Source organism: Gossypium hirsutum, chromosome D11 (genome assembly GCF_007990345.1).
Source record: "Gossypium hirsutum isolate 1008001.06 chromosome D11, Gossypium_hirsutum_v2.1, whole genome shotgun sequence".
Classification (NCBI taxonomy): domain Eukaryota; kingdom Viridiplantae; phylum Streptophyta; class Magnoliopsida; order Malvales; family Malvaceae; genus Gossypium; species Gossypium hirsutum.
In genome coordinates, this window is record NC_053447.1 from 9,165,210 (window position 1) to 9,308,625 (window position 143,416).

Consider the following 143,416-nt stretch of genomic DNA (forward strand, 5'->3'; position numbering starts at 1 on the left):
AATAAGGAGTTTGAGACAAATAAATGCTACTAGTAAATCACTAAGAACCAGAGGTAGAGTCATATCTCATTACATAACTTTTAGATGTGTGAGTAGACAAATTATAGATGTCTGACAATTCACTTCATCTTGACAAATTACCGTTGTAACACCCCGAACCCGAGACCGTCACTGGAGTCGAACACGAGGTGTTAACAGACTTTTAAATATTTTCCAGACACTGCCAATCTGCATAATAGTCGCTTTAAAAATCATATCTTGAGTTTCACAACTTGAAAATTTGTTTCGTGATTTTTCCCTGAAACTAGACTCATATGCCCATCTACATAATTTTTTTTAGAATTTTTGGTCGGGCCAATTAGTACAGTTTATTAGTCAAAGTCTCCCATGTTACAGGGATCGACTACCTTGACCTTTGCACATTACGACTTGGATATCTCCTTGTACAGGGCTCCAATACTGATACCGTTTGTTTCTAATGAAACTAGACTCAAAGGGGAATCCACACATATAAGGCATGACTTCTAATTATCTCTGGATAATTTATGGTGAATTATCAAAGTCGAAACAGGAGATCCAGAAACCGTTCTGGCCCTGTTTGACGAGAACTTTAATATCTCTTAATATACTGTCCATATGATTTTTTTGTTACTTTCATATGAAAATAGATTCATCAAGGTTCGATTACAAAATTTATTCACTATTTAACTCCATTCCTACAAATTTTTGTGATTTTTCAAATCCACACCACTGATGTTGTCAACATCTGTTTTCAAGGTAAACTTTACCTGTTCCGTGGTTACCATGGACCAACTAGGGATTCGTCATACATGGGTCCACATATGATCATATTTAGCCATTCCAATGGCTGATCATTTGCCCAACACTTCCATTCCAAACCATAGTCACATCATGAAACCATATAAACATACATAAACACAAATGGTCTAATGCCATACTCCACTTCTACAAGCCATTTTCGCATGGCTGTACACACATAATAAACGTAGAATATAACAATTAATTGTTTTCATAACTCGATTTTGTGGTCCCGAAACCACTTCCCGACTAGGGTCAATTTTGGGCTGTCACAACTCTCCCCCACTTAAGAAATTTTCGTCCCCGAAAATCTTACCGGTAAATAGGTTTGGGTATCGTTCTTTCATCGAGCTCGGTCCAAAACAATGGTGTACGGCATTTACGACCGTACAAAGCCTCGTAAGGTGCCATCTTAATACATCCATATCTTATTTTCGTTACTAAGGCTCAAACACAAATCATTTATTAAACCTTTCAAATTTCGGCTCAATAGCCACACACAAAGAGCATGATTTCAATTGGCTTTATAACATAGTCTCTATGCACATTCGACTATCCATCATAGTATGACTAATCATTTCAATATAATTCAAGTAGGGTCATTACTCGAAGACTTACCTCGGATGTGGTCGAGCAAGTTCGACAGCTATTCGATCACTTTTTCCTTTCCCTTATCCAACTGTGGTCCTCTAAGCTCTTGAGCTAATTCAAACAAATTTAACTCATTAAAGTCTCATTTTGCTAGCTTATGGCCGAATATGACAAGGAGTTTGATGGGTCATATGGCCACCTTTTAGCTCAAATACACAATGGTCATACGCATTTTTAATCACATCAAATGATTCAATACAATTCACTCGAACATCAAAAGAGAACCTCAAGGTACTTAGTCCATATACACATTAGACATTAGAGTCACATATGTACGAAATCACGAATCAAATTTGACATATTAGCTAATTTTCCCTTTAGCCGAATCTTCTAAGTCAAGATAAAGCCATCAACTTGCTTACCTTTGGCCGAACATACACATCAACTTAGGTGCTCATTTATGTGGCCGAACACACACATGTCTATGTTAAGGCCGATTGCAACACTCAATACATTCTACAAGTATGGACACTTGCATTGACTAAACACCATTTCTATTATTTTTACTCCAAAGCCGAATGCCTCTCAAGCCCTAAGCTCATGATCCTTTCATCATTAAGCAAGTGTTATAGCACAACTAACATCCATTTTCAATTTGAACACCAACATAAAAATATTAAACATGAAAATCCATAGCCGAAACCTATACATGACATTACTCATTCCACCCATCGAAACAATATTTGTTCAAGACATCAAGCATTTTTATTTGGGTATTACATATATGAGCATTTAGAATTTATATTTTTAGCAAGATCAATTTCTTTCCTCAACACATTCTTCATCAAAACTTAAAGGAAGTAATAACCCGAATGATGAAGCTAGACAAGCTTTCTATAGTGTGATGAATGATTGGTTCAACCAATACATTCGAACTAATACGGCTGTTCCACAACCTCTATTCCCGACTAATACAACCCCCGCACCTACAATACCTCCGGTAACTGACCAAATAAGGTCAAATAAGCCCCCAGTTGACAGAATCCGAAAACATGGGGCCACTGAATTTAAAGCTACGGATAGCGACGATGCCGAGCAAGTTGAATTTTGGTTGGACAACACTATCCGGGTACTCGATGAGCTATCTTGTACACCCGATGAATGCCTAAAGTGTACTATCTCCTTGCTACGCGATTCTGCCTACTATTGGTGGAGTATTCTGACTTCTGTTGTGCCCCGAGAGCAGGTAACTTGGGAGTTTTTCCAAACTGAGTTTCGGAAAAAGTATATCAGTCAGAGATTTGTTGATCAAAAACGGAAGGAATTTCTTGAGCTTAAGCAAGGTTCTATGTCAGTTACTGATTACGAGCGAAAATTTGTTAGACTTAGTAGATACGCTCGGGAATGTGTTTCGTCCGAGGCTATCATGTGTAAACGCTTCGAGGATGGGCTGAATGAAGATATAAAAATGTTCGTTGGCATTCTTGAAATACGAGAGTCCGTAGTACTTGTCGAGCGAGCTTGTAAAGCCGAAGAGCTTAGAAAAGAAAAACAAAAAGTTGATGTGGGAACTGGGGAGTTTCGTAAAAGATCCTCGGGAAAGTCTCTTCAACAAGCATCGAAGAAATTTCGAGATGATGTGGGCCGGTCTAGAGGCACTTCTGGCCTTTTTAGACGAGACCGTGATCGACCCCCTATGGGTACCCGAGGCACTTCGATCGCTAGTGTTGGGAATGAACGTCAAGACAGAATAGAATGTCGATATTGCGGTAAATGGCATTCGGGGAGTTGTAGATTCCATGACCGCTCCTGTTACAAGTGTGGATCAGTTGACCACTTCATTAAAGATTGCCCGAGGCTGTCTGAACAGAATGTAAATCAGAGTGGCGCAGCGGAAGCGTGGTGGGCCCATAACCCACAGGTCCCAGGATCGAAACCTGGCTCTGATACCAATCAAATGTAACACCCCGAACCCGAGACCGTCACTGGAGTCGAACACGAGGTGTTAACAGACTTTTAAATATTTTCCAGACACTGCCAATCTGCGTAATAGTCGCTTTAAAAATCATATCTTGAGTTTCACAACTTGAAAATTTGTTTCGTGATTTTTCCCTGAAACTAGACTCATATGCCCATCTCATAATTTTTTTTAGAATTTTTGGTCGGGCCAATTAGTACAGTTTATTAGTCAAAGTCTCCCATGTTACAGGGATCGACTACCTTGACCTTTGCACATTACGACTTGGATATCTCCTTGTACAGGGCTCCAATACTGATACCGTTTGTTTCTAATGAAACTAGACTCAAAGGGGAATCCACACATATAAGGCATGACTTCTAATTATCTCTGGATAATTTATGGTGAATTATCAAAGTCGAAACAGGAGATCCAGAAACCGTTCTGGCCCTGTTTGACGAGAACTTTAATATCTCTTAATATACTGTCCATATGATTTTTTTGTTACTTTCATATGAAAATAGATTCATCAAGGTTCGATTACACAATTTATTCACTATTTAACTCCATTCCTACAAATTTTTGTGATTTTTCAAATCCACACCACTGATGTTGTCAACATCTGTTTTCAAGGTAAACTTTACCTGTTCCGTGGTTACCATGGACCAACTAGGGATTCGTCATACATGGGTCCACATATGATCATATTTAGCCATTCCAATGGCTGATCATTTGCCCAACACTTCCATTCCAAACCATAGTCACATCATGAAACCATATAAACATACATAAACACAAATGGTCTAATGCCATACTCCACTTCTACAAGCCATTTTCGCATGGCTGTACACACATAATAAACGTAGAATATAACAATTAATTGTTTTCATAACTCGATTTTGTGGTCCCGAAACCACTTCCCGACTAGGGTCAATTTTGGGCTGTCACAACCGTAATCTTGAGTATAGTTGGCTGTTGAATTCTGCATTTACTGATGCCATAATCTTGAGTGATTAAATGCATGCTTTTTTTTTAGATTAAAATAAAAATTTGATGATTAGTGTTGCTAAGAAAAACCAACTGCTCAAGTTTGCTTACACTTTTGAAAAAATAGTCATAATCAATTATCCTTTCTATATCTTCGTTATTGTTTACCATAGATCTTTGAGAATTTTTTCTTTAGTGTTCATCTTATGGCTTTCATCCATTCATGATGTGTTATTCTTATTTTTTTTATGAAACTATATTATTATATCTAATTATATATTTATGGTTTTATGTCGATTGACATTTAAAATAAAAATAATAGATGGTAAAGACACAAAATTTTGTGGAGGGAGATAGTACCTTAGCAACAAAAGCTGTTTGGGATGATGAGCTGACGTTGATATTTTGTGAGCTTTGCGTGAATAAAGTCAATGCTGGTAATAGACTGACAACTCATCTAAACTCAAAAGGATGGGAAAATGTGGTTGCTCTTTTTCAAGCAAAAACACAAAAATTATGGAAAACCTCAATTGAAAAATAAGCGAGATGCATTAAAAAAGGAATGGAGGTTATGGAGGGAGTTGCTTAAGGAATCTACAGGTATTGGATGGTGTCCATCTAAAAAGACGGTCGATGCTACCAAAGAATGGTGGGCTGCAAAAATATAGGTTAGTGTTAACTTTATCATTATTTTAATGCATAAAGTTGATTGAAATTAATAATTTACAATTATAAAAATCTTAGTATAACATTTAACATTTAACATTTAACATGTTATGTAGGAAAATCCTGATTTTAATGGATTTAAGAAGAAAGGAATTGAACCACGATTGAATGAGTTAATGTGGCAAATGTTTGGTGGCATTGTAGCCACTGGAGAGAACACATGGGCACCTTCGTCTGGTGTTCTTTAAAGTGGGGTTCCTATGGGAGATGATGCACCTAATGAGAGATTTGGTGATTCAGATGAACATAGTAACGAGAATGAAGGTATTCCTCCTAATGAGGTACCATCAAACCCTTCTCATGAAATTCCTAATCGAAGAAAGCAAACACTTGGGGCTATACAAGGTAAAGGAAAAAAATCAAGTTCAAGTAGAAAATCATCAAGAAATACATTAACTACTCAGATTGAGAAATTGTGTGAGAGTATGGCTAGTCCAAGGAAGTCAGTGAATGAAATTATTTTTCCTCACTCTCAATATACTATTTCAAATAAAATGGATGCTTTGTGTGCTTTGGGAGATGAAATTCCAAAAAAAGATGAACCGTACTATTTTGCCACCAAAATGCTCCAAATACCGGTGAAACGATAAGTGTTTTTAAACTTAGATCCAGATGATAGGGTTTGGTGGCTTCGATGTGAGTATGCTGAACAAAATCCAATTGCATCATTTTCATCCTTGGTAGCAACATCCTCATTTCCCTTCCAACCATACCATCAACCACCTCCACCATAAGCTCTTTAGAATTATTATTGTAATATAACTACACTACTTTTTTTATATGTAAAACTAATGTATGATACTTTTTATGTTTGGTATTTTTATGCTATGCTTTTAATCAAGTTTCTGTGTTGTATAGAATGTCACGAAATATTAATTTATTTTCATTTGATTACTTTTTCAGGTTATGGATGAATTTAACAATATGTATAATAGTTTTGATATGAATTATGATACCCCTGAATTAAGTGAAGAAGCTCAACGAAGAATAGCCACAATTGTTACCCAAGTTGAGCACAACAATTATCATGAAGAGGAAGAATATGTGTTAAGCAGTGTATTGGTACACCATGAAACTTATTTCACTATGCAACCGCGTATGGATTCAAATTATACAGGTCAAATGTGGGTGGACGAAGTATTAAATGGGTACGATGATCGTTACATGAATAGTTTTAGGATGCCAAAAAATATATTTCACAGTTGGTTGCATGATTTGCAAACAAATTATGGCTTAAAGAATGAGAAAGTATCGTCGATGGAGAAGTTAGCAGCATTATCATTGTACATTCTTAGAAATAGAGAATCAAATTCAAATGCAATAGAGCGATTTCAACGATCTGGGGAAACTGTTAGTCAAATTTTTACTGATATGTTGCATATATTTGCTTGAATGAGAATAGACACGATTAAACCCACTGAAGGTCAATTCGAGGAAGTACCGAACCATATTCGACATGATACAAGATATTGGCCTCACTTTAAGGAAAAATTTACACAATCTTTATATTTTTAAAATATAAATTATTTTTAACTTTTATCTCATTACTTGTATTTATTTTAAAGGATTGTATTGGGGGCCATAGATGGAACACACATAAAAGCATGCATTTCACCTTCTTGTCAAATACCTTATATCGGACGGAAATGTGAACCAACTCAAAATATTATGGCAGTTTGTGACTTCAACATGTGCTTTATTTTTGCATTTCTTGGTTGGGAAGGAACATCACATGATAGTAGAATTTTTTTGCAAGCACTTAGAAAACAAGAGTTAAAGTTTCCACACCCTCCATCAGGTTGAACTTTAATTTTTTAATTAATTTTTACATAAAAAATAATTTTAATTTATTTTTAAACTTGATATTATGTTTTACTTTTTTGTAGGAAAATATTATCTTGTGGATTCAGGATATCCACAAATGGCAGGTTTTCTAGGTCCATATAGGGGGAACGATATCATTTACCTAATTTTTGTCGAGGTAATCATCAAGTATCTGGAAAAAAATAAATCTTTAATCGTGCCCATTCTTCGTTACGCTCTGTGATTGAACGAACATTTGGAGTGTGGAAAAAAATGGCCAATATTAAGAGATATTCCAAGTTATTCATTCAACAAGCAAGTTTTAATAGTTATTGCAACAATGGTTTTGCATAATTACATTCGAAGACATGATTGGTCAAATGATGAGGATTTTCGACAATTTGAGAATATACCCGACATGTCAATTTCTTCAGGCCATTTTGATAGAGGTGAATCGAGTTCTTTTAACAGAAAAGTGACCTTGAAATCACGATGTTAAGGAAAACCATTGCAAATAGTTTAATGAATCCATATTTGTAAAAATATTTTGTATCATAACCTAATTTCTAGTAATAATGAAACTTGTTATGTCTTATGTTACTATTTTTTTATTAAAAATCATCCGTTTAGATACTTCAAAATTTGATCAAAGTATAATGTTACTATTTGTGAAAATAATATTTATCATTGTTATAAAAAAATATTTAACTATAAAAAATTAAAAATAATTATCATTTTATCTAATAAATAATTTAAATTGATTATATAATTCATTAAAATATTGGAAGATACATTTTAATATTTTATTAAATGAATTTATAAATTCACATATTTTAATAAATTTTAAAAAGTAAAATAATTTTAAAAAATTCTATTATATATCAATTCTAATATGATATCCTTAATAGTCATTCTTGATTCTCACCTCACCGCTATAGCTGCATTTGAATCTAAACACACTCCACCATTGTTTCTAATCTCACTGCTACAGTATCCAATCTCACCGCTACAGTAACTAATCTCACCGCCACCGCTGTTTTTAACCTCACCGGAGGTAAACACACCGCCCATCCAAACTAAGACTTAGTTTTATTCTTGATGTAAATGAGTTTTTCTCCTTGGCCTTCCCCAACATTTTGAGAAATTGTGATTTTTTTTCTTGAAATTTTTAGAAATATTTAATTAAGTGCTCCAAAATTCTCATTAGTATAATAAAAATTTTAAATCATACCCCAAACTTTAAAAAAATATAATTACAATAGTAACATAAAAAAAACAATTATCCAATTTAGTCAAATTCGAGTATTAAGGGGATGAGGTCAATTGGCATCCGATAATCTCCGAGCAGCAATCATATGGACTCAAGATCACTGTAGTTGCTTGCACCCAGGTCTTTTATAATGGTAAAAGTATATTTCCCAAAATTGTTGTTGTTGTCGTCGTCGTCCTTGGTGCCACACCTCTTAATTTGAATGAAAGACAGCGCATGCAAGGAGGAACAGTTGAATAAAGCTGAAATAACCGCACAGTTGACTCGCGCTCTTAAGTGCTTTCACTGTTCTTGTTAAATAATTTATGTTTCTTTTTTTACCCTTTTTTGTTTCATTAACAAATGAGAGAGTTAGTCAAAATGACTTTTTAAAGGCATATATGGATAGCATGAGTAGTAGAGAGTTGATTGCAAAAATATGAATCACCTTTGCTAGATAGCGATGAGCGATGATTGACTTGAAACACTGCCTTTTTTTCTAACTTTGTACCTTCCTTCCTTCGCCCCTTTTTATACGTTACGTACATTAAACTTTTCTCTCTCTTTCTGTGTGTATTTATAAATGGCATTACTGAATTAGATTAGATAAATAGAGGGTAGAGAAAGAAAATTATGGGATCCGAGGAAGAGAAAGAGTCAAGCTACACACCGAAGCTACCGCTGTTTTCAGCTTCACATGCACACATGCAGTCGCCACAAAGATCGGGGATGTTAACCCCACCACTGCACGCCTCGGCCTCGGTCCCATTTCGCTGGGAAGACGAACCAGGGAAGCCCAAACCATCTACCGCACTCACCAGTTTTACTACCCCAAATGACTCTGCTCCAAAGTGTCTGGAACTCCCTCCTAGGTTGCTACTAGATGCCAAGATTGCCAAACTGTCCTCACCCACTACCGTCTTGGAAGGTCCCTACACGGGCAGGCCTAGGTTTCAGTCTTCTTCTTTCAGAATGGGAAGTGAGTGTTATGGATCATTTCGTGCTAGTCCTGAGACGCTGCAGCTTGGGTCTATGGTTCTTAGCAAGAGAGGGTACAAAGAGAAAGGGTTTCTTGGTTTTTGGAGGGGAAGGTCCTTGAAGGCTAGACCTAGAAGAGAAGTTAGCGGGAACAGTTGCGTTAGGGATAGTGAATGCAGCAGAGACGGAGACAGAGACAGAGACAGCAGTGGCACCACCAGTGTTAATATCACAACAATTAGAAGGATTGGTAGCTTTCCCAGTCTCTCCAGTTCCAAGTCCCACTTCTGGGTAAGTTTCTCTCATTTCCTTCACATATATATTCGGTACCTTTCAAAGCAAAGGGTTGTGCCGCTATGCTACTTTTATGGTTTTCGTCAGGACAACTCAACACACCCATTCATTTACTTCCTTAATTTTATACGGAAATTAACAAACGGGGGAATAAATTCGGTTCCTGATCCATTCATGGCACTTCTAGGAGCACTAAATCAACTTCCCATTTCTTGAAAGCACAAACCACCATTTAATTAAAGCTTTGCTCTTAAATAAGCTTTCTGGGTAGTTTATCTAACTCCTCAGTCCTCACTCCGTTTCACCCTGCTTTCTTTTAATTCTTGCACTACTACATCCAAGAGAGTTGTTTGATTTGTGGTTTTGGACACGACAGGAAAGTATCTATGAAGGCTTAATGCAAGTGGTCCCATGGACTAAAAAGGGTAAAAAGGATGGCTGACTTTTCCCTCTAGGCAAACGCTACTATATGATTACAAACAGGGGATAAATTACATGCACTGCACTGCTGGCCAGGCCGCTGTTTCCAGCCCATCCGAGGCAGTTGATGGAAATGAGTGATCGAAGCCCATTACTATTTTTGTTTCTTCTCTAGATGTGGGGCTATTTTCAGCTAACCTTTTTTTCGGATGCCATCTTTATCGTTTGGATATATATCGATGTGGAAGTTGGCAAATCCAGTTGGTAGCAGCAATATATGTATAAAGTGGCCATCATTATCATACCCTCCGCAGCAGGGACTTGGAACGATGTGTAAATTATGGCTTAGCTCTTGCCAGTCTTATATTTACGATTTACTACTAGCTGTAGTTTGTTCTCGTCTCATCAATGCCTTCTGTTGTGTCTTTATTTAAGATAGTTGCCGCCTGACAGACGATTCACTGATTTTGGGATTACGTAGACAGTAGGGGAACTTCAATACCCATAGCAAGGTTTTGTTGCATCCATCCAGGCAAAGAAATGAACCAAACATTGCCCATAAGATGGAGAGAGGTTCTGTAACTCAATAAGTTGCCCAAGTTTCATGTCCAGCTTTATTTTTACAGCTGCCTTTAATAAACTATTTAAATGTTAGTAGCAGTTTAAAATATATCCTTGACTCTGTATCTGCCTTAATAAGATTCGACTTATTCAGAAATTAACTGAAAGAAAGGTACAATTCAACCATGTCAGCAACATATTTGCACATTGTTAATGTCCATGAAGAACAACAAAGGTCAAACGGAAGCAATCAACCAAAGAAACAACTTTAATTGTAGGGAAACAAATTAAGTAGATGATATCAAATTCCAGTCTGATATGAATCATCCATGATTTTTGAGTAATCCTCCACCACTGAAAATCAAAACAAATTAACACTCAAATTCCTCATGCTAAAGATGAAGTTGAAGGCGCAAGAGTTCAACTTTAAAGTCAAGTTTATTTTGTTGCTGATTACTAGCTACATTTGAGTGTCTGCTTCTTCCCAACTCATAAATCACATCAGCCCTGCTTTTTACCAGTCACACCAGCAACCACCTACAACAATGGAAGCACATCAGTGTGTTGAAAGCCAGAGCAAAATAATAGAACGCCCGAAGCATAACTAAGCCTAGAAATGTCCTTTGGGAGTATTTAGAGCTCTACTTATTAGCATATGCCAGTGTTTGGATATTTAAACTCAGAAACAATTTTGAAGTATATACAAATGATTCGTATGTAGCAAGTTTAGTTCATTGGCATGTCAACTCCAACAATACCAATTGAAATCGGTATCTTTTCTCCAAGAGATGCATCAAGTGAAAGAAGCAGCATAAATTAGATAATAAAAGCTTATGATAAGCCTCGCCTTATCCCATATGCAAAGAACAATACAATCTGCAAAACTTAGGCAGAGATCTGTATTACAATCTTTTTTTTATCTGCTTATAACTAGATGAGAACAGGTTTATTACTTTCTACCAGCAGAAAAGTAACGAAGGTTAACAGGCACTAACAGTAAATTTGTCACCCGACTAGAACAAGCTAAACTTAAGATAAAACAAATCTCTTTACTACCAGCTAGAATGAGGTGTTCTTAGTTGTGGAAGGATGCCAATGACATAACCCATTGTCACTTAATGTGGAAATTATCCATCAATTTCAAATAGTCTTAAAAGTGCAGCCATGGATTAGAAATTTCTATATCACAAGAAAAAAGTTACCCAGTAAATGATTAAACAATACCCTTCACTGATACTCAGAAAACAATCGCAAAAGTTCTTGTAACATGTCCAACCCAATTTTATAGTTGGTATGTACTAAATACTCAACCCCCCTCCCCCCTACACCCCCCCTCCCCAAAAAAAAAAAAAATAAAGACTATAAAAATATCCACATTGCTAAGTGCAATACTCACATCTCTTAAAGCAGGCTGAGGGACTTGCTTCGATGATTCTAAGGAATCTAGAATGGGCCTTACAACAGCTGGTAGAAAGAGACCTGCATATTTTTACAACAGTGTGAGTTCAAAAAAGAAAAAAAAAAAAAGGTTGCAATCTCCACACAAGTCGCAGAAACAAATGGAAATTCAAAGCCAAACTTGATAGAATAAGAAAAAGGAATGATGCAACAAAGTATTAATTTTCTCTTCAGATAGAGTCGTACTAGCATCTCTGAGAGCACTCGGGTCTCAAGCATTGGTTCGCAAAATAAAAAATTGCCTTTAGAATTTTCACCATTCTTTTGATTATGAGACACATTATTGCTTCAATCACATTGGTTTCTAACATAGAATGTACCCACTCTATACAACATTCAGATTTAGAATACTTTGTGAAGTTGTCCTATGTGAACGGATCATACATCGGATAATCATTTATAAATTGAATCTTAGAACTCCAGCAGTGTCTGCTATGACACAGTCAAAGGGGCATAAATTTCTATAAAAGAAAAAAAAAACTAAAGCATTAAAATTTGATTCCTGTTTAGCTACACCAAGGATTATAACCAGATAGTAACTAACTACCATCAACAATGAAACCAAAATTGAAAGAATCCCTTGTAAGAAATTTCAGTTAATTAAAAATAAGTATATCTGATTAAAACCCTATACGATTCAGGAAAAAATGAAACCCTAAGTTTTTCCCTAATTCAAATAATTGATAACCAAACAGAAAAAAAATCTAGGGATTGGGTATCAAAGAGAAATGAGGTGAAGATCGGTGTTAAGCACAATAGATAATGAAACGGATGATTAATTAGATTAAAAGAAAGAGAGGAGGAAAATTCACCAAAACCAGCGATGAGGCAAGAAGCTGCGACAACTGGCTCTTGCACCACGAATATTTTCAGCTTCTGCATCACCGCCATCTTTCTATCTCTTAATCGAATTTTTTCCTGCTTTCACTCCTTTTAGAAAAGCAACTTTGTGACTGTTCTTCGATGGATGCAACAATAACTGAAACGGATAGTCCGGATGATCCACCTCTTAAGAAATAGAACATCGGGTATTTACGGGTTGGGTCGGGTATCAGAAAGAAATTGGACATTCTTACGTGTTTATTTTTCCATAAAGGCCCCAAATTGCTTCTAAAATTACGTTCAGTCCAAAGTTTGTTGGACTGGGATTGTCGGAGTTTCAAGAGGGTAAAAAGGTAACAAAAGAATGGAAGCTCATTCCACATGCTTACTTTATCTAATCTTAGTAGAGAATGTAATCGTAAATTCGTTTCTAAAAATTCGAGTAGTCAATTTTTTGTTCTACTTGTAGACATATAAAAATTCTGATTTATACCCATTAGAAATATTTCATAATGTTACTTTTTTTTATTGTTTATAGAATATATAATAAAAACTTTAACTACAATCTTTAAAATTTACCCAAAATATTAAAATACACAAATAATAAAATAAAAATAAAAAACAAACATTATAAAAAAGAAAATCTTTAATAGGTTTTGATGTAGCTTCATCTTTATACGTTTAGTATAGATGGTTTTTGTTCTTTTGATTTGATAATGATATTAATGAATATTTATAATTTATTTGATATTTACATAATAGTTTTTATATGCATACTAAAATTAAAATATTGATAAAAATAGATCAATATGGATACTTCTAGTAACATGTGTTCAATTAAGGTCCAATAATGTGTCATCTATGTTCAATTGGAAGTTCCCAAAAACAAAAGCAAAAAATGAAAAGGGGGCCCAGCTAACCCAAATCCCTTCTTCCCACTCCCTCAGAAATTTAATGACAGCATTTACCATCTTTTTCCTAGCCCTTACTTTTGTGTCTGACACTAATATATTCACAAGCCACTCGAAACAATTTCCGCATTGATTTTACCAAAGATAAATATATTGAGAAACTCATTTGTCTCAGCACATTTTCACCCAATATATATACAACAGCCACCGCATCATTTACGTTCCCAGAAGACACAGACACTACTAAGAAGCAAAGACCTACAAACTTGACAACAACTACAAGAGAGCGGAAAGCAAAAACTACTTACATACAACATACAGGGCCTAATACATGTTAAATAAGTAGAAAAGAACTTCACATACGCATGGAAAGTATATAAAATCCCAAGTATCCGACCATCCTTTTTGCCGCAAAACAATTTTTACGACAGTGAGGGGATTAGTTGAACTCTCTAGTTGTCTAGAAAGGTAGCATCCACCCCACTGTCCATCCCAACAGCAAACCAGCGCCAACGAGACTGAGCCCCAGGGCTAAAGCAACAGCATACTTGGTTATGTCAGGCCTAAGTTGGCCTCGCTTCCCTCGTCTCTCTTTTCCAGTCTTTACCCAGCTCTTCCGAAATTTCTGGTTTTTGTAGGGCGTCCATGGAAAGACTACAGGCTGCTCGTTATTCTTGATCTGGTGGTAAAAGGGTTCTAGCTGCAGCATTTGGAACCATTGTTTATAGGCAAAGAGTTGCGAGGCTTGTTTGAAGAGAAGCTTGATGACATGCTCCTTCTCTTCATAGGCTTTCTGTGCTGCTTTCTCAGCTTCCCTTGCACGTGTTTGCGAGTGACACAGTGCTTCTAGTAGCTGAGCCTTGGTAGGATCAGACTCTGTAACTTGCTCTAACATATCCTTTTCCGTTGTACTTGTACTGTAAAAATGAAGTAAATAAAGTTTAACAAACAGAGATGATAGTTTTACCATAATGCAAACTTTTTTAACCTATCTTAATCAATGGAATTGATAATTCCACCACTTAAAAGGCTAAAACCATTGTAAAATAAATATACCTGGACAATGAATTGGAAGCACATTGCATCTTCCCTTCTCCAACTGAAGACATCTGTCTTCCATGTTTTCTTACGGAATCAGGAGACGTCTGTGCATGATTAACCATTGGACTGCGAATTGCAACTGTCTGGGACGTCCAAGCCAAAGATGATACTTCACCACTGTCAAAAGAACCAGAACACACGTGCGAGTACCCCCTCACATGCACCTTCTGAGGTGGGGGAAGATCACAATTCTCAATAAAATCTAGTGACTTTTGTGCAACCAAGGAGGTCAGCTCGTCTTTATCTGTCGTGCGCCACCATGGCTCAGCCTTCCCACCCCCGGACCAGGGAGACTCTGGTTCCGAACAGAAGTCATTGGTTTTCATGGAAGCACAGCATTCAACAGATTCCATCTCCAAAAATTCAAAGCTTTCCATTGTTTCCTTTGAATCAAGAGAATAGCTATTGTTCTTTTTTCTATCAGTAATGGAACTATCATGTGCATCCTGCTGAAGATCACTACTTACTTTGGAGGAGTTTATTTCAGCTTTCAAGCTTTCCACTTCATCCTCCAAGGCATTCAGCTGCTCATTTGTTAAACCCATTTGGGGACCATAGTTAGGTTGCAGCTGAAGCCACCACCTCGTATCAGGGGGTAGATTGGAATAAGAAGGGTTCCTGTTGAGAGGCATGAAACCTATTGCAGGGTGATTATGTTTATCTGCCACGCCACTGGGGTTGGAATCGGCTTGTTTAGTGGAAGATGATGATTGGCAGCAAGCTAACTTGGGAGCTCTTTTGGCATCTTCTTGGACAAAGCAACGATTAGCTGTTCTTTGCCAGGCTGCCCTTGCTTCCGCTGCTGCCATTTACAATCTTTCTCTGCTACACATTTAGCTGTTTAGAAAATAGCTACCACTCATTAGAAACGAGATTATTAATCACTAAATCAGTCAGTCACAAATCGCCATCCAACTGAACATGTTTAAGAAAAATCACTTTCTAAGTTGACATACATAAATAAAACCAATCCAAATACATGCCGCTACAAAAGCTTAAAGTTCTATCAATGATCACTAAACAAAATAACAGATAATCCAAGTCCTTGTCCCGTAAGAACTACACAAAACTTCAAGCATCATACGATACTTCACAATCAGAAACGATAGGCATATCTGAAGTTCTTTCATCACCTTCAATCAAAATCTAAAAGAACATCTATTTGAAGTATACACAAGAACTGTACATCTAGAAAAGCAGGGCAATAAAACTCATGAATAAGACTTGATTGAACTTAAAAAAGTTGATTTAACCCCACCGTCATTCATGAGATCACCCCAAAACACATAAAACAAAAGATAGAATGTCAAAAAATATGCAATGTAAATCATCATCGGATTGGAAAGTTATAATTAAAAACAAACAACAGATAATTCGATAATTATTAGTAGGAATGAAGCATACAACAAAAACCAACTACCATTCAGAACAACCGCGAGTTGAAACCATAACATAGTTAACAAATGAAAATGAAAAAACAGTTTAAGGGGAAAAAAAGCCATAATTCAAGAACAAGAACCACAAAAGTCGTCATAGAAAAGAAGATTAAGGCGGTGCACGTAACAAGGTCGAATAATTCAACAAACTGAACATACACAATAAAAGAGAAAAATAAAGGCATAATCAATGAAATAAGAGAAAGATCACAAACCCAGGAAGGAGGAGGATAGAAAAGAGGTGAGTAAGCGGTAACTGCATAGATCTAGTATAAATTAGGAAGTAAAGTAAAAGAAGTCGTTCTTTGGACAAAAAGGGAAGGTCAAAGAAACCGTTGGATTGCAATGGATAAGAGGGATACAAGGAACAAAACAGGACAGTCTTGTAGAAAACAGTGTTCTTTTTTCAGTTATCAAAATTTCTGGTACTTTGGTTTTTCTGCACTAACTTTTGCGGCCTCTGTCTCTCTTTCTTTTCATTAAAACGAGGGGTGAAACCGAACGGCAGCGTCTCCGTGTCACTTCCATGGAGTTCTGTAGGGGGCACGTGGCGGTCGATTAGGGAATGAGGGTGCTGGTAATGGGTCCCGATCAGAATTTTTAAGATAAGGGTTTCCTATCTTGATCATTTTCAAGGTTATTCAATAATAGCAAAAAGAAAGTTAGACATTCATTATTTAAAATATAAAAATAATTATATGGTAATTTTTTAATTGAAATTAAAAGATTTTATGGTCAGATATATCAAAGTTGAATTTTAAAAATAATGATGAATAAATTATGTGTAATATGTTCCATAATCCATATTCAAGGACTCAAATCACACTTTTGATTCTTCCTAAGATAAATAGATACAAAGAAATAAAAACAGGAATTAGTATTTTTATAGAAAGGAGGGTCCATGCCATACAATCTCTGCCTGCTTTTGAAAGCAATGTCGGGGTTTTATATAGATATTTTACAAGGAAAAAAGGTGGCACTTGCTATCTTAATAAGGTAAGCCCTATAGGTGATTTTTTATACTATGTAACGGTTCACTTCATTTATCAATTAAACCAAATAAAGGAATAACAACACAAACTTGAATGAATCATAAATGTATGGGTAAAATTATAGGTTTGATATTGAAATCCTAAATTTATTTTAATTAGTTATTTAATTTGAATTAATAGTTAATTATTTAATTCAATGCGGTTGATTCTAATAAAGCTGATGTAATTTTTAAATAGTAGAGTTTTATATTAAAAAAGACAAATAAAATCCAAAGAGAAAATCTTATTTTGATGGTGAAATTAGAAAAAGTTCAATATTAATGAAAATATCATATGTTTACGTATTTCATTTGATTTAGCAAATATCCATTGAATTACAAGAAGAAACCGTGGGATTGGCTTGGGTTGATTTTGATTTTTAGGAAATTGGGGTACGAAATATCCCAGCATCAACAGAACAGAACTCGTGTATATTGAAAATCAGCTGGGACCAACGATTTCATCGTGATGATATCATTAAAATATAACACCACAGACGTAAGGTTTTGAACTTTTGAAGTAAAACGGTTGTCTTTTGAAGTAAACAATGGAAGTGCCCATTGATTTTATTGGTTTCTACTCTGCTAGTTTGGCAATTGCCGATGGGCTGTAATTATGTATTAGTGAAAACGAAGATTAAGGCTTGGGGACGAAGTGGCTATGATTGAAACTTGACTTAATGGTAACGCAAAGCTTAATGGCTAGTACTTGTTCCCTTGCTTAACGCTTGAAATTGAGTTTTAATTATAATAAAGTCCGATTTCAACAACATTATTTAGATATATTTATTCATTCATTTATTTATTTGTAAGTCAACTTCATAAAGATTCAACGGCTTGACCCAATGGCATACAGCACAGGCCAAGCTTTGGGTCAATGGTTTTTTCTCTCAGAAAAAGGGCCAATTAAGAGTATATAAATATCACCACTTTGAAATAGTTCCTTATATGCAAGTACATTTACAAGAATTAAGACTCGCTACTCTTCTCTCTCATATATATACTGCAAAATCACACCAAAATCTATCCAGGGTACCAAATAAAACCGAACCCGAGAAAACCCAGATCGGAACCACGTAGAGAAAACAGAGTGGACTATCTACAACACTTCGCCAGCCAGAAAACTTAAAAAGATGTATAGAAACAAAAATTGAACTGTGAACCCACAATTGGAGCCTCACATTCAGCATTTGTCTCACCAAGGGGAATTTTTTTTTTCAGAGAGTAAAGCTCAATGGAAGAGAGATTGAATGACTTTAGCAGACAGTTTTTCTCTTTCCCTGATGATTTTGGTTTTCATTGCCGGCGATTAACAACTCAGCAGGAAATATGTTGGTGATGCCAAGTGAGTGCAAGAGATATCAAAGGCACTGAGCTCATAATATCAACCAAGATCATGAAACGCAGCTTTTCTTTTCACTGTTCTGAAAGAACAAAAGACCAGCTTTTGTTCACCTTAACTGCTTTTGGACTCGAATAAGTTTCATCTCGATGCCACGTCACAAATCGTTAATCATTGAGTTGAACCAGTTTTACAGAGCCATCTCCACCACATGAAAGAAAACCATGTGACACAACTTGAATATCAGTAACAGCAGCCTGTGACATTTAAGCAAATTATTGCATCAGTGCAAATTCAAATCTTGCATTAAAAAATTAACTCTTTTAACATCAACAAGTAAAAACAAAACAAAACAAGGAACATGAACAAACTGGATGCAAAGGTTCAAACATGGCTATAATCACAAATGATTACCCGCACAACGCCACCGAAACCACGGGAACTTGGTTGCAAAAAGGTGTGCCTTTCATGCAATTTTGACCAATGATGAACCAGTTTGGCTGCTTTGGCATCCCAAAGTTTAACATCTCCATCTTTGCTTCCCGTTAAGAACAAACTGGTATTTGGGATGGTAGAAATTTTGGTGATGCTACCTTCACTCGTACCATTTGATAAAATAAAGATTAGATTAATATCAAATCATACGCAAGTAGCACTTGAGGGGGACAATAAGAAAAGCATGTACCTAAGTGAGCCTTTGGTATGTACCAAAGCATCCCACCATGATTTTGGTCTCCTTGTTTACTAGCTCCTTTTTTCATGTCAGCATTAGAAGATGTGTTGATGCTTATTTCAACACTATCATGGTGCCTGTGCCTTTTAGTCCTTCCAGTAGCTATGTACCGGAAGTCATGAAGTCCAACATCACCATTTTTACCACCGGTTACTATTAGGGGAGAAACAGAACCACTTCCGATGTCATTGTCAAACACTGCAATGGAGCGGGCACCACCTGCACAGAGAGATGCATAAAACATTGGTACCACAATAGATTGAAGCTATCAAGTAAATGCACAAAACACTAAGGTAGTAAACTAATTAAGACAAAACAATCAATATAAACATTGAATACAAATATAGTGAAAGTTATGCTGCAATAATGTAGCACATTTATAATCCAAGTTACTATGCGGAGTAGTCAAATTCTGATTCACCTCAAATCAGAACTATAGCTACTCTGCACATGGTTTCACTGCATAACACAGTTTCTAATGAATTTGATAGAAATAACTTTTGTATGGGAGATTGTGAAGGGGGAAACTAACCTTCATGGCAAACAATGGAAGCTCGAGAGGTTGCAGACGGAGCCAATGTATCCCATATAACCACATTAACACCATTGGAGCTACATCCAGCAGCAGCAATGACAGATCCACTTGAAGTAATGTAAGTGACATCCCTGCAACAGAAAATAGCTTATTGATCGCAGTAATCAAAAACACATTATAACGTCTTAGTAACAGGAAGAAATCTATACCAATATACTCATGGTGGAAATCTAAGGGGAAAAATAGGATGAGTATGAACTTCGGACCCAGCAAAACCACACAGGACTAGATACAGTACAATCCTTGGACTATGATAAATTATTCTATTACATAAACATGTAATACATGTTTAAAGTAGGGACAGCCAACGCTTGTTTAAGCATTTAAAAGCAGAATACATACGATGCATGGTTATTAAAGCAGAGAGATGATTCGGTTGGACGGATATTGCTCCTGCCTCCCACCTCTAGTTGCCACGTGCAAACAGTTCCATCAAGAGCAGCAGTAACAAATCTGTGTCCACAACGGTCAAACTGCAAAGCTGATATTGAGGCAAGAGCATAAGGTGGAGCAACATTTGCAGCAGGCAGCACTCCGTAAGTTGCTGTTGCTTTATCCTTCCCAAACTGCAAGCATTAACATTATACATGGGCTAAATGCCTTACAAGATAGATGAAAAATGGAAATAGAAGTTCATGAATGCATTTTGTTGGATGACTAATATGTTGTGTTTTTATATCTGGTACAGTTAAAGCCACTTCAGTGCCTCCTGGACGCACATAAGTCCTATCTTACTTGCTCCATTTCTAATGCATTCAGAGACAGTCTTAAATTTAAGATAAGAAACTCGAGATCGAAACTAATACATGCCCAGTGAAAAATTATGAAAACAGTATGCAAGATACTCTTAGAAAGATTGTAATTTTTGCTGTCAAAGGTTCATACCTCCCATAAGTAAATATGTGTATTGATAGAACCAACCAGGAATAAAGGCCTTGAGGGATGACTAGAGAAAGACCTCGTACTGATGTTTTCCACAGTGGCAGGCAGATCAACAAACTCCTCAAAATCCTCTTGTGTCTCCCAGCCTAAGCCAGAGGCTCCGATACCAGCATAACCTGGAATTCCAAATGCTCCACCACCTGTTGGGTGTCTCCCTGGTCTAGAAAAAGTATCCACACCAATGGTTGCCCCACCCAGTCCTAGGTGAGCCCCTTTCTGATTACCAAGACCAACACCAGGAGATACACAGGTTGGAACTGGAGTTGATTCACAACCAGCCCAACCATTGTGTGGCCAATCTGCACCAGACCAGATATAATCTGATTGGCCTTTGTAAGGTAAACCATCTTCCCAGTTAAAGAAAATTATGCCCTGAACCGGAGAGAATTGAATGGTTTAGTACTCTTCAAATGAACACATGCATGTAATTTATTATAAATTCAAGGAAATTAGTGGAGGAGAAGAGAACTGTCTTCCAACATTGACCAGCATCACAATGATATGATCACATGGTCACCTTTAGGGTATAATTGGCCTACAACCAACTCCATGATGAAGAAAAAAAATCTAAACATTTGAGGTCTTCCACAACAAGAATGGCCAGCAGGGAGCACAAAGAAAAACATGGGTATCACACACTTCACTAAATTGCTAACTTAGAGGTGTAACCTTGCAACTGAAACCCCTATCAAATATTCTCATAAGAAAGTGTTTTCAAGATTAAAAACCACATCTAATGGTAATGGAAAATGGGGCTGAAACACATGGACTAACCTTTCGGTTGCTAGCCAATGCAGCTTGCCTTTGATTAATGGAGTTGACACACAATGCCTGAGGAAAACACAGTTTTTAGTTGTAACGAGAACTAAAGATTTAGGATCCGGAAACACATTCTACTCAATCTGAAATAAGGAAAAGGAACTATTACCTCTAGAAGCTCCCCATTTCTCTTATATATTTCTTTAGGGTTTTGGAAAGGTATGACCTCCTTTTCCGTGCTTGTTCCTTTCTGCCAGGAACTTAAAAAAGCATGGCCGTTCCGTAACACACTCCTAGAAGGTGATCCAGCTTCACCACCAGAAGAGCTATTGCTTATTTTGCCTTCATGATTTTGGGACTCATCAGTTTCATTCTCCCTCCTAATGTCTTTGTATAAATCATCCCATCCTCTGCAAGGCTTAAAATGAAGAAAACTTGACCAATTTACTTTCTCTTGTGCAAAACTTTCTGATATCATAGTAGGATCAGCACACATATTCCATAAGATATCAGAAGCAGAAAGCTGATTTGTGCTGTTTGTATCTTTAGTCTGACCCAGATGCTGATGTAGAGTCCTAGAAGACAATCTATACTCCTCCAACCAACCAAGAGTAGGAGGGTTAAATCCATTATCTATTTTCTGCTGCAAGAACAACCCAAGTTGTTTCACATGGTGAGAAGAAATATGTTCAAGGGCAATTTTCAGTAAGTTGGCTAATATCCATGATGCTGACCTAATGTTTTCTCTTATGCTTCTGTTACCTAATCCAACATCCAATGATAAAGGAGCACAAGAAGAAAGTTTATCATTGGAAAAGCCAGAAAGATAACTGTCATCAGAAATGGCTAATGAGTTCAACTTATGTTTCATGAATCTGGACATGTGTTGCCACAGAAAAGCCCCTATAATATGCCATCTCTCATCCTCTGGAATCAAATTCAATAGCTCTCCAACTAGTTTTTCCTCAGCACATCTATCAACCTCAAGGCCATCTATTAAAACATCAGTCACTGTATCCGGAACCTGGTTTAACGTTTCCTTCAAAGCCGTCATATCAACTTCATAAGGAGTATGCCCACTAGTATATGTAACTATGAGGGGTTGCATCATCAAAACTAAACCTTCTGAATTTTTCTGAAGCCAAGCAGATGCAAAATTTGCATAAAATTCATACAAATCAAGAAGGGTGAGAAGTTTTGGGGACATGACCTCTTTGAAGATGCCAGAGAAGATCCTCATAGCTGCTCTTAAACTCGACAGTGAGAGTTTGACCCCTTGAAAATAAAACCCCCAGGTATCTCCAGAGTTGGATCTACCTTCATGGGATATACCATTTTCTCTATAACATAATTTTGATGGGGACCATGTTGTGCAGCAGATAGCAAGAAAATGCGAAAACAAAGAGGAGATATCCTCAGTCAACTTCAAAAGTGGCTTGTGGAAAAGAGGATACCAAACGGCATTGTCATCCATATGATTCTCATGCTGGGAGTGTTCATGACAAAATCCATGTAACATATCATATCCAAGGAACCAGAACCCATTATTGCATAAGGTGACAAAAATCTGAAAAAAGGGGGAAATATAAACAAACCGTACATAAAAATTAGCCAAAAAAGAGAAGCAGACATAAACAGTGAAGAAACAACATACCATATTAATTAGATAGGATGAAACCAACGAGAACTTATGCTCAAACTGTGCAAGTCCTGTGTGCAACTTATGGTGAAAATTTTCAAGTAGTTCATCATATTGATTCTCATAATCCTCAGAACATGTGTTTGCTCTAACAGATCCAAAGGAGGTTCTAGGCCAACTAGGATGCTCCCTCATCAATTTTGAGATATACTGGAGGGCCAAATCAAATTTAGCATAGGACTCAAGATGAGAAGCAACACCACCCAAGAGCCAAGGAGAGGAACCACCAATAGAAGGTTTCAAAATTCCCAGTGAAGTTTTAGAACATGCAAAATCTGATACATTCTCTTGATCCATACCCCCCAGAATACTCAGGGAAGATGAAAGGCACTCCAAGGCTTCAAGCTTAAAACAAGAAAGCAGGGAAAAAGTCAATTATGGTTTCTCATCCATGAGTAGTAACATGCTCCAAAAACAGGCATAAATATAAAAGAAACAATTAAGTACCCTACTTTTCATTTGATATTATTATCTTATCCCAACTAATCAAACTTACAGGAAGCCCACATCTGTTCAAGGAAGTAGCAGTCATCAAAGATGCCCATCTAGCAAGAACTCCAGCATTCTGGTCCCCTGCAGCATTTCTCAGGCTAGTTTTGTTTGCAAGCATGAGGCAATACAGACCTATACTGGGGTCCATGAAAGCAACATGGCAGGATGAAAGAGTGGATGAACCAATAGCAGAACCCACTTGTAAACCAAGCATGGTCAGGAAAGATTGAGAGTAGTTCCCCAATTCCCACTGCAAACCAAGAGTCTTCAGAGTCAAGGCATGCAAAATTTTATGCATTCAGTAAACCATGGAGAAGTATCCATGACATTTTTGGAGGAATAATGTGAAAATTCAACAGTTCATTTATAAGCACCTCTAGAAGGCTTGCAAGCCAATAGTCACTTCTCTCAATTGCAGATGGAAGTATAAGCTTAGTAATCAAGTGACGCTCTAATGGTCCACCTCGCCCCTCGACAAGTCTACATATTACTAGTGCTAGCTGCTCATCCCCAAGGTTCTTTGCACAAACAGTAACTGCAGAAGAAGTATCACCTCCAAGCAGAAAAAAAGCAATAGCCAACTCTAGTTGATGTCTCCCCATCAAGACATAAGCATTTTTCAAAGCTGCCGCCTTATTTTTCTCCTCCTGTATCAATAACCAAATTGGATACAGAAAAAAATTAATACAATAGATATCTTCTACCAAACTGTTCTTATACATTCCAACAAACTAAATAAAAAAATCAACAGCAAAAATAGGAAAAATACCTGAAAATTGCGTGAAAGAAATCCAACCAATGGTTTATCCTTCTCATCCTTGCTAATTTTAAATAGACCAGCCAAAACCTGAAGTCTATTTAATGCTACATACAGCAGTGTACAATCCTTGGGATCTTTCTTCTTAAGATATTGCATTCTAGCCAGCTTTTCCATCTGCAGTAGATGAAAAACATCAGAGTCAACTAAAGTACATTCTTCTTCTTTTGGAGGGGAGGGGGAAAATGCAGAATATTGTGTAATCTTATGCTGAACACTGTTCCATGGAATTCAACAAAATGCAAACCCACCTCTTGCCAGGCATTTCACTTAGCCTCCTACAAAGGGAATCTTTGGCACAACTAACAATTCACTCAAATTGTGACTTTTACATAAATAACGGGTGATAAACAGTCTAGCAGTATTAAAATTGGCATACAAACTAGCAATTGAGTACACAGATCAGATTCCACTAGCAAATAAGCGTTGCAGTACCTTCAAAATAGACCACCTAGAACCCATTCATGACAGGATCCTCACTTTTATGTGTTTTTCCTGCCTGCCTGCCCCACTCCACTCCACTCCACTCCACCCCCTCCCCTCTTTTTTTTGCTTTTAACCGTTAAGTGGAATATATATGGTGCCACAGTAAAGCATACTTGATAAATGGTTGCCAGATTGTATTTAGATATTAAGGAACAAATACTACTCCAGAAGAATAAAAGACAAATCCTTGTTTGCAATTGAGATGAGATGTTTCCTAAAAATCAGAACCTCAGACAATTACCCTTGTGCGCAGTTGAGTTGCATTAGTAAACCAAAATCCAACGCCCAACGTCCGCATTGCTGGCCAAGATGGTTCATTTGGTAGAAATGAACCAAACAGAGTTTCCTGGCAATCGGAGTGGAATGCCCATGCTATAAGCCCTGAGTCAACCACAAGATCTTCCAAAGATGCTGATCTACCAAACCTTTGCAAAAAAAGCAGCTGCTGAAACCTTAATGTGACCCAAAACCTGCAGAATTATATAAAAAGGGAACCAGTCTGAGAGAGAACTTTCAGGAAAGAGGATGTTGGAACTACAATAAATATGAAATCTATTGCCAGTAAACAACCTCAAATTTCCTTAGGCAACAAATAAACTTCAGTATGGTACTGTTAGTTAATGTCATAGAGGCATGAGCTAAAATGAAAGGTAGTTTGTACTATGCATTTGTACAGTTGTTATTATAATAGGTTCAATGCCTCTATCTTTCATTTTCTTTTAACCAATTCCCACGAAAAACAAATTGATTCATATAGACAATTCAGTGCAAACCCATGAATTCAAGTAAAGGCTAAAAGGTACTTTTCTCCAAAACTGAAGAAAAACAAGATATTAAGTGATAAATATAATGGCTGAGATATTTGAAGAGGGAAAACTTTCTATGAAGCATGTTCATTACAAGTTTGCTTAGCATCCCACAAAGACTCAATTACTGGATTCTTTAACTTCCCAAGTAAGACTCAACTTACCGGGTTCTTTAAATTCCCAAGTTTTTTTTTTACTTGAATGAATATCTCCATACTTGGGGTGATATTTAACAGACTTGCTTTCAGTTTGGCCCTTCAAAGATAACAAAGTTACAAAGTTTGAATTGACCCTAAGTTAACCTCCATAGCATAAGTACATCTTTGATGCCTAGTACTTCCAATGATCCTAGAATAATATACACTGTAGGCACCTCTACTATTAGATTTCCTAGCTACAAAATTAATGCAATTAAGAAACAAACATGTTTTCTTTTGAGGGCGATAAGCAAAATCTGGGACCTATATCCAGTTCCACCTCAGAAGCTCATTCACCGAGGTGGAGCTGAATATAAAACTATAAAATAATTATAATATTTCCGAGAATAATTTATAAAGATAGTTAAGGTTGAACACTACCTTCGACCTGGTTCATCAAGATTTTCATAAACAGAAGCAGACTGTGGATTGCTAACTTCATTTAGAAGATCTACGATTGCAAGAATCTGCATCTTCTCTGTGGCAGTTATAGCTGCCAACTCATGCAACTTATTGATTGGTTCAAGGAAGTCAATAAGTCCAGATTTTGTTGAAGACGAGCTGAATGCGTTGCTGGAAGCATTAGGCTCAAAATTATAAGCAAACGGCACCAAGCCACTTTGAAATTGTGAAGACAATGTCATCGAAGTAGCATTCTCATTCCATTGGAATGCATTACCAGTTGAACTTTTGGAGAGAATCCCTTCAATGTAATCAGATAAAGGCATCTGCGGAACAATGTCACTGATCTTTGGATGGTGACCTCTCTTCTCGGAAATATGACTGGAATTAAGATATTCAACCAGATGCTTCACAGAGATGTATGCACGTTTCCGATTGCCTAAACACATTGAAGATGACATGCTTTAAGTAACCTGAAATTAGCAGCCTGAAGAAAACAATTTATAAAAGCCTACTCAAAGAACAGCTTTGCCAAATTAATAAACAGGATATTTCAAGTATATAACCAACAAAGGTCTGCTGTTCACTATTTCAGATATATTTATCATCGTAAATGGGTTTTAGCCAAAACTAGTGCAGTGGTTGTCATTTGCCTCCAAGAGTGCAATCTATCCATAAATATCATATACTAGACAGGGGGAATGCACAGATAAATAAAATGGATAAGAAGCAAAGAAGAAAAAAACTCATTTCAACCTAAAAAACATATTTCAAAGACAGTTTAAAAATATAGAAATATTATTAGTTATTGCTATTCTCATTTATCAGAGTGACAAATCTTAACCAGCCAAGTCATTGGGAGGTTTGAAAAATAAAAGAAAATGAGTATAAGCAATATTATAGGCTGCTTAATTCTTCCACAGCCATATGAAGGAATACTAAGAATCTAATTGGAGGAGAGAAGAGAAGTACAGTCAGATGCGCATGAGTAATTTATTTAGTAGAAAGGCATTCCACATCAAATTAAATATCATTGCTGCGGAAATTTTAGCCAATATCTTTATAACCTTCTTAGTCAAGTGAGAAGTAACCCCAGATGTACATTAAGAAACAAAAGTAAATAGAAAAGCACAATACCATTCCAATAGTGGCATAGTAGCAATAATCAAGGAAAAACAATGCAAAAACCTTATTGTTCATCTAAGCCTCAAACATGAGAATTCAAAAATGAAAGTGAACTATTACCTGAATATATATTTGCAAAGAGTGACTCCGGGTGATAAACAGGCAAAACTCTGGCTAATGTCGCCACTATGTCTAGCATACTCCAGTAACCGAGTAAAATCTTTGACTTGCATTTTATTTGACCCCTTCCCACTAAAAATGCACTGGATAGGTGACCATTGTTGGTATTTATCTTCTTAAGAAGGTCGTACTTGCATCCTCCATTACTATTTGCAATTAATGTTTCTTTGTGATTAACAACATCATGATCACTAAAAATTTCAGAAAATGTGTCCTTGCCCATATCAATATCAGAATCAAGAAGGCTTTCTGGGTTAAATTTTTTATAGAAATCAGTCTGATGTTTGTTATCTAAAAGAAACAGCCATGGACTTAAAAGACTCAAGTAACTAGCATGCACAACCACACCTGTAGTCCTGGGGCCCCACAAGAAATCATGAATAGCAGAAAAAGTATGACTGATCCCGATGCAAAACCAGAATTGCACACCCGGAGATTGTTTAGAGTCTAACAAAGCATGACCACCACATCGCTTCTGAGCATATACACGCAACTCATTGCGCATGCAAACTGCAAGTAATAACTGACCATTTCCTAGGGCTAACCAATTTAAAACAACAACGTCTTCATCAAGTGACAATGTGTCTTCTAACATAAAAGTCCCCGAGTCTGGTAGGCGTATAGAGTCCCATATACGAAGATTGAAGACAGTATTTGACGGACTATCTGAGCCAGTGGTTGCAATCTTCCTACCACAACTGGTCAATCGTATAGCAGTGACAGGTCCTTGATGTGCACTAAACATGCCCACAAGTTCCCATGATTTGTGAGAAATTGATGGTTCATTGGGGCTACGTCTCCACAATTTTATACTACCATCAGAGCAGCCTGTGGCCATAACATATGCAGGACTTCTACAACTTAAGGAATCTTTATGAAAAGGTAACTTTTGCTGCACAGGTGTCAAACCACCAGGAGAGATCACAGCAAAACTTGTGACCTGATCATGAAGATGAGGTTCAGGCAACTGTGCTGATGATGGAATAACGTGAAGACAATATCTTGTGCCAGAAATAGTTTTTTCAAATTTCCTTGCGTTGCATTCAACAATATTATCATCATTGAAATTACATTCAGAGCAGCTTCTTGTCAGATCATAAGCATGCATGGTTATTTCCCAGGAAAGAGCCCGAAATATTTTCATCCAAATGCCCAAAAGTAAAAATCCATCACACATATAAGTTTCATTACGAGACAAAGACAATGGTACTGTATATATGTTGGTTGGACCATCCTCATAAGGATCATGACCTGCAAAAGGTATAGTGCATATGAAGTAACATTCTATGCCATCTCCTTCACCATGAAAATTCTTTACTGCAAAGCAGTCAATTCCTCCAACATGTCCCAGAAGAAGAAACCGATCTTCACCCAATACTAAAGGTGCCCAATTCAAGCTTGAATATTTAGAACATTTACCGTGGGTTACATGCTTTCCACTAATTCTCCATGCAGGAATCAATGTTGGAAGGTCAAGAATGGCATTCGAATTGTTAGAAAGTGACCAAAACAGAAGTAGCCCATTAGAATCCAAAGAAACAACCAAATCAACTTCACAAACATAGGGGTGTATAGCAACTTGTAAGATTCTACTGGTATGACCATCTATATCTAAAATTCCTTCTACTGAACATGATAATAAATTTTCAGTCCTAGATTCACTAGTAGGTGCATTCTCTGTATCATTTATCATTTGGGTATATAACATGGACCAGGCCAAATATTTACACGGATATAAATGGATAGAAGAGCATACAGTTGGGGGTCCAGACGCACAATTTCTCATGATAACAACCTTTTTAAGAAGCAATTGTTGCTTTAGAGTTGAAAGTCCATTTCTATTAAGATGTTCAACTTCAAGGCCCTGAAGCTCCAGTCTCTTCCACAATGTAACCCGGGGGAACCTCATTGGTGATATGTCATCAAGACAATGGATTGCCCAGAAAGTAACCAATTTTCCAGGGCCAAACCCTATTAACCACTCGCAGCTGCCAACTTCATTCTTATGTTCTTCTCTAAAGAAGTATTGGTTAGTTTCTTCAGTGGTTTTAACCATACCACCAATTTCCATTGCCCATGTAAAAGATATATCTGCTCCCAAAGTTCCACGTAATGCATTATCTATCTCAATTACAGCAGCAACACAAAATGACCTCCTTGTAGTTTTCTGATCGTAAACACTGCCTGCTTTCTTAACTCTAACATTGTCTATCTCACTCCATAATCTTATAGTTCCATCTAAACAGCATGTTAACAATATATGTCTCCGAAAATGTTTTCCATCTCTCAACAGTTGTTTCCCTGCCGATGGCCTCCATTGAAGCATTGAAACAGGTTGAGGATGGCCTAGCACAGTTTTTGCAAATCCAGAACTTCCATCACTGTAAAATACCAAAACAGACTTGCTTGCCTCATTGACTCCTTCAATTTGCAAATCCTTTGAAGAAGATGCAGCTGCGGAAGGGCCTTCTATTGACCAGGAGGCAGAAACCATATTCTGAGGCTGATCTGCTTTGAATTTCCAAGCTATTTCCCAAGATTTACTCTTCCTTTTCCACAAAACAACCTCCAGTCCACCGGCTATTAGCCCATCCCCAGAAGCCGTCCATCCAACTGCCTCAACTTTAGTAGACTGTAAAAGTACTGCATTCTGGCTCCAACAAAAAGAACCTGAATCAGTAAAACAGGAAATTCCATTTTGAGATAATCAAGCCATTTATAACTTAAAAACAAATACAAAACCGTAATTTTTATAGCTCAAAATTTACAACTGCACGAGAACCCATTAACTCAACAAGCAGAACTAAAATTTCCAAACTTGAACGTTGCTAGTAACTTCAAGTACCTACCAAAATTGAACTCCAAAAGAGATGCATACCTTTGGGATTGGGCGTCGCTGAGTCGTGAGAGAACAAGCAAATGCAATTATCCGAGGCCACTGCGAGCTCACCAGAAGAAGGCGTGACCGGAGACCACGAAACGGCGGTAACAGGGGAAGAAGCGACAGAAGAGATCTCGAAGACTTGACGGAAAATTGAGCCCATACGAGTTTGTTCGGAGGAGAGAGGAGAAGGGAAGTGAGAGATCACGAGAAGGGAGGAGGATCCGTAAGCTGCCCATGAGTAACCGGCAAAGTCAGGTAACCAGTCTATGGCGGATTCGGATCGATTAGGAGCAGGCGGGATGAGCTCAGATCTAAGGAGGGACAGCGGGAGGTGATCGGTGGGATCCACCTCGGAAATGGAGGTTGCGTTTTGAGAAGTGGAAGTTGCCCATGCGCCAGCCATGTCCTTCCAATGCTGAAGAGGGAACATAATGAGTGATACAAGAAACAGGTATTTATACTATGTATGTTCATTTTTAGGTTAAACTGCCAGTTTAGTCACTTATATGTGCTTGAATTTACATTTTAATCATTAAACTTTTCAATTTACTGTATCGTTGTGTTATAATCACAAAACCGTTTAACTCACGTTAATTATTGTAACTTCAAGCTATTAATATTATTATTTCAGATAAAATTTTTAGCTGAAATTAGATTGCTAATCTTTGTCGTTTTTTTTCTTTTTAAACAATTTAATTCTTTTTATTTATTTATTTTCTTCTCCTTTTCTTCTTCTTCTCCTTCCAAGTAGTTTATTTGGTTTTGGTATTGAGGTTGTTACTTCTCTCTTTTGTTTCTCACTTTATTTTTAAAAAAATTTCATCACTATTTATGATTTGACCCCTAAATAGTTTAATTCTTTACGCTTATTGGTAGAGTATATAACAGGGAGGAGGTTAAAGAGGAGAATGTGATAGTGGAGAAAAGATTGGTTCACCTAACAAGGCGGAGAGTTGAAATGGGACAAGAGGACACGCTGAAGATTAATGAGAGAGCTAGAGAGAGGAATGTTTCAAGGTTGCTGGAAATACCAAAAATATCCCTTTTTTCATCGTTTGGGAAGGTGTATATAGTGGAGGTCCTCTTGTCAACTAGTGTGACATGATAAGTCGTTGCGAGGAGTTGCCATCAAAGAGTACGTGTAAGTGGTGCAAGACGTGCACCATGGGTCTCATTCTTTATGATAGTACGAGGTTGTCACGCTCAAGTTAGATCCAATAATCATCAAAGACGTGTTCACACCTAAAAAGTGGGTGTCTCTCAAGGACACTTGTTGAACGAATGGATAGTCGACGGGTAGTGTAGGCTTTTAAAAAGGAAGTGAGTAGTCTAAGTTTCATGTTGAGGATCCAAGGTAACTAATTGTGAAGACACCCGAGTGGAATCAAAGGGTTGGCCACGAGCACTTCTTAAGTAGCTTGTCATCATGACATGTGTCTAAGTCTAAAGGAAGTATAACACTGCTAATCCAAATCTCTTGGATGCCATTTAACTCTTTATGTGTTTATAGTATTTACTATCCACTAATGTGCATCCACTAATGTGCATATCATGTTATTTTGGGTATTAATTTGCTCAAAAATAAAGGATAATGTTGTTTTGATATTTGCATCTACAAAGCGGATCAACTGTATTAGTATATTTCTAGTGTGAGAGGCCTATGTTTTAATATTTTTCTTTTAGTATAATAATGATTCAAACTCAGATTATTTTTAGGAAAGATGAATTGGGTTCCTAAAAAGATATTTTAACTTTCCAATTAGATGAATTTTCTATATTTATACAATGGAATCATTCTAAAAATTTTGATTATGTAACACCCTCACCCTACCTATTCGTCGAGCCCGGGTGAGGAGTGCCACAAATGAACTGAACGAATTCACACAATTTTTTACCTAACAACTTTATGGACTGATTGAATTTCTTATTAATAGATGTTCCCACAAAGAAACCTTAAATTAAATAAAAATTTAATTTTTCAAAATATCCGACCTTAAAGAGATCTACTCAAATACAATGTAGTTGTTCCCGAGGCTAAGCCTTTGAAGGTACCCTATTTTGAATAAGGTATGGATGTTAAGGTTTTATGTTATTTTTAAGCTTAGTAGTGATAAAAAAAGCATAAAAATGGTGTTAAAGTAAAGATTTCTCGTGAGGAAATATTGTATTTTTAACATGTTGATGAAGAGAGAAGTTAAGTGAATCAAGTGGTAGGAGAAGAGAAAAACAAGAGATTTTGATAGAAAAGAGGTAAGTACCCATGAACTTTCTTGTTATTTAAGGATTAAAATGTGATTTTTGTAAAGTAAGTGGTAATTAAGTAAAATATATATAGTGTGAAATAATTTCTTAAGTGAAGGAGGAAATTATAATAAAATTATAATAGTAGGGTTATGTGTCAGCAAAAATATACAAAGTATTAGATAAGTGAAATTATGGGAAAATGTGAAATTTTATGGAAACAAGGCCTAAATTGAAAGACTTGAGAAATATATGTCGTGGAAATAATACAAGTGAAATACATAGAAATTTAATGTGCAAAATGAGATAGTGGAATTAATTATGTGAATTAAGTGAGATGTGAATGAAAAATATTTTTAATAGTGAATAGAGATTTTTTTTAAAGTGATTAAATAGGAAAGTTATAAAAGTTTACAAGGAAATATTGATAATAAAGCATATAGTGGAAAATAAAAGAATATATGAATTTTGTAATCCAAACTATAATTGTTTCCTAAGTTGTGGAAATTAAGGGTTAAATCGTAAATTTGAGAAATTTTATATTAGAAATAGAAAAGTGAAGTGCATAACACTTAGAATGAGAAACATTGATGTTGTAGTGAATTTTCGAATATTAATAAGTATTGAATTATGTTATATGTGTTATTAAAAGTAAAATATATTTCTACATGAAATTTTGTGCTAAGGACTAAATTACAAAATATACAGAAGTGATATGTGAAATACATGATAAGTATTATTAGTGAATTATGGATGAATAATGAATTTAGAAATATATTACATGTATTAAAGATAGTGAAGATACAAGTATACGAATTATTAGTGCAAGGATTAAATTGTAAAGTATGTAAAAGCATTATGCAAAAAGTGTAAATGTAACACCCCAAACCCGGTCTAAACGTTATGACCGAATCTGGCGATGTCACATTGTAACACCCCTTACCCGTATTCGATGCCGGAATAGGGTACAAGGAATTACTAGAAGACATACATTTGCATACGTATTAAACCGAGTTACAAAATTTCATCAAAATTAAAACTTTCAAATTTTTAACGTGCTTTTATAATTCTTTACAACATATCCTCGAAATATTATATTCATAACAAATAGGGCCTACGAGACCCGATATTTACTCATGTAATTCAAAGCTTCAATTCCATTTCATTCAATTCACAATTTCTCATGTTCACAATTCAAATCAATTTCTCAATCCAAGATATATATATATTTCAATCATCTAAGAATATAATTCAAGTTACACGAACTTACCAGGTTAAATTGCAGAAATACCAAAATTTAAAGACATTTTGGTAATTTTCTATTTTCCTCGAATTTCCACCCAATCTTGATATAAATTAATATTTCATTCAATTTATTAATTTAAATAATAAAACAATTCATTTCATGCAATTTGGTCACTTTTTGATATTTTTACCAATTTACCCTTAAAATATTACTTTTATTCAATTTAGTCCTTGAACCTAAAACATGCAAATTGGCCATTTTTAATGAGAACTCATGCTAGTTGAATAATCATTTATTTTCCTCCTCCTCCTCTCTATTCCACGTCCTTAATGTATAATATGCTTATATGTAACATTATCTATAATTCCACCATTTATTTATATATTAATTCAAAGTTGTCCACTTGAGTCATAGCCACTAAATTATTTATATCTTGAGGTACGGAACTTCAAATTAAGATCCACTAAATTCCTATGAAACTAGACTCACATATCTTCTTACCATAAGATTTTCAGAATCTTTAGTTTATCCAATAAGTACAGTTTATTCTTTAAAGTTTCCCCTGTTTCACTGTTTGACAGTTCTGACCCCTCTTCACTAAAAATTAATTATCTTTTTGTACAAAATTTGGATAATGTTTCCGTTTGTTTCCATTGAAAATAGACTCATTTAGGATTTTAAACATATAAATTTAAGCCTATAATTATTTTTATTCAATTTTTGATGATTTTCCAAAGTCAGAACAGGGGAACCCGAATTCATTTTGACCTTGTCTCACAAAATTTATTATATCTCATGATTTACAATTCCATTACTTACACCGTTTCTTCTATGAGAAACTAGACTCGCTCGCCATGGAAGCACTTAAGTAAGATAGGAATGAAAGAAAGAATGAAAGCAGCTATAACTGCATCCAAGGAAATTCGATTTCCACAATTTATGGTGATTTTTTAAAGTTAACCTACTGTTGCTGTCCAATACTGTTTTAGTGCAAGATGTTGATTACTAAGTTTATAACTCCCTAATTACCTTTCTCTATAATATTTCCCCTCATTTTCACTTATTTCCCTTCACTAATATATCAAGAACATAAGACTTTATTTAAGAAAACTCTACTATAACATCATTTCCATGCTTTTTCAACAATAACAAACTTAAAAATATGTTGAAATCTTGATGTTCTTACCTTGTGCTATTGATTTCAATCTTTAACTTGATTTCATATCTCCTCTAACTTCTATTTCTTGAATCTAACTTGACATTCTAGCTCCCCATTGTCTCCTTATTTTTTTTCTCTTTTGGAAGCTATTGAAATTCTTTTGATTTCTAAGTGAAAATAGTGAATTTTTGGTGAAAAGACCAAATTGTAAAGAAAGCAAAACTTTCTTTCTTCTCTTCTTTTCTAACGTTGGTTGCATGGAAAGATGATAATTTTTTTCATCATCTTTCCTCCCTTTTATATTAATCATTTAATAATAAAATAATACTAAAAATCTTAATAAAATATTAATTAAATAACATTTATCTAATTAATTAATTAAAAAGATCAGAAACATCATCATTCCCTTCTAGAATTATCTTTCTCTATTTGACCATTTTGCCCTTCATAATCTTTTGAAATTCCATCCTTGAGTCATCACTTAATTTGGTAAAATTGCAATTTAGTCCCTTAAAATTCTTCACCTTTTCAATTTGGTCCTAATTTATCCATTTTCCTTAGTTTCTAGATTATTCCACCCTTAAAATATTTACACTATTGGTCCTTCAACTTTTTTATATTTACACTTTAACCCCTCAAATTTTGAGTATTTACTCTTGGGCAACAAAACTTTTCTCACATTTGCAATTTGATCATTTCTTGAATTAATATGTCATAATATACTTCCCAATGTTGACATAACTCAATATTACCCTTTTTATCACTTTATTTTCTTATTTTACTATATCAAGGATATTATCTTACTTTCCTACTATAGTAATTTTCGGGGAATTACAGTAGAAGTGATGTGTGCATGATATAATTTGCCCAAGTAGACGAGATTAGAACTACTAGGATATTAGTTGCATGCCATTAAGAACCTTAGCGCGCTCTCTGATTATTAGCACGTTAGTGCTATTCGATTATTAGCACAGTAGTGCTCTCCGTTTAGCACATTTGTTCTCTCTGTATAGCACTTTAGTGCTCTCTGATTATTAGTGCATAATAATGCACCTTTGTATCAGTTCCGTATATCCTAAGTGTTTTGTTTAGTTTACTGGGCCTCTGCTAAAAAGGTAAACAATTTTCGTTACAAGGTAAAAGTTTATCTCTGATTCATGTTTGAAATATTGAATTAAAAATAAATTGTGAAAGAAATAGTGAGAAAATCATGAAAAATTACACTAAATGGTGGAATATGATACATGTATAAAAAGAGTAGTAATTTTTATAAGTAGATTTGAGGACTTAAGGACTAAATTGTGAAATAAGTAAAAAGTTACAAATGAATATGATAAATAAATAAATAAACGAGATATTGGAAATTAAGAAATTTAATAGAATTTAAATATCATGGGTACTTACTAAGTCTTCACCGACTTAACGCGTTTATTTTCAACACGTAGGTACAGTGATTTTGAAAAGTTGTAATTGAGGTTGTGAGCATCTATCTCATCACATCTCCAAGTGCCAAGAGGGTATGTTTCAAAATTTTTAATAGAATGACATGTACTTAAGAAGATCAAGTGTGTTCCAAGTAGTAAGGACTAAAATATAAGTTATGAATACTTTATTTTTTTTAATGTTCAAATATATTAGTGATTAGTCAAAATCACTTTGGCACCAAATGTAATATTCCTATATTAAGTTCCTTGGGTCGAACCGGGTATAGGGGTGTTACATTACACCTAACATAGCGAACTCTATCTTACTCTTGATCATATCCACTGATGGATAGATCATTGGGCGATTTCCTTTTGGCCATCTTATCTTCCTTCGATTAGCCTGGACGGTTCCTCTAAATGTATCGTCATCACTACGGATTGTTGGCAAATGTGTCCATATTGTAGTAAACATGTAATTGTTTTCTATGTATTTGAACGATGAATCAATAAATAAAGTTAATTTCACATTTCACTATTATGTCTTTTGTGTTTCTATCTTTCATATTTTGCATGTATAGCAAAACTATGACAAGTAAATATTAGTTCATTGATTGTCTAAGTTCAAACTGATGATAAGTGGCACTGTAAGAATGTTTACATTGTGAGAAAGATAACTCACTTTAGTAGATAACCTAAACGAGTCTGTAATCCCGTAAAAGAATCAAAGTGAGCATTTGATTCAAATACTTAGAAGGATTATTATGTCGTCTACAATTCCAATTTGAGAGATGACTAGTCTTGGCTATTGGAGCAGTTGACTTTACGGGTAGAGACATAGATGTATTCATTGGAAGAATGATACATTGGACTGGACCTAAAATGAATTAATTCTGAATCAGTTTGTGAATTAATTCACTTGTGACGTTCATGGTGTGATTTTAAAAAATAGTTTAATTTTTTTTTAAAAATAATTAATTGCTAACGTGACATAGACGTAAACTACCATGTGGATGTCAGGTCAACAAAGTTAACAAACATTAATTTTCCATCAATTTTTTGGTGATTTGACAAATAATACAAGTTTAAGGGCTAAAAGAGAATACAAATTAAATGGAGAACTAAAATGACTTTTTTTTATTCAGTTGGATAGCCAAATAAGTTATTGTGCTTTTTTTATAATTTTTTCTAAAAAATTATTTTAACTTTTCAATTAGATGGATTTCCCACATTTATTGAAAAAAATCATTTCAAAGAATTTGATGATTTTATCATTTTTTTAGTTCTCTTTCATATTAAATACAATGTGTGATAAATTATTGGGATCATAAAAGAAAAAAAAAAGCATAATAATTTTTTTAACTCCCAACTTTATAAAAAGTTATTTTAGTCATTCATTTAATTTTTGTCTCTTTTAATTCTTGAACTTGTATTTTTTGTCAAATCACCCCAAAATGGATGGAAAAGTTAACGATTGTTAACTTTGTTGACGTGACATACACATGGATTGCCACGTGGATAACATGTCAGCAATTAATTATTTTTTTAAATTTAAAAAGATTAAAATATTTTTTATAATTTTTATTTTCTAAATAATTTTAATGATTTTTATTTTTTAAAAAATAATTTTTATATATTTTTATTTTTTAAAAAATTTAAAAATAATTAAATACTGACGTGTTATCCATGTGGCAATCCACGTGTATGCCACATTAGCAAAGTTTAAAAAACGTTAACTTTTTCATCCTGATTAAATGCTAAAGTTACATATTTTATGTAATTAATTTGGTTAATTTATGAGAATGCACTACTAATTTTGCCATATTTATTGAATTTTGTGCAGGAATGCAATTTGGGGCTAAATAGAAGAAAAAGGAAACAATTGGGCTAGATTGAAGAAAGAAGCAAAGAAGGAGGGCCAAAGCAGAATTTTTCCAATAATAATTAGTTGAAATTGTTGACTTAGTGGGAGATTATTTTGGGATATTTTTTATATTATGGAATATTTTCCTTGATTTTCTATACTAGTTGGCTCTTAATTTAGCAAGGCCACTAGTATAAATAGAGGCTACATTTGTTCATTTTAATCATCAATTGAAATATCAAGCATTCATCTTTCAATACATTCTCTCTTTTCTCACAAATTTATTTGTTGTCTTTAGTTTCCTTTACTTTCAATTCCTAATTTTCCAGCTTGTTACCACTTAAACCGTTTTCAATTTCCTTTTCAAACTTTCTTTCCATCTCCAGTAGCTAATTCACTTTATTACTTTATTTCACCACCAAAATTTCAGCCCCCCCAAATTAAATCACGCTTCCCATTCCTTTCATCCATTTTACCTTGTTTAATTATTCCAATACCAACATGCCTCAAACCTTAGCCAACTAAACCCATTTTCAGCTTTAGGCCAGAATTAGCCTCGTCAAAACCTGTGAGTTACGAACCCGAGCGATTTAACTCCTAAATTCTAGTAATTATTACTTCTCTGGATTAAGAGTATGATTTTGTCAACTCATAAAGTCAGATCAACACTAAGTCTAAAAAGACGTCGTTTGATTTAGTGTGGTTAGACGTACAGTTGGAATTCCGAAAGGAACGTTTCTAATCGGTTTTCTGTGAACACATTGGCGTGCCAAGTGGAGATTGTTGTTTGGTTCCGTCAAGGGAAGTAGTAACCGGATTTAAATGTCCCACGCGGTTGAGGGCATTGGTTCGAGCTAGGCTCTTCTAGAACGCAAAACTGCCAGAGTTCTAAATCACGAACGTTTCGTGGTTGTTCAATTGGTAATAATTAGTTATTGGACGTTCCATAACTAATTTACACAAGGAAGAGTTGGTGTCCGAGGCGTCCTTGGTAGCTATAACTAGCTTATTGGAAAAGAGGAGGTCATCCAATTTCGAGGATCGGTTCAAAGACGAGGAAAATTTGTGTCTAAAGCTGAGCTCATTCTAATTAATTTTTCTTCAAACTTATTTAACTGCATTTTATTATTTCATTTTCAACTTTTACTTTTTATGCGTTTTATTTATTTATTTCAGGTTCCAGGTTTTCGATTTTATTCTCCCCCCTAATATCTTGGGCACGACAACTGCCCCGACATAAATCTGGTCAAGAGAGCAACAATTTGAAGTAAACCCAGTCTCTGAAGGATCGACCCTACTCCCTATACTGCTCAAATTGCAAACTAGGCGTAGGTTTATATTGGTGGACTCAACTCCCATCAGTTTTGGCGTCGTTGCCGGGGACTGACAACACTTACAAATTGTTTAGATTATCTTCATGACCAGATCTTCATCCGGAGATCTCAAATACGATCTAGAGATCGAAAAATCAGCACGAGCGCGACGTAAAGAGACGGAAGTTCTTAAACGTGTAAAAGCAATTGAACGTGGAAAACAAGTCGAAGTGGTTGAACCTGAGACCAAATCACTTTGTGAAACAAAAGAGGTGGAAGACAACCTCGGTGAACCAGAAATGATGGTGAACCGAACCATTCGTCAGCTAGCCACAGCTCCCAACGAGCAAACACCGGTATGCATCAACTATCCAGCCGGAGAAACCCCATTCGAGTTGAAGTCAGGCCTGATCCACCTTTTGCCCACTTTTCGAGGCTTGAAGAACGAAAATCCACACACTCACTTGAGAGAGTTCCATATGGTCTGCTCAAGCATGAAACCACAGGGAGTAACCGAAGATGAAATCAAACTTCGGGCCTTTCCATTTTCTTTAATTGATACAGCAAGAGAATAGTTGTTTTACTTACCTCCCGGTTCTATTACAACGTGAGATGACTTATCTCGTGTTTTTCTTGACAGATTTTTCCCAGCATCGCGAGCAGCTGAACTTAGGAGAGACATAGTGGGAATACTCCAAATAGAGAGTGAATCGCTCTACGACTATTGGGAGCGATACAAAAAACTTTGTGCAAGTTGTCCTCAACACGGTTTGACCGAGCAATCACTTCTTCAGTATTTCTACGAGGGTTTGCTCCCTATGGAAATGAAAATGGTTGACGCTGCTAGTGGAGGGGCGCTTGTCAATATGACTCCTCAAAGGGCAAGAGAACTGATATCCACCATGGCGGTAAATTCTCAACAGTATCGGCCGAATTCAAAACCCACAAGACGGGTTAATGGGGTAAACGTTTCATCCTTAGAAGATAAATTGGATAAGCTCACTAATATTGTTCAATCTATGCTTACAGAAAAGAAGAATCGGACCCAACTGTGTGGAGTTTGTACTACATCTGAACATCCGACGGATTTGTGCCCAATCCTTAACAAAAATTCAATGGCACATGTCGATGCCGTCGGAGGTTTTTCGGGACCTCCACAAAGACGATATGATCCTTTTTCTAACACCTACAATCCCGGGTGGAAGGATCATCCCAACTTGAATTACGGAGCTAATTCCTGATATAATCCATCATACCAACCGAGACCTTTGCAACCACCACAACTGCCACCCAAACCGAGCACATCTCTAGAAGCTATTATTTTGAGAGACTTGCCGTCGATGCTGCAAAATACTAACAAAGGACAGATGCATCAATTCAAGAGTTAACTAATCAAGTTAGTAAACTCTCGATGGCAGTTAATCGTTTGGAGTCTCAAGGAAAATTACCTTTCCAGACAGAGCCGAATCCTCGGCAGAATGCAAGTGCAATAACTCTTCGTAGCGGAAAAGTTCTGGAAACAGTTCCAGACAGAAGTCACGGGGAAGACAATGAACGGGAAAAGTAGATCTCTGATCCAAAAGCCAGACCGAAATCAAAAATTCAGAAACCAGTTGTGATACCACCTCCTTTTCCAGGGAGACTCGTGAAGGATAAGAAAGATAAGGAGGAAAAAGAAATCCTCGAAACGTTCAGGAAAGTGGAGGTAAATACCCCTTTGCTCGACGCTATCAAACAAATCCCTCGCTATGCAAAATTTCTCAAAGAATTGTGTACTAGCAAGAGGAGGTTACTAGGTAACGAAAGAGTAAATGTAGGAGAAAATGTCTCCGCGGTACTGCAAAAAAAAAGTTCCGCCCAAATACAAGGACCAAGGTATGTTTGCTATTTCCTGTGAGATAGGTAATGTAGGCATTAAGAAAGCTATGTGTGATTTAGGGGCTTCCATTAATGTTATGCCTTATCCTATTTATAGGTTGATTAACGCGGGTCCTTTGAAAAAGACAGGAGTAATAATCCAATTGGCGGACAGGTCAGTCGTCTATCCCGAAGGATTGCTTGAAGACGTCCTTGTTAAAGTTAACGAATTAGTTTTCCCTGCAGATTTCTACATTATTAATATGGAGGATGATAACTCAACTAATTCGTCTGACATTTTGCTTGGAAGGCCGTTCTTAAGTACCGCAAGCGCAAAAATTGACATTCGGAGCGGAACACTGACAATGGAGTTTGACGGTGAAATCGTGAAATTCAATGTCTACGAAGCTATGGGTCATCCTTCAAATATCTCTAGCATTGATATTATAGATTGTTTAACTCAAACTTATTCTGAATATCAGGATTTTGATGAGTTAGAAACTATCCTTTACAGAAGCATTGACATGGATGTTTTAAGTCGCCTCGATGAATTATCAATTATAAAAGATCCGTTACGAGAAATTGTCAAACACTTAGAGACTCAACCATCGTCGACGAATCGAGGTAACCAATTTGAACTATTATCTTCCCAAACTAAAATGTTGCCTTCGATTTTGCAGCCACCAACCTTGGAGCTTAAAGCATTACCAGACCACCTCAAGTACGTCTTTTTGGGAGAGAAAGACACTTTATCGGTGATAGTGTCAAACAAACTAACCAAAGACGAGGAGGAAAGTCTAGTTCAACTTCTGAGGGATTATAAGGAGGCTATTGGTTGGACAATAGCCGACATAAAAGGGCTAAGTCCATCCACCTGTATGCACAGAATTTCCATCGAAGATAACACGAAACCAAAAAGAGATGCTCAGAGGCGCCTTAATCCACCCATGATGGAGGTAGTGAAGAAGGAAATCCAGAAATTGTTGGATGCTGGAATGATATACCTGATCTCCGACAGTGATTGGGTTAGCCCGGTTCATGTCGTGCCCAAGAAAACTGGCGTGACAGTGGTGAAAAATTCATCAGGAGAGCTAGTTCCTACCCGAGTCCAGAATGGATGGAGGGTTTGCATCGATTACAGGAAGTTGAACGCAGCTACCCGAAAAGACCATTTTCCACTTTCCTTCATCGATCAAATGCTCGAGCAATTAGCTGGTAAGACTCATTATTGTTGTCTCGATGGATATTCAAGATTTTTCCAAATTCCGATAGCGTCTGAGGATCAAGACAAAACGACTTTCACGTGCCCCTTTGGAACGTTTGCATATAGACGAATGCCGTTTGGACTCTGTAATGCTCCGGCCATTTTCCAAAGATGCATGGTAATCACATCCATTTTGGGGTGATTTTGTAACACCCTTTATCTGACTCGATCGTTGGGTCCAAGCTACAATATGTCACATTTGTTGCCGGAACAACTATCATTAAATATACAGTAAATAAGTCATTCAAATATACATTCATGTCCTAAATACATTCATAATATGATACATAAACAAATCCGAGTAGTAATCAAGTTTACAAAAGTTCTTTTGTTGACTCAAGCATGAAATATGATCAAATTGTAAAGTTTTGAAAATTCAAGGTTGATGTCATGATCTCATATTTGTCACGTTGTGACGTTGCCAAACAGTTTGTCATGTCACGACGTTAAGCCACTCGACATTGTGACGTCACATACTATCGGTCGGCGTTGCGATAAGAAAATGTGATCGTCGAGACGAAGACTCTGTTTTGGTAAAAATTTAGCCATTTGGTACCTATTTCATGTCATCCGTACAAAACTTAAGTTTGGTACATAATTGCACAACTATACCTGCATAAAACCATTCCAAAGACATACCAAATAATAACATTTAGCCATTTCAAACCATTCAATACAACATTTCCACAATTTGGCATGAAAAGCTATCAATTTAAATTATTCAATTTCATCCTATTCAAATAATATATTTAGCCTTTCAATACCATTATTCTTCCATACCATTTCATGTTCAATTATACCATTTAAGTTCTATTCAAAATATCACATGATGTTACCAAAGCAAACGCATATACTCATGAACATTTACTTTTCCAAAATCAAGCATTAAATAAAGTTCTAACTAAGTAACTTCCAAGCTAACACTTATAAACACCTATGTACATGCCACACATAATCGAGTCTTAATACGATCAAAAGACTACCGAGTTAATAGGTGGATAGTGTAAGCTTCTCGTAGATCTAATCGACATATTCCACAATTTGGCAATCTATTAGAAAAGAAAAAATAACGAGGTAGGCATAATGAATGCTTAATAAGTTCATATGTATTTAAACAAGACACTTACCTCGATTTACAATTAAGCATGTTAAATTAATTAACTTGACAAAGTTTACCTAACATAACAAGTCACAACAACAAGGTGAGTTTTGATACATAACCAATCATGTAATTCAAATCAATTTCTCAATCCAATATATATATTTCAATAATCTAAGAATATAATTCAAGTTACACGAACTTACCAGGTTAAATTGCAGAAATACCAAAATTTAGAGACATTTTGGTAATTGTCTATTTTCCTCGAATTTCCACCCAATCTTGACATTTTTACCAATTTACCCTTAAAATATTACTTTTATTCAATTTAGTCCTTGAACCTAAAACATGCAAATTGGCCATTTTTAATGAGAACTCATGCTAGTTGAATAATCATTTATTTTCCTCCTCCTCCTCTCCATTCCACATCCTTGATATATACATAATACCACTATTAACTTGTTTACTCATAACAAGCTTTTCACTTGAGTCATAGTCACTAAATTAATTATATCTTAAGATAAAGAACTCCGAATTGAGATCCGCAAATTTTCTATAAAACTAGACTCACATACATTCTTACCATAAAATTTTCAAAATTTTTGGTTTAGCCAATAAGTACAGTTTATTCTTTAAAATTTCACTGTTTCTCTGTTTGACAGTTCTGACCCCTCTTCACTAAAAATTAATTATCTCTTTGTACAGAATTCGGATGATGTTCCTGATTATTTCTTTAAAAAATAGACTCATTAAGGATTTTAAACATATAAATTATAACCCATAATTTTTTTTACAATTTTTAATGATTTTTCCAAGTCAGAACAGGGGAACCCGAATTCATTCTAACCTTGTCTCACAAAATTTATTATATCTCATGATTTACAATTCCATTACTTACACCGTTTCTGCTGTGAGAAAATAGACTCAATAAGATTTATTTCCATATTTTATTCATACTCTAATTCTATTTCCACAATTTATGGTGATTTTTCAAGTTTAACCTACTGCTGTTGTCCAAAACTATTTTAGTGCAAAATGTTGATTACTAGGTGTATAACTCCCTTATTCCCTTTCTCTATAATATTTCTCATCACTTTCACTTATTTATCTTCACTAATATATCAAGAACATAAGACATTATATAAGAAAACTCTACTATAACATTATTTCCATGATTTTTCAATAATATCAAACTTAAAAATATATTGAAATATCTTGATGTTCTTACCTTGTGCTATTGATTTTAGTCTTTAACTTGATTTTCTCTCTCCTCCAGCTTCTATTTCTTGAATCTAACTTGATATTCTAGCTCCCCATTGTCTCCTTGTTATTCTTCTCTCTTGGAAGCTATGGCAATTCTTTTGATTTCTAGGTGAAAATGGTAATTTTTTGGTGGAAGGACCAAATTGTAAAGAAAGCAAAACTTTCTTTCTTCTCCTCTCTTCTCACGTTAGTTGCATGGAAATATGGTGGAATGAATGATTCTTCATCTTCCTTCTCTTATATATACTAAAGAAAATACTAATAAAATAATAAAATATCATTTAAAAATCAAATTAAAATATTAATAAACTAATATTTATTTATTTATTTAATATAAAATATCTCCAACATCATCATTATCTTCTAAATTTCTCTCTCTTCTAATTGACTATTGCCCTTTATAATCTTTAAAAATTTCATCCTTGAGTCATCACTTAATTTGGTAAAATTATGATTTAGTCCCTCAAAATTCTTCACCTTTTCAATTTGATCCTAATTCATCCATTTTCCTTAGTTTCTAGATTATTCCACCCTTAAAATATTTACACTATTGGTCCTTCAACTTTTTTGTATTTACACTTTAATCCCTCAAATTTTGAGTATTTACTCTTTGGCAACAAAACTTTTCTCACTTTTGCGATCTTGAATTAATATGTCATAATATAATTCCTAATGTTGCCATAACTCAAATTTTCCCTTTTTGTCACTTTATTTCCTTATTTTACTATCAATGATACCTACTTTCTTACTGTAGTAATTTTCAGGGTATTACAGTAATTGTTCAATTCGAACTCATATTGTTTCATATTAGAACTTTACCCGTTGAACCATTTAAAATATCGTTGGATACACGGATAGTACACACGAAGTGTACAAATTTGTAATCTGTCAATTCATATACATATGTGCTCATACAAGCAGGTTAATGGGAAGCTCTTCCGAGCCATATAACGGGAAGTTCATATGAGCCAAATATCGAGAAGCTCATAAGAGCTAAATAACTGGAAGCTCGTGAGAGCCATAGTGTGTCCGCAACACATGCAAGATCACAACCAAATCGAGAACCCTAGTGGCATGTCATTTGTATCCCTTCGAATTTCTAAGGTTTAAACGAAACTTGGTACTTGTCGGATATGTGATCAATAATTATACATGGAAATTATACAAATCACACACAATAATATTCAATTCAAAACAAATAAATGTACAATTTCGTTACACGAACTTACGTCGATAAGTTTTCGTAGATACGAAGGCTACTAATGTAACACCCCTAAGACGTAAATGTCGTTAGAACAGGGTTACGAAGAATTACCAAAATTTATAAATCAAATAAAAAGATAATTCATATCATATAGCATTTATATTAGAACTCAATCATAATGTCCTTTATATGAGCTCTCGAGGCCCAAAATACACATTAGAAACAAGTCGAGACTAAACCGGATACTCAGAGAATTTTTTAGAAAATACCGAAATTTATCTAAAGTGCAGAGGACACACGCTTGTGTGGTTAGGCCATGTGTCTCACACAGTCAAGGGACACGCCCGTGTCTTAGGCCGTGTGGACATTCAAAATAGGGACACACGGCTGTGTCCCAGCCCGTGTCCAAACTTGGGAGCTCTCTGACTTGAGTCACATGGCCAAGCCACACGTGCGTGTGCTAGATCGTGCGAACACACTGACTTGTATTAATAAGACGCAGGGGTCACACAGCTAAGCCACACGCCCGTGTGCTAGGCCGTGTGAGCATTATGTTTTACATTAATTAAAAGATACAGGGGACACACGGCCGTGTCACCTGGCCGTGTGTCATACACGGCTAAGACACACGTCCGTATCTCTACCCATGTGGACGAAATAGGCCATTTCCAAGCCACATTTCTCACCCATTTTAGTATCAACCTAAACGCAACATTTTAACATTCACAAGCCATAACAAAGCAACCAAAACAAGCCAAAATCATGTCTTAAACATGATATATTGCCACATATATCCAAGTATCTAATATTATCAAATTAACTTAATACATATATATGCATATTTTACCTAATATACTATCTCAAACCAATCATCAATATGCCTATTGTTTTCCATCTATCAACCATTTCAAACACACATCAAACATGTTAAGGCAATATATATAACATATCAAAATATACCAATCACAAGCCATACCAATGGCTATTTTCAAACAAACATTTACTGTAACACCCCCTAACCCCAAACAATCACCAAAACAGGGTTATGAGGCATTACCGAACCTATCAGACAACTTACGAATAATTCACAATTAAAATAAAATTCATAGCATAATTTAATAATTAAATCCCTATAATGAACTCTCAAAGCCCAAAACATATATTAAAATTAGAATGGAGCTTGTTCGAGTATTCCGAAAAATTTTCGTAAATTTTATATTTTGAAAATTTTCGACAGTATTTCTGCTTATTTTTACATAAAACCCCCATGCAAATTTAAAACCAAAACAAACCAATACCAATATTTCAATCAAAGATTTTATACCTTAGAACGCTACTAAATCATGCTTAATAAATTGATTTACTACTTTAATTATAAAGGATAAAGTTAACATGTAAAAAAAAATTAATTCATATCTTTCATTCCATTTCAAGATTTAATACTAAGTTTACTAATTTATAACTTTAAACTTTATTCATAATCCAAAAGATCATAACCATTTACTTACAACCAAGATCATTTAGCATATATATATTTACATATATATATATATGACTCGTGTACAATCACCTAGTACATGCCACTAAAACAAAAGGAATAAATACATCACCAAAATTTTCTTGTTGGAGTCGAGATCTTTCTGGATGCTGAACTGGACCTTGAACTCTAATGACCTGCGTGTGGAAACAACCGTACGCTGAGTATTTCATACTAAGTGGTATTACTTATTTATTTAATAAAAATCTATTTAACAACAAATAATAATATTACAAATGTACATATATATTTTATTTATAAATGTACAATATCATCTATACCATACATTTGTCATCATTTATTTTATTTATCACACAAAAATCTTATAATTTAATTATTTATCTAATAAATATCTATCTAATAATTTAATATAATTATTACAAATGTATATATTTTTATCAATACATTTGTATTAAATCACTACCATACATTTGTCTTTGTTTAACTTATTTCATAATATAATAATAATAACAATTAATATAATTTATTATTTAATATTAAACCTTAATGATTATTAATGAAATTTTAATAGAAAATATCACATAAAAATCTTCAATCTTACCGAGCTTATGCCGCATCATACTTATGAATTGGCTTAATTGCCATTTTGATCCTTTATACTTTCTTTTAATCTATAATTAAACTTTTACCCTTCACTCTATTTAGTCCTTTTTCCTAATTATTCTTAATTAGACTAAATTCACCTAATTAATACCTAATTAAGCACTCAACTAAACTCATAATTACTTCTAATAATTATTTATGACTCAGTTTACTAAGACGGAGGCCCGATGCTCGAGAATTTTGGGTCATTACATTTCTCTCCCTTAATAAATTTCGTCCTCGAAATTTACCTGAGAAAAGATGCGGATATTGTGTTCTCATCGTCTCTTCCGGCTCCCAAGTCACTTCTTCCACACTATGACTTCTTCATAAAACTTTTATTAGAGGAACTTTTTTATTTCTTAATTCTTTCACTTCTCGTGCTAATATCTGAACCGACTCTTCTCCATAAGTCAAATCAGATTGAATTTCAATATCTTCAGCGGGAATAACATAAGAAGGATCTGATCTATATCTTCGAAGCTTCGAAACATGAAAAACATCGTGAATATTTTGTAATTCCAGAGGTAAAGCCAATCGATAGGCAACCGGTCTAATTCTTTCAACTATTTCATACGGTCCAATAAAACGTGGACTCAATTTACCTTTTCAGCCAAATCTTAAAATTTTCTTCCAAGGCGATACTTGGAGGAATACTTTATCACCAACTGAATATTCAATGTCTCGTCGTTTCAAATCTGTATAAGATTTTTGTCTGTCGAAGGCGGCTTTCAGTCTATCTTTAATCTTTTTAACAGTTTCCTCTATCTCTTGAATCAATTTTGGCCCAATCACTTTTCTTTCTTTTAATTCTGTCCAACATACCGGTGATCGACACCTTCGACCGTATAGTGCTTCATACGGAGCCATCTGAATACTAGATTGAAAACTATTATTATAAACAAATTTTTCTAGTGGCAAATATTGTTCCCAACCTGATTCAAATTCGATGATATAAGCTCTCAACATATCTTCCAAAATCTGAATTACCCACTCGGATTGTCCGTCAATTTGTGGATGAAATGCAATACTAAAATTGAGTCGAGTTCCCAACAAATCATGTAATTGCTTCCAAAATCTCAATGTAAACTGAGGGTCCCAATCTGAAATTATCGATACCGGAATACCATGTAATCTAACAATTTCTTGGATATAAACCTCAGCAAGCTTCTGTAGTGACCAGTCGGTTCTCACTGCTATAAAGTGAGCAGACTTGGTAAGCCTATAACCTATAACCCAAATAACATTATTTTTGCTTGCTGACAATGGTAATCTCGTAACAAAATCCATGGTAATGCAATCCCATTTCCACTCGGGAATAGCAATAGGCTGTAACAAACCTGTTAGTACCTGATGTTCTACTTTTACTCGCTGACAAGTCAGACATTTACCGACATATTCAACTATATTTTTCTTCATTCTTGGCCACCAATACAGTTCTCGTAGATTACGATACATCTTCGTTCCACCAGAGTGCAAAGCAAAAGGACTATCATGTGCTTCTCTGAGAATCAATTCTTTAATCTCAGAAGTAGCTGGGATACAAATCTGATTCCGAAACCTTAAACAATCATGTTCGTCAATACTAAAATTTTCTACCGTACCATGCTGTACCATTTCTCTTTTCTTTCGTTATCTTCTCATCTTCCATCTAAGCTGCTCTAATTTGATCAAATATCACTGGCTTAACTTTTAATTCAACTAACAAATTTTCATCATCATTGATACTAAGCCGAGCAAATATTATTCGTAATTCAACCGCTGCTTTTCTGCTCAAAGCATCTGCTACCACATTTGCCTTTCCTGGATGATAATCTATAATACAATCATAGTCTTTTAGAAGTTCTATCCATCGTCTCTATCTCAGATTCAACTCCTTTTGTGACAGAAGATATTTAAGACTTTTATGATCAGTGTAAATAACATTTCTCACCATACAGATAATGTCTCTAAATCTTCAATGCAAAGATTATAGCAGCTAACTCTAAATTGTGTGTCGGGTAATTGCGTTCATGTGGCTTCAACTGTCGAGATGCATAAGCTATTACCTTTCAGTCCTGCATCAATACACAACTCAAACCATTCAAAAAAGCATCACTATACAATATGAAATCTTTTCCCGATTCTGGTAAAGTTAGAACTGGTGCCTCTGTCAATATTTGTTTCAATGTCTCAAAACTTCTCTGACATTGATCATCCTAGATAAATGGAACATTCTTTTGTACCAGTTTAGTCATTGGTAATGCTATCTTCGAAAATCCATTAACGAACCTTCGATAGTACCTGGCTAAACCCAGAAAACTGCGGACCTCAGATACATTCTTTAGTACCTTCCATTGAAAAATTGCCTCGATCTTCTTCGGATCAACTCTAATCCCATCAACAGATACAACATGTCCCAAGAATACTACCTTTGATAACTAGAATTCACATTTACTCAGTTTCTCGTACAACTATTTTTCCCACAAAATCTGTAGCACTGTTCTGAGATGCTGATAATGTTCTACCTCAGTCTTCGAATAAACCAATATATCATCAATGAAAACCACCACAAACTGATCTAAATACGGTTGGAAAATACGGTTCATCAAATCTATGAAAGCAGTTGGAGCATTAGTCAACCCGAACGGCATCACAAAAAATTCATAATGATCATATTGAGTACGAAATGCAGTCTTCGAAACATCATTTTCTTTTACTTTCAGCTGATAATACCCAGATCTCAAGTCAATCTTTGAAAATACCGAGGCTCCTTTTAACTGATCAAATAAATTATCTATACGAGGCAACGGATACCGGTTCTTGATCGTCACTTTGTTCAATTGCCGGTAATCAATGCAAAGCCGCATTGATCCATCTTTCTTTTTAACAAATAACATTGGAGCTCCCCAAGGTGAAATGCTCGGTCTAATAAATCCATGATCTAGTAAGTCCTGTAACTGCACCTTCAACTCTTTTAATTCAGTGGGTGACATTTGGTACGGAGGTATAGAGATTGGTGCTGTACCCGGGTACACTTCTATAGCAAATTCAACCTCTCTGTCAGGTGGTACGCCCGGTAGTTCTTCAGGGAATACATCTGGAAACTCACATACAGTTCTGGTCTTACTGCACTAACTACTAACCGAATCCGAATTAATAACATAAGCTAGATATGCTGTACAACCCTGTTAAAGAAATTTATTAACCTTGATTACTGGAATGATACGTCTTGATCCACTAGTACGAATGCCATTCACCTCAATTTTGTCCCCGTCTTCTGTCTAAATACTAAACCTCTTTTTATAGCAATCCAATACCACTCTATGTTCAGACAACCAATCCATACCCAAGATTACATCAAAGTCACCGAAAGGCATGATCAATAAATCAACGGAAAACATTTTATCATGTATCATCAACGGGCATCTCTGGTATGCTCTATGTACAGACACAGTTTGTCCTAAATGGATAGACACTTCTATTAAAACTCTAGATATTTCAGATTTTAAGTTTTTCAACTCAACCAGTTTTGAATTAATATATGAATGTGACGACCCTGGTCAATTAAAGCATAAAAGCTCAGAATGCAATAAAAATATACCTGTCACAACATCATGGGCATTACCTTCTTCCCGAATCCGAACTACATAGGCCCTGGCTGGTGCTCTTGCCTCTGACTGTTGTGTAACTATGTCACTACTCCTATGAACACCTCCACCTCTAGATACCGAACTACCTCTACCTGACCCTCTACCTCTAGTAGTAGGCACTGATCTCTGAGATGCTGTAGGTATAGTACCTTCACTTTTTGGGCAATGTCGGATGAAATAATTTATGGACCCGCATTGAAAACACCAACGAGTTATCTTCCAATATTCACCAAAGTGCTTCTTTCCATAGTGTTCACAGTCGGGGATATCAATATTTCGTGAAGGTCCCTTTACACTACCGGTAGAAACAGTAGTCTGTTTACCCTAATTTTTATCACCTCGATCTGATCTGAAACTTGACCTCCAACTGCCTCTGAATTCTCTAAATCTCTTTGGTAAAGAATTAGAACTAGCAGTTCCAACTCATTTCCTAGTTGATTTAATCATTTCAGGCTTTTTGTCTAGCTCCAGAACTTGTTCTACCATTTTCGCTCTTTCAACCAAATCTACAAATTCTGTAATTCGCTGTGACACCAGCTGTACTCTGATTTCATCTCTCAATCCTCGTAGAAATCTCTTACAGCTATCAGCTTCTATTGGAATGAACTCAGTAGCATATCGGCTCAATCGAGAAAATTCTCTTTCATAATCCACTATTGATAGGTTACCTTGCTTCAACATTAGAAATTCATGCTTTTTATCTTCAATATATAGCTCTCCAACATACTTATTCTGAAATAATTCCCATGTTACTTGTTCTGCTAGAAAATGTCGGATTACAAATTCCCACCACAGGTAAACCTCACCTTGAAGTAATGAAATGGCATAGATTAAGCATTCTCGAGGGGTACATTCTAATTGCTGCAGAACTCGTTTAGTTGATTCCATCCAATTCTCTGCTGTAGATGGATCAACTTCTGTCAAACCCATAAATTCTGTAGCACCATATTTTCTTAACTCTTTTATCGGGGCCCGTCTTTGTGTTGGTACAGAAGTTGTAGCAGGAACAGTCCCCGCTACTCTTTGTAGAGCATCGACAATAATTCTTAACAAGTGTGAGTTATCTCTATCTCTTTGTTCATTTAAAGGTTGATTTCTTCTAGGATTTACACTAGGTGTTATCGACTCTGTTTCATCTAACCCGAAAGATTCTTCTCCTCTGGTATACATTTCTTCATCTATATCATTTACTCTTTCATCAGACACCTTTAATCTATAAAACAAAAATAAACAAATTAATAGACCAGCATCCAAAATTCTTGACTCACTTTCAACTCAACAGTGGCATGTACTACTAGACTCATTTCTGAGCTCGATTTAGCTCGAGAATCGACTAAACTTGCTAGCTCTGATACCAACAATTGTAACACCCCTTAACCCCAAACTATATCCGAAACAGGGTTATGAGGCATTACCGGACCTATCAGACAACTTACCAATAATTCACAATTAAAATAACATTCATAGTATAATTTAATAATTAAATCCCTATAATGGACTCTCGAAACCCAAAACATATATTAAAAATAGAACGAAATAATTAAAGTAGTAAATCAATTTATTAAGCATGATTTAGTAGCGTTCTAAGGTATAAAATCTTTGATTGAAATATTGGTATTGGTTTATTTTGGTTTAAAGTTTGCAGGGGGTTTTATGTAAAAATAAGCAGAAATACTGTTGAATTTTTTTTAAAAAAATTACAAAAAAATTTTCGGAATACTCGAACAAGTTCCGTTCTACTTTTAATATATGTTTTGGGCTTCGAGAGTCTATTATAAGGATTTAATTATTAAATTATACTATAAATGTTATTTTAATTGTGAATTATTCGTAAGTTGTCTGATAGGTCTGGTAATGCCTCGTAACCCTCTTCCGACGACGATTTGGGATTAGGGGGTGTTACATTTACATGCCATCGTTGGCCAAATTTTGCCTATAAATGTCATTATAACCAAAATTGATTTACTATATATACCGAGATGGGCCGATGGATAGTATGATGTAGCTTCGACCAACTTCCAACCTTAACGAGCTTCCGAGTTACTATAAAGCAGGGGAAATATAACAATGTAAGCATTTAAGCTTAGTAAGTTCGTATAACATGGAATTTAACTTACCACTTAATCACAATTAAGGTAAGCATTTAATGCATAATCAAACCAAATTGGCCAAAAGCCCTAACACATATCCTCATCAACCATGTTAGTCATGTATTTCATATGAATATCAAGAAACATGTATGAGCTCATCAATAATCAAATTTCCATATACATATACCTTCCACATCATGTGTTCATATAACATTTACAAATAATATCCATGTATTTCAGGTATATACCCGTAATAATTCGTCTCGAATTCATATTATCTCGTGTCAAAACTTTGCCCGTTGAATCATTCAAAACATCGATGGATACACGGGTAGTACACACGAAGTGTACAAATCTATAATCTGTCAATTCATATACAGGTATGCCCATATAAGTATGTAATCAATAAGCTCTTTCGAGCCATGTAACGGGAAGCTCATGTGAGCCATATAACGGGAAGCTCTTGCGAGCCAATTATCAGGAAGCTCATACGAGCCATAAATGAGAAGCTCAAGAAAGCCAAATATCGGGAAGCTCATAAGAGCTGTAATCGGGAAGCTCATGTAAGCCAATATTAAGAAGCTCGTGAGAGACATGTAATGGGATGCTCATAAAAGCTAAATAACAGGACGCTCTTGCGAGTTGTGGTGTGTCCGCAACATATGCAGGACCACAACCAATCAGGAACCCCTAACGACAATGTCATTTGTATCCATTGAATTTCTTAGATTTAAACAAGATTAGATACTTGTCGGATATCTTTGGATATGTGATCAATATTTATACATTTTACAAACATAAATTTTAATTTAACGTATAAACATATAATTTAGTTACACGAACTTACCTTGACAAGTGTTTGTATACACAAAAGCTACTAATCTGATACTTTCTCTTTTTCTCGATCTAACTCCGTATTGTGTCTATCCAGATCTATACGAATGAATTTAGATCAATTTAATACAATTAATATTATTAAATTCAATCCAATACACATTTTTGGCAAAATTACTATTTTCCCCTTATACTTTCAATTAATTACGATTTCATCCCTAGGCTCGGAAAATGAAATTCATACAATTTAATACTTATTCCAAGCCTAGCCGATTTTCATATGTCACAAAAGCAGCCTATTTATTTCATAAAATTTAGAATTTTTCCATGAATTTTCCATCTTTTTAATTTAGTCCCTAAATCATAATTTCATCAAAATTCTCTTTACAAAAGTTGTTTATCTATCAACAACCTTTCATTTTGTACTATAAAACTTTATAATTCAACTATAATAATCCATGGAAAAACCCTAATACTTTAATATTTTTACAAATTAATCCCTGAGATAGCTAGATTAAGCTATTACGATCTAGGAAACATAAAAATCATTAAAAACGGGACAAGAATACTCACCTAATTAAGCAAAATAAGCTTGCTAACTTCAAGCTCCCATGGAAAGGGTTTCCATGTTTTAATTTTATGAAAGATGATGAAAATGATGATATTTTTATTATTTAATTCATTTATCATCTTTTATTTAATCATCTTTCCAAAATTAACCTCAATAATTCACTAATTTCCAATGATGAATAATCATTCTTATCTACTAACTCCACTAAATGGTCTATTTGCCATATAAGGGCCTCTAATTTTGAATTTCATAGCTTTTTGGTATCTTTAGCTACTAGAATTCAACTTTTACACTTTATGCAATTTAGTCCTTTTTATCAAATTAAACATGTGATCGGTAAAATTTTCTTAACAAAATTTTCATACGATATTCCTATCATACTGTAGAACATAAAATAATATTAAAATAAAATTATTTTCTGACCTTGGATTTGCCGAAATCACTGTTCTGATTTCACTGAAAACGAGATGTTACAACTAATCTGATACTTTTTCTTTGCATCGATCTAACTCCGTATTAGGTCTATTCGGATCTATACGAATGAATTTAACTCAATTTAATACAATTCAATCCAACACATCTTTTGGCAAATTTTCTATTTTTCCCCTATACTTTTAATTAATTACAATTTTGTCCCTAGGCTCGGAAAATGAAATTCATACAATTTAATCCTTATTTCAAGCCTAGCCAATTTTCATATTATCAATAGCAGCCCATGAATTTCATAAAATTCAAAATTTTTCCATGAATTTATCTTATTTTCAATTTAGTCCCTAAATCATAATTTCATCAAAATTCTCTTTACAAAAGTTGTTTATCTAACAACAACCTTTCATTTTCTACCATAAAACTTCAAAATTCAACTATACTCATTCATGGAAAAACTCTAATACTTTAATAGTTTTTCAAATTAATCCCTGAGATAGCTAGATTAAGCTATTACGATCTCGAAAACATAAAAATCATTAAAAAACGTGACAAGAATACATACCTAATTAAGCTAAATAAGTTTTCTAGATCTCAACTTCCATGGCTAGGGTTTCCATGTTTTTGTTTTAGGAAAGATGATGAAAATGATATTAATTTAATTATTTATTTCATTTATCATCATTATTTTTTCATCTTTCCAAAATTAACCTTAATATTTTCTTCAATTTCCAATGATGAATAATCATCATTATCTATTAACTCCTCAAAATGGTCTATTTTCCATATAATGACCTCAAATTTTAAATTTCATAGCTATTTGATACCTTTAGCTATTAGAATTCAACTTTTGCACTTTATGCAATTTAGTTCTTTTTATCAAGCTAGACATGAAAACGATAAAATTTCTTAACGAAATTTTCATACGATATTTCTATCATACTGTAGACCATAAAATAATATTAAAATAATTTTTTTTGACTTCAAATTTGTGGTCCTGAAACCACTGTTCCAATTTTACTAAAAACGGGCTGTTACAAAATACATTTTGTGTCATCTCGTTTTCTCATTCCATAATAACAGTATTACCCGATGAAACTCAGTAAATTAACTTGAATACACTGGTACTAATCACATTTGATGCTCGTCCGAGATGAACATATATTCGTGTTAGGTTACCTGTCTAGGTTAAACTTTTATATCGGCACAACGAATAACTTGGCTAAAGTTGTAAATATACATATCAGATTACCTATACAAGCCTTTTAAATGACATCAGATTACTCGTCTGAACTAAACTTATGTCACATGTATCTTCGAGTCTGCAACAAATATTGGATCTCGATAATCATCAATAATTAACCACATTTGTTGCTCGTTTGAGCTGAACATATATTCGTGTTAGGTTACTCATCCGGGCTAAGCCTTTATATTGACACATCAAATAGCTTGGTTAAAGTTGTAAATATATATGTCAAGTTACCCGTTTGGGCTAAACCTTTAAAATAGCATCAGGTTACTCATCCGAACTAAACCTGTGTCACATGTATCTCTGAGTTCGCAAAAAATGTTGGATCTTGGTAATCAATCTATATCCATATGTACAAGGCCTTTATTAAGTTCATTAGAGTAATTCCAACATATTAATTCATATTCATTTCTTTACAATTTAATCCAAATATCACATTTTGTACCAAATCGTAAACAATCCAAATTTCAATCAAACATATATATTATTAATTTTAAAAACAAAAAAATTTTAAAAGAAACACACCATATGAACTTACTTGATTAAATTGGCAGACAAGTTAAATTGCAAAGACTAATCGGTAATTTTACCTTTTCCTTAGTTATCTTTAGTTTGGTTCAAATCATGATCTATATAATAATTCAATTCAATTTATCAATTCCACATATCTTATATCATCCTATTTTATGCATGTATCAATTCAATTTCATTATTCTAGTGCCCTTAAAATTTTGCATTTTATTCAATTTAGTCTCTAAATCCGAAATTGCCATAACTTTCAAATTTGAGCTTCAATTTCAAAACTGATCTCAATTGCACCCTTCTATAACCATATATTAACTATAATTACAAAAATATTACACCAAATTTTAATTTATGCACTTTAGTCCTTATGTTAAAAAACTAGCAATTAAACTTTACAAACTAGTCCTTTTCATTCCTAAGCTTAAAATCTAAAAATTTAGTACCAAAAAATTCAAGAAATCAACAATTGAATCTTTTAAAAACCTCAACAATTTTGCAAATTGGTACACGAACTAGTTAAATCAAACTCTCGAGACCTCAAAAATATAAAAATTACAAGAAAAGGATTGAATTGAACATACCTATGAATGGTTGAAAGTTTAAAGCCCTCAAGCCCTATTCTTTTCTTTTGGTTTCGTGGAGAAGATGAAGCTGAGCCAAAAATGTTTTGTTTTTCGTTTTATTTTAACTTATATACTTAATCAATTTATTAATTAATTATAATTAACCTAATTAAACATAATTAACTAATTTTAATCTAAATTAACACATTTAGTGGATTACACCAAACATCCACCACCGTTTGGTCATAATATAGTGGTCTAATTACTCAATTGGTCCTTTAGCTAATTAAAATTTCATGGTGATTAATTTTTACCACTTTTACAATTTAATCATTGTACCTTAATTAGCTATCCATTTGACAAAATTAAGGGACCAAACTATAATTAACCTTTATACTAACATCGTAAATATTATCAACTATCGGCAATGGGGTTCCGAAATCGCCATTTCCGACACCACTGAAAAACGGGTTGTTACAAATTTGATAAAAACGCAAATTTAGAGGCTAAAAAAGCTAAAAGTTAAATGAAAAACTAAAATGACTTTTTTTTTAATGTTGAAGAGACAAAAAGAAAAACAAAATTAGATTATTGGACTAGTAAATATACGTGTAGATAGTTGTCTGTCTTCGTTTGTATACTCGAATTTGTAACAACATCCTATTATGGAATAACTTATATTATTATAAGAGTTAATTGCATTAGACATTCCTAAACTATGATTTTTTAAAATTAGTCTCCAAACTTTAAAATGTTTTAATTACATCCTTAAACTATCAATATTATATATAACAATTATGTTCTATTATTAAAGCCGTTAATTTAATCATTAAATGACATGTCAAATCATGTGTGGCATAATTTAAAACGAAAACTTTAAAGAAAGTAGAACGTTATGGCATAATTTTTAAAAATTAAAATTAAAAATTAAATAAAAAAAGAGATAGTGAATGATAAAGCTTTTGTAAAAGCTTCAAAAACCTCTAAACTAGGATTTTTACATCTTTATTATTATCTCATTATATGTTTTGATGATATCTGCTATTTTTGACACAATACCTAGAACTACTCATAGCCTCTCCCCAACTCATAAATAGGAGGATAATGCGCTTCAGCGCACTCAAACCCACGTCCTCCTGCACCGGCAACAATGTCCATGCCAATCGAGTTAAGATTTAACTGGCTTACAACATCCATTTTTAAATATTCATTTTTATTTAAAAATTTTATTTTAAACTATGCCACATAAGATTTAACATATCATTTAATGGTTAATTTAACTATTTTAATAATGGAAGGACCTTATTGATATAGTCTCGATAGTTTAGGGATTTAATTAGGGAGCTTAATAGTTTCTTAAATTGATATATTTAATTCCACTCATTGACGATTACTTTCAGTTAATAAAATATGATTAATATATTTTTCACATGAAATTTAATCATTTTATTGAAATAATATTTTAATTAAGATCATTTTCATTTAATAAATGATATTAATAGGCTTTCTTATATGAAATAATTATAATTTTACTTGAAATTTTAGATCATACATTGTTATGGAGAACTAATTTAATAAAAAAACGTACTTCATAACTATGTATGTTATTGTTGTAGGTGAAAAACAGTTATAGAGGGTTAAAATAAAACATAAAAAATCAATTCTTCTAAAAATTTGGTTGTTATAGCAAGTGGTTGTTATAGAGAGGGATGACTGTATATTATAATTACAATTTAATTTTGTTGATACAAGAATGTGGTTTGAAGGTTGGAGGTGGTTCATTTAGAAGGCTAAGAGCCATAAGTGACCAAGAAAAGTGAAGACAAGGAGAAAGAGAGAGCGTTTGGAGAGAGTTGAGTCGAGAGAGATGGAGTGGACGATTGGTTTGTGTCACTTTCTAGCACGAGGACTTTTGTAGATCACTTGTGTTTCTTGGATGGATAAGCTTGTTATTCAGTGTAAGACGTTGCTTGTTAGATGGATTACTAAAATTGATGTAATAGAGTGACATGGTATGTTGATGATTCGTGATTGTAGTTTTGTGAGGGTGGTTGGATTTGGCCTTACCATGACCTCGATGAACTATCATATTTAGCGTTGCCTATCATTTGACGGACACTAACGACGGAACGGTGAAACTTTAATTGGACGGAGCAACCCATTTAAGTGTAGCACATGTGACAAATTTACATAAAGATAATTGATTTTTGTAATTTATATTTTAGATACCATTGATTTTCCAATATAAAATAACCACAGTATTACAAACAAGGCTTGGAGGTGGTCCAAGTCAACCAGATACTAAACGGGATATGGGCCATGAATTTGGACAAGGCTTGTTTCGTAGCCTTCCTTCTTTTTTCCAAATTTAGAAAGTGACCGAAAGCCATGTGCCTCTCGTGGGTGTTTCCAGTTACAGGTCTCCTTCTTAACTTTTCAACATGCATCAACATCAGTAGACGGTACCTACGACCAAACTCCAGTTTGGAAGCCAATAAAAAAGGCTTTTTGACTCTGTGGTTCGTTAGAATCATCTTAGGGAAGTGTGTTAATTTCTTATCAAGTTCCTTTTTTTTTTCTTCATCACCATTGATTATAATGAAATTTAATTTTGTTAAAAATAGAGCTTAGAAGAATAAAGACCACCAGCAAAATAAACAGCAAAGCTTGTGAAATCGATGACACGATAGGAGTGATGGTAAGAAGTTCTTCTCAACTTAAATTTCTCTTTGTGTGTTTATATATATATGTATTCCATTAAAATTATACACTTCATAAGCTTATCCTGAAGATGATACCTTGGATCTACCGACATCTTTAGTGTTTTTTTATGCTTTAAAAGATCCAGTCACCTACTACAGGGAACTTGTCTGGATCATAAGCTATAGAATCATCGTAACCTAAACAAAAGTTGTCACCGCCATTAATGGGAGAAAGAAGATCAAGATGATTAACATTCATAAGAACGCTCCAAAGCTGATCTTTTTGCTGTTGCAGCTCCAACACTCGAGCTTTTGTTGATTCAAGCTGCATCTTGAGTTCTTGCACCATCTTCTGCAGTTGGCAAATAGCTCCAGTGCTGCCATAAACAGGGTCTCTCATCCTGGCTGTTGCTTCATAGACCAGTGCTTTCACAGCATCCTCCCTGTTTGTTTCCTCCACCATCTGTTAAATATTATTGCAGAAAACTCATAAACCAAAATACCACAGATTTACAAAACAAACAAGGATAAGAGATTGAACTTATTATTACCAAGTACCAACCTGAATCATTTTGATTACGTTGCTGGCACCAAAAACCTTGTGCACCTTGGCAAACTTGTCCATCTCATCACATGGGAAATAGGGGGCCAGAATGCAATTACTGTCGCATCTCCTGCGTAGCATCCTACAAGCGGCACATGGTTGATGGGTCCTGGGTCTTGTAACAATTAGAGATTCTAAACCCATTTTTTGAGGACTATTACATGGGATGAAGCAATGTAAGTATATAAGGGAGAAAGAAGGTGGTGTAGGGAAGTCAAGAAGGGGGATAGGGCACTGCTTTGTTTGTTTGTAGGGAGTAAAATTTCAAAGGTTAGTGCTGGGAGGTTGGTGAGGCGGCCACTTGAAGACAGGATCACGATGGTGGCATTGTTGAAAAATGTGGAACTCACTGTTAGACAGTGGACCTAACAACATCCTCGTTGTTGGGATTTTTCACGAAACAAACTATAGTTTTGTCGCTCTTTACACTTTAGTCATTATCTGACAGGATATCTCATTCCAACTTATGACTTGCGACTTACGAGCCTTGTGTATTCCCTCCTAATTCTAAATAAGCTTTTGATGTAAGTAATCTCGTAATCAGATAGTAATGTAAGATTTCCCAATATATTTTTTTATTTGTATTTTGAAGATTATCTTTGAATAAATGAATTTAGATTCTTAACTATAATAGATAATTTTCATTACCAAGTAATATAATTTTTTTAAATAAATTTATCCACATTTTATAATATTTTTGATTCATTTATTTAAATGAGAATTAAATAATTAATGAATCAAAATTTTCACTTTTTTATATATTCTTCGAGTAATATTTTAATCATATATATATTTTATTATTAGTTGTGGACAATTAGCATTTTGTCGGTTGAAATGTTACATTTATAACATATTTACCATTTTAAAAAAATAATTTTAATCATATTTACCCCCAAATCATAACAAATAACATATTTTAGTAAAATAAAATTGCATTTTTTATCACTTTATTGATTTTCCACAATTTCAATTCATTTATTTCAGAAAGGAGATATAAATTAATTTACTAGAGAAATGCATCTATTTATTATTAAAATAAAATATTATAAATTTCGATATTTGTATAGAAAAGATAAAAAAGAAAAACAAGTGAGGATGGTTTAGTAAAATAAATTTTTAAATAATCTTACATTTTATCAAATAAAAAGTCAAACAATAAAATTTTACATTTCACACAAATAAATAATATGTTAAATAATATTAAAATTTGATAACTATTACCAAAATTAATTTTAGCACCAAACTCTCACTATTGTTTTTCGTTATAGGATTTGAGAAAATATGAAAGGCTTTTGTAGCCACTTGCATACTGTTGACTTTCAAGGAAAAAGAGAAGGATAATTTGGACTAAAATGGTACTTGATCAACCAAAAACGTGTTGTTTTTCATATTTAATGACAAGTGTCATCATTGTTAATGCAGAATTTGATTCTATATAGAATTATTATATTGAACGCCCAGTGTTTTTGTTCCTTTTGCTGACATACATACATATATATATATAGTGCTTTGAGGTACAATCAGTATTGCCAGAGTAGCTTCGTTAAGAAGTTAAGAAGCTTTCGATCTGTTGGTGAGTTTTGGCATTTTATGCATGGAGTCCAAGTACGGATCACCCACACTTTGGCGTTACCTGCCTTGTTTATTTGACCGGTTGGCCTACCACTGGCATCTTAATCTTAAGCTGCACTGTTTTCCTCCCGAGCTATCCAGAGGCTAGAGGCCTGCCACTACTATAACACATTCTTTAAAATTTAAATACCCAAAGGCTGTTAAGGTTAGAGGGCTCTCGCGTGGAAAATCTTCTACCTAAAACCAATTTCATTGGCTGCTTCCGCAAGTATCGACATCATTCTTTTATTATTATTAACTTTCTCCTTTTTGAGCCCACGACTTCACAGGCAAATCCAAAGCAGATCCAGTGGAGAGTTGCGACTCTTCCCTACATTTGTCTGGTCTCGGACACGGGGCTTTCCTAGAAACAGCTTCTTTGGAAATGGCGGACGTGGGATAAGGTATGCGTGTATCTAATGATCTCCAAACCTTTAACACTTGCGTGCACGAAATTATATTTTCTTTTAAATACTATGTACGACAGTAGTTTTTATCAGATTAGGATAGATATGCTATTTTGACCCTAAATGACTAGCTTACATGTTCATATTTGTTGTTTCAATGTCATAAGAATAGGCAACTGATAATTGTCTAAAAAAAAAATCTTATCCAATGGCACTGACACTTGGATGAAAGATTCAATTAAAATTTGATAAGCTTCTAAGCATTTTCATTGGTGGAAAACTACTACTCATTCATTTCCTATCCAGTCCAAATCAACAATAAAATTAGCTTTAAGAAAAAAGAGAAAAACTTAAGGACTATATGTATCGAGGAGCATGAAGGCTCCCACAAAGTTATAGATCCTTGATATTTAGCTTTACTACGTTAAATACATAAAAGAAGCGTAGATACCAAGTGTCATGATTCAGTCAAGATCTAATATCAAACATGGACCACTTCTTTGTACTCTTCATCTTGGTTCTATAGGAGTTGGCGTTAAGAAGATTCTCAAATGATTTTCCTTTTCTGTTCCGTATCGCAGCCAGCCTTATCTTTTCATCATCAACATTGGGATTTTCCATTCCAGGCTTTTCTTCTCTAATCTTAAGGATGTACTTCAATATCTCAATAGCATAGATAACTTCGGCAATGACAGATTACGGAAAACTTAAAGATGCAGTTCAAGTGTTCAACTATACATAAAGAGTTCAAGATGTAATCCTGGGACCCTTTTTTGCTGTGTCGTGCAAATGAGCAATTTGTAAATGGTTTTAATAAGACTAGTAAAATCATCCTTAAGAACCATAAACCAGTATTGTCATAAACAGGGGATCAGCCTCATCATCATGCTTTCAACAAAGATAACTGATGCGCATCTAAAAGTGATTTTGACAAGACAGTAAGGTACCCTGGCTGGTAGATCTAGATATGATGTTATCTAATATGAGATGGTTATTGTGAATAAAAATGAAAATGCTTTTCTTAGACAATCTGCCCATGCAATGAATGGTTAAAACAAGTAACCAGAGCAGTTAAACAAAATACAGGGATAACATGGTTATTTTAACATGAATGAATGTAGAACAATGCTAACCTTCCTATGTCATCATAGGTTGCAGCAAGGTAGCTATAAACTCCAATAGTCTCTACGTGACATGAGCCACATTCTAGTTCCAATATCTTTCTTGCCTCTTTAAATCACCCAATGGCCTCATCTATTCTGTACAGTTGCACATTTGCTAGTCCCATCTGGTTCAATACAATTCCAAAAAAAGCAAATTTACTCTCCCCACTAGCATGGAGCTTTGCCATAGCACTCTCGAAAGAGCTTCGAACTTCCCCATACCTCCCAACCAGGTAAAACATCCCACCCATCTGTGCTTCAATTCCGGCAATGGTGCTTATGTTGCCATGGGTGTCCTCCAGTAACTTCATCGCCATCTCAAGGAGCTTCAGAGCCTCTTCAGGCTAATTCAAAGCTTCATAAATGGCTGATACTTCAGTCAATCCACTGGCAATCTCCTCTGGTGTAGTTCCAGGAACCTGTTTAAAATATATCCTAAAGGCATTCTCGGAATAGAATTTGGATTCCCTTAGCTTGCCTGTCTTGTTGTAGAGATCAGCAAGACGAATGAAGACTGATGCCAAAGAAGGGTCACTTTTGCCTTTTGTGGACTTAAACACTGTTAAGTGCCTTCTGATAGGCAAAGATTGCCTCATCAAATCTGCAAAGGGACAAATAAATGTTGCCGATGCTAACATCAATATTAGCCACCTCATTTTCTTGACCATTAGCAATCATTGACATGCTAGCACGGACAAGGTGCTCAAGGGCAGATTCATAGTCTCCCTTTGCTTCACACACAAGAGCCATAAGCAGGTGATCAGCTGCTTCTTCAAGGGGTCCTGGTGCACTGTGCTCTTTGTGGATTTCGAGGGCCTTCTAGCAGGACTTTCTGCCTCGTCAAATTGCACCACTTGAACATGGGCCTCAGCTAAATACCTGACAGTTTCACTCAGTTGAGAATGCACTTATGCTGATTAATGTAACAATTTCGAGAAAGCAAATTGCTCAATCTAGTATATATATTTCCCCCGGGTTGCTTAGTTGCTCTGTGTATGGCTTTATTGTTTTCACCAAGTGAATTAGCATTAAGCTATTAACCAATATGCAGTGTGCAGAAGACAACATTATAAGATAACCCTCTGCACCCAGTTTGTTAACAACAAAGGCATACCAGGAACCAGTTATTTTTGGAATATCCTTTAGAAATAGTATGTGGTAAGGCTCTAGCAATCAGTTGGAACCTACAATCTGGTTCACAAGAAACCGCCTGCGAGCAAATCTTTAAAACACTAGTTAATTATAATCGTCATCAAACACCAATTTTTATTTCTCTGTTGCAGCAATGGCCTTATAGATCACCAGTAAGCAGTTTTATTCCTAGTTTCTATCATGAAGAGCAAAGCGTCTTAAGGCTCAAGTTACATCTCGAACTAAGTCAGCAACAAAAAATAGCAACTTAACCAATTAACAAGAATTTCAGCAAAACTAATGACAATAATTAACTAACCACAACACAACACCATACATCAAAAGGTTCAAAGAATTAAGAAAGCAGAAGCCAGTCTGCTAGCTGCAGTGAGCGTATTAGAAGGTTTCAAACATGGCGCTTGGATTCTTAGCATTTCCAACCTCCAAAGAGAACATGCACCCAACTCGTCAACTAAATTGTAAAATCAGTAAATAATGGAAGGTTAGTTACCTTACCTACATGTCCTAGGATCCGAATCCCCGAGAGCTTCAATCTGGATCCTTAAGCCGGACTCATAAGAGTTAATAGACCGGTCCAATTGACCCATCATGGAATACGTATCCCCTAACTGCATACAGCCAGAAAACTTCGCCAGAGCATGATCCGACCCATTTCCGAGAAGCGGCACCTCGATGGACCGCTCCAAAACCGGAACCGCTTCCTCAAACCTCCCCAAGCTACTATAAATCGCCGCCAGAACGTGCAAGCTCATAGCCAGCTCCAAACCCGGACCCGAACACCTCTCGAACAAGTTCGTGGCTCGGAGGGCGTAATCAAAGCCTTATTCGGGTTATCAGCGGAAGCAATGGAGTCTCGGCGAGCTTGAGGAGAAACGGACCAGATCCGGATTGTTGAGGGAAGATTCGTCAATGTGGGTTTTATCCGGGGTCCTTTTCGTTGGCTTTGGTCGTGAAACCGAAGGTGATGGAGATGGGGATCGCTTGGAGCCGCTTCCATTTCAGTTCCGGCTACGTGAACCCGCATTTGGTGGAGTTTTAACGGAAACTTGACCCGGCATTGGGTAAGAAAAATTTTCTTCGCAACTGGAAAATCGTTGGCTCATAAAAAAGAAACAGAACATAGAATCTAAAGAAGGCCAAAGAATGATCAATGGGGATAAAAAAGATGGCGATGGTGGTGGAGGGTTGCTTGGAGGGAACGTCTCATGATCAAAGAATTTGGATACTTTAATTTAATAAAGAGTTTGAGAAAGAAAAAAGGAACGAAAAGAGAGATGAAATCCATCGGATGAGAGAATTACAGGTTCAGGGGGTGGGTTTAATTATCAATGAGAATGAAGTGTTCATTCGTTTTTTTTTTTTTTGTAAAACGTAAAATTTTTACTCATAACTTGCGAGAGAAGGGAGGTTTCGCTTTTATTAGCTAGCTACCGTTGTCCGCTCCTTTGCTTTGTCGCCTTTTTGTAATGTTTTGGCTGGGTGTAGGAAGGTGCCGTCTGGTTGTTGCACGACAATATATATTCGCCATTTATTTTCGTCCAGCCCTTCGCGGTAAAATTTAAGTTATTGTAACAGTAAATTGGCAAAAGTAATATTGTAACTTATTTTTATAAAGCTAAAATAAATGTGGGAAAAGTGAAAAAAAATTCACAAGTTACAAAATTTTTGAAAATGAAAACAATGGTAAAATTTCAAATGTAAAAAAAATAAATATAAAAAGCTATATTTTAATCTATTTTTATTTTTAAGTAGTTGAATCTTTTTGACTTTATAAAGTAAGATTAATGAATTATATGAATTTAATTTATAATTATTTTAGTGTCTTGCAATATTTTAAAGAAATTTTTAACTTCTGAGTTAAATGAAATAACATTGGTCTAGTTCTTTACGTCCAAGAAGAATATTAGTCTATTTTTATTTTTTTAAATTGCTGTATTTTAGTTTACTTTTATTTTTTAATAAGTTTAATATTTGAATCTTTAATTTTTTTCTCCAAATTTTATATTTAAATACTGAACATTTTTCTTAATTCAATACTTAATTTTTTTTGTCCATTTATATACCTAAGTGTACCAAACGTTATACAAATTATTCTAATATATTAACAATACTATTTTTTATAAGGTAGTAAAAATAATAAATATATGAATGATATGCGACATGTAACATGTAATTTTTTAAAACTCTTGTTTTCTTTTTTAATATCCATTCTTTAATCATAGTTCAAAGCACAAATTTACATAAATTTCTTTTGATATTGAATATTTTTGTGGAATTTAAAGGCATGAGGAAGCATGAGACCGTTAAAATAATCTCAATCTATAAATTTATTGAAACAAATAAAATTCTAAATAAATATAACAATTCATCTTACTAAATTTCATTTCTTCTATTAATAATCTATATACTAAAAAAAATTAAACAAATTAAACTTTCATTTTAAACATCAAGTTCTCGATGTACCCTTCGATACTCAATGGCCACCAAAAACTCTTCTAGAAAATTAACAATTTTTTGTTATATGATAATTATTTCTATCCATAACACCTCAACAAGTACCCAAAAAAAAGTTAATTAAAAGGGAAAATTAACAAGTTAAACAATATTTTTTCTTTAATACGCCCCTATCAAGGACTTCATCACTTACAACAGCTAATCGCAATCTTAAGTCGTAAAACACGTACTTTTAAAATAATAAAATCTTTGACTGAAATAGTTACAGATCTCAAACAAGGTTCCACTTTGGGTATGACCAAGGCTTGAAACCAAAAATGGCATATTCGTTAATAACTCATATGTGAAGACCTAATTGCCGAATATAAAACGCCCACGCAAACAAAAATTTCTCTCTAACCGCTAAAACAGAATTACAGTTCGTAGTGCCAGTATGCACTCATCACCAATATGGTTTCCAGCTCTTTCATTGCATCCTTATTATATATAGTTCCCGCTCCCTCCCCATTTTCTTGCTTCATTTTTGTCTCTCCCTATTCTCTGTAGCAATTCTACTCTCCTATCCCAAACGACGAACGAAGTGCCTTGAAAGGTATGTTTGTCCCTCGCTAAATGGCAATGTTATATGTTTTTCTCTCTAATGAATCTAATCTTGTGCTGATCTTTTCCCTTTAGAATGTCATCTTTCACATCACTGAACTTTCTAGAAGTTACAAATGAAGCAGGAGCGGCTCCTCGTCCGCCTTCTTCGACTCCGTTTTCTGAAGATAGTGAGAAAGAAGTAGAAGCCACGTCGGGGAAAGAGGTGGAACCAGTGGATTCTTTGAATTTGATCGGCCTTCAACAGAAAGAAGAACGCACCACGCTGATTGAGGAGCAGCTTTCGGAGACTCTGGAGAAAGAAAGTGACGTAGTGAGCGAGAAATCATCTGATTTTATTGTGTTTCGGAAGTGTAAGTTTGCTGAGAATTCTCTACCCTCACAAGAGAAAAATATTTTCAAAGACGACGGGGTTTCTGAATATGTTGAGAAACCTTCATCAGGTTCTTTAGAAACTGACAATGTAAAATCAATTCATAATGGTAATCCATCCCTTGAATCAAGAGAGGGAGGAACTCCATATACACCAGAAGAGAAATGTCAAGACTCTGTTGGAAACGGAGAGTCATATACATCGCAGGAAGAAAATGAATCGAGTGAGAAACCGGAGGAAAAGCTGAAGAAGACGATGAGAGTTCAGAGCAACGAGAATATCTCTGATAACACCAGCGTGGCTCATACGTCCTTGAAGTCGTGTGCTAGCGTAGGCACAGGTTTTGAGAAGAACTTTGAACTGAATAGCATACTTTCTGCTATTAGATCGAACGGCTTTCTTGAGGGGCGCGCAGAGAATGGTGCGATGGTGGAGGAAGCGTGGGAAACACTCCAGAAATCTTACGTATATTACAAAGGCAAGCCTGTAGGTACCCTTGCGGCTATGGATCCTACTGCCGAGGCTTTAAATTACAATCAGGTATAATTTGTTTAGTTCTTTGTTATCGTTTTTGTATCTTCAAATTCAGTACTTCCTTTGTTATAGCATTATTGTTTTCTCTTTTGTTTGATAATGTTGCAGTAAATTTTCATTTCTCTTAGATGGTTTATGCGTTGCTCCTTCATTTAGTAGGCTGGGTAGGAGCCTATTGTATATTTATGTTTTTTTAGGTTAATGAAGTTCTTAATTTGGAATTCATGAAAACCATCTATCTAATTCATTGTTATATTCTTTACTAGTTTATCCATAGTTACACTTCTTGTTATTTTACTTGCGATGAAAGTAGGCACTTCATGACCAGCCCTACATGTATCTGCAAATTTTGTGGGAAATGAGAAGGCAGGGAATTGGAGTTGCGAGATAAACGAGTTGAGTTTTCTTTTAAGTAGTTCAATAGGATGTTTGACTAGTTGTTGACGTTACTATTTTTAGTTGCAACTTATTTTGAGTGGCATGAGTCGTTACTTTTTTCTAATTTATTTCAAAACAAACGAGGAAGGGATTTTTTCCATACATGTAAAAGTTGACACTTGTTATAGAAGCCAGTACTGGGGGGAAGTTGATTAATGTTTATCTTGCACCCACTAAAAACAGAGACGAGTTTTATTTTTGGCTAAACTATTATTCAACCACATATCTCATGTTGCACAAATTCATAGTACTGCTGTTTTTCTAGTTTGATAGCTAGCCCTTGCCCCATATGTAATGAATTTAATGATGTTGAATTCCTTACTTCAGAGCTACTAATTGCACTGAACCATTATCACTGCACCATTCTTATCTTTCAGGTTTTTGTAAGAGACTTTGTTCCCAGCGGTTTAGCCTGTCTAATGAGATCAGCCAGTCCTGGTGGTGATCCAGTAATAGTGAAAAACTTCCTGTTAAAGACTCTTCATCTTCAAGGCTGGGAGAAAAGGATAGACAACTTCACACTTGGAGAAGGTGTCATGCCTGCCAGTTTTAAAGTTCTTTATGATTCGCATCGGCAAAAGGAAACCTTGGTTGCAGATTTTGGTGGCAGTGCAATAGGGAGAGTTGCTCCTGTTGACTCTGGGTTCTGGTGGATTATACTGCTAAGATCATATACCAAGTGCACACAGGATTATACACTTTCAGAAATGCCTGAGGTGCAAAGAGGAATGAAGCTGATTCTTAACCTTTGCCTTTCAGATGGATTTGACACTTTTCCGACACTTCTGTGTGCAGCTGGGTGTAGCATGATTGATAGGAGGATGGTGAGTCATTCCGTTATCTTAAATTTATCCTTCGACTCCGCTGTGGTATGCAGAAGCAACTGTTTTAAACAAGATTAGGAGTTAGACTGGTTCGTTGTCACTACGGCTCTAATTGTTTAGTATATAGTTTGCCAGTCTAACTCGGCAATAATCTATTACCCTTAGAACCTCTGATCTATCTGCATGATTTTATACTGGCCCTTATCTAGTAGCAGAGAAAGCATGTCGGTCATTTTATTATTTTCTTTTGTTCTGAACCTCGTTTAACCGTGCCAGTAATTGTGCGAGCTTTTAGAGCAGAGGACTTCTTGCTTGATTTTGTGGATGGGAATGGCATTCAATCTCCTAATATATTATTGTATATATTTTATGTACTGGAATGGCTGGAGTTGTGTTGAGTGTTGGCTGGTTAGTGCTACTTTGGGATTTTACTGCACTAAGTTTTCAGTGTAATTTCTGGAAGTTAATGTGCTTGCACTTTGAGCAGGGAATTTATGGATATCCAATTGAAATCCAAGCGCTCTTCTATTTTGCACTGAGGTGTTCAAGGCAGATGCTGAAACCAGAACGAGATGGCAAGGAACTCATTGAGCGCATTGATAAGCGCATCACAGCTCTCAGTTATCACATCCAAAAATACTACTGGTTAGATTTCACACAGTTAAACAACATATATCGTTACAAAACTGAAGAGTATTCCCACACAGCAGTCAACAAGTTCAATGTAATCCCTGAGTCCATTCCCGATTGGGTATTTGATTTTATGCCCTTACGAGGGGGATATCTGATTGGTAATGTCAGCCCAGCTCGAATGGACTTCCGCTGGTTTTTGGTTGGAAACTGCATTGCAATCTTGAGTTCCTTAGCCACACCTGCACAAGCAACTGCAATTATGGATTTGATTGAGGAGCGTTGGGAGGACTTGATAGGAGAGATGCCTTTGAAGATCGTTTATCCAGCACTGGAGGGTCATGATTGGAGAACTGTTACTGGATTTGATCCAAAGAATACACGATGGAGTTACCATAATGGTGGAACATGGCCAGGTATGTGTCTGAACTCATGAACATTGAGTTCCATTGTATGTCATTTGCTTAGCTATATTTATTTCTTTAAATAATCTTTCCATTGATAATGAAGGTTGTCTTATTGGTAGCCGGAGACGCATGATTGATTTAGAACTTCAATTGGGATATAAATGTCCTTAGTCTCAGACTTTATTTTATCAGGTTTAGATTAAGTTTTATTTTGTTTTAGTTGGATCGTGTATTATTCTCATGCATGAAAGGCAATTAAGGTTTCTATGGCTACTCAAATTGCCTGATAAACTAACTGCATAGGTAATTAACAGTTTTGGCTCGGGTTTTTATAATACAACTTGACCTGGTGTTTTTTAATATTGTAAGCAGCTCTGATATGGCTACTCACAGCAGCATGTATAAAGAACGGAAGACCTCAAATTGCAAAACGAGCCATAGAGCTGATGGAACAGCGCCTTTCAAAAAATGGATGGCCGGAGTACTACGATGGTAAGGCTGGGCGTTATGTTGGGAAACAAGCGAGGAAATATCAGACATGGAGCATTTCTGGCTACTTGGTCGCCAAGCTGATGATTGAGAACCCAGCCAACCTCCCCATTCTCTCTCTTGAAGAAGATAAAAGGATTTCCATGCCAAAGCTCACCCGCTCTATCTCTTTCTAAGAAACAAGAGGAAAGGGATATTCTTGCAAATTCTCTACATTAGCAATTTCTTTTTTCTTTTAAAGAATGAAGGTGAGAAATGAGAATGTATCCAAATGTTACAATAAATTGGCCGTCTAATAATTTCACTTGCAATAGGATCTCAAAAGTCGATTCTTTTCCATGAACGTCTGTTTCATAAAAGATATGATTTTGGCGGGCCAAAGATTAAACGAAGCCCATAAAAAAGAGACCATAGCTGTAAAGGATAATGCCAAGGCCCGAACCCATGGCCCCACTTTCTCTCTCTCTCCAGCCGGCCTAACATTATACCAACGGGCGGAATCACAACTAAAAATCCGTTATTTAAAGAAAAAAAGAAGGCCAACAAATGGCAAGAAAAGGAATCAACATTCCCCAATATTTTAAAAAATAATAATAATAAATAAAAGCAGCTCATAAAGGAAAGTGTCGCGCCACTTTACAACTAACTGTCTTCCTCCTTTCACGAAGCTGATTAGCAAAACTTCTGTGGTTAAAAATCTCATCTGAATATCTGATAAAATAAGGCGATGGAAATCAACTGCAGCTTCATGTCGTGCGACAAGCTAGATCGTATGGCTAACTGGGTCGGCACCAGCATGGCATCTGCATTTTTCGCATCATTGGAGCGCTGCTCCTGTATTAATCTCAGCACCACCGATTTTGATGACGAAGAGGAAGCCTATGACCGCCCTCTTGTACTCACCAAGCCCCTCATCCACGACGAACCTGAAACTGAACCACAACCCCGTCCAGCCGCTTAGACCCTTTTCACTGTCAATTTGCTCGACCTTCGTCACTTCGTATTCTAGGGTTCGTTCCTTATATTTATGTACTTTTCTTTTTAGTTTTATACGTGCCGAGGATATTGTGAATCAATTCTCGCACAGTTTGGTTTATAATTTGAAGTAATTTTGTTTCTTTTCTTATTTATTTTAATGGAACTCCCTTGGAATTTGTGGGTTTTCTTTCTAATTTTTAACTTTCCCTTCCCCCCCCCCTATAATTTGAAGATGACGCCGCTTTACAATTCTCAACTCATTTGCGGATAAATCATATTATTGTGATCTCACGAACTTTCTTTCTTTTTCATATGGGACTCTACAAACTTAATGAATGAATCCATGTTCAATGTTGATGAATTTCATTCTTGATGTCTTTCTTTTTGCTTTTCTTCTTTTAGTTGGAGTTTCAAGTAGATTTATTGGTACGTGTAGGTAAGTGACACATGAAGAGCAAATGCGAAGCGCATAAGTTATATTGTTCTTTTAATAAGCTCTCTAACATGTTTTCTATATCTTATTCAATGAATGAAATCAGGAGGGAATAGGGATGGGATGCAGAGGTAAAAGTGTTCTGTAGGTTTTTGTTGTTAGCAACTTAGCATTGTTTTGTCATTGGTTGCTGTTGGTTATGTAAACACAAGATTAGGAGCATTTCTTTCTCCACGTGAAGGGTCACCATGTTATCTTCAGCTAGGACCCTCGTGTCCTCCTAGAATTCAATGCTTTCAGTTGATATATTTCTTAATTTTGAACACAGATAAGATCGAATAGCTTCTTCTTTTTGGTAGAGAATTTATTGTAGCTATAGTTTAATTATTTATCAATGATGGGTAGATGAAATCACAACTTCTAGATATTTGATTTGGATACTTTGATGAAAGGTCTTTTCACTCTCAAGTATCTGGGGAAATATGTCACCTCTTGTCTCTTTAGGCTGTTGATGCTTTCAATTTCAGAACATCGTAAGCCAGAAGGTTAAGCTTGAGCACACCATAGAGATTATTGTTGTAAAAGTATTTTTAGTTGACGTGTTACAGTTCTAATATTTCAGATATTGTTTCTCAATTTTGTGTTCATAGGAAATCTTTATTGTATAGTTTTTATGTTGTAATGTTAGGTGTCCAAAACTGTATTTATATCTCTGGAGCCTTAACTATGACTCTGCATTAGTGTATGCACCGCAAAATTCGGCCTTCTTGACAACATACAAGAAATATAAATTAAAGCACCCGAGAGTAATAGCACTTTTTCGGTTATTCCTCTGAATGGGCATCAGATACTTGGATGTCTACTTGCCTACTCTGTTGGGATTTCTGGTGATGCCTGAGCATGCAATTCTATGCAGTAGGTGCTCCTGATTCAAGATAAGCGTGCTGTGTGAAAGGAGAAGTAAATAAATAAATCAAAAGAGCAGAAAGGGAAAAGAAATTTCTGCACAGACCAAAGGTGAGTTAATTAAAAGCAATCTGACATAGAAAGGCTAAATTCGGTGCTTTGAGTTTGAAATTTACAGTGCCAATCTCTTGATTCCTCATCTATGCCTCTTGACAAAGTCTGGTGAATCAGGCAAAGCTATTATTTATCCTTGGGGTCTCTCCAGCAAATGAGCATCAACACACAACGATGGATTATGTACAGCCTTGCTCGCTTCTGGTTTAAGATCCTACTTCTTGGGAACTGAACCTTGCCTCGTTTCCTCACTGAAAAAGCCATGAGTTTTCTCTGTACTGCTTTTTCTTCAATTGCGTGAGACTTGAAAGGAACTAAGTGCGGTTCTCCTATTATCTGGTAATAGACAGGGTGGTTTCTTCATGAATAAAATACATATTAGAATTGAGGAAGTTACGAAGGTTGGTTACAAATTTTTGTCTCCTGGTGCTGTAAGTTACATGTATGTTTATTAAATCTTTACGACCTGGAGCCCGTGATTGTCCTTGGAAGCTCTGCTTATGCACCATGAACCAGATTTTGGCAATGAAATGCAGTGGTTTGCCACAATGGAATAAATTTTATGATGGAATTTCTTGATATCTGTTTCCTGAGCAAACTAAGCCAAGTGTTTTTCTACAGTTGGGCACCTTGAAGCTCATCTGTTTTTTTTTGAAGGAATCTTAAGTTTCAACTTGTAGGTCCAGTATAAATATATTAGAAACTGATGAAACTGATGAAACTGATGAACCATTTTAAACTGCTAATAACTGCCTGTATTTATCAGAAAATGGATATTGGGTGGGGTCATTTTCATTATGGAAACGTTTTACCATTGCAGATCAATAACTGAACAGGTGGTGACTAGAAATTAGCTTTCAGAATAAGTTCTACTAGTTGGTTGCAATATGAGGTTAGCATTCCCCTTGAAATTTATTGCAACCCAAAGCAGAGTTTGTTAATGAAGATTATGTTTGATGTTTCTTCTTTATTAAGCTATTCCCTCGAGTTAACTTTTTTTTTATGTTTTGCAGAATAGAATCTTGCCATCGGTAAGTATTAGTCAACATAAAATGACTCGCAATTGAATTGGATTATATCAGGAAAGCAGGCAGATTGGGACAACTTTCCGCTTGTGTTTTCAACCATAAAAACAAGGACCCTTTCAAGAGAAACATGTTTTTCCCCCTATTTTTCCATTTTCATGCAAATTTTTTTCCCTTTTGAAATTAATTATACATAAGAGACTTGATATGGATTTACTAGTATCTTCCAACATTCAGCAAACAAGTTAAATGATGGTTGTGATAATGATACTGCTGCTAGGGTTGCTGATGGCTCTTGCTTGTTGCTGCTGCTTCTACTTATTACACACGGACAAGGAATCATTTTTTATCACTTTGTCTCATCATAGTTTTCCTGTAAGCTGAAAATCCCTTCTTTTAATTTTATTTTATTTATTAAGTTAGTTATGCTGTAGCATGTAGTATCCATTTTACAGAGTTATCAAATATAAAGAATCAACTCTATGGAGCTAAACTTTTTGTCTCAGAGGCCTTGAGAATCTGAACAATCATAAATGTCCTGTAGGAAAACTAAAACAAATTAATGCATGCATGTCTTGTTGACTGAGATTGCGATGTTGATAGATAAACTTGTACCATTTTTTCTTTTTCTTTTTACTTCAATTAAATAACTGAGTTTAAGCTGTTGCATAGGAACATTATTTATACTACAAATTAGATGGCAGTAGTTGAAAACTTGAAATTGTGGTTTAAGCCATTTTCCCTTGTTTTAATTGGACACTTTAGGCCAACTGCTCCCTTTAAACCCATAACTCTGGTTTGGTCTGGAGATTTAGATTAGTCAAATCTCAGAATTTTTGTCACAGGTGAAAACAAAAACTTAAACAGAGCAGCTGCTGAGCAAATTTTTTGAGTTTGAGAGTAGCGGAGAAGATAACAGCTTGCTTGAAATTTGTGAATTGTGAGGAAAACGACATGCTTCAGAAGCAGGGACTGCTGCTGCTAGATCGAATTGTACTGTTACATCAAAGTTCCAAGATCATCCTATGACTCCAACAACCCTTTTTTTCTTAGACTGAGATTGAGATTGAGATTTCTTAGTTTCTGTTCTTCATGATAAAAAATTTCTTACTTTCTTTGAAATCAATAATGAAGCATTAGATTTTATGTGAAAATTCCGGTTAAACTTGATTGGGAAAAAAAAGGCTACATAATATTGTTAGTAAAGTGATGACTGTACAGTGACAGCTACCAACGAACCAATGGGGGAAAAGAAATTCATTCCATAATCCGAAGGATCGAATCATATATTGGGTTCCATTTCCAGTCATGTATGGTGAAATGGTGGGTCATGTTATAATTAAACGTGCCAGAAAATCATATCCAAGGTTCCTAACCCAGTAATAATAACTCTGAGATCATAAATGTGAAACAGTTGAAGGCAAGTTTTAGCAAAGTTAACAACAGATCATAAGCAATTAAGTAAAAAAGATAAAGGCTTATCTATGTATCTATGTATTTGGGGGGGGGGGGGAAGAAGAAAGAGAAGGATAATTAGAAGACAGCTTAGGAAGATCATGCAGCAGTGGTCTTTAGGCTTTTGCTTGTAACAAAAACATGTATAGGAAGGCGTGTTCTAAGTTTGCTTATGATTGTGTGAAAAGCAAAAATGTCTGAAAAAGCACAACCAACCAACAAACAAACCCATCCTATTCTCGCCATGGCCAGCTGAGCTTTGCTTGAGTACTATAGACTATAGAGTTCACATAATTGGTCCAATCGCTTGCCATTGCAAGCTTTTCCTTTCAACCGGCATTCATCTACATTGATACCTTACTGGAAAAGACATAAATGTATGAAATATTTATACCTTCAATAACAAATGATATATATGTATATATGGATGCGGGAGTGCATACTTTCTCAGTCTAAAGACATAAAATTACTGGGAAAATGTTGAAAGATTATGAATCAAAAAGAAAAAAGACGATCTGCTTTTCCCTGATAAGACAAGGAGATGACTAAAATCCCTACCACACAATGGGGTCACACTGATCACGCCCCCAACATATTATTATCACCAGACCATGTTAGAGGAATCATGAAAGCTGACAAACATAATTCACCTACACACACAAAAAAAAAAAAAATCTACTTTAGCTTCCATGGTTAAAAGCTTAAAATATTATATGGCTGCACCCTATTAAATTGACCCTCCTTTCCACCCCTCCCTAACTTCAACTCTCTCTCAGCTTCTCACTCCAAATGGCTAACTTAGCCACTTCCATGTTGCTATGCTTAAGCTTGTCAATGTCATACTATCTCCAAGCTTTCCATGCTATGGCACATGAGTGGCCTGGAGGGGGGTCGACCAGGTTCTATGATTTCAAGGTCAATCCATTTATGCGTTTCTCTCCAAACAATGTGCTGTACAATTACCTCTATAATGTCAATTCTGTTTTTCTAACTATAAAGGGTCTCTCATTGTTAATAGGTGCAAACCTTGAGAGTTACTAAACTGTGTAACACCAAAGAGATTGTCACCATTAACAGAATGTTCCCGGGACCTGTCATTTATGCCCAAGAGGATGATAGAATCATCGTCAAGGTCACCAATGTGACCCCTTACAATGCCACAATCCACTGGTATATTCTTGTAATTTTATGAAGAAGATTACTAACTAATCAGAAAAGTCCAGTAACTCTACGAATTATATGTCATCTGGCTTATTTTTCTAGGCATGGAGTCAGGCAGAAGCTATCATGCTGGTTTGATGGTCCATCGTACATCACCCAGTGTCCCATTCAAGCTGGCCAGACTTTCACATATGAGTTCACATTGGTGAAGCAGAAGGGCACTTTTTTCTGGCATGCCCATGTTTCTTGGCTTAGGGCCACCGCTCATGGTGCCATTGTTGTGTATCCTAAAACTGGGATCCCTTACCCTTTTAAGCAACCATACGAAGAACATATCGTAATCCTAGGTAAAAGCTCTGCTTTAATTCAACATACTGAATACTGTGAATAATGTGATTGAATATGTTTGGATATGATAATCACCTGGAAATGTGGCAGGGGAGTACTGGCTGAGAGATGTAGTGCAACTCGAGCGGCAAGTTTTAGCAAGTGGAGGAGCTGCCCCACCAGCTGATGCATTTACCATAAATGGTCACCCAGGTCCTAACTACAATTGCTCTAGAAATGGTATAAAACATATTTAAAAGCTCTAGTTCTTTGCAGTATTTAGTCACATTTGATCACCTGCTTTGATTACGAGTAACAATTTATATGGTGTGCAGATGTTTACAGGATCGAAGTAGTTCCAGGGAAGACATATTTGTTGAGGCTAATCAATGCAGGGTTAAACATGGAGAACTTCTTTGCCATAGCTTATCATAACTTAACAGTCGTGGAGGTTGATGCTGAGTACACCAAGTCGTTCACCACGGACAGTGTGATGCTGGGACCAGGGCAGACCATGAATGTCCTTGTCACGGCTGATCAGCCCATAGGAAAGTACTCCATGGCCATGGGACCATACATGTCTGCCCAGAATGTTTCATTCCAAAACATATCAGCCATTGCTTACTTCCAATACTTAGGTGCTGCCCCTAACTGTCTGTCGTTGCCAGCTAAGTTACCAAGATTTAATGACAGTCTAGCAGTAATGACTGTCATGGATGGTCTTAGAAGCCTTAATCCTGTTGATGTTCCTAAAGAGATTGATGCTAGCCTGTTTGTCACCGTGGGATTAAATATAAACAAATGCCAGTCCAAGACACCACAGTGGAACTGCCAAGGCACGAACAATGGGACTTTTGCAGCTTCCATGAACAATATAAGCTTTGTAAATCCTACTGTATCTGTTTTGGAAGCTTACTATAAGAAGATTGGTGGTCATTTCACAGAGGACTTCCCTGACTCACCCCTTAAATTCTATGACTTTGTCAATGGGGCACCAAACAATGCTCCTAATAACACACAGGCCACCAATGGAACTAGGACCAAGGTCCTTGAATACGGAAGCAGGGTGCAGGTTATCTTCCAGGACACAGGCACAGTCACCACTGAAAACCACCCGATTCATCTTCATGGCTACAGCTTCTATGTTGTTGGATATGGTACAGGGAATTTTAATCCGCAGACAGCAGACTTCAACTTGATAGATCCACCTTATATGAACACAATTGGAGTTCCAGTAGGAGGATGGGCAGCAATTCAGTTTGTCGCTGACAATCCAGGTAACAAGTGCTCTCATTTTACAATAAAAATTGTGATATTTATGAGAATTATATTTTGCTGCTAACTAAATAAGTAAGAATCGGATTGCTGTGTTGGTAAATAGGGGTTTGGTTTATGCATTGCCACTTAGACATACACCAGTCATGGGGATTAGGGGCGGTGTTGATAGTGGAGAATGGAAAAGGAGAGCTGGAGACTTTGCCTCATCCTCCCGCAGACCTGCCCCGCTGCTAGAGTTAGACCCCCTTCCCTTGGATTTCTTTTGATATGTCTCGCTCAGGATTGTTTTAGGCGCAAGTAGGTTATATATGGCCTGCTCCATTTCGTTTAGATCATTATATATATATTTTAATGGAAACAAGTGAAGACTGGAGGAACAAAACCCCAAATTTCTTCTTTTCTTTTTCCTTTGATTTTCCATATCGAGGCTATTTGGCTACATGTTTGGTGTTCCATCGAAATGATTATTCACCTTTTAACATTTTACAAGATGCAAGGGTTTAGTTGCTGTGCTAGTATTATGAATTATTGAGCCAAAAACTCAACTGGAAATAGGACCATTTTCAGAATAATGTAGAACAACTGTATGGGCAGGGCAGGGATAGCCCTCCTATGGTCCAAGAAGATCGGTTCGTATGCCATAACTCCTCTGCCACTCGTATCCTTTAAATGACTCACAGGTAAATCCAATTATCTCTGTTACTGTTTATTAGACATTTACTCTTCAAAATAACCAAACAGTCGGCTACTCGGAAGTAAATAACCCCGTTACCTACCTAACTCTTGAATGCCTCAGTGAAACCCAGACCAACCACCCCTTTTTCAGTTTCGTCCCAAAACAACCACTAAGATTAGAAAACTTACTGCAACATCTATTTCTTATGTTGAATATCAAATTTCAAGACTTCAAACTGTACATCCGCCATTAAAATTTGAATGCGTTTTCATATAATGTACATGTACAGCCTAATTTATGCCCGGGCCCAACAAGCAGAGACCCAAGGATCAAACCTACCCAAACAGCCCCATTACAAGCCCAAAATCCAAACAAGCCCATTACAGCAAGGCCCAACAAAGGTCAGCATAGGGTTTCAGCTTTTCTGAAACCCTAGCTAAGGCGCCGCACGTCCCTGGGGGCTCCTAACGTCTACCGCCGCTCTAGTTTCTGCCACCGACGCCACCAGCTATTTCCATCAATTACCTGCAAGGACAGCACGCAAAGCAAAGGCAAAAACAATGCAAAATAATAGAAATAGAAAGATGTATTAAAATCGGCTATATAAGGAGACAAACAAAATGTAACAGGGGTTTTTTTCGGTGATTAAAAACAACTTAATAAAAAGAAGAAAAAAACTGAGAAGGTAGATTGCCTTTCTTTTCTGTCCTGGCGTTTCCTATCTTTTTTATTTATTATTTTTTTTTCGTTACACTACTCTTTAAAAAACAAAAGAAAAGGGGAAAGAAAAGGACCTCATTGTTTTCGAAGGCCGGCGTCGAAGCCCGTCTTCGTCGTCGCCGGTGGAGGAGGAGACGAACGGTCTCTCCTCGTTTCCGGGTCTTGGGCTCGTCTTTCTCGACATTTCACCATGGATCTGTGGCCTAGAGGCAATCGGCTTCGAGGGGGACCCAAAAAGATCCGATTTTGTGCCTCCGACCACCGTGCACGGTGGTCGACGGAGGGTGGCCCGATGATCGGAAGTGGCCGGATCTTGGCCGGCCTTGGAGGGCTTGAGAGAGAAGGCTCTCTGTTTTTTTAGGAAACAGATAAAAATGATATTTTTGGGCATTTGTTTTATATTTATACAAGTCATAAAACGGCGCCGTTTTGAGGCCCTCTTGACCCGCGCGGTGACCCGACCCGGGGGAAGGATCCGCGTGTTTTCTTTAAATGGTATAATTGCACGCGCAGTCCCTCAGACTTTGCAACGCGTTGCAATTTGACCCTTGCTTCGTTCTTTTCTGTTTTTTAATTTAACCACAAGCTTTTATTTCTGTTTCAATTCTAACCCTCTGCTGTACTGCGTTTTGGGGCTTCGGGGTATTTACCATTTTGGTCCCCCCTTTTTTCGCGCGTATTACATTTTGATCCTTTATTCTGTTTTATTTTTGATTTCAGCCCTGAGGTTTTGTTCCCGTTTCGAATTAGTCCTATTATTATTATTACTATTATTATTACCTATTTATTTATATTGATTTTATTTAAACTTCCGGTACATATATATATTTATATATTTTACAACTTATGTACCTATATATATATCTATATACGTATTTTCATTTTCATAAATACATATATGTTTATATATAATCTTTATGGTCTAAAATACACCCTTTTATATTTTTTAAATCCGCATATACATACACATTTTCAATATATTTTTAGTATGTATATAAATTAACGCATTTATTTGTATACATATGTATATTTTCATTAGTTTTAAACTTTTGTTTGTACATATATACTTTTTTCTTTTATTTTACAATATATATACACTTACTTTTTATATGTATTCCTTTATCTTCGTATTCCATAGTTTTATACACCTATATGCACATATTTTTACATATACGCATATTTATTTATCGTATATAAAATATACTTTATATATTTTGTTAATTCACGTACACACATATCTTAGTTCATGTCTATATATATCTTTTATACTTAATTGTATTTGCTATTTATTTATTTCATTTTTGTTATTATTTTGAATGAATGATTTAACTTTATTCGCTTTTATTTTGTTATTTTTGTATGTTGTAAGTTTGATCGTTCATATTGATTGCTATAGCTTGCATCGTTTTTATATTTTCATGTTCATTATGATTTTGCCATGCATAAATAATGTAATTTGCTTTCGCTATAATTTTGTGCTTTATTTTTACTCGATATAACAAATTTTTTTTTTTAAAATGGCATTTCGTGTTTGGATTCGAGAAAATCGTGCCCTAACTTACTGGGTTTCGATACTCTCGATAAATCTAAATGTACGGATCTTTCTAAACTCAAATTTTAGATGGCCTCGGGATAAAAAAATCACGTCCTAACTTACTGGTCGTGATCTCATTTTTAAATCCGAGATGGCTAAAATATCTTTTAAATAAGCGTTTTTCATTCGCGTATCGAGAATTCGAGATATTGTATGCTAACTTACTGGATATGATTCTCTTTCTCGATTAACGTGAAATATATTCCTTTTTCCAAAAATTTTCATTTTAATACAAGGATCGTATTTTTAGTTCTTTCAAGTTCTCAATTTTCGACATCAAGACATTAGATAATCAACTAGGTACCAATTTCTGGGCATTACGAGGATGCTAATCCTTCCTCGTACGTAACCGACTCCCGAACCCATTTTCTAAATTTCGTAGACCAAAACCGTTGTTTTAATAAAATCAAATTATTTATTAAAAACAACCTTTTTCCCAGGTGACCCAATCACACTTCAAAAAAGATTGGTGGCGACTCCCTTTTTCATTTTCAAAACCCAAGTCGACCCCGTTTTCCATCAAAAAATGGTTTCAACAGTACAAATCTCGGCTCCAACTCGAACATTTGTAATTTTCATTTTCTTTTCAAAAGTATATTTCAGTTGCAATGGCGAATGGGTTCCTTTTTCACCAAACAACAGAAGATAATTTATATGCAAAATTTTTTTCTATATTCAACCCTTGCAATTGGTTCCCAAGGGCAATGAAAAAAAATTAAATACAATGCTTGTTAATTACTACTAAAGTATGATTACTTAATGCTTACCTTCATCACAAGGGGTTTGAGGCTAACAAAGCCAATGTTTTCCAGACCAAATACCTCTCACAGGTTAAAGACAGAAGATTTGCTTTGGCTTTAATACCCACAAGAACAACAATCCAAATGTAGCATATCAGTCGAATATGGAAATAAACAGACTAGTGATTTGACAAATGCAAGCAGCAGCCACTACGGTCCAAAACCTGTTACACCACTGACTGCCAATTCTTATTCAATTACCCAACAAATCATGAAAGTAAACAAACCCCACTGGCTTTTTCAGAAGCCACTCTTGACCACCAGCTATAATTCTCCTCCTTCCATACCCTGACCTAAGAGTTGTCTCCTAAAGACCCCACCAAAACATCTCCAGTTGTATAGCAATATAGAGAACTTCAAATAGGACCGATTGGCATGACCCTGTAATTTGGATTTTCACTTTACCAAATTAAAGAATGATATCCGATTAAATCCAACTGCCCATTTTCGAGACATCCAGTTCCACTAAAGCACAAGAAAAGAATGTTGATTAAACTGAGATCTAATTCCACTGTAACAGACCTGAGAACCTTGGTTGGCCGGGAAAAGGAAAAGGATCGCCTTGACATCAGATCTACTGCTCATGCTTACATATGTCAGTTCAATACCACATCCTGGGAAATCAACCAAGCATAAATATTTTTAACCTGGACAACAAAAGCTTCAATACCTGTGATGTAATTCTTAAATCGAACAGCAAAATTTTGAAGTCATCTCAACGAAGGCTAAAGATGGATTGGTAACCCATAATTTTGGAATGATCTGATCCGTCCATCCCAACCAGCTGTTACAATTACGAGGCCCCATGAATGAGAAGAATCAAGTGCACTCTGACAAGAAGTCTTAAGCAACTTATAATGAGATTTACACATCGCAGAAGACACAACCAAGGAGTTTGGAGGGGAGAGCTTTTCCTCTGGCCAAGTTGCAGTACCCCTGGACAAAGATTCTGAGAAAAATCCATGGCCTAGAGAAGAACGTTCAGAAGTGGAGAATGGAGATTTGTGTAGAGTGCTCTCACCCGACTCAGATTGCAGTACCCCAGCATTCCCATTACATGTCCATGTGCTAGAAGAAACTTTGGGGGATGGCATACCTCCTGCCATACTTGAGAAAATAGAGTTTATAGATGTCATGCCACACCAAGGTATGGCGACTGATGCATTATTTGAGAAAAATCGTTCACAAGACCAATTGTTTTTTGCTTGGGGAACCAGACCATCCTGGCTAATGTTGTTCCACACATAGACATTAGAATCCTCACTTACTGAAACAATCCGCATTCCATCTGAGGTGAATGATGCAGATATCTGGCTCCCTGCATTCCGCAGGCCTGTAGATAGAGAAGGTAATTTAGTGGTGATAGCACAGTCATATAGCTGAGAGATTCACGCAAATAAAGAGGGTTCTTAGGTATAAATAGTAAGGAAAGTGAAGCTGGCTTCCACTCCAGTACCCTGTTCATGAAGTTGTTATCAAGCTAAGAGTTTCAAAGTGAACCAAAACACCCAAATTTTACGTAGTAAATTTCATCAAATATTCTAATTTGGTTAGCTTAGCTCATGATCCATTCTTGTTCTTCAAAATATAATTTAGAAAAAGTTCAAATCAGGAAACAAAGGTACTAATGCCCAAGTCTTAATTTATTTCCTCCTCTCCCCCCCCCCCCCAAATAAAACATGTACACGTCTATCTTTACTCTCCACTTTCCTTCGACCTCAGACCTAAAGGGGGAAAAAGATCTTGAGATGGTAAGGAGTTTGAGAAATTTTACTTCAAAGATCATAATTTTGGTAGTTCGAACTTTGATAAAAAAATTTCTATATCTCCTAATTGCAGCACATTTTCCATCTCAATACATCATTATCATATCCAATTAAATCAGCCAAACAACTACCTACCTCGAAATTTGCATACCACATCAACATTGTCGAGGATTTGAACTTGTGAATTAGCAGAAGTAACCATCAATTTATCCGGGTCCCCAGGTGCAAACTACAAGATAATCCCTCTATTAACTCTCAAATGCTTGGAAGCTTGCTTGGGGCCAACAACAGAAAACGGAAAAATAGATGGTAATTGTCAATACCTGAAATCCAGTTATCCTACTGCATGCAGATTTCTTCTTACTCTGTAAACAGATTTGAGCCTTAAGTTGCAGACGGTTATCTGATTCATGTAAATAGACCAGTTAGTGTTTTCCAAACAAATTAACCTCCAAAAGGCATCTACTATAGGTTTGGTAGAAAAAACTTTGGATTTGGAGAAAAAAATGTAAAATCACTTGCCAGCACTACCCTGGAGCCAATCATAAGCCCAAAAAATTCAGCTTGCATAAAATGAAAGCCACAAATATGAAACAATAAGGTTCCGCTGTCCAAAAAATGAATTTCAAAAGGAAAGTTCAACATTCCCCTTAAAATTGCAAAAGTAAACCCAACTTAGTAATTTACAACTTTGATGACACAATTTTAGAGGGTTAATTATTTCATCAAAAATAAAACCAAGTTTTAGTAGCAGTCAGCAGATAATGTTTCATTTCCTCTTGATCTCTCTGGGCCTCTGAACTTTTAAGCTTCTGACACAGATTGTTCGACACAAAAGGATAAAAATTATAAGTTTTTTTATTTCCTACAGCCAAGCAATATTCCAATTGACATCCTCAAGACATTCTACTTCAATATATTGAAAATGCTCAAATGTAAGACGAATATGATAAAACTCCAAGCGGCTAGACAAAGAGTAAAAATTGCCAGATCCTAGAATAGCATTATCAGAGATCTTGAACAATAAACCAATCATAAAAGGGACCAGGAAACTAATGATATACCTGAAGCATCATAAAATCGACAATCTCCATTAATTGAGCCAATAACTGCATCCTGTAGGGAAAAAAATGAATGAGCTCAAAATTCTAAAACCTGATTGCTAAATAAAATGGATAAGAAAAAGTTCCATTGAACCTTTCCATCAGGACGATAACAAACGGCGGTAACAATATCTGTCACGTCAATCCAGTCAACAACTTGACAACCAGGAATAACCCAGATGCGCACTTTCCCATCTATAGAACCACTAATGAAGTAATCATCATCCACAGGATTAAACTGAACGCATGTCACTGTATCACATAGCAACAAGAATATGGAACAATTATGATAGAATAAATCACAATGCAAAAGTGATTGCTCTGATAAGTAGACATTTCTATAACAAAAAATAAGAAATAATAAAACTCAAGCATCGATTCAAATATATCACCATAATTATTGTGGGAAAATACTTTCTGACATTCGTCATATCCAACTTGCCACAAGCGAACTGTCTTGTCAACAGAGGATGAAAGAATATGCTGCAATACATAAATTTTAATTACAAACCCAAATAAATTCCAGCAAATGACAGCAAGTTATTTCTGACTTCAGAGCAATTACTGACCTTACTCTTTGACCAAGAGAGGTCCAGGACCTCACCACAATGCCCGCGGAACTCATGGATAGGTTTATCCAAAATTCGAAAAACTTTCTGAGGTAAGATGACACAAGTTGAGCCCGAAACTTTCTTCACCCTCTTTGATTTGCCATTTTTCTCTTTGTCTACGTGAAGAGGAACTAACTCAGAAAAGTTATTTACTGTGAAATAGACACAGGAAGGATTGACATCATGAATGTCAGAATTCCCTGATAGTTCAGACTCCAACACTTGCCACACACGCACAACACCATCTTCACCTGCACTTGCAAGATACTGACCATCAGGGCTAAATTTCATTGTTAAGATTGACCCTTCATGGGCTTGGATCTCTTGTCCCTTGTAAAGAGCTGAGAACTCCTTTGACCGCTTTTTGTATGATCTAACTCGAACCAGTTGAATCCTAGCTTCTGCATTCAGGTAACAATCATTGGATATCGTACAAGCAGATTCAACCTGCCTATCAACAACACAAGCAACAGTACCTAATCGCTTAAGCCATCCCCGTTTCCCCTGCTTTCTTTCTGGCCCTAAATCCGAAACATCTTTGACTTCCCGTCGTATTGCTTGTTGAATAACAGGGGATAAGCCAAGCTTCCTTTCAAATTCATTGACTGTAAGCAAATGATTAGACCCTGCTTCCCGCAGTTTCCTGAACTTGCCATCCTGACTAAGCTCATCCACAATGAACTCTGTCCCATCATCCAAATTCTTAATCCTACACACAAGATTATCATCCAACGCCCTATCCAACAACTCCCTGGCATCACTTGACGAACAAGAAACAGAAGACTGACTGGAAGAACAACCATCATTAAAACTAGATGATCCTAAGGCCGCTCCACTCTTCTCCAGAATTCTATCAGTTTCCACTTCAATTTCATCACACCACACGTTAGAGGCACCTTCCCTTGCAATCTGATCTATGCTTAACCCCATCCATTTTAGGAATTTATCGCGTCGTTCACTAATACTACTCAGGTTTTTAACCCAAATTTCAAATCCAACGTTACAAGGCACTGAATTGATGGATGTAGCATGTTCAGAATCAGAATTCTCAGGGCAATCGGATCCTGAATCAGATACAGAAGTGATATCTTCACGGGTATCAAAAAATGGATCTTCCTCTTCAGTCAAACTCCCCATCATTATTAACTCTTCAGTTCAACCCATGAAAAATCACCCTCCCACCTAAATGGTATTCTCACAAAAACCCTAGGCAATGCTCTAAATTCCCTACAAGGATGACATGAGAAAACAAAACATCAAAACCCGGAGAAAAAAAAAACACATTTATTTCATATTTAGAACTATAAAACTAATACCCAGAAACACAGATCCCAGCTAAAACCCACCATAACTAATAAGATACTATAATATTTAACAGCTTTAACCAAAACTCGAATCTCAAAACAATTGTTAACGCACAGATCAGTGCCAAGTGAGGTAAAGCAACAAACAGGAGACATTAAAATGATAAGAAAATAGGTATATGATAAACAACAAGAAACTCTAAATGAATAGAAAATTAAGATTGGATTTTTTTATTTTTTATTTATTTTTGCTTTTATGTCTGAACCCAAAAAAAAAAAAGGTGATTTAATAGGGCAATGGATTGGGCACCTGGGGTTTTTGTTGGAGAGTCCGTCGACCCCAAGATACGGCTTATTCATATCTCATCATCATCACCTTCCCAATTCCAATAAGGATTTCCATTTCTTTCTCTCTCTCTCTTCTTCCTATGTAGAGACTAGAGAGAGTCGGAGAGCAAAAATTACTTGTAAAAAACAAAAACAACAAAAACTAAATAGAAAGTAGTTAAGTATAAAAGTTGAGAAGAAAAAAAAAACTAAAAGGGTAATCTGGAAAGGAGTGAAAACGGATGGACTATGGCCCAAGAAACAAGAATTGGAGAGGCGAGCAGTATTTGCCTTGCTGTCCTCCTGCCCGTACTATTTCCACCGGGGACGGCCTCACTAATTAACCATTTTAATTTATTCAAACAAATATCTTTCACTTAAACCAGATTATTGCATTGTATGCCTTTTTTTTTTTTTTTTAAATTTTAAAAAAGTATGTGTTAATTACATTTTATACACTGATGATATTAATAAATTTTCTTTGACATTACTCCAATATATATGAGGAGTTAATTGATGATTTCTATATCTTTTTTCTTTCTTGAGTATTTGGTTATTTAAGTTTTTGAATTTATGTTGTATTTACCTAATTAATTATCTAAATTTCTTCTGGAAAACGTTTAGTTAAAAACAAATATGTACTATATGTTCCACCATATATAGGATTGTATGTAAACCAACAACAAAGCTAGAAATTTGATATTAAAAGATTCTAGATGTAAATACTAATTTCTTATAAATACTGAAAATAATAAAAATAAATAAAACCTCAAACTTAACTTTTTTTACTTTTAGTACATAAATAAATTTAAAACAGAACATGACATTTCATTTTCTTATAAAGTAAGATGTGAGATATATATGGTTGGTTTTTTCCCCCTTCGTGCATCAAGACATAAATCATACCTTTTATATTCTTCTTCTTGATAAATTTCAATGGAAAGAGGGCTTGACAATTTCAAGGACAGCAAATTTAAAAGAGATTGGATAGTTGGTTGAATTCAATGTTAACTTTCACAAAATTTTAGGAATATTTATTTTGAAATTTAAATGTTATATTATTAACTTAAAATTTTAAAATAATATTTTATAGATATAGTGTTAAAATTTTTAAAGATTAAAATACTCATAATCATTTTTTTTCTTCACATTGCTCTCATCTAATATTTCTTCAATCTGCATGTTTTCTACATTTGCAAATAAATCTTTTAGTCGGTTTAATTTACAGGGCTTTTATGATAAAAAAAAAAAACTCTTTAAGTAGGATTATAAGGTCCTTATGCCCTTTAATATTAAAAATAAAAATAAACATAGCCAAAGGGATAGGTAAGGATCTCGAGTCTTGACCTAATGGATTAAGTAACTTTTAAAAGTAAACAGTTTAATTTAATTCTTTTTAACTTGTTTTAAATCGAAAAATTGTAATTTTAATCAGTTAAATTTAAATTATTTTAATACACAAATTTTAACTCTAATCCCTCTAATTTTTTCTAATTTTATCTTCATCCCCGTCATATGATTCCTAGCTTTGCCTCTATTTATGATATCCGTATATAAAATAATTATAATGTATTAGAACTCAAAGATAACAATTGACATAACTAAAAAAAAAAACAGTACGTAGGTTTGGTGACATAGACCAGACCTTCTTTCTTTCTTCCTTTTCCCCTCAATTGAGTTGTGAAGAAGTGTAATCCAAACAAGCAACCCGGCGATTACAAATGCAAAAACAGTAGTTTTTTTTGTTTGCGTCAATATGTAATCTGTTAATTAGTTAAAGAAATCGAAAAGCGTGACGCCGGCTTCATGCTCAGTCAGCAGATTAATTATCGTAATAATGTAGGAAATTTCGTATGCATGCATGCAGCTGTCTGCTGTTGAAGCAGCAATTAACCCGAATTTCAAGCTCTCACAATCACTATTAAAATGGATGTCTAATACAACAACACGAAACACGATATTACACAACCTCAAAACATATATTACAAATACATAATTTCATAATAAAGTATAGCTAATATCTAATTATAATTTTTAAAACCATACAAAAAAAAGTATATTCTTTTTAAGTTTTAAGCGCAAGTAACATTAATTAGTACTGCAATTATAGTGCTACAAACAATACATAATTCTTTCACAAGCTTAATAATGGTGTTTCTCAACAAAACACACCATTTCGCTGTTTCCCCTCTACTATAGGTTGACTTTTTTCTTCTTTTTTTTAACTTATTTTTTAGTGAATTATGTGATGTTATATGTTAAATAATTTATTTACTTGTTAATGGTTTTAATTATTTATATTCTTCCAAGGGTTTTTAAAGAAGTGTTAGCCTTTGATAAATTTTTATTATTGATAGTGATTAAGTACAATTTTTTATTTTAATTTTTCCGTATTTGAATAATGAGATTATTATTATATTATCGACAGATGCATGAGTGCACGATGATTTTAAAGTGTGCACACTTCTTATATGCATCTCCATCATTGAGTGCCATTATAGTTAGGAGCGAAGGAGGGGCCATAGCTCCTGAAATGAGAAACTATGCTTTAATCCTCTCAAAATCTATAAAAATGTTAGTTAATTGGCTTTTAAAATAATAAAATTTTGATTTAACTTTTTTTAAAATTATAAAAGATATATGCCAATATAATAGTAAAATTATATTTTTACTCTTATAAAAATATATAACTTAATCGTGTCAAAAAAAAAATTCTAACTTTGCCACTTATCATAGTGACTAAATTTTATAACAGTTGGGGATGATCCAAGACATTCCGTCAAATTGATAAGTTTCATAATTTTTGTTTGTGTTCCAATATCGAGCACAACCGGGTGTTATTCGTAGTCAGAGTATGCATATTGAGTTGCTCATCTTCAGTATACCAGTCAAGTTGCATTCATTATGGATGGTAATTTCCATCATCCATATCTTATTAGATTGGTTCAATATCTGCAATCAACAATTAATATCTATATCAGTAAGGACAACATCCTTAGTTTCTAGCTGAACAGATAAAATTGAGTCGTAAAAAAGAGAAATATGCCAGCGCGTGCTGATCCTACCACGACTGCCAAACCTGGTGAACAAAGAAATATGCGATAGCGTGCCCAAGCTACCTAACCCTCTCAAAGCAGACGAACATACCCAACCTACATAACTAGCTGAACTTATCGAACTCCAAACGCCAACATTGGATATGATACAAGTCGACCTCGACTTTGCGTGAGTGTTTGCAAGTCTACCTAATATTGTTGTTTCAAATATGCATATTCCGGTTAATTAAGGCCCATCTATTCAATTTCTATATAATTGCAGATTTGAACACAATTTATAAACTAGTGAGCTCAACGGCCAATACTTCTTATTGGGAGTAGTTGAAACTCACGTCGATAAATATTGATTATATGATCAAATAGGAAACATTATTCACGTATTTTATACGTACGATATATATTTATTTATTACATGCAAAAATCACATGTGAATATGAGTATCTTTTTACTTAAATATGATCACAATTACACCACCTGTTGATAAGTTAAATTAAAAAGGGGTTGAAAAGTCAAAAATGGTGGGAGGTGCAATTGGCACCGAAAGAAAAAAATAATTGGCAAGTTGTTTAAAGTTGAAAGGGATAATTGTAATTTTGGTCCCTAATTTTTTAGGCCATTTGCAAGTTAGTCCCTGAACTTCAACTATAAATAGGCCTAACCATTTCTCATTTCAACCATCCCAACCAATCTTTCTCTCTTAGTTTTCTCTCTTCTCCCATTTGAGAATTCTTAAGGAATTCTATTTGTTTGTAATATTTTGGAGATAGTAAAGTTATCATCTGGTGTTAGTGCCCGAGGACGTAGGTATAATTTACCGAACCTCGTTAAATCTCTTGTGTTCTTTCTTGTCCTATTTTTCTTTCAATATTTGAGGGTATAATAGTAGTATTTAATTGTGCTATTAAATTACTATAGAAGGGATATTCTGTCTAAGGAAAGACTTGGTATTTAAGAGATCCATGTGATCCACCTCTCTTCCCTGGGAATTGAACTTTGTGTGATTTTTTAGTACAATAATTTACACGCTTCCGACCCTATTGGAACAACACCACCCATTATCATAGTCGATTCTATATAAACCCTGGTGTCACTCTTTAGACTAGACCAACAAATTTTTAACCCTAAATGTGTATGTAATTCGAATAGAAAAAATTAATTACACGATTAGAGTTAACTGCCCTATAATTGACAGTGATTTTTTGCCTTTCGTAGAAAATATGTTTTGCTTCTATCATGTCAACTTGATTCTTCTTTCTTTTGACAAAAAGTCCATTAAACTTGTACTATGTCGATTCAACTAATGTGATAATGGACAAATGATATGAGTGGACTTCAACACCACATTAACACATTCTGTAAGGTTTGTTGTCATACGATCATAGTGTTGCTCTTTATCATATGACTACACCTACTGCTCCATCAGGATGTTTTCATGCCAAACTCCCGCAGCATCATCTGCTACACATATACACTACACCAAAACAGGCTTTTAGCGGCACTTTTAGCGGCGTTTGGACAAAAAACGCCGGTAAAAATCAAGCATTAGCGGCGCTTTCTGGAAATCGCCACTAAAGATTGAGCATTAGTGGCGTTTTTAAAAAAATGCCGCTAAAAATGAGCATTAGCGGCGTTTTTCAAAAAAACGCCGCAAAAAACCTTAGCCCAACGGTGTCGTTTTCTAACATTTCGTGGCTTTAGCGGCGTTTTTCAAAAAGCGCCGCTAATGCCTGGGTCTTTAGCGGCGTTTTTGGAAAAGCGCCGCTAATGGTAGGGGCTTTAGCGGCGTTTTTGATAAAGCGCCGCTAAAAACATTTTATCTTACTTGGTTTATTTATATTAATTAAATAAAATTCAATTTATTTCTAATTGAATATTTAAAATATTCATAAAAAATAATAACACGTAGAAATAATTTGAAAATAGAACACATGGAACAATTAAAATACCATTATTTAAAATAATTTTAAAGTTTTTTAGGTATATGATTAATTTAAGATTTAAGGCCGGTTTAGGAGTTACTGTTTTAAGGTTTATGGAGTATGGATTTAAGGATTATGGATTAGGGATTATGGTTTAAGGGTTGAGATTTAAGGTTTAGGGGTTAGTGGTTAGGGGTTTGGGGGTTAAGAGTTAGGGATTTAGGGTTTATGAGTTCATGGGTCAAGTTAGGGTTTTGGGTTTAGATTAATTATTTTTTAATTTATTTTTAAATATTTTTTTAATTTATATATTAAATAATTTCATATATAATTGAAAAAGATAAGATAGTATTAATTTTAAAATAATTAATTAATTATTATTATAGTTTAGGGTTGATATGGTTTACGGTATATGGTTAATTTAAGATTTAAGGCAAGTTTAGGAGTTACTATTTTAAGGTTTGGGGATTATATATGGATTTAGGGATTATAGTTTAAGTGTTAGGATTTAAGGTTTAGGGATTAAGAGTTAGGGGTTAGGGGTTAAGAGTTAGGGATTTAGGGTTTCAAGGGCCGAATTAAGGTTTAAAGTTTAGATTAATTAGTTTTTTTAATTTATATTAAATATGTTATTATATAATTGTAAAAGAGATAATAATAAATTTAATATATAGAAATTATGAGTATAGTTTATATTATTTAAGAGATATATAATAGATAGACTTTATATATATTGAGTGGTTAATTTAGGGTTTAAGGTTTATTTGAGATTTGTTAAATGATACAATTTTATACAATTAATTAATGTTTTTATATTTAAAAATATTTAATTTAAACCATTTGATATATTTGATATGGATATATAGGTAATTATTTAATTTGGATAGGACCAAATTATAAGAAAAAAATACAAAAATAAAAATGAAATAAAAAACTAAAATTTATAATATTATCTAATTATTGTAAATATTACTTAAAATTTTAATAATTCTTTATGTAAAATTTATATAAAAGATACAATAATTGAATATAAAAAATATGTGAGCTTTAGCGGTGTTTTCAACAAAAAATGCCATTACTATGTATTAAAATTTCCCAACTTTTCAATAGAAGAATTTAAATTTTTAGTGGCGTTTTCAAGAAAAACGCCAGAAAAGGTAGACATTGCCGGCGTTTTGATAAAAAACGCCGCAAACATGTATTGTAATTTTTCAATACAGTGTCGTTTTGATAAATTTCTTAGTGGCGTTTTTTTCTTAAAACGCCGCAAATGTGGAAGGAAATAAAAGGTAAAATCCCGCTCACTCCCAAAAAATGATTTTTGGTTACCCGCTCATTACTCCCTCTTCTTCTCATCTCTGTCGGTCGTCCTAAATCCCCAAATAAGAGTTTGTTTTTCTTAGCTGAAATCCCCCAAATAGAAATCGGACCGAGCAGCTTTGCATCAAGGAAGAAGAAGAGTCGGGAAAGCACAAGCAGTTAAGTTGCCCTCATGGCTTGTGAAGGCGAGTATTTTTGGCATGTAATTCAGCTACAAAATTTTCAGTATTATGGAACCATTTATGTTGGGTTGATTTATTGGGATTAACTCTCGCGCTTCACGGTGGTTGTAGGTAGGCAGGCAGTAAACAGGAAAAATTATTTTCAGTCCCGCGGTTCCCGTCAAAGGTCCTCAAGCTTTAAGCTTTTTTAATCTTTTCCTTCTCTCGCGCAAGAATAAATAAATAAATATATTGCTACAGTATAGTCGTTTTAGATGTTATGTGTAGCAGTGTTCTCTATGTATAGATATTTACATTTTGTGATTCCTAGCAGCTCAAGCTAAAGGATAAAGTGTAGTCCTAAAGCTTCTTGGTGTATCCTTGTGTGTTCCTTATTCAGCTAAAGGCTAAACCCTCTTCTTGATTATTTAAGGAGGATTTCTGCTTCTTCCCTAGTTATGATGACATAAAATTCCCAAACAAACTTGAAGGTGATTTATATATCCTCACTTTTGCAGCATCTACTTCGACTGCATTCCATCCAAAGCATGTCTGAAGAATCTTCTAAGCAACTGAAGAAAAAAGGTCAACCAAACCATTTTCCAACCGGCAACCAAAAGACGAACAAGAGAATCACCGATCAAAAAGCTCGACTGGAAAATAGGGTTAGAGCCTTTTGCTTTCAGGTTTCAGCTTTGAATAAATGTATGACTAAAAAATCTTTACTCTCAGGAAATTGTAGTGAAACTTACAGAAGCAGCCCCAATTGTTAAGCAGCTCTTGGAAGCCTTTAGCAGCATCAATGAAGGCAACTTGCTGCAGACAGTTACATATATACGGGTAAGTCATGATGCCTTATAGGTTTCTATATGTTACTGAATTTGCAGCTTGGTAATATTATTTTTGATGAACCATACAATACAACAACATCAAGTTTCAAGTATTGGATTTAGGAAAGTTATCGTTAATAAATCTGAAATAGCAGCTGATGTAGTTTATACAAATGGAGTTCAATTTAATTTATTGAATCATTGAAATTTGCCTTAATTATTTTACTTAAAATTGAATCATTGAATTTCATTTTTGATCCTATAGTTATCTGGTTGGCCTGCTTGCATTGGCATCCTATATATTTTGAGCTCAATATTCCCACTTTGCAGCACCAGCTAGTCTACTATATATTTGATTATTGACAGTGAATATGATGGGTGGATGGAGATTGATTTTGCCTTATTAGCCTCGACCCTTGCTTCAAGCTCCACTACTGGGGTCTGGCTTCCAAAACTATGATTTCGTCATTCTTGATTCTTGAAGCAATGTTGTTGAAGATTCTTTGCATCCTAAAGACATTTGTTTTAGATTCTTATTTACTGATTCCTTTCTATTTAATGGATGTTTAATTATGTATGCTTGAAAACATATAACTAGTATATCTTTTAACTCTTACCGTGTGTTAGGAAAGAAGATTTGCTGTCTTGGTATCATCACTACTATCTAGCCAAACCAAAGATCATGTTACTCATGGTAACTCCCTAATCTTTTAGTTTAGTTTACAGTTATATATCAATTCAACTAATCATCTTCTTGAAGTATTAGACATTCTAGTAATAATTTGCAATAGTAGGAAATTGGGGCATCTAGTGCTTGTTTTGCTTGGGGGTTGTAAAAAGTTTTGCATCATAAAGTTCTTAAGCATTATACTTTCATGACTATTTATGATGAAAAAGTTTTCTTCAAAGTATATCATGGTTATGCTTACTTTTAATATATATTTTTCATAATCTAAATTCTTATAAAATCTCAGTCAGGGATTTTTAATGTTCTCATTTCCCTTTTTCTACTGGATCTGTAAGAAGTTTTTTTCATGTTTTTATTTTTGGCGAAGAAGTTTATCATGGATGAAACTTGATGTAATGATGAAATAAGTTGTTCATTGTGGTTGCTTGGTTGGTGACTTTCTATCCTAACATCTAGATACTTGAAAATAAGTATATGCTTTTTAATTTAATGCGTGCCTTAAGAGTTTGTGCTTGTAATCTTAACTGCGAAAGGGAATGATATGGAGAAATGTTTAAAAGCTTATATAACTGTAGCTCAACATGAACATGAAAATTCTTAAATAGCTCATAGTTATGGGCAGTGGGCACTCGAAGTAGGACAAGGACATTACCAAATCAAATTAGTTTATGATTTTTTTCCATTACTTTAAACCAGACTTATTTTTCTTAATGTTGTTAAGTGAATTTAAAATCCCCCATATAGTTTGCTTTATGACCCCTCGGTTTTTAAAGTTTCACAATTTACTTCATATTCGTTATTTTAACCCTATTTATAAAGTCTAAAAACTCTATTATATAAATCAGAAAATGCCCCTCCCCAGCACAAAAATAATTAGAATCATGTTAATGAGTTGATATGTAGGGATTTCTTTGACTGGTTAGAGCAATTCTTATGAAATACAAAAATTACAAATGATTCTTTTTAGTAAAAAAAAAAAAGGAAGATTAGTTGATGATGACAAGCTAACAATTAGTTTATGATGATAAGATTGATATTGTGAGCTATTAGGAGTGGTTTTATTTTTAGTGATTTGAACTTCATCTAGTGTAGCCAAGCTAACAACTAGTTATCTTTTTTGTGAAAAGAAAATTCTTTGCTCTGTTCTTATTTTATTTAAGATGTTATATGTTAGAAAATATTGACCATTGTAGATGAGCAAAAGAGGCAACGGCTATGGCCAGAGGAAGGCAGAAAATCTTTCTGGTTTTGAATTTGTGAAAAAACTAAAGCATAGTTGACTGCTTACGTGTGTCAGAGGAAATTAGAATCCTAACACAGATATTTTCTGCCTTATGCTGTCTATACGGTACCACATCCCAAAGGCCTTTTATTTGCTAATGCTTGTGGTATTTTCTTTCAGCTATGTTTTTGATGGGCAGCCTCTAGATTTGAAAAAACAAGAGCTTGCTAAGCGGTACTTTATTGCAAATTATTCAAATTGTTTTTTTGATCGTTTCCTTCAATATGACCGGAGCTTGATGAGTAGAATGTTGATTTTTCATAATTTTTATACTAAATTTGTTATGAAGTTACTCAAAGAGGGCAGATGCTACTGAGGATTTGCAAGAAGCCATGGTGGTATTTTTCTTTGGTCAAACATGGAGTGATAAGTAAAGTTTTCTTTTGTTGTTTCACCACTACGGAAATTAAGGTGCTGTTGTTTTTACCATTAGACTGGAAATAAGGAGAGCATTGAAAAATTAAATATGTAGCCAAAATTTTGTCAGCTGTCAGTAGTAGATACTCGTAGAGTTCAATCAATTCAACGCTGCAAGAAAACGGAAGCGTATGTATAATAACCGTATTTGTAGTAGTACTAATTTTTGTTATATAATACTGAAAGGAATATATGTTCTTTTCCCATATAATGAAATTTATTTATTTATTTTTTGTTAGGAAATTTAATTGTTTATGTTAATTTATTTATTTATTATAGGTGAATGTTGAAATTTATTACTATAATTTCTTTTACTTTTATTGTTAATGAAAAGTAATACATTCAAAATAAAATTTGACCTTTCCATTTGTTATTACAAAAATTTATTTAATAAAAATGTTTAGCGGAATGGTACTTTTAGCGGCGTTTGCGAAAAAGACGTCGCTAAAAGTCATGATCTATAGCGGCGTTTATAAAAAAGCGCCGCTAAAGGTCTTGATCTATAGCGGCGTTTGTGTAAAAGTGCCGCTAAAGGTCCTGATCTATAGCGGCGTTTGTGGGAAAAGTGTCGCTAAAGGTTCTGATCTATAGCGGCGTTTGTGGGAAAAGCGCCGTTAAAGGTCCTGGTCTTTAGCGGCGTTTGTGGGAAAAGCGCCGCTAAAGTTAGCGACACTGTCATTAGCGGCGTTTTTGGCGGCGCTTCTCAAAGCGCCGCAAATACTTTCAGCGGCGCTAAAAAGCGCCGCTAAAGGCCTAAAAAAGCGCCGCTAAAAGCCTGTTTTGGTGTAGTGATAAGTATCAATTTATCATGAAATCGAGGTCTCCTAAGCTCATCTCTTGTTCAACCTCAAAATATTTAATAATTGAATAAAACCAACAATCTGTATAAGAATTTTTTTTTTATATTAAGGTTACATACATAAGTTTAAAATTTATCGGCACAATTCTTTTAGTTTTTAGTATAATTACAAGTGTCCTCATCTTTTTTATAGTTTAAGTATAAGGCCTGTTTGGATCAGGAATGGTATTCAGGTAAAATCCTTTCAATAATATTGAGTCCAAATTTTGAAGTTGATCATCCAAATGCCTAAGAAAGAAATTCGCTTCCGCTTCCGCTTCTTCCAACTACTTGTTGGTATTTGTACAATTCTTTATTACAATACTCATTCATGATATTGTGTGCGATGTGTTGAATACAAAACATACTATATACAAGTGGTTGGGTTCACCTATTGGTTAGGCAACTCACCAAAACTATGATAGAAGCAATTGGTGGTCATATGTTTCAGCTACCATCTTGAGCCATGACCATTAGTTCTCATTGTATTTTCTCTATAAGAATGTGTTAGCTACCTATTATGATGTCACATCAACACTTAATAGAAGAAATATATAAAAAAACAATATTAATAGATGGACCATTTTCATTTTGCTCCATACGAAATGTACAAGGATCATTTTGCTTATATTTTTTAGTAAAGTGGTCAAAATACAACCTGAAGAATAATCTAATGGGTACTATACTACTTTTACCCACTATTACAATAGAAAAAATAACATATAACATATTCAACAAATAGTAACAACATCAACAACATAAAACTAGAAGAAAAAAAACACCTATAGATATGTTATCAAGAAATTTTTAATTTACAAACATATAAAAATTAATAACTTTTAACTACTTATGAGAATTTTAATAACACTAACTTTATAACAATGATAAAAAAAAACCTTCATGATAAAATGAATTGTAATAAATTTTGAGAATAATTGGAATGGGTTTAAGGTGTTTTGAGATGCAAATACTTGCTATTTGCGTAGTTTGTGGAACACATATACAAGAGTTAATGGAAGGGAAATAAACAAAATAAGAAACATGACATTGACACTCATGAGTGTCCTAATTAAAGTTAAATATATAGCAGTGCAATTATAAAGTTCTTGGAGGAATCTTGTAAAATATTAACATGACCATGACACTAGTAAGTGTTCAGGTCCTTGAAAGGTTATGTCATCATTACCAAATGATAAGATAATGGTTTCGACTACATTGCAGGGTCATATCATCATCACCTAATAATGAGATTTTAAATTCTTTTAGTTCTAGTAAGAAATGAAAGATTTCAACATAGTAAGTGTCGAGGTATCTTAAAAAAAAATTATAATAAATAATCCCCAAACAATCTTAGTTTGAAAATAATTACGAGAGAAATAATATTTAAATAAAAATTTTAAGTTAATTTTTTAAAAATTTTGAGATTTTAAATTCGAGTGTTGTTGTTAATTATATTAGTTTAATTATTTGTAATTATTTATTCTAATTGTATTCATATGTATTAATATAATTGCAAATTGTTTTTTTGAAAAGACTCCAAATATAAATATTCTCACATAAATATTGTTTGATGAATAAAAAAAATAAGTATTGAAAATTATAAATATTTTAATTATAGTTTTTATTTAAATATGTTGAAAGTTTAATTTTATATTTGATTGGTGCTTAAGTGAAGGCCATTTTTTTCACACTACCACATACTTATTCGATCGTAATAAATTATAATTATAATTATAATTATTTTCCATGTTTGATGCTGCCTGTCCCATGCCAATTGCCAAAATCCACTTTCACACAATAACAATATTCCTTTCATCAAAATAATGTAGTTGATAATAATAACATCCTATTGCCCACCAAATTTGAAAATAACTTTAAAAAAAAATTAAACATACTCTATCTCTCATAATAATTCTTCAATAATATAGTAGGGCAAAAGCAAGTAAGCTAACCCATTGGTTAAAAATATTGCTATACGATATGTATGCTTTGTTCCTTTTATGTTATGCCCCCAACAAATGTCCTGAAAATTCCAGATGCCAAATGCTCTGCTTTCTTAGCCAAAAAATAATGAAGCCGTCCAATTAAATATCAGAATTATCCCATCTTGTGGCTATAAGAGTTTTGAGTTACTTGAACGATATTCTCTCCTTGAATTTATTTGTTCCTTTAAAGACTAGATGTCTCACGTCTAATCAACGGCCAAAGTCAAAACCACTAATCAACTGTTGTTGGACCCTGCATGAGATCACTGCCATTTCAAAGCATGGCCTGCAAGCTTACAACAAGTGGTCATATTATATTATATTACATTATATTATATATTGCCCTACTACACCTCCTTTAATGACGTATTATTGCGTACTTTTTGGTAGGGAATAAGGATCAAATTCATGTCATCCACTTAATTGAAATGCTTCTATGCATGAAGGTCATCTCTAGTGGATGGTGTTAGTCCAAATGATCATGATTTTCATTTTATTTATTCGATCAGTTTGTCCAAATATAATGATTGTGTTTGAGTGTTACTGCATATTGAACTGTTCCTACTTTGATGTTATCTCCAGGACGTCAATGTCAACGTCAATTTGCAGTTTTCAGACAATAGTAGAAATTTGCTGTAGTGAATTTTGTCCCAAAGATTGGGAGGCATTGAAATGACTAGGAATCTACTCTTATACTAAAAACCTAATGATTTTTGTAAGAAACCATGTAGTGGTGAAGCTAGTAAACGTGATCTGTTAACACCATGCAACAACGACGATACCCCCAAGACCAGAATGATTGGATCAATTCATGTTAGCTCCACCATTCAACAAGTTGTAATGACCTTCACATGGCTGGCCAAGGATATATAATGAAGATGTGACTATATTTCACTGCCATTTGTATTATATTGTTCCGGACAATAATTAATTTACACTTTATGGATGCATTAAAATATGAATATTTAATCAACAAGTGGTTAAGTATAATGATAATGTACATTGCATTTAAAAAAAAAGATATAAATTCCAACCTTAGGCAGCCATAATATTAGTAATATAATGTATAGTGAGTGTATACCACATTGGTTGAGTATAAGCTACTAAAAGGATTTTTTATAGTCTTCTTTATTATCTTATTAAGTAATTGGAATAAAAGGTTTAATGTGCTAATGCTATCACTCAACCTTCTCCATGTTAACATGTATTGTTTATGGTTTTTATTTTGATAAATTTTATAACAAATATATATTTTTATTTTCAGAATTTTTAGTTATATAAAATCCTTTAACATTTTTTACTGTTGCAAAAATAGTGGGTCAATTTCAAACTGATGCTACAATTTTTACTATCTTGCTCCTACGTATTTTACCCTCCAAATAATAATATATATAGCAGTCCATCTTTCATATTTATATAGCAACAAACTAGAGCTTCTCTCATTCTTTTTTCTCTAATACTTCGGTATTTTACTAAAATTACATTAGAGAAAAATCTTATTTAGGAGATTAAATTTTAAGTGGGACCGTCTGTGACCCCTCCGGCCTTCTTTGGGAATTGAACCTAGTGTGGTTTTTCCGGACAAGTTTTTCAACTAGCTTTAAAAGCTTCGTTTTTATCTTATTTCTCGATACTTTAGGGAGGAGTAATACCAATTGAGTTTCACATTCCTTATTCGGGTGTACGAATATTGAAATTTTGTGTTAACCTTGGGGAGTGAAGTCCACTGCACGATTACATCGATCAGGACGAATTTGCTTCTAAGGCAATGGTCTTTTCACGGCACAATGATTCTTTTCTTTATTTACGCTTGATTTGTTTTTCAATCAGTGCTAACGATTTTGTTTTGCAGTAGTATATTTTCAACAACCATAAACTCTGAACATCAACCGTAACCGGATATGAAAAAAAATGTAAATATTTGTTTAAAGTAAAAACAGCGAAAATAAAAAAAATTTAGCAAGATTTGGAATTTGGATGCACTAGAACCGAAGGACAAAGCCTAACCAATCCTTTGTCTCAGAGCAGGGCCCAAATCCAATGTTATATAAATCAAAGCCTGATACGTATACAAGCCTTCAGGCTTAAGCCATTGAAAACCTTTTAGTTAAGAATTGCAGAGCAGAGCGGGTTAAATGAAGAGCGAAGATAGGACCCAGCAAGAAAACTAAAATAAAAAATAAAAAACCGAGTCGAATCATGCTGCTTGATTCCTTTCCATTGGGTTTTATTAAATTGAATATTGAATCCCATTTTGGTTTGATTGAGTTTGCGGTTCAAAAGTTAAAAATTTATAATTATTTAAATTCTATCGAATTAAATTCTATCTAATTAAATTCTATTTTTTATTTAATTTATAATACAAAAATAAATTTTTTACCTTTAAATTAATGAGGGAAACTTCAAAATGCTTTTTACAAAAACTTTAAAACTAATTAATTATATCAACGTAAACTAATGGTATTTGGTTTAGAGAAAAAGAATTGTATGAAACTGTGATTCCACGTTATCCCTATCCCTTCTCAATAGGAGCATGACAAATTAGATTTTTGCTCCTGATTTTCAGTTTTTCCTCATGAAAAAATTCAAATCTAACTAAAAATACTAAAAATTAAGAGTAAAAATCTAATTTGTCATGACGTGGAATCATAATTTCATACAATCCATTCTCTTGATTTAGATTACAAAATACCATAATACTACAAAATCATAAACATTATATTTACACATGAATACAATGCAATACAAGAACTTTCTTTTAAGGAAATACCACTCTTTTTCCCATTTATTATTATCAATTTTTTCGTTCGCTTTTTTCTTAAACCCTTATCAAACATCAAAAAAATTAGAAAAATATTTTTTGGAAAATGTTTTGGTTCAATCAAATAAGAGAAAACTTCAAAGTGTTTATAATTTTTAAAAAAAAAAATTAAAAACCAATGAATCAAATTGATTTGGATGGAAGGCATTTGATTTGGACTACGAAATATCAAAATTGTAATAGATGAACTTTGGTTTTGATTCAATTGTATACATTTTAATATATATATTTTTAAGCTAGATTGTTGATACAAAATTTCTACAAGGGATGATAAGGAGGAGAAGATGGTGGATGTAGTAGGACTAGTTAGGCTAATACTTAGGTTTTTCTTAGGAAAAAAGGAGATTCCATGTCTCTCTTACTCTATGGTAGACCTGTCCATGGCCCGGCCCGAATATAATAAATATATATATTTTTTATTTTTTAATTTTAATTTTAATTTTAAAATACTTTTAAATTATTTTTTTATTTTTTAAAATAATTTTTTAATGTTTATTAAAAAATGGGCCGGGCCAGGCTCGGGTTTATGATATTTTTCTCGGGCCGGGCCTGGGCAAAATTTTAGGCCCATATTTCGGGCCGGGCCCTGGCCTAGGAGGCAGGCCGAAATTTTTTTTTGGGCCCAGCCTGACCCATGGACAGGTCTACTCTATGGCATATATAAGGGGTTACCCTCTTGTCTCGTAGTGCCTCATAACCAACAGTATGAGAGGTAAGCATGACTATATGGTTGGCTAAGTGGCAAGGTCGTTATAGGTCAGTTGTCACCATATAGTGTATTGTGTGATCTTGCTATGACATTCTCATTCTTGTGATTGTACAAGGTTGTTAGGCCTTAGTGGTTCTTCAATGGTCCCCACGGAAGGTTCGTAGTGGATTGTCTCTAAGATAGTTTCGATAAGATTCACAGAGGGTCATCCATGAATTGTCCTGAGTAGAAGGTCACTACAAAGGATCACTAAAAAATCGTTCCTAGAATAGGGTTATTTGTAGATCGCCTTATGTCATATCACGTTTCCCTACCAAAGTAGGGATATAATAGTATTCCTTTGTTTTTATAGTCTCTTTTATTTTATCTCCTCCAACCTTGTAAACAAATTGGTGCCAATTTGGGTTTGGTTTCAAGAGGCTGCAAGTTTGTGAAACCAAGCGTGACATGAATTTAGGAATTGTTGTATCAGAATTGTGATTGTTGCAGTGTTGTATCTGAGACTTTTGAGTTGGTTTGACATATATGGTGTACCTTTCGAATAGGAAGTTCAATAAAAGCTCACCCAACTGAATTGGATCGAGTCTTATAGCCATTAAAGCTAGCTAGTTGATCTAGTTAATTACCATTTACTTGTATCAAATTGTACTTTGAAAAGTTTACCAGCTCCAACTATAACAAAGCTGACCAAATTAAGTCTTTTTTCCCGATGTCCATTCAGTTTAGTTTAATGCTATTTAAGGGCTATTGGAATGATATTTAACACCGCAAATTTAAGTACTATTAATATAATAAATTTACGATAAAATAGGAAAATTTTTAAATAATGGAATTCTTAAGAAAATAAAGTGATTTTTCAAATTAAATTAATGAAAACAATTTTGGAAGTGACAATATGATGGACAAAATTACAAATTTTAAAAATTTGAAGGCTAAAGTGTAATTTGATCAAAATATAAAAATGAGTTAGTATTGCTTAATATGCATAAGGATAAGTTAGAATATGTATTGGTAAGATGAAAATTACTTTTAAGATTAAATTGAAAAGATTTGATAATATAAGGATTAAATTATAAATTTATTAAATTTAGTGAGAAACAGGAAAAAGTAAAATTTTAAGTACCTAAAGATGTGTATTAATTATTAAATGGGACTTATAAAATTTTAGTTAATTTATAACTAATTGTTGTGAAGAAATTATGCTTAGAGGCATAAAAGAGATAAAAAATAATTTGACCCGATAAGGATATTTCTTTCATTTACTGAGAATTTATGATGGAAATATTATTTGGATAATACTTTTGATGTATAGAATTTATTTTGTGCCATAAATTATATTTTGGGCTTGGAAATTTTGTATGTGGGCTTTGGGCCCACTTATGTGGATTTTAAATAAGAGAAAGGATGAGAGGAGGAAACCCCCTATAAGCTCTCCTTCATGTTCCAGCGGGCCATAACTCCACCATGGGAGCTAACTCTCATTGCTTTTTTGTGTAACGACCTGATTTTTAACAGTATCGTAAAATTTAATTTTGAATTGAGTTAATTGAGTTGAATTAATAAATAATTTAAAATATAATAATTATGAGTCAAGTACGAATATGAGAGGTTGAATAATTAAGTGTTATTGAATTAAATTAATTAATAAAAATAGTACATGGACTAACTTAATCAGTGATCTAAATGGAAAGAAGTAGATTTTTTAAATTGCAAGTGCCTTAAATGACAATTAAACTAAGGTTATATTAGTAATCAAACCATTTAAAATTTAGGGTAATGTTTAATTAAGAGAATTTGTCATCATTGCCCACTAACTAATATCATAATATAAGTTATTAGATTAATTGATTAATTGGAGTTAACATGCTAATTACCTATATATATTTGAGTTAGTGGGAGAGAGAAATGAAAAATAAAAAACATCATCTTTCTTTCATCTCTTCCACCGTTTCTGAAGGAAAGAAGAAACAATTTTATTTCCTTTCCATTCCACCATTGCCGTCCACTAGCTTGCTAAAGGAAGTTCTCGGATAAAAGCTACTGAAGTTTTACGGGTAAGCATCTAATTCTCCAACTAAACTCGAAAGCCATTATGATCCTATTTTATATGTATATTTGTGGTTTTGAGGTTATATGTTATGTACCTTAGTAGGCTTGTAGCCTAAGTTAATGTTATGGTATTTTTGGTAGTTGACCTATAATATTAAGTTGGTTAGATTTTATCTTTTAATTATTAATTACATATGCTTGATTATGCGAGTTTGAATGTACAAATTAGTTGGTTTAGTAATAATGTGTTAGAAGGTATGATTTGGTTGTGATTGAATGTGCTTTTAATAGGTGGTATTGATGGGTATGATTTGAGGTATGTTTTAGGTTCTTTTGGTTAAGGTTTTAAATACTTAAGTGTGCAAAAATTTTACCATTTGGCCATTGAGTCTCAAGACATATAAAACATGTCTTGAGACTGTTAGAAAAATTTTTGTTTAATTGTTGTATTCAAAAGCCTAAAGTCTCGAGATAATTGTATGTTGGGCTCAAGACAAGTGGCATTTGTCTCAATATAGAAGTTCATCGAATCTAAATAGAACCTTACTCCAAGTCTCGAGACATCCAAACATCGAAACAAAAATAGAAAAATAAGGGAGGTCTATCTCGAGGCCAAGTCTCAAGACTTGAGGGACCTTGTCTCTAGACATGATTACATTGAATTATAAATGCCAAAACTAAAAATGAAGCTCGTCACAAGACATGAAGTCCATTGTCTCGGACACATGCTTGAAATTTGACATTTTAGTTTGGATTTGAGTCTTAACTCTAAAATTAATTTACCATAACCCCATAATTAGATGAAATAGATTCTTATGTACTATAAATATATGTAATTGATTATATTGAACGCGTTTATTGTTTCGAATGATAGTTATGAATTTAACTTGTTAAGTTATGTCAAGTTAAATTGAATTGCTTTGGCAACGTAATGTGATGCCACACATCTAAGTTCAGTCGAGTGTGGGGTGCCACATTTTCCTTGAAATTTGCTCAAAAATCTCATAACTCACATTGAGATTTTGCTAAAATCACTTGGAAAAAAACCTCCAAACTCATTTCCACCTCAAAATCTTCATTTTAGCAAGGGTTTTCATGGGTATTGAAAGAGAAAATAAAATCTAGAGAGAGAAATCTTCATAAAGGTAAGAATGGTGTTTTTATAACTCTCCTAGCTTGATATTTGAGTTTAATTGTTTTGGGAAAGCTTGGAAAGCTCATTTTTTGGTTTTTCATTGTATTTTGTGGATGGAAAAAATGAAGAAATATTGATAAATAGAGTTTCAAGATTGCTTGTGGATGGAATCAAGTGTTAGGAAGCTTGGGATTGAGTAAAAATGCATCCAAGAGGTAAGTACCCTTGGATACTCTTACTCCTCGTATTCTAACATGTTAGGGGAGTAGAAAAATTGTGATACTAAATGAATATAAGCATGTTGCTGAATGTGTTGAAAAATTGTGATTTAAATGAATCCAAAAGGTAAGTACCCTAATTTTTTTCAGTAAAATTGGATAAATCGGTTAGTAGCACTAAAATGTGGCTGGAATGAACTTTGTATGACATGCTTATGAGGGGCTCAACAGTATTAATAAATAGGATAAGTAGGTTTATCCTTAAGTACTTGTTGATCTCGTTGAGATCACGTGTTAGTTGTTTACAATGCGTAAGTTAAGGGCATTTTGCGAAGCTTGTAATTATCGATTTAGGAGCATCGCATTGCCAACATGGTTTAAAGATTGGAAAGTTTACATTTGCATTTGTTAATTGTATTACATGGAGACTTAGACTATTATAAGAATTTGCAAGTGTTTGGATTTGTGAAGTCTAAGTCTCATTTATAAATTTTTGAATAAGTAAGACAAGTTTTAAATTATATATTAATTTGAACATGTGTTTGACTTGAAATTGTGTTTAAATATGATTTGGAAATGTTTTGAAATGATTTGGAACTATAGGATATGATTTGATGATGTTTTAGGATGTTTTAGAGTGTTTTTAAAGTGCTTAGAGGGTAACGTCACGACCTTCACCTTTGACATCACGACTTTGCCTTTATCACGTCGCGACGTCAAGTGTTCCACGTCGTGACCTCGCATGTTGTCCCAGCATGTTTCACAACTTTGCCCCACTACACTGTTTTGATTCGTTTTGGTTTCCAATGGCTTGATTTTGACCCTAGACACCTTCAATCACCTTCAATCACCCAAAAATGTTTCTAAATGGTTTTATAATGGTTGTATAGCCTTAAAAATGTTTTTATGTTGTATTTATTAAATTGTTTGAAGTATTAATTTATGAAAAATTCATACTTTTCTTAACACGAACAGTCCCATTTAAAACTTAACCAACTTTAAATAGTTGATTTGTAAATTGGATTTTTCTATATATGTATTCAATAACCCAAAATGACTTTAAATATATTTGGGTCTTTCTAACTTTGCCAATTTGATTTAAAGAAGATTAATATGTTGCGAAAAAAATAATTTTTATAAAAGAAATTTTTTGTACCAGCTAAGAAAGTATTCTGGTAACATCTCTCGTTTGTACCGTACGTCAGGATGAGTGAGGAGTGTTACAGATATGCTAGGTACTTTTATTTTTACTAAAAGTTCAGAATAAGAAAATATAGCAAATTTCTACTTTGTGCTTTAAAAAAAAGTATATACCAAAATTATTGACTAAAACGTTAAATTTTTTTGGCATAATTGTAAAAAAAAACCCTCAACGTTTGGGGGCTTTTGGTGTTGTGCCATTAACCTTTTTATTTTTTGATTGACACCCTTAAAGTTACAATTTTTTCAGAAATCAGCCCACTTTTAACGGTCAACTTGAGTTGACCGTTAATCAAACTGTAGGTCAACATAGTAGCCCATGTGGCATGCCACATAAGCGCATGACGTCATATATGACGTCATCTATTTAACATTTTTTTTCATTTTGTTTCCATTATCTTTCTTCTTCCCTCTTTCTTTCTTCCCCTTTAACTGTTGATTCTAACCATGGATTTTTTTATCAGGTTTTGACTGATTGACTCCGTGTTCATCTTTGATTCTTTTGTGGGTTTCCTCATTTTTAAAAACCCAATTTCAAAAACAAATCAGAACTCAAAATAAACCAACAAAACAAACAAAATTTGATCACTAAATAATTGGTTTTTGAAAACCCAATAATAGAAACTAAATAGATTTTGATGACAGTAAATGGATTAGAGAGAAAAAAGAAGAAGCTTACACGTGAATGTTGAATAGGGTTCAGCTTTGCTTGAACCCAAAATTAAAGAAGTAACCAGATGTTGTGTTTTGAAGAAGAAAAATGGTGTTTGGCAAGAGAGAAAATGAGAGAAAAAAAATGGCAGCCGACAGTGGGGGAAAAAAACAATGATTTTAAGTTGAAAGTGTGGTGTAGATTTACAAAAATTACACAAAAGCATGATTATAATCATGGTAATGGAAATTCTTGTAGATGAAATGAGTCAACCATATATTTTGAAGAAGAAAAATGGTGTTTGGCAAGAGAGAAAATAAGAGAAAAAAAATGGCAGCCGACAGTGGAGGGAAAAAAACAATGATTTTAAGTTGAAAGTGTGGTGTGGGTTTACAAAAATTACACAAAAGCATGATTATAATCATGGTAATGGAAATTCTTGTAGATGAAATGAGCCAAACATATGTTTTGAAGAAAAAAAATGGTATTTGGCAAGAGAGAAAATGAGAGAAAAAAATGGTAGCCGACATTGGTGGGAAAAAATAATGATTTTAAGCTGAAAGTGTGGTGTGAGTTTACAAAAATTACTCAAAAGCATGATTATATCATGGTAATGGAAATTCTTGTAGATGAAATGAGCCAACCATATGTTTTGAAGAAGAAAAATGGTATTTGGCACGAGAGAAAATGAGAGAAAAAAATGGTAGCCTGCATTGGGGGGAAAATGATTTTAAGCTGAAAGTGTAGTGTGAGTTTACAAAAATTACTCAAAAGCATGATTATATCATGGTAATGGAAATTCTTGTAGATGAAATGAGCCAACCATATGTTTTGAAGGAGAAAAATGGTATTTGGAAAGAGAGAAAATGAGAGAAAAAAATGGTAGCCGACATTGGGGGGAAAAACAATGATTTTAAGCTGAAAGTGTGGTGTGAGTTTACAAAAATTACTCAAAAGCATGATTATATCATGGTAATGGAAATTCTTGTCGATGAAATGAGTCAACCATGTGTTTTGAAGAAAAAAAAGTGGTGTTTGGCAAGAGAGAAAATGAGAGAAAAAATTTTGTTAAATAGATGACGTTATCTATGACGTCGTACACTTATGTGGCATGCCACATGGGCTGTTATGTTGACCTACAGTTTGATTAATGGTCAAATCACATTGGTCGTTAAAACTGGCCTAATTTTTTAAAAAAATCATAACGTTGAGGGTGTCAATCAAAAAATGAAAAAGTCAAGGGTACAAAACCAAAAGCCTACAAACGTTGAGGTTTTTTTTGCAATTATGCCAATTTTTTTATAAACGTTAGAAAATTTGATATTGGTATACTGTTAATAAATTTAGTATATGAAGTTAAAATTTTTGGTATGTCTTTTTTTTTTTCCGAGCGTATAGCAAAACCTCTTGAAATATATGACAAAGAGCTATCCTCTATTTGGTATATAAAAACCCCCCATAACTAAATCCCATCTTGAAAAACAAAACAAAACAAAACAACTATATTTTATTGGTTTTTCTTGTTGTTATTGTGTGCGTGATTGTGTATATTTTTTTTGGTATTTTAAGTTTTATCATATTTTGAGAAGTCTTTGTACTTTGTTCATCAATTCAGGGTGTTACGGTGTTTGGAATTATATAAATTTAATAACCTTTAATGTATTGTTGCATGACAATAAGAGCCATAGGTAGTTTACTATATATTTTCTCTTTCAATCAATTAAAAAGAAAAAAACACAACACCGAAAAAGGAAGAGAGTGAATAAAAAGGATTTAAACATATTTTGTACATTGAAAAGGTAATTTAGAAACAAACGTATGATGGAAATGGCCTCAGGTAAAGTCAAATCCGTGTTGCTCTGCGGGCTTTCCTATATGTTTTAATTAAATGTCATAAGAGATTCAAAAGTTATGAAATAACAACAAAATAAGAATTTTAAATATGTGGGATGCAAAGATAAGAGCTTAAGATGTTTTACATGCATTACACTTCTCAATTGTACAAAGATAACTTTATAAAACTTATTATCTTCTTTCATGAATTTATGATTATGAGAGATTCTAAATGAAGTCAAGAAACTTGGTAGAAAAAAATGTTACACCTTCAAAAAGTTTTTTTTTTTTTACAAATATATATCTATTTTAACATATGGGAAAAAATGATGATTGTCTCTAGCTAGCATAACCAACTGTTCTTAACAGGAAACCCACTCAATATTTTGAATTGATTCCAAAGATTCAAACCTTGTGCATGTTGGGGAACTTGGCAACAACAAGCACAACCACTGCAATTGTGTTGAAAAAGAGCATAGGATGTTGGTATTCGGTTGTATATGAGGCTATCAAGTACCTATCAAGGAAAGAAATAATAATGTCCATACACATAAATGCAAATATGCAATACAGAATAATAGGATGGAATGTGATGATCATATAAACAAACTTACAATATAACAGGTACAATAGTTAGAAACTTTCTATTGGGTGTAAATTGTTTTCCATTGTCTATCTGCTCCCACCAAGTCAACCCATTGTACATCCCTTGATCTTCAGCAAATGGGGTTCTTTTCTTCCAATGAAAGAAATGGCATGTGATCTGAAAATATGATCAATCTCATAATTTTGGTTTAGATACTAGTTAAGCAGATTTGTCATGCTCTATAAATAAATTCAAAAGTTAAATGAATTAACACACAAGAGGGAGGGGGTATTTACAGGCATAGAAAGAAACCTAATTCAAAATTGAATACAATAAGAGAATAAAAAAAGAAATAATAAATAGGAATGGTACGAGGAAATGAGAGAGGTTGATGATGGTCCAAGCCATGCTAGGAGAACAACCGAAGACGGAAAGAACAAGGAGCCAAGTAAAGAAGAGGATTAGAATATAAATAGTCCACACTTCAGGGTACATAAACCAATCCGTGTTACGATTCAGATTCACCGGTGACTCCGCATTCACATACAACCTCAAAATTTATTTTGAATAGCCACAAAATCCTAACCAGCACCCTTTTCTTTATTCTTTAATTTGACCGATTTCCTTTAAAAGTATATAATATATTCAAAAGACCTGACTTCTTTAATTATTATTTAATTTATCTTTAAACCTAAACTGCAAAACCCCAAGGACCACCACAAAATGGCTTTCTTTATCTTAAAAAGGAAGATGATCATGAATAATGTCAAAAAAATTGACAAGATTTTTCGATTAATTTTTAGTAAAAGAAGCCAAAAGAAGCTTACTTATGCTATGAACCTTTCTCTTTTTTGAAAACTTTATATGTCACAACCTCATTTGCTTTGTTTAGTTTTCATCGAACACCCTTATATTTTCTTTCTTTCTTGCAATACATATATTTCTATAGCTTGGCATTTTGAATTCTTTTTTCAAGATTTACTTTTCATGTATAATTAATTACTATATTTATTGCTTTTAAAAATGGGTTTATTTAAAGACTCATCCTTTTTCACGGTCTTTCTCTTGTTTTAAAAATGCTAATAGCATTTGAATCTCATCCATCAAATTTATGTTCATTACTACATTCTAAAAATCATTATGGATACGGAATCATGTGATATGATCTGAAAGAAGAAAGAAATAAAAATCAAGCTAGGATAATGACTTTTTAATGCATTCTAACAAGAAACCATTGTCCTTCACTTCATTTTAACAACTAGGGAAAGATGATAAAGTTATGAACAAAAATAGAGAGATTTGGAAGAGACTAACATTGTGAGTTCAACCAAATATTAAAGCTAAATGCTTTATTGTGCTTGCAAATGATACATGTACGCAACTTCTTGTGCACAATAATACATCATGTTACAATGTGAAGAGTTGTTTATTAGAAGCCTCATTTCTCGAGCTGCTTCATCATCACATCCTACCCAACCAAGCTTCACTGTAACATCCCTTACCCTGATTAAATTGATAACCCAAGCAACGAGTATCACATTTGACATTGAGAGACATAATTATCCAAGCTACTATTGTCACTTCATTTCATACTTATTGAACTCAATTTAGGCTTCTCGGGTCATTTTCGAACATCCTTTATGTTTTAACCTCTCTAAGTATTTTTCACTAAAACCCCTTTATAACATATCTCAAACACTTATGTACATGTGACATCTAATTCCAAATAATCTGTATCATACTCACTTTCAAACTTTAAGATGTGATGAGATGTGCTGAGATCGAATCCTCGATAAAAATTTATTATCGATCCTTTATCTACGCATTTGAAAATATGTGAAGTGTGAATTCTTAGTAAGTACAAAAAAAATTTTGAATCTTACTTTAACTTGAGAAAAATTAAATATACAACCACTAATCAATAGTGTGATAATTAAACTTAGATAACATTTTCAATAGAGTTTCCAAAACTATTACTTATCTTTCTATAAATTATAAACCATATTCATATTAACCATTGCACTTTTATTTTATCCTTAATTATCTTATCACTGAAGCCGATGTAAACTTAATTGAACATAAAGGATATACAAAATTAATACAGAGATGCACTGAAGTGCAATAACAGAACATAGTGGCACCGAAGTGCATTAACAAAATAAAGAGTGCGCTAAATGTTTCCTAATGGCATGTGATCTAAATCATACTACTTCATATATTGTCTACATGGGCCAATATAACATGATCAAATTTAATTTTACATTTCAAAATTAAACTTACATACTTTTGAAATCTTTTCAATTTAGTCCTTATTATAAAAATTCAATAAACACTATACTAATATTCCTTTGACACATGAAATATATAACACATTGACTCATAATACTTCATATCCACTATCAAAGTATCGTTACGTTTCACCTATCACTTTTACATATTTGCAATTTAGTCCTTAATTTCATAAAATTAAATATTCACTAACATGTCAGTTTAATCTCACTTAGCATTGAAACTTACAACCATAAACACTTCACTACTTTATTACACATCAAATTTTGGTCATTTTTCTATCTAGTATTCTTTGCATAAATTTCATTTCACTTACTTTAGAATATTTTCAATTTAGTCCCTACTAACATATATTTTCATCAATCACCATCTCCTCACTCAGTATTTCACTTCACTTCTATATATAATTACACTTGAATATGTTATTTCAAAATCTTAGTACACTTAGTCACTTTTGTATATTCTACATTTTGGTCTTTTTAAATATGGAATTCGAGTATCACTAGAAATTCTCTTAAATATCACTTTTTAATTAATTCACTAGCATTTCATTTAAGCTCTTTATCATAATATTTTATTTCACACTTAAAATTTTTTACACTTTTCAATTTAGTCATTTTTACTATAAATTCACTACACTTAATTTATTCACTTTATTGTTGAAGTTAATTTCATATATTCACTTCTTCCTACAAGAATTTCATAATAAATATTAACATTTTCCTATACATATGTGTAATTAAATTTTGAGAACACCAATCTAACAATCAGAATATAATTCACACATAAATTCTAATTTGGTAAGGTAAGATTCTTGGTGTACTTACCTCTCTTTTACTAGAATTTTATTATTTTTGCTTTAATTCTTTTCATTCTTCACTTTGTCACCAACATTTTCATCATTTCTTCTCTTTTTCTAGTTCGTGAGCACATCAAATTAATAATTAAAACTCACACTAAAATCACTTTCTTATGCCACTACTTCAATTAAACATGATGTACCTAAGTGAGACCAAGTGGAGATCTTAGGTAGTAAGTTTTAACTTAGAATGAAACCGAGAGGAGATTTCTAGTTAAAAGTAGTAGTTGATAGAATCAAGGCATGTGAGTACTTCATGAGGAATTAACAGATTAATTAACCATCATCTTAATTCACTTGCATAATCTAATCAAGAAAGAGGCTATAGAAAGATTGTTTTCATTTTAGACAAAGATTAATTTGATACACTTCTTAATTGCTTTGCATTAATGACCTTTGGGTTGAGTAGGCCAGTAATGTGCTCATCGATTAGTAAATTTTTCCTTACCAATCCCCAATGAAAATGACTTTTGGAGTACCCTCGTGAGTAATTTATTTTATAACTATATTACAATTTCACTCCGTCATATTCGTGGTAAAGTCATGCTTGAATTGTGAATAATATCGATTACGTTTGTTGCTTATTATGTGAGGGTGTATGGCTCGGTCAATTATCAAGGAACAAAAAAAATTAACAATTTATTTAATTTATTTTGATGGTTTGGAATTTAAAATTTTAATATTAAAAAATTAGAATTTTTAATAATAGGATAAACAAGTACAAATTTGACAATTTTTGTGTATTATTTAGTTTCTACCATTCTTTCATTTTAATCCTTGATGTTTTTCTACCTCAATCAATACCTAATATATATATTTTTAGGTGGCCAAAATGGAAGTGACTTTAGAAGGTGGGTGACCAAACTGAAAGTACAAACATGATGTAGTGTGTATAGTTAACCTTCGTTAAAATTTTGACGCTTAGGTGATTAAAATGAAAAAGTCCTAAAATTTAAATAAATAAATTATAATGATTTCATTTTGGACAAGTAAGTGACTTTAACAATTAAACCTGAAAAAAAACATAATTCAAGTAAGTGATAATAAATATTGAAATTGAGGTTTAACTGTAAAATTTATAAATAATTCTATTGGTTTTTTACAAGAAAGAGAGATCATCATGAATAAATCTATATATACAAGAAATAATAATTATGTGAAATGATTATGTTAAACTAATAAAAAGAGAAGAAGAAAAAAAGTGTACAGACTGGAGCATCTTTGTGAGATTTAAACAAAGCATTAACATAAAAGTGTTCCCATCCCATCAAATTGACCAAACCAATGTCATTATCAGTGGATTCGGGAGACTGGATAAATTATGATATCCCCGGCAGTGGCAGCAAGTTAAACCGGGAAGTTTCCTGGAACTTTGTTTCCCCAAATTAATTATTTTTTATAAAGACAAATGAAAGACCTTGATCATTTGACTAACTAGTAACTACCTAGATAGCAGTCAGTCCTATCAATTTAACTATTCTAATGAATTAATCTGTAACTCTTGTTTTTGGAAGGTGAAAAACAAAAAAAATTTCAACACCAAATTTGATTGTTTTGTTGAAATTAAAATAACTTAAGACGAGTTTGTTGAATACAAAATCTTTTTTTAAAGTTGATTTATTGATATTTTAAATAATTAATTTACATCTTAATTTATGCATAGATATTACAGAAATTCTTACTAACAAATCTCGGGTTAATTAGCTGAAAATGTGGATTTTAAATTTTAATTAGAGATTTAAGTTTCTTTTTTTAATTTAGGGAAATAGATTGATTTTAGAGAAAGAAAAAAAGCGCATCCTATTAGATGTATTTTCATCAAACAGTAACTTTTTGCAATGGTAAAAAAATCCAACGACTAATTTCCAACATTTTTTTTTGAACGGCTAGAATTTTTTCCTAAGGGCTAGTCTATTTGCTATATATACCCGACTCATTTTTTGCCTTTTGTATTCAAATCTTATTCTATCAATTCTCTCAACCTTATTCATCTATTCACACAACTATTTTATTCTCAATTTTTCATTTAATTTCTCTCAAATTCTTCTTATCTTAATTTTATATTTCGTAATTTTATTATTATTTTATAATTTTAAAAATGTCCATGTCTCTTTTTTGTTTGGATGATAAACATATTTTTAGCGTTATTTTAACTAATATAATTATTAAGTTGTTAACATTATTAATTTTATAATTTTTCATAATTATATAATCAGACCTAAGATTGGATTATCGATACGTATATACACAATTTAAGTGCGATAGCACCCCGTGTTATTGAACAACATTTGCAAGAGGCAAGATTCTTGTACGTATCTCGTATGCTCGAGGGACTAAATTGAACCTTGCACTTATCAACGCTTTGGTGGAAAGATGGAGACCCGAGATGCACACATTTCATCTTTCGTGCGGTGAGTGTACAATTACACTCAAAGATATAGCATTACAACTCGATTTACTGGTTGATGGGGAAATCGTTACGGGGGTAGTGGGCGTTGATGATTGGAGCGCACTTTGCAACCAACTATTAGGCAATGTGTTAGACAAGTTTAATGGTATTCTAATAGAGATGAAATGGTTAGAAGACAAATTCTCATTTATCAATAGCTCCGCTAGTGTCGTCGAAAGACAATAATACGTGCGGGCATTCATACTAAGGTTAATTAGGGGCCTTTTAATGTCAAATAAATCTTGAAATTTGATACATTTAATGTGGTTGCTACAACTAGTCGACTTAAAAGAAGCGGGGCGACTCAGTTGGGGATCAACTATGTTGATGACATTGTACCGAGAGATGTGTCCGGCAACAGAAGTACAAGAAATTAAAATCGATGGTTGCATACTCTTCCTTCAATTATGAGCATGGTACCGACTGCCATTTTTACGTCCCGAGTAAACATCTTTTACGAATTCTCACTCTTAATAAGGTAAAATTCATTTAGTAATATAATTATATAATATTTTTTTCATTATTATATATTTGAAATAATATATTATTTGAATAGATAAAAAAATGACGAGTTATATGGGTATATTGGATAAGCTCAAAGGTATTCAACTATTATTAGATCAATGATCAGAAGTCGAAGTTAGCTTTTGAATTTTTCAATTATATAATATTTATGTAAGGATTTTAAATTTAATATCAAGCACGTAATAAAATTTATAATTTCATACTATAATTTGAATGGATGTCATAATTTGATTTGAGAACTCAAGAATGCATCATGATCGAATTTTTGACAAATCACAATATCTGGCATGTTAAAGTACCATTGATAGTTTTTTTTTTTTTTGCAATGGTTGAGATGCACAAATCTAATCAAGTGATGCGCCAGTTCAGGTTTATACAAAATATTCCATCATCACCTTAAGAGCCTGATGAACTTCATAAAATCGACTTAAGGGAGAGAATCGATGAAGATTGGCTTAAATTTCATGCCAAATATATCTACATTTAGGAACATAGGTATGATTTCATACCTACACGCAAACCAATTGTTCGAACAGATTTGGCGACCTATTCGAATTACGTGACATGGTTTAGACTTCATGGTAAGCCATATCTATTGTTGGAGGAGGAAAAGAGTAGGCAATGTCATCGTAGAAAGCCAAGACGACCCTACATAAGGCCGCGATCAAGAGCACATGCGTCAAGTTCATCATCATCATCTCCTACCCCACATGAGGCACTGATGAGTGCACCACCTCTCGGTCAGTATGGTTCATATCTTTTTAGTCTTTTTACTAACCCCATTTTTTTACACAAGTATCACATTATGCATCATCATATCATGCATCAACACCTTTTTCAGGTTTTTTTTTTTTTTGCATCACTTCCATCCCTATGACCATATTACACACTATTGCCGACAACAACACCAATATATTCCCCATCGCCTACAATACCAACATTCTATCCCCAACCAGATTATTTGCGTAACACCCCTAACCCGTGTCCGTCGCCAGATTGGGGTTACGAGGCATTACCGGACACAAAACTTATTTTAAATTTTAGTTAACTTATGAATTTTTTTTATACACAACCGAATAATGCACTATATATAAAATATGTTTTTATATAGCATAAACAAAAATGAAACAAATCAAGTATAACAAATTTGCATGCTTAATAATTAATTCAAGTACATATACTAATCATTCAAGCAAATTAAAAGTGCACATTTTACCATTTCAACCTAACTCAAATAACCTAGACATATTCAGCCATCCATATTTCACAATCCCCATATAGTCAACATAAGCATATTAGGTCATTGCATATAAATTATTTAATCCTTAGCACATTATATAAAAAAATATAACCAAACTTATTTTAATCAAATACTATAACCGAATATGCTACATAACTAAGTTATAAATTTAACGAGTTAATAGCTCACTTAACCAAATATACAAGCACATAATAGCCGAATTTGGCAAATACCTATGAGGCCAAATATATATATAAATATATTCAAACTTAAACTTAACCTAATGAAGCTTGGCTATTATATACATATACATATAGTATACCATCCATTACAAATCAAATAATTCAGCTAATGGCTTAACACTTTCATATTTCCATGTAAGATTTATACTTATTATACTTGTAACTTAATTCATCACCCACTATCAAAACATAATAACAAGTTAAACATAAACTTACTTAACCAAAATTATACACACAAACATAAACACGACAATTATATTACATGTATAACAAGCTAAGGCTAAATTCTTAAACCGAATTCAATATGCACATATATAAAACCTCATACCATAGTCGAATAAACATAATTAATAATATCATTTCTAACTAATTATCAAAGGTTTATGGATTAAACATAGCTCTATACTTATAAATCATAATCGAATCTATATAATACCAAAAGCCAAATTACACCATACAAGTATAATATACTTGCTAGTATCTATACACACATATATTTCATTTAGCAACAATATAGATACATTCGGTAATTTAGTTCAACTCATAACCAATCAATCTATCGTCCAATGCATAACAATTATACATGTACTAATCACTTAACCAAATTTAATATGTCCAAACTATATATATATCACATTTATTTTCATATCACATGCTTATACCATAATCAAATATGCATAATTATAAACTCCATTTCAATGACCATAAAGACCATATACATAAACACCAAATTCGATCAAAAGAAGATGAGCCATTTTCGCATGGCCATTTATATACATGTTCCAAAACTAACCAAAAACATAAGCAAGCCTATACATGCCATAATATCGAATTCAAAAATTTATCAAAATACCCAAAAGATGTTGATAGTGTGATAGACTTTGCTGATGATCCCCGAGCTCGTATCATGACTTCTAAATCTATAAAACAAAGGTAAACAAGAACACATGCACAATAGGCTTTTGCAGCTTAGTAAGTCGTAAGCAAACATTATTCATTTTAACATTAATATCAAACCACTTTACCAAGCCAACCAAATCAAATAAAAGTAAACATTTAACTTTATAAAGCTTATTGCACAAATACTCAAATACTTGTATACTTAACAATTTATAATTCAAAAACTATAATAATAGGTCAACTCTCCTTATACTACCGAATCACTTATAAGCACGAACATGCTCACATATTGTTCATATATCAAATAACTTTGTATCATCAATTCAATATACAATTTACCTTAATTCCATAGCATGATATAAATACATACCTGAACACTATTATTATTTCGATTTCATATTCGGTTTTCACTTAACATTGCCCGTTGAACCGTTCAGAATTAAAAAGGATACACGGATAATCAGAAAGCTCGTACAATGCCAACGTCCCAGACGTGGTCTTACATGTAATCACATACCGATGCCACTGTCCCAGACAGGGTCTTACACGTAAATATAGGTCGATGCTGACGTCCCAGACATGGTCTTACACGAAAAAACATACCGGAGTCCTATGTCATGACATAAGTATCCTATCTATTCCTAGGGTTCGTATGGGGCTTTTAGGCGTTGATTATCGATCGAATCAAACTCGAAACAAAATTCCTATCTCAATAATCCCATTAGGCCAAAACATATAACAAATAAAATAATTTAATTCATCACTTATCATTTATATATCCTTAAATTTAACAATATTTAAATGCTTATCGACTTACCTCGGATATCGACGGACGAAATCAACTACTCGACTACTTTCGACTTCCCTCGATCTAATTCTGTTTTCTTCAGTTCTTGATCTAAATAAGTTAAAAATTAACTAATTTAACACACAATTCACTCAATTTAATCCAAAAACACATAAATTGGCAAATTATCATTTTGCCCCTGACATTTTACACTTTTTACAATTTAGTCTTTATTGCATAAAACACAAAATACACAAAATTTTCACAACAGCATAGTTAGGCTGAATCTTCCTTGTATTCATACAAGTTCATGCATTTCATTTATTTCACATTTTAGTCCCTCAAAAATTTATTTTCTCAATTTAGCCCTAATTACTCAAATTCACCAAAAATTCAAAGACAAAACATGTTAATCTAACACTTATATTTCATATTTTATCAACTAACATCATGAAACTCAAACATTCATCAATGGCACATTTCAAAATCATCCATAATTCACAAAATTAAGACATGAGTTTTGAAGTATTCAAAGCAACGATCTCAAAAACATAAAAATTATTAAAACCGAGCTAGAACTCACCTTGAATCAAGCTTAACAATGGCCGAACCTTAGCTTTGTTTCTTTATTTTCTTTCTTTTTTTTTGTTTCGTGTAGAAGATGAAGTAAAAAGCCAAAATAATGATAATGGTTTTCTTTTAATGTTTATTATAACATATTAATATAATATACTTATTATAATAATAATATAAGAAAACTATATATTATACCTAATGCCGTCCACTAACTTGGAAAATAGTTTAATTTCCATATAAAACCTCCAATTTATATAAACAATAACAATTGAGCACTTTCATATTTAACCCTCAAATTTTCATTTTACGCGACTAAGCCATTTTCTGAAATTAAGCACACAAACAATGAAATTAATTCATGAAACTTTCACACATGTAAATTCACACATCATAAACACACAAAAATAATATTAAAATATTTTTCAGACTCGGATTTGTGGTCCTGAAACCACTATTCCGATTAGGGTAAAAAATCGGGCTGTTACAATTTGACACTAGATACTTCACCGTCGATAGTGTCGAAAACACCCACGACATCATTATTTTTCAGAGGTGGATCATCTTCACAACCACCTATTAACACTATAGACGATATACAATGGGAACCTAGGACTCAAATGCAATCTAGCATGAAGGAACGGGATGAATGTGGAGATGAAGATGAAGATGAAAATGAAGAAGATGAAGAGCCGGAACCCCAACTATGACGAAATCTTCCTTGTAACTGACACCCATTAGGTTATGGCACACATTCGGGCCAACAACATCGATGAATTTTTTATTTTAAAATTTTCTCATGTAAATCATCATTTAGTTTGTTAACTTTTAATTTTTATTATATTCAAAATTTCCATTCATAATGTACTTATTCCAATTTATCAAAAAGGTTCTCTATTGTATTTTACATCAATAATATACTTATTTACAATCTATGAAAAAAATTTAAAAAAATATTGTATTGTATTTTATTGTATTTTATATCAATAATATATATTTATTTACAATCTATGAAAGAAAATTAAAAATTTGTTTGTATTGTATTCTATCGCATGCCTTCTCAATAATATATTTATTTACAATCTACGAAAAAATTAAAAAATTATTTATATAGTATTCTACTGTATTTTATATCAATAACATATACTTATTTACAATTTACCAAAATATGAATAAATTGTTTTTTTGTATGCTTATAAAAAAATGAATAAAAGTTTTAATTAAGTCTTCTCCTCAATGTTGCCTCCAAGTGTGGACATGTTGGCTTATTATGTTTTGGGTTCCTACAATAACTGCATAACCTCGATTGGTACCAAAAAATGAATAAATTGTTTTTTTTGTATGCTTATAAAAAATTGAATAAAATTTTTAATTAAGTCTTCTCCTCAATGTTGCCTCCAAGTGTGGACATGTTGGCTTTTATGTCTTGGGTTCCTACAATAATTGCATAACCTCGATTGGTCTATCTTCTCTCAAATATTCATATTGTCGCTTGTCCAAGTAGAATTCAGTCGACCTTTTGGCTTGCGATACAACGTAATATCTAGTACCAACTTGAATAAAGCGCTCGAGACAGACAACCACATATTTCCACTTGGGGCAGTAGGAATTCAAATTTCCATTCTTTATATATGCGTTTTAGTTCGTAAACTTCGTCAATATAGCTCATGCAATCTAGAAGTGTCGAAGCACATGTAACAATTACACGTGCGTATAGAAAACGAAGTGCTTGAAATCTCCCACAATTGTAGGTCATTTGTCTAAGGTATAAACAGTATGATCCCCCGATAATACCTTCATCGGGCCTATCAAACTCTGCAACCTGAAATATTTGATTTGGACGCAAGTGACACACTGCAGACATAGAATTTGCTTCTTTTGCATTTTCTCTAATATCTTTCATCACCTCCTCATACCAAATGTGGTTGTCCTTTATCTTTCCAACATATTTTTCCGCTTACTTTGGAAATAAGGTTGCTAAGAGGAAATATGTTTCTTTAGCCACCGACATTATTGGCAAATGACGCGTCCCCTTAAATACAAAATTTATGCATTCCGCTAGGTTCATTGTCATGTGCTCGTATCGTAGACCTCCATCATATGATTAAGTCCACTACTTCTTAGGTATCCCATTAAGGTATTCCGCATCGGCTTTGTTTATAACCCACAAGTTCTCCAATATTTCATGGAATAGATGTTGAACGAGCTCGTACCCTGTCAAAGAAAATAAAGCTAATATGTTAAAGAATGATATAGAAAATAATATTTACTACATACTCATGTTAATAACATGTTGCCGCTCAGCATCCTTATGATGTCGGCCTATGTAATTTGACCCTATATGTCATATACAATACTTATGGTGTGTATGATTCTAGAAACTTCTATGTCGATCAATTTCAGTTTGTATTCCAGGTACCCTATCATAAATGATGCATACATCAGGTTGTTGCACAACATGCTATCTCAAGTTAGTCAAGAAGAAATCCCAAGCATCAACGATTTCTCCTTCAATAATTGCAAAATTTATTGGAAGGATTTTTCGATTACCATTCTATACAACAACCAACAAGAAGCCATTTTCATATCTTCCGTACATGATTGTCCCATCAATTTGGACTAATGACTTACAATACTAGAATGCTTTGATGCATGGCTTAAATGTCCAAAAGTGATGATGGGAAACTTTTTCCCTTGGACCATTCGATCGCCATAATACGTAGGTTTCGTTTGTAAATCAATAACGGTACTTGGGACATATTGATTCAATATCTGATACCATTGCCATAAATCATTATATGATTTATCTCACCCGTTATGTATTTTTTTATAGCCTTCTGTTTTACAACTCATGCATTGTAGTAAGACACGGTGTAATCGTACTGATTACGGATATTGGAAATCAAAATCGGCACCAGAATCTTAGGACTCACTTTCACCATAGATAAGATAATGTAAGAGATCATGTCAGAATTCAATTTTGAATGATCTTGTGACATACTTGCAACAACACAAGTATTTAGAAATAAGTAAGACAATGTTAGAGATTAGGTCAAAATTTAATTTCAAATGATCTTGAGACATACCTGCAACAACACAAGTATGTGGAGCGTTATATTTCTTAATTGTCCAAAACCCGTATTCTTTCTCACAAATGCTATGATTTTCCATGGACATCTATCGATGCGCATTGTGCACTTGGCCTTATATTTTTCTAATCGAGATTTTGTAACATTGAATTTGGCCCCATACTTTATGCTATATCGCTTCACTGCAGCAACAAAAACATCTTTGAAAGAAAACTCCATTCCAACTTGTAAATCACCGACATTTAATGAGCAACTTGTATGAATCAGTCTTCTATAAGGAAGTTTTTGACATTCTAACCCACTTTCAGCATCAAGGTCAACATTAAGCATGTGGGGTGGATGTGCATATGTCGTGACATCCGGATGGATTCCTACAGAATTGTCCAGACCTTCACCATCAGAATGACTCTTTTCTGGTTTAGTAGGGGCAACCTCTAGTTTAGAAAATAATACAATTTCTGAACCTTCCAGCCCAGACTCCCGGATTGGATCGTTATCAGTTTCAGATACCTCTTCGTTATCAACCCTAGTTGCATGTCCAAGGTTGGATGTCCCTTTGTCGGTGCAGGTTGTAGGGAGTCCATAGGTTTTGGACAATAATGTTAAGAATATTACTTTGATGGAGAAAAGAATAAGTTGATTATATTGGTGAGCTTTTTTTTCCCTATGATTATGATCTCACATTTATGTATGGGGTTTATAAAGCATCATCTTTTGGTGGCGTGAAACTTGAACCTATGACCACATAATCATCGTCAACTGGGGTCTCAAGTTATACTTGAACTCGTGACCATATAACTATCTTCAACTAAGAGCCTTAATTATACTTCAACCCGTGACCGTATAACCATCGTGAACTGAGAGCCTGAGTTGCAATGCGACGTCTTCTAAAGTGATGATGCACTCCTTACATGACAAGCAAAATGTGTGAATCTTCGAGCGCCACCACATCACTATGAACTTAAGCATATCTTAAAACTATCACAATTTTTTCCTAAAACATAAACACAGATAATTTTTTTCTCCAAATTTAATACCCCAATAAAAAAATACAATTTTTGGAAGGACAAAAATACGTTCTTTAATACATGTTATTAGCCCCTTGATTGCCACCTTAGCTGAAAATGCCCCTGCAAGAGGCGTTTTCTGTTTCTTTCTTTAAAATATGTGTATTTTTCTAAATTTGAAAAAAAAAAAAGACCCAAATCCCCAATTAACTTTTAAAACCAAAGTTTTCAGCTATTTAACCCAACAAATCTTCATATAAAAAACAAAATATATAATTTTTAGAAGACAACCTCTAAATTCAAACAAAGTTTGTCTTCGGAGTGTCCGATTTAGACCAACCAAGGAATCTCTTTTTGTTGAATTAAAATTTTTTTCTTTTTTTTTTTCAAAAGCAAAAAAAAAAAGAAAGAAAGGAGTTTTTATTTTCATTACTATTTATAAATGAAGAGCACGGATGTCTTGTGCACCGTACGGCTATGGTAATCGAATACGGCCGAATCGTCAACCCAGTAAGCTACAGGGCCCATTAAAAGTCGAGGGCATTATGGTAAAATAAACGAACTTCTGTTATTTACAAATGCAGGAATTCTAAAAGCAAAATTTGAAAAAGCAGAGCCACAGAAGATCAAAAGACTGACCAAGAACAACCCAACTTTTCTTTTTAATATGGGAAGAATTATTATTTCTTTTAAAAATTAAAGAAAATAGAGAACAAAAAAAAATGTTCTTTCAACTTTGCTTTGTTTTCAAGCCATTCTTTTGGTTTTTCTTGGTCTAACTGTTATTCAAAGGTTATATATTTCTTTCTTTTTACCTCTTTTATTATGATTATTTGTTATTATTATATACGCTGAAGTTTTCGTATAAGAAGTATTCCGTGTCATGCTCATTTCATGTCTGTTTCTGTTTTATAGGTAAGTTTTATTATTATTATTATTATTATTATTTGTTATTTTGCACTTTTTTATTAATATTTTATTTTGGTTTTTTGTGATATGGTTAACTACATTACGGTTTTTAATCTATTGTAGACAGTTAAGTGCCACTATAAGCGGGGTTTTTTTTTTTTTTTCACTTTCTGGGTTATTTGGTCTTTGTCAAATTTGCTGTCTTGTAATTCCTCTGTTCAGTAGGGATCAATTATTGCCATGGTGGCTAGGTAGGTGGTTGGTCTTTTGATACTTAAAAGAGTAGGTAGAGAAAGAACTTTGCCTTTTTGTTGTTGGGTAATTGATACCTCTCTTTATACTGTAATTGGACAAAATTTCATGCTCCTTGAATGAAGTTAATGCTGGGTTTCTGTTCTGTTTTAGCACTAACGTTTCAACCTTCGTTTATATCTTTGTTTAATTGCTATTAGTGCAAAGTTGTTTTCTTTTTTTTTTAGTCTCTTTCTTCTTACCTAGTTGTAGTTCAAGCTTCATTTTTTTTCCTGTTTTGAAAGAAAACTATAAGGGTTTGAGGCAAAATTGAAGGAATTTGTACTTTGGGGTGATAACCAAGGCTGAGGATTCAATGGAGGAGAGAGCATTTCCTGCGTGGTCATGGTCTGTTGAGCATTGTTTAAAAGAGTACGATGTAAGACTAGACAAGGGTTTAAGCAGTTACAAAGTGGAAAAGCAGCGCGAGAAGTATGGTTGGAATGAGCTTGCCAAAGAGAAAGGGAAGCCCTTATGGCTGCTTGTATTAGAACAATTTGATGACATGCTTGTAAAGATACTCCTTGTTGCAGCTTTTATATCTTTTCTTTTAGCATATATGCATGGAAGTGAATCTGAGGAGTCCGGTTTCGAGGCCTACGTTGAGCCTTTTGTGATTGTATTGATTTTATTCCTTAATGCCATTGTTGGAGTATGGCAAGAGACTAATGCTGAGAAGGCACTTGAGGCCCTTAAGGAGATGCAATGTGAATCTGGGAAGGTATTAAGAGATGGGTTCCTTGTACCAGACTTGCCAGCTCGGGAGCTTGTCCCCGGGGACATAGTGGAATTGCAGGTTGGTGATAAAGTTCCTGCTGATATGAGAATAGCAGCTCTGAAAACATCAACCTTGAGATTAGAGCAAAGTGCACTAACTGGAGAGGCAATGCCTGTTCTGAAAGGTACTAGTCCTATATTTCAGAAGGAATGTGAGTTGCAGGCAAAAGAAAATATAGTTTTCGCAGGCACGACTGTGGTGAATGGTTGCTGTGTCTGTATCGTTGTTTGCACTGGAATGAACACTGAGATTGGGAAAATACAGAGGCAAATACACGAGGCCTCTTTAGAAGAGAGTGACACACCTTTGAAGAAGAAGTTGGATGAATTCGGGAGCAGGCTTACAACTGCAATTGGGATTGTTTGTCTCATTGTGTGGCTTATCAATTACAAAAACTTCCTCTCATACGATATGGTGGACGGATGGCCTGCAAATTTTCGTTTTTCTTTTGAGAAATGCACTTATTATTTCAAGATAGCTGTTGCCCTTGCAGTGGCTGCAATTCCAGAAGGCCTTCCTGCTGTAATCACAACCTCTTTAGCTCTTGGTACTAGAAAAATGGCTCAGAAGAATGCAATTGTACGGAAGCTTCCTAGTGTTGAAACCTTAGGATGCACTACTGTGATTTGCTCGGATAAAACTGGGACTTTGACCACGAATCAAATGTCTGTTGCAGAGTTCTTTACCCTTGGTGGGAAAACCACCACTTCTCGTATTTTCCATGTCAAAGGCACAACCTATGATCCTAAGGATGGTGGAATTGTTGATTGGACTTGCTACAATATGGATGCTAACTTACAAGTCATGGCAGAAATATGTGCGGTTTGTAATGATGCTGGGATTTTCTGTGATGGTCGTCTCTTCCGAGCTACAGGTTTGCCAACAGAAGCAGCTTTGAAGGTTTTGGCTGAGAAGATGGGAGTCCCAGATGCCAAGATGAGAAGCAAAATCCGGGACTCAGAACTTGTTGCAAACTATTTGATTGACCGAAGCACAGTTAAACTAGGTGAGCTGAAAGCTTTCTAGTTCTTTGTATGTTACTTGTCAGGCATTCTATTGCACTTTGATTTATGATATATAGTGAAATATAGGTTGCTGTGAGTGGTGGATCAAAAGGTCAAAAAGGGTTGCAACATTGGAGTTTGATCGTGTACGAAAGTCTAGTAGCATTATTGTCAGAGAGGCTGCTGGGCAAAACCGACTACTTGCCAAGGTGACTGTCGTATTTTTTTCATTCAGTGTTGGCAGAACTCACAAAACAGCAACTGCTTGTTTTCTGGTGTTTGTTGATGAGTTGCTGCTTGAGTTAAAACTTAAAAGAACTGACTTTTCTGCTGTTTGTTTTCTGCTCTGGACAGTTCTTAAAGTCAATATAGTTTTGAATCACATAACTCTCCCAAATAATTAATTAAAAAAAAGGAATTATAAACCGTGGTGTGGTGGTTGCTCACCTCATCCCTTAATCATGAGGTTGGGGGTTCAATTCGCACCCATGGGAATGGACCACATTTCATGGCCAACCATTTACCTCTTTGGAGAGCACCCGCGGCTATCAACCATTATTTAAGTTTTCACATTTTTAATATTATAAATGATTTGTTATGCCCTTTCTTTGATTTTAAATCAATGCTCATTGCCTGTAGGGCGCAGTTGAGAGTTTACTGGAGCGTAGCACACATGTGCAACTTGCAGATGGATCTCTTGCTCCTATGGATGAACCTTGTAGGCAACTATTGCTTTCAAGACAAACAGAGATGAGTTCAAAGGGATTGCGATGCTTAGGATTGGCATATAAAGAGGACCTGGGAGAATTTTCAGACTACTATTCTGAGAATCATCCTGCTCATAAGAAGTTACTTGATCCAGCTTGCTACTGTTCCATTGAAAATGACTTGGTTTTTGTAGGGGTTGTTGGTCTGAGGGTAAGCATATTATAACAGCTTTTGTTTCTCATTTTAGTTAATAAAATTTCAACTTAATGATTTCTGGAGATGTCATTTGCCATATCCATTTTATAGGATCCTCCACGAGATGAAGTTCACAAAGCAATTGAAGATTGTAAAGGAGCGGGGATTAGAGTTATGGTGATAACTGGAGATAATAAATCCACAGCTGAGGCTATCTGTCGTGAAATTAAATTATTTTCTGACGGAGAGGATCTTAGAGGGAAAAGTTTTACTGGTAAAGAGTTCATGGCTCTTTCCCCTTCCCAACAAATCGAAACTTTGTCAAAGCCAGGGGGGAAGGTATTCTCTCGTGCTGAGCCTAGGCATAAGCAAGAAATTGTTAGGATGCTAAAAGAGATGGGGGAAATCGTCGCAATGACTGGAGATGGTGTGAATGATGCACCTGCTCTCAAACTGGCTGACATTGGAATTGCAATGGGCATAACTGGAACAGAGGTTAATATATTACCTTGTTTCTTATGCTTGGAATTGGAATCTTGATTCTTGTAGACTTTTAGATTAAACATGCTCATTGTTCAATGCTCCAGGTCGCCAAAGAAGCTTCTGATATGGTTTTGGCGGATGACAACTTTAGCACCATTGTTTCAGCTGTTGCTGAGGGTCGCTCAATTTATAACAATATGAAAGCTTTCATAAGGCATGTTGATTAGCTCTACTGATTTCCCTTGAACAATTAAGAAATGCCTTATTTATTCATTTAAAAATTCACAGGTACATGATATCATCCAATGTTGGAGAAGTAATATCCATATTCTTGACTGCTGCTTTGGGGTTACCAGAATGTATGATACCTGTGCAACTTTTATGGGTGAATTTGGTTACTGATGGTCCTCCTGCAACAGCTCTTGGGTTTAATCCTCCAGATATTGGGATAATGCACAAGCCACCACGCAGAAGTGATGATGCTCTCATTAACTCTTGGGTCCTCTTCCGTTACTTGGTTAGTATTGATCCTTCCTCTTGGACTTCTCTGGGTAATATTATGATATCTTTAAGCCTACTAAAAGGTAGGCAAGAAAAGTTAAGAAATCTTAAACGGTTAAATGGTTAAGGAGAACCATCCTTCTTGACATAATATTATCTTTTATCTTGTATATTGAATATTGTTTTCCAATAATCCCTCTCTCTTTGATGGCATCACAATAGTTTTAATGCGTCCCAATTTCCTTTCCTTCTTGGAACAGTGTTCTCATGTCATTTACCAGTCAGCAAGCATCCATTGCAGTAGTGCTGATAGTCTTAGTGTTTTTTTTTTGACATTGTCAAGAGTAATAGAGGCTATTAACTACTTGTGCTATCTCAATTCAAAGATGGATGCATTTATCCACGAACCTATGTTTTTTTATTAGGAAACCAGTAACCCTGAAATTGACTACTGTTTTGCATCTTGTTCAATTGCAGATAATAGGTTCATATGTGGGCATAGCAACTGTTGGCATCTTCATCTTGTGGTACACTCGGGCTTCTTTTATGGGTATCAACCTTGTGAGTGATGGGCACACACTAGTTGAACTGTCTCAGCTTCATAACTGGGGAGAGTGCTCCACATGGTCAAATTTCACTGTGGCTCCATATATGGTTGGTGGAGGCCAACTGATCACTTTCTCAAACCCATGTGACTACTTCACCGCTGGTAAAGTGAAGGCAATGACTCTGTCATTGTCGGTGTTAGTAGCTATTGAAATGTTCAATTCCCTGAACGCGCTTTCTGAAGACAGCAGCCTGCTTATGTTGCCACCTTGGAGGAACCCTTGGCTTTTGGTGGCCATGTCAGTCTCATTTGGACTCCATTGCCTTATACTCTACGTTCCATTCTTGGCAGATATATTCGCTGTTGCTCCATTGAGTTTGAATGAATGGTTCTTGGTGATTCTGGTCTCAGTACCCGTAATACTTATTGATGAGATTCTTAAATTTGTTGGAAGGAGTCAAAGATACAGAGTAAAGGAGAAAACAGCATAAAGCAGCATCAGGTTACAATTTGGTGAAGAGATTTACCAAAGGCTATACTGAAAGATGTAAGGGAAATACTGGTACCATGTTAAATTGTATTCTTAGCTCATTTCTTTTTGGCCGATGTTTTAGCATCTAAAAGAAACGCAGTAGTAAAGTTTATTCGTTAACATTAACAAAATGATGCAGTTTAACTCCCCTAACTAGTCTTCCTTTCAAGTTGTATTTTTGGACAACCTGGAGAACATTGGGCTCCTACTGTTGAATATGTTAGTTCCATATGTTGCAATTACACTGGATTCCATGTATGACTAATGCTTATCTTAATTATTTGTCTAGTTTAATACATACTATGGTGCTAGATAGCTGATACCCTCAAAAGTTTCAACCTTGAATAACATTGAAATAACTTGAATACGAGGTAAGAACTGAATCAAACAACCCACTGTTGCGATTTTGGTTTCATGTCTTCATAATTCAGAGTTTGGGTTGAAGCTAAAAGGCTTAAATCATATTTTGTCTTCGAATTTTGGTATTTAAATTAACATTTTTGTCTCATTTCACTTCAAAAATTACCCATGTTATCAAGAATGTGCCATGTTCTTATTAGTAACTTTTATTAGAATAAACCAGGATGAAAATAATATTTCAAATATATAGTTGGACAAAAAAAAAATAGATACTATAAGAGAAAAAGATAGATATAGTTCAGATACTTAAATTCTGCTGAAGGCAAACACATCTCTTGGTTACCAAAGCTCGTGAATCAGGTCCGTTTCAGTACACCTCTTTCTTTCTCATTTAGGCCTATAAAACCCCTAAAAGGTATATGGGTAGCCCAAAACGATGAGATCAAAATCAAGAGCATACATTTTTACAAAATCCACCAATTGTAGTCTGCCTTTTGTCCATTGTTTGAGGTATCTCCTGACCGGACCCAGCTCCAAAAGCTTCAATTGGGATCCTAAAGAAGCAACATTATTTGGACTGCATATAACTGGTGGCCCCTCGTTCATTGTTTCAGGAGGATCAAGATCTCTTCTTTTTCCTGTACCTTCATTTCTTACAATGCGACCATAACAATGTCGTTTTAATAGTACTAACAACTGCAATTATAGCTGATAAGCTTTGCACAAATAATAATAATGTAATGAACTGTTTTGGGTCGGAATCTTTTAGATGATAAATGCACATCCATTTAATTTTAGTAATTGATGCAAGAGAATTTCTGTCAGTGGGCAACAGGAAGAGAGGGGTCTTTTCTTTCATCATTTGTTCTTGGGAATCTACTGTGCTGAAGCTTTGTCGGTGCAAAACATTGGAAGGTCTACAAAGGCCAAAGTTTTTAGAACCTTCACTTCCTTTACGTTGCTTATTGCCATGCTTTAACTATGTACACATGGAATAATAATTTAGCACCCAAATTTAGTTGTATAAAATCGCAATGCTATCAGATGGACCATGACAGGATCTCAGCAAAATAATTCAAGACTTGAAGATTTGAAGCCTATTAAATTATTAAACTGAGAAAAGGAACAACAACCCCTCCCATATTTTTTTTTGGTACCTCGAATGTATTAAATTGGGATCAAGAAAATGGTTGGTTGATCTGCTATTGGCCCTACCCTCTCCTTCAATGCTAACTTGCTTACATGGCCTGGTTTTTTCAGCTAGACCCCCATATTTGCTTTGATCATCTCAGGCACTCTTAATCATCTACACAACATGAGATGAGCCGTAGTTATGAAATGACAAGGATGCTTGGGAATTAAGCTACTAGTTACCCTAAACCAAGGTTTAAAAAAATTTCATTGATTAGGTTTTCAAGGAACAAGGCAAACACCTTTTGCATCAATTAACTTTTGCCAAAGCACTTTAACTAAGTGAGAACAGTTAGCTTTCATCCGGAGATGATGCCGGGAATTACGAGATCATTGTTGAGTGTGTCCAGTTTAAAAGATCCCAATGCCCCCATTAAGCAAAAATAAAGATTAATATAAATATGGCTTTTCTGCCGAATGGTTAGCTTATGCTCCCTCCATCATTCTCTTAAGTAAATTAATAATAAAAACAACGATCGTACACTCACTATAAGCCATTAATAGAGAGATAAGGACAGGACCGTATTGCCATAACTTTCTTTTTTATCAGTGAGTGGTGTGACTACAACCCTTGCATACCAGTCTTGTCTGATACATCTTTTGCCCTGCCTCTGTCTCTTTACTTACTCCCACTGACCCTCCACCACTAGAGGCCAAGAACAATGCCAAATTGAAGCTTCCTATTTAATTATAAACACTAGCATCACTAGCAAGAGAAGGGGTCTGTGTCAGTTTTTTTGTTGGCTGTAGTGGTTGATAGGTAGTAAGAAGTGAGGAGTGAAAATGAATGAAGAGATGAATGGTGTTGAGGTTGAGAATCATCAAGAACATGCGCCTGAGAAAATAGATTACGTGTTCAAAGTGGTGGTGATCGGTGACTCGGCTGTTGGCAAGACTCAGATTCTGTCCAGGTTTACCAAGAACGAGTTTTGCTTTGATTCCAAGTCCACCATTGGGGTTGAGTTCCAGACCAGGACGGTTACCATTAAGAGCAAAGTCATCAAAGCACAGATCTGGGATACCGCTGGCCAAGAAAGGTTAGCTTCTTTCCTCCTTTTTCCCTGTACCTGTAGTGTAGGATCTCTGACTTTGAGATTCTGTAACACAGATTTCTTTAAGTTAATACATATAATAATCAATCTGGTGAGTTCAGAGATGGCATTTTCAAATGCTACAGCCTGCAAGAAAACATAATTTATCTTGGGATGAAATTTTACATTTGGGACCGCACTTGCCCCGAATTTTAGATTGCTGTAATCTCATATAGTTGAATATTTTAACGGGAATGGTGTGATTCACTAATTTTGTCTCTTTTTCAAGTAAACAAACAAAGGGCAAAAAGATATGTGGTTGCATCATGGTGAAAAATATGAAGGCTAATTGGATCACTTTTAGCAGGATTATCCTTGCATTCTCAATGAGAATGTGGATCGGATATTTAATTCAAGGGAAATTGATGGCCAAGTGAGGTCATCAGATTACCTACTCTACACTACTAGGAATTAATTCAATTCATAATCTCGTTGATTTCGGTGGTTTGGCCCGCCACTGGCCACACCACTAGGAATCTTGGGCTGCTTTTGACCAGTGAAAAACAAAGCTTAATTTCAGTCCAAAACTAGCTGGATTCCTTTGAATATAGCTTCTTATCAAAATTAAAATGTAGTTCACTACATTACATGCAAAGGAGCAGAAGAAGTTATTGCGGTCGGTGGATTAGCCATCTAATCATTAAACTAACTATTCTAATTCTTACCACACTTGTAGTTATAAAATAAAATAGTTAAAATTAATATTAAAATATCAGCTAACCCAACAACTTATCCACTGCACTGCTACAATCGCATAATTTACCAATGCTGGCTAAAATCTAAAATCCATAAACGAAAAAGTGTGAAACTATCCAGTTATTTTTGAAGCCAATGTTTTTGCATTTCGCAATTGGGTGTGGGCGGGCAGGTACCGAGCAGTTACAAGTGCGTATTATAGAGGTGCCTTGGGGGCAATGCTAGTGTACGACATCACCAAGCGGCAGAGCTTCGATCACGTGGCCAGATGGGTGGAAGAACTACGTGCCCACGCCGACAGTTCCATCGCCATCATGCTCATTGGGAACAAAGCTGATCTAGTGGACCTCAGAGCCGTTCCAACTGAAGACGCTGTTGAGTTCGCAGAGGATCAGGGCCTATTCTTCGCCGAGACGTCCGCTCTTAGCGGTGACAATGTGGATAAAGCTTTTTTCAAGCTGCTGGGTGAGATTTACGGTGTGCTTTGTAAAAAATCCTTGGAATGTGGGAATGGAAAACTCAACGGTGCTGATCACGCCACCGCGTTGAAAGGATCTAAGATTGAGGTCATCGCTGGTCCTGATTTAGAAATAAGTGAGATGAAAAAATTATCTACCTGCTCTTGCTGATCTTCTTTTCATTTAAGGTAATGTTTGCTTTATTAACCTTATTTTATTTTATATTTTCTTTTGTGCTCTTGGGTTGTTTTACATTTAAATCATATGGCATATTATATTTATGAATATAAATATAGGGAAATAGTTATGGTTTAGGGATACTGTCTTTGAGTCCTCTTTTTTTGGTTTGATATGGCCAGTTCTAGTTGCTGGGGTGCAGACCTGCGCCAGGCTCCATGCCTGATTGTTCTTGCTTATTCTTCATTGTAATGAAATTATAACTGAAACTTTAATTGAGGTACAAAGCTGTTGGACTAGTTCAGCTAAGTTTTTAATGTTTTTGTTTTTCATGTTTGGTAGAAATGTGAGTGGTCAAAAATTGGTCCAAACTTGAATTTGTATTTGGGTCCAAATATTTTTTCCACTTAAAATATTGAATAATTAAGTTAAATTTTCATTTTTTATTTGAATATGTGTTTTTGTTTTTATCATTATAACCTTAAAGTTGTATTATATCAACTCAAGAAAATAAATTTAAGGTTCAAGAGAATAAGCATCAAACCAATATATATCTATATACTCAAGAAGATCAAGCCTCCCACGATATGTCAGACTATAAACAACCATTATCATAGATCCAGGAGTAGGATCAACAAATGAAGTGGAGGACTGTCATAGGTCAAGGAGTGGGATTAACAAATGAGCTTGACAATCCCATAGGAAAAAGGTCAACAATCTTAGCCAAATCACATAGGAGGAATGTCTTGGTCCTAGTCTAACGATACCAAGGAGCCCGAGATATAAATAACTAGGTATATACCCACTTCAAGGACATCCTTACTTAACTCTAGCTACTATTACTCTGCTTGAAGTCTTTTCCGAAAAGGTCTTTCACCTTCATTAACTTAAACATCGGTTCCGGCACTCTCATAGTATGTTTATTGTCTTACATACCCATCGGCTTCTCTAGCCAAGAATAACAGCCCGTTCATACTCCTCTAAAGCAGACGTTAAGAAATTTAATTTTAAAAGAATTCAGTCTATCATCCTGTGAATCATTAGATGCTGATGTTTGAGAAGTCTTATTGGAATCTTGAGATTGAGTTCTTGTGATGTCGTAGTTGATGCACGGCTTCCTCACTCTGGACAAATGCTTTATTTTAAAAGAACTATATCTATTTGACTTGGGTTTCTGTCGACTGAGGGATTTGAGTTTATCGTGGACGTGGAGCTGTTGATCATGTATATAGGGTGATTGCAATTTGCTTTAGGTGTTTTTTGTGACTCGGGTTGTATGGGAGGAGATTTTTAGGTGTGTTGACCGTTACTTTCCTAGCTTTTGTTACTATGAGTATGTTTCACTTTGATTAATAAAACTTGACTTAGAAAATAAAAACTCCGACTGATGAAATTAAGTATTATTTTGCAACTTAATTTATCTTTTAATGTGATATTATTATTATAGACAGCTAGGATGTGCAAACTTTGCTTCTTTTCTAGGAATATTTAAAAAAAAAAAGGTATATCTAACAGCCCATCTGTATGGTGTGTTTAATTTTCAATGATTCCATACAACAAAAATACAAAGCAACTTTACTGCTTTTTTTTTTTTTTGGAGAAAGAAAATGCAAAGCAATTTAAGAGGAAAAAGAAACGAAAAAGAGATGAAATGCTACTAAAAAATCTTTGAGGTACAAGTCTACACGGAATAAGATAATTAAATTTATATTGACCAATCAATTAAAAATTAATATTTTTAACAATTTAATTTTTTAATAGGATAGAACTATTTTTAAAAAAATGTGAAAAATGATAAATAGAATAATTTTTATTATTTTTATTTTATTCTATTCTATTTCATTTAAGATTATATATTAAAAAATCTAATTATATTCATACCAAATAGATTTTATAATTTAAATAAACACTCAATTTTTTTATATTTATTTTTTCAACACTTGATTTTTCATTTTATCAAACATAACCTTACTTTTCCATTTATTTTTACTTTATAGTTTATACCAATTTAGGGGGGAGCTAATAATTTAAAACATGCAATAAATATAAGAATTGAACCAAATATTTATACATCACTATATAGAAGAACCCAAGTGAAATTAATGGCTTTTTTTAGTAACTCCAAAAAATATACATATATTAATTTCCTTATTGCTTGTATTTGATATGCTTCCTTGTATATGTATAACGAGTTTGTTGGTTCTACCCCAAAGGCCAACCCAGCTACCAAGTGTTATAACATCATATAAATTAGTTATATATAGGAAAGAGCAACTAAACCAAAAAATTTAGATTTTAGAGGCATCTTTAAAAGGAAAAAGAAGATGTTGCAAAAATACTACTATATGATACGAGCAACTGAGCTATACATATAATTTAGTTATCTGCGTAGTTGAGCTGGAAATACGATTTGTGATGGTGTAATTACTACTGAACGTGGGCATGCATGCTCATTATTGAGGCAAATTAATGATGGAAGGCATAGGCAACAGCTGCGTGGTACATATAGTGGGGACATTACTCGGGTGGCAAACGCAGTTAGCATTTTTCAAACGATTAGCCAGTTTGGTACAAGCCTGCACTGCTCCAACGATTTAGCAACCGGCAATTCTGCATCCAACACCCTAATTAACATAATTAGCTGGCTTCTTCCTACCTTCCATGATTATAAAAGATATCTAAGGGGGAGATAATATATAGCACAAAAACAAGAAATTAAAAAGCGGAATTGCCGAATCCAAAACACGGATTTTTTTTTTAAATGTGGACAGTGAAATGATAAAGAAAGGCTACAATTGGTACCCTGCTGAAATTATTCTAAGAAGATGATGTATATGATCAATACGTGGGAATCAAACAACTTTCTTATCTTAACAATGTGCTTTTCAACAATGAATGCTAGATTTTAGCGAGGAAGGTTTGACATTTTGAATGGACCAAATCCTTTTCCTTTACAATTTAATTAGGGCCAGCTCGTAAATGTAAATTAGGTATAGGTAAGTTTTATCTAATTATCAAGGTGGAGTTTCTAATTATGGTTCATAAGGATTTGAAAATTTCACTAATCGGCATGAAATAATATTTGCCATTTGTGCTGATTCGGACGAGAAGTAGAGACAAACCCGGCCAAAAAGGCATTGGTAGTTCAATCACATCATGGCCGATAATGAGTGAAGAAAAGCTAAGAAAATGGGTAGCCATATACAGCAGCAAAACTAGGAGGTTTGGCGCTAAAACAGGGGAAACACCCAAACAGAGAGAAACTAATAATAATAATAATAATAAGATAGGCCTTGGGTCAACTCCGAAAGGGCTGTCCTACGTCCCCTTTCTCACACCAAATCTTTTTCACCCATTTCTGCAGACGACTCATCGTTGATTGTACATACAAATAACCCAAAACAAAAAAAGCCTGAACAAGCAATACATACCCCTAAGTTGGTCAAAAAGTGGACTTTCATTGAGTCCTTCCAAAGTACATAAACAGTTTACAGCAACAATGTTTAACAAAGGATCAAATATATTAACAGAATTAGATTCCAATGAATCATTGTATAAGAATATAATGCTATTTATGTACACAATGCAAGCAGTAAAATTGAAGAGACTTACACCATGTTTGGTTGGGTGTATTGGTTATGCCAATACACCCCTAATCGGTGGGCCCCATTTAATCCCACTTCAATCCTCTGTTTGGTTCAGGGTATTGGCTAATATCCGTCTATTACATTACACCCCTAATCCCCAAAATCCACCGATTTCTATTACGTTCCTCTTTCTCAGATTAGGTGCTGCTTGAGTTTTAGACCCTGTTTTACCCTCCTGCTTCCCCTTTCCGTCTTCTGTTTCTTCCTTCTGTCTTTCTTTTGCTGAAGATTACAATAGAATCGACGCTTGGCCTTCTCAACCTTTTATTTTCGGAGTTTACTGCAACTGGAAAGGTAAATTCATATTTCTAACTCTCTTTTGCTCTCAAATTTATATGGATTCCTGTATTTTAATTAGCTTAAGTTCCGAGTAGATTTCTATTTCTTAAAGGTTTTTGTTGCTGGTGGAAATTGGAACTCGATTGCAATGTAAATTGTCTCGTTTTCTCTGTTTTAATTAGCAATGTAAATTGCTTCAAAACCCAAGACTGAAAAACCAGCTACTCCTCGAACTACCACTCGACCCTCTGGGATTTTTAAACTTACCCCTGTTTCTCCTACTTTGGCTCGATTCCTTGGAGCCCCAGAGGCTTCCCGTTCCGATGCTGTTAAGCATATCTGGAGCTATATCAAATCCCATAACCTTCAGGTTCTCTCCATCTCTATTGCGTCCTATATAAAGTTATATTGTTTGGTCTAAATAAATGTGGGCTTGAGTAAATATCTGGGAAAATGTTGTTCAATTTTGGTAGTTAATTTGTACCATTTATTAATGGTTCTTGTTGCGAGTTGTTTGCTTGATGAATTTATGAGGTTTCTTTACCCTTTCCATGGGCATTTGTTCCCTCTATAATATTTTTTTTGTGCTTGTTAATGCTGGGGTTTGGACCTGTTTGGTGTTTATTGTTCAAGAGTAGTTAAGCTAGCAGCTGTAGTAGGATTAGTTCATTAGGTAAATAGTTCTCTGTGATTGGATTCAATAATTCAATTATATCATCAATCAGTTCCGAGTGAAATGTTTGCCGGATTCTGTTTGTTCTAAATTCTTACACTCCTGGCGTCTATCTCTTATTTGTCAAATGCTGTTCATATTTTTCCCTTTCCTAGGTTGAATGCTCCCATATGGCTGACATGGCTAAACAAGTTGTTGAAACAAATGGCTTGCCTGATGGTGAAGTTTTTAAAATTGTTGTGTCTTCTTGTATTGCTTCGTGTGGTTGGGGGCAGCTAGCTACTTTGTTAGTTAAATTCTCTGTTGCATGCTATGATTTGCAGAAAGTAGCTTAGATCCCTGCTATAACTGTTAATTGATTGAGATTTTAACTCCATCATCATGTCAAGCTCTCTTGAGCAGTTTACTTCCTTATTATTTCGTGTGGTGAACGGGCTGGGCCTTTTAAATTTATTTTTACTCTTGCTCATCAAAGCAAAACTTTTGTTGGGTTCTTATAAGCTACATTCTTTACAATCAAAGTTCTTATTCCTTCACCCGTGTCAGGTTGATGATGGAGTTGTGCTACCAGATGAAGCTTCTCTTTACTTGACAGCAATTGAGGATGCCGAGTACAAAGACGACAAGATCGAATGTGAGTATAACAGACTGCTAAATTGATATAAATCTAGGTATTCATGTTCATATGTATTTGTATAACTTTCAACGAGTTTTTCTATTGTGTTTCATTGCAATTCAACTTTTTGTATTCTTATATATACCCCATCTTTTCTACATGGCATCATCTTGCTACAGTTTGGAATAATGTTTATGGCTTTGACATGAGTTGTATAAAAAAGCAAGCTATGATGGAACCTCTTGTTGACACGGTTGACCAGAAACAAATTGTAACAAATTGCCACCTTCTCAAGGTGAGAAAATACACAAGCATATTCCTGTATGTATGTATATATCATTGGGTATCTATATATATGAACACTTATTGGAAATTATTTTACAAAATAATGTGTTTGGAGTACAACTGAATTATTTATTTTGGTTTTCTGGTTTCAGACAATGGATATTTCTAAGATGGTTCTTGGGGATGCTTCTTTCACTGCACCTTTCAAGCTTATTGCAGAGCGTGATGATTACATCCATGCTTTCGTTGCATATTTTGATGTTTCGTTTACCAAATGCCACAAATTGATGGGTTTTTCTACAGGTTTGTATCTACATCAAAATTCTCCATCCTTTGTCCTTTCCATTTTATCTAAGAATAGAAATCAGCAAGCCAGCCTAGAAGAACTTTGCCTTGGCTAATGGCAAATACAAAATGCAGGACCAAGATCGCGAGCTACCCATTGGAAGCAAACAGTCCTATATCTAGAGGATGTGTTAACCATCTGTAAAGGGGAGACAATAATTGGGAGCATGACTGTTGCACCAAACAAGAAGAATCCCCGAGACGTTGATATAATGGTTAAATATTCATTGAGCGGACGACGATGTGTGGTTTCGAGAGTTCAATTCTATAAGATGCGCTGATTTTGTTGCAGAGTATTTCATCACCACTACTAGCTGTAGGATACCTTGTTTGCATGTTCCTCAAATGTTTCACCAACATTTTTTTAATTCCTTTTCTACTTTCTTTTTTCTCGAAAGGTTTTCCCTGAGAAAGAAAAACACATAAGATGCATGTACTTCATTAACTCAATCCAACTGTTTT

General features: G+C 34.4%; 14 protein-coding genes, 2 long non-coding RNA genes, 1 other non-coding gene and 1 pseudogene across 23 annotated transcripts in view; 10 read left to right on the forward strand and 8 right to left on the reverse strand.

The window, feature by feature from the left end:
* Window positions 1-3,287: 3,287 nt before the first annotated feature.
* On the forward strand, window positions 3,288-3,359 carry TRNAM-CAU (transfer RNA methionine (anticodon CAU)). The gene has a single exon. It is a non-coding gene; the product is annotated as a tRNA-Met (tRNA).
* Window positions 3,360-8,064: 4,705 nt separating this feature from the next.
* Window positions 8,065-8,942, reverse strand: LOC121223714 (uncharacterized). Of its 2 annotated transcripts, XR_005921051.1 has the most exons (3): window positions 8,803-8,942; window positions 8,581-8,699; window positions 8,065-8,475 (listed from the first exon to the last, which is right to left on the reverse strand). It is a non-coding gene; the product is annotated as an uncharacterized lncRNA (long non-coding RNA). The 2 variants fall into 2 exon arrangements; XR_005921050.1 differs by lacking the exon at window positions 8,065-8,475 and having other exon boundaries at window positions 8,580-8,699.
* Window positions 8,694-10,747, forward strand: LOC107924738 (uncharacterized protein At4g00950). The gene is made up of 2 exons (XM_041105946.1): window positions 8,694-9,401; window positions 9,781-10,747. The coding sequence occupies exons 1-2, from the start codon at window positions 8,766-8,768 to the stop codon at window positions 9,844-9,846; spliced, it is 702 nt and encodes a 233-aa protein (XP_040961880.1). The 5' UTR covers window positions 8,694-8,765; the 3' UTR covers window positions 9,847-10,747.
* On the reverse strand, window positions 10,574-13,034 carry LOC107924739 (uncharacterized). Its single transcript, XM_016855319.2, has 3 exons — window positions 12,656-13,034; window positions 11,782-11,864; window positions 10,574-10,922 (listed from the first exon to the last, which is right to left on the reverse strand). The coding sequence occupies exons 1-3, from the start codon at window positions 12,732-12,734 to the stop codon at window positions 10,887-10,889; spliced, it is 198 nt and encodes a 65-aa protein (XP_016710808.1). The 5' UTR covers window positions 12,735-13,034; the 3' UTR covers window positions 10,574-10,886.
* Window positions 13,035-13,709: 675 nt separating this feature from the next.
* LOC107924676 (uncharacterized) lies at window positions 13,710-16,762 on the reverse strand. Its single transcript, XM_041105947.1, has 3 exons — window positions 16,329-16,762; window positions 14,633-15,514; window positions 13,710-14,493 (listed from the first exon to the last, which is right to left on the reverse strand). The coding sequence occupies exons 2-3, from the start codon at window positions 15,484-15,486 to the stop codon at window positions 14,037-14,039; spliced, it is 1,311 nt and encodes a 436-aa protein (XP_040961881.1). The 5' UTR covers window positions 15,487-15,514; window positions 16,329-16,762; the 3' UTR covers window positions 13,710-14,036.
* Window positions 16,763-18,049: 1,287 nt separating this feature from the next.
* Window positions 18,050-31,038, reverse strand: LOC107923863 (uncharacterized). Of its 2 annotated transcripts, none has more exons than XM_016854019.2 (16): window positions 30,597-31,038; window positions 27,659-30,388; window positions 26,393-26,852; window positions 25,250-25,478; window positions 24,475-24,639; window positions 24,080-24,352; window positions 23,710-23,955; window positions 23,169-23,558; window positions 21,684-23,081; window positions 21,530-21,586; window positions 20,699-21,127; window positions 20,156-20,379; window positions 19,751-19,884; window positions 19,171-19,437; window positions 18,900-19,078; window positions 18,050-18,742 (listed from the first exon to the last, which is right to left on the reverse strand). In XM_016854019.2, exons 1-16 carry the CDS (start codon window positions 31,030-31,032, stop codon window positions 18,653-18,655), a joined length of 7,707 nt encoding a protein of 2,568 aa, XP_016709508.2. In that variant the 5' UTR covers window positions 31,033-31,038; the 3' UTR covers window positions 18,050-18,652. The 2 variants fall into 2 exon arrangements, with proteins under 2 accessions (XP_016709508.2, XP_040961882.1); XM_041105948.1 differs by having other exon boundaries at window positions 27,659-30,368; window positions 30,597-30,802.
* A 29,997-nt stretch (window positions 31,039-61,035) lies between these two features.
* Window positions 61,036-62,437, forward strand: LOC121223715 (uncharacterized). Its single transcript, XR_005921052.1, has 2 exons — window positions 61,036-61,261; window positions 61,561-62,437. It is a non-coding gene; the product is annotated as an uncharacterized lncRNA (long non-coding RNA).
* LOC107923657 (LOB domain-containing protein 25) lies at window positions 61,280-62,013 on the reverse strand. The gene is made up of 2 exons (XM_016853840.2): window positions 61,828-62,013; window positions 61,280-61,728 (listed from the first exon to the last, which is right to left on the reverse strand). Exons 1-2 carry the CDS (start codon window positions 62,011-62,013, stop codon window positions 61,399-61,401), a joined length of 516 nt encoding a protein of 171 aa, XP_016709329.1. The 3' UTR covers window positions 61,280-61,398.
* A 1,688-nt stretch (window positions 62,438-64,125) lies between the features above and the next one.
* On the reverse strand, window positions 64,126-69,177 carry LOC107923556 (protein KINESIN LIGHT CHAIN-RELATED 1-like; annotated as a pseudogene).
* Window positions 69,074-73,288, forward strand: LOC107923558 (probable alkaline/neutral invertase F). Its single transcript, XM_041105949.1, has 5 exons — window positions 69,074-69,248; window positions 69,332-70,169; window positions 70,979-71,425; window positions 71,913-72,471; window positions 72,835-73,288. Exons 2-5 carry the CDS (start codon window positions 69,333-69,335, stop codon window positions 73,125-73,127), a joined length of 2,136 nt encoding a protein of 711 aa, XP_040961883.1. The 5' UTR covers window positions 69,074-69,248; window position 69,332; the 3' UTR covers window positions 73,128-73,288.
* A 268-nt stretch (window positions 73,289-73,556) lies between these two features.
* Window positions 73,557-74,123, forward strand: LOC107922863 (uncharacterized). Its single transcript, XM_016853069.2, has one exon. It carries the CDS (start codon window positions 73,679-73,681, stop codon window positions 73,910-73,912), a length of 234 nt encoding a protein of 77 aa, XP_016708558.1. The 5' UTR covers window positions 73,557-73,678; the 3' UTR covers window positions 73,913-74,123.
* Window positions 74,124-78,586: 4,463 nt separating this feature from the next.
* On the forward strand, window positions 78,587-81,081 carry LOC107923148 (laccase-6). The gene is made up of 6 exons (XM_016853362.2): window positions 78,587-78,777; window positions 78,881-79,032; window positions 79,126-79,370; window positions 79,462-79,590; window positions 79,686-80,627; window positions 80,732-81,081. The coding sequence occupies exons 1-6, from the start codon at window positions 78,652-78,654 to the stop codon at window positions 80,860-80,862; spliced, it is 1,725 nt and encodes a 574-aa protein (XP_016708851.1). The 5' UTR covers window positions 78,587-78,651; the 3' UTR covers window positions 80,863-81,081.
* Window positions 81,082-84,170: 3,089 nt separating this feature from the next.
* LOC107924105 (WD repeat-containing protein 44) lies at window positions 84,171-89,904 on the reverse strand. Of its 4 annotated transcripts, XM_041105952.1 has the most exons (10): window positions 89,513-89,892; window positions 88,375-89,125; window positions 87,857-88,299; window positions 87,680-87,770; window positions 87,382-87,539; window positions 87,249-87,300; window positions 86,508-86,587; window positions 86,320-86,413; window positions 85,687-85,751; window positions 84,171-85,517 (listed from the first exon to the last, which is right to left on the reverse strand). In XM_041105952.1, exons 2-10 carry the CDS (start codon window positions 89,036-89,038, stop codon window positions 85,386-85,388), a joined length of 1,779 nt encoding a protein of 592 aa, XP_040961886.1. In that variant the 5' UTR covers window positions 89,039-89,125; window positions 89,513-89,892; the 3' UTR covers window positions 84,171-85,385. The 4 variants fall into 4 exon arrangements, with proteins under 4 accessions (XP_040961886.1, XP_040961885.1, XP_016709887.1 ...); XM_041105951.1 differs by having other exon boundaries at window positions 87,857-89,125; window positions 89,513-89,904; XM_016854398.2 differs by having other exon boundaries at window positions 84,171-85,751; window positions 89,513-89,880.
* Window positions 89,905-96,112: 6,208 nt separating this feature from the next.
* Window positions 96,113-99,410, forward strand: LOC107923814 (uncharacterized). The gene is made up of 6 exons (XM_041105953.1): window positions 96,113-96,172; window positions 96,504-96,650; window positions 96,718-96,825; window positions 97,443-97,509; window positions 98,906-98,959; window positions 99,075-99,410. The coding sequence occupies exons 2-5, from the start codon at window positions 96,534-96,536 to the stop codon at window positions 98,929-98,931; spliced, it is 318 nt and encodes a 105-aa protein (XP_040961887.1). The 5' UTR covers window positions 96,113-96,172; window positions 96,504-96,533; the 3' UTR covers window positions 98,932-98,959; window positions 99,075-99,410.
* Window positions 99,411-112,969: 13,559 nt separating this feature from the next.
* Window positions 112,970-113,727, reverse strand: LOC107923828 (ORM1-like protein 3). Its single transcript, XM_016853973.2, has 3 exons — window positions 113,601-113,727; window positions 113,257-113,405; window positions 112,970-113,159 (listed from the first exon to the last, which is right to left on the reverse strand). Exons 1-3 carry the CDS (start codon window positions 113,721-113,723, stop codon window positions 113,048-113,050), a joined length of 384 nt encoding a protein of 127 aa, XP_016709462.1. The 5' UTR covers window positions 113,724-113,727; the 3' UTR covers window positions 112,970-113,047.
* A 14,070-nt stretch (window positions 113,728-127,797) lies between these two features.
* LOC107924450 (calcium-transporting ATPase, endoplasmic reticulum-type) lies at window positions 127,798-133,375 on the forward strand. Its single transcript, XM_041105955.1, has 7 exons — window positions 127,798-130,172; window positions 130,258-130,379; window positions 130,810-131,088; window positions 131,185-131,568; window positions 131,661-131,770; window positions 131,845-132,073; window positions 132,535-133,375. The coding sequence occupies exons 1-7, from the start codon at window positions 128,705-128,707 to the stop codon at window positions 133,093-133,095; spliced, it is 3,153 nt and encodes a 1,050-aa protein (XP_040961889.1). The 5' UTR covers window positions 127,798-128,704; the 3' UTR covers window positions 133,096-133,375.
* A 1,826-nt stretch (window positions 133,376-135,201) lies between these two features.
* Window positions 135,202-138,553, forward strand: LOC107922813 (ras-related protein RABA3). Of its 2 annotated transcripts, none has more exons than XM_041105956.1 (3): window positions 135,202-135,724; window positions 136,647-137,120; window positions 138,213-138,553. In XM_041105956.1, the coding sequence occupies exons 1-2, from the start codon at window positions 135,471-135,473 to the stop codon at window positions 137,101-137,103; spliced, it is 711 nt and encodes a 236-aa protein (XP_040961890.1). In that variant the 5' UTR covers window positions 135,202-135,470; the 3' UTR covers window positions 137,104-137,120; window positions 138,213-138,553. The 2 variants fall into 2 exon arrangements, with proteins under 2 accessions (XP_040961890.1, XP_016708473.1); XM_016852984.2 differs by lacking the exon at window positions 138,213-138,553 and adding an exon at window positions 137,292-137,408.
* A 3,536-nt stretch (window positions 138,554-142,089) lies between these two features.
* The window catches only part of LOC107897019 (probable protein arginine N-methyltransferase 1), a 1,535-nt gene continuing 208 nt past the window's right edge, over window positions 142,090-143,416 (forward strand). Inside the window, exons 1-4 of the mRNA XM_016822350.2 lie at window positions 142,090-142,342; window positions 142,504-142,619; window positions 142,762-142,912; window positions 143,030-143,416. The exon at window positions 143,030-143,416 is cut by the window's right edge and continues 208 nt beyond it. Coding sequence (XP_016677839.2) covers window positions 142,090-142,342; window positions 142,504-142,619; window positions 142,762-142,912; window positions 143,030-143,235 — 726 coding nt within the window. The 3' untranslated portion in view covers window positions 143,236-143,416. The remainder of the gene's footprint in view (window positions 142,343-142,503; window positions 142,620-142,761; window positions 142,913-143,029) is intronic.

Bases quoted from the DNA above. Each gene is read 5' to 3' on its own strand.
- LOC107923863 (XM_016854019.2), bottom strand. From the start codon at position 31,032: ATGTTCCCTCTTCAGCATTGGAAGGACATGGCTGGCGCATGGGCAACT. The intron at 21,587-21,683 runs GTAATAGTTCCT...TGTTTTCCTCAG, and splicing joins GAAATGGGGAGCTTCTAGAG to GCATTGTGTGTCAACTCCAT. The intron at 19,079-19,170 runs GTACATGCTTTT...GTACGAGTGAAG, and splicing joins CATACCAAAGGCTCACTTAG to GTAGCATCACCAAAATTTCT.
- LOC107924738 (XM_041105946.1), top strand. From the start codon at position 8,766: ATGGGATCCGAGGAAGAGAAAGAGTCAAGCTACACACCGAAGCTACCG. The intron at 9,402-9,780 runs GTAAGTTTCTCT...TGGACACGACAG, and splicing joins GTTCCAAGTCCCACTTCTGG to GAAAGTATCTATGAAGGCTT.
- LOC107923814 (XM_041105953.1), top strand. From the start codon at position 96,534: ATGTCTGAAGAATCTTCTAAGCAACTGAAGAAAAAAGGTCAACCAAAC. The intron at 96,826-97,442 runs GTAAGTCATGAT...ACCGTGTGTTAG, and splicing joins AGACAGTTACATATATACGG to GAAAGAAGATTTGCTGTCTT. The intron at 97,510-98,905 runs GTAACTCCCTAA...ATTTTCTTTCAG, and splicing joins CAAAGATCATGTTACTCATG to CTATGTTTTTGATGGGCAGC.
- LOC107924739 (XM_016855319.2), bottom strand. From the start codon at position 12,734: ATGGCGGTGATGCAGAAGCTGAAAATATTCGTGGTGCAAGAGCCAGTT. The intron at 11,865-12,655 runs GTGAATTTTCCT...AAAAATATGCAG, and splicing joins TTGCCTCATCGCTGGTTTTG to GTCTCTTTCTACCAGCTGTT. The intron at 10,923-11,781 runs GTGAGTATTGCA...CCATTGTTGTAG, and splicing joins CTCAGCCTGCTTTAAGAGAT to GTGGTTGCTGGTGTGACTGG.
- LOC107923148 (XM_016853362.2), top strand. From the start codon at position 78,652: ATGGCTAACTTAGCCACTTCCATGTTGCTATGCTTAAGCTTGTCAATG. The intron at 79,033-79,125 runs GTATATTCTTGT...TTATTTTTCTAG, and splicing joins TACAATGCCACAATCCACTG to GCATGGAGTCAGGCAGAAGC. The intron at 80,628-80,731 runs GTAACAAGTGCT...GTTGGTAAATAG, and splicing joins GTTTGTCGCTGACAATCCAG to GGGTTTGGTTTATGCATTGC.
- LOC107922863 (XM_016853069.2), top strand. From the start codon at position 73,679: ATGGAAATCAACTGCAGCTTCATGTCGTGCGACAAGCTAGATCGTATG.
- LOC107924450 (XM_041105955.1), top strand. From the start codon at position 128,705: ATGGAGGAGAGAGCATTTCCTGCGTGGTCATGGTCTGTTGAGCATTGT. The intron at 130,380-130,809 runs GTGACTGTCGTA...CATTGCCTGTAG, and splicing joins AAAACCGACTACTTGCCAAG to GGCGCAGTTGAGAGTTTACT. The intron at 131,089-131,184 runs GTAAGCATATTA...TCCATTTTATAG, and splicing joins TAGGGGTTGTTGGTCTGAGG to GATCCTCCACGAGATGAAGT.
- LOC107922813 (XM_041105956.1), top strand. From the start codon at position 135,471: ATGAATGAAGAGATGAATGGTGTTGAGGTTGAGAATCATCAAGAACAT. The intron at 135,725-136,646 runs GTTAGCTTCTTT...GTGGGCGGGCAG, and splicing joins GATACCGCTGGCCAAGAAAG to GTACCGAGCAGTTACAAGTG.
- LOC107923558 (XM_041105949.1), top strand. From the start codon at position 69,333: ATGTCATCTTTCACATCACTGAACTTTCTAGAAGTTACAAATGAAGCA. The intron at 71,426-71,912 runs GTGAGTCATTCC...CACTTTGAGCAG, and splicing joins GCATGATTGATAGGAGGATG to GGAATTTATGGATATCCAAT. The intron at 72,472-72,834 runs GTATGTGTCTGA...TATTGTAAGCAG, and splicing joins TAATGGTGGAACATGGCCAG to CTCTGATATGGCTACTCACA.
- LOC107923828 (XM_016853973.2), bottom strand. From the start codon at position 113,723: ATGTACCCTGAAGTGTGGACTATTTATATTCTAATCCTCTTCTTTACT. The intron at 113,406-113,600 runs GTACCATTCCTA...TCATATTTTCAG, and splicing joins TCAACCTCTCTCATTTCCTC to ATCACATGCCATTTCTTTCA. The intron at 113,160-113,256 runs GTAAGTTTGTTT...TTTCCTTGATAG, and splicing joins ACTATTGTACCTGTTATATT to GTACTTGATAGCCTCATATA.
- LOC107924676 (XM_041105947.1), bottom strand. From the start codon at position 15,486: ATGGCAGCAGCGGAAGCAAGGGCAGCCTGGCAAAGAACAGCTAATCGT. The intron at 14,494-14,632 runs GTATATTTATTT...TCATTTTTACAG, and splicing joins GCTTCCAATTCATTGTCCAG to TACAAGTACAACGGAAAAGG.
- LOC107924105 (XM_016854397.2), bottom strand. From the start codon at position 89,038: ATGATGGGGAGTTTGACTGAAGAGGAAGATCCATTTTTTGATACCCGT. The intron at 87,301-87,381 runs GTTCAATGGAAC...TTTTCCCTACAG, and splicing joins GTTATCGTCCTGATGGAAAG to GATGCAGTTATTGGCTCAAT. The intron at 85,752-86,319 runs GTAGGTAGTTGT...CTCTATCTACAG, and splicing joins TGTGGTATGCAAATTTCGAG to GCCTGCGGAATGCAGGGAGC.
- LOC107923657 (XM_016853840.2), bottom strand. From the start codon at position 62,013: ATGGGTTTAGAATCTCTAATTGTTACAAGACCCAGGACCCATCAACCA. The intron at 61,729-61,827 runs GTTGGTACTTGG...AATATTTAACAG, and splicing joins ACGTAATCAAAATGATTCAG to ATGGTGGAGGAAACAAACAG.